A 144,179-nucleotide genomic window follows, 5' to 3' on the forward strand; every position below is an offset into this window, starting at 1 on the left:
CGATCGCGGCCGGGCCCCGGCTCTCCATCAAATGCAGGCCTCTTCCTCACTATGTGTCCCACACCGAGTTTCCAACCTCTGACATCAGCGTGCCAGAAGTAATCTGGGCTTCAGCTTCCGGTGCGTGCTGACTTGAGGAGGCCTGCAGCTGATGGAGAGCCGGGGTCCGGCTGCGACAAGCAGCTGGGCCTGGCCTGACCAGAGGTCATCCCCAACATGCAGCGCCGGCCACCAGACCTCCGCTGCCACCAGGCCTGGCCTGACCATCTCCAAGATAAGTCAACTTTTTTTATATGTATTAGGGGGGTCTTTTTAATATGTATTGCGGGGGAGTGGGCGTCTTTTTAATATGGAATGGGGGGGGAGGGAGTGGGAGTCTTTTTAAAATGGAATGGAGGGAGTGGGGGTCTTTTTAATATGAAATGGGGGGGGTTGGTATGTATTTTGTGGTGAGGATTGAGTGAGAATGGGTTAATTGACGGAAGGTGGGGGCAGGTGAGAGAAGAGAGGGGATGAGGGAGGGAGTGAGGAAAAGAGAGTAAGAATGAGATGCAGGGGAGATAAATACATGTGAGGCGGGCGGGGGGCGGGGGGTGAGTGAGGAAGAGGGAGTGAGACGGAGGGGAGAGAAAAGCATAGGATGAGGGGGGAAATAGATGGGGCTTGTGAGGTGTGAAATGGGGGGGGCTCGCAATACCGCCGACATGGGGGGGGACACACCCGGACGTAACTCTAGTCCTGGGCCCCAGGAAATCTGTCAGCGGCCCTGACTCCAGTAACAAAAAAAATCTGTTGGTAGTGCACTGTAATGGGTATTAAGTAGCAAGTATGTACGTATGTATGTATGTGTACTTCTGTTGTGCCACCCAGGTACACAGCCCTTTCCAATTTTTACAAACATTCAGCGCATCCGACAGCTTTCCCGGCCCTGCGAGTTCCCCTCTCTCTATCTCATATTCCCACATCTCTCTCCCTCTCACATATTTTGTCACTATCCCCCACTCTATCTTGCTCCCCCCTCTTACAATCTCTCTCTCCGCCCCCATCTCTCACCTTCTCCTCTCTCTCTCTCATTCCCCTCCTCTCTAAATTACCCCACCTATTTTGCCTTCCCCCCGACCCTCACTTCCTCTTTCACTATATTCTGCCTCTTCCCTTTTTGCTTTCTCACCACAGGTCCTACCTGTGAAGTGGGGTGCAGGATCCATCCAGGCCCTTCACGGCGGTGGACGGGGCCCAACCTGGCGTCCAAAAAACTGAAGTTGGGCCCGATATCCGGTGGGGTGTAACTTCCAGGTTCGGACCACCGGGTTGGCCCCCCATCGCCAGATGTCCTGGCGCCCCCTCTTGGCAGCCCAGCAAATATTACAATACAGAGAATATAATAATACAGATGGGATAAGTGCATCAAGACATAAATGTAACATTGATAGAAAGGCATGTAGAGAGACCGACAGAAACAGTAGGAGTAAATTTGAGAGCATTGGTTAGAGTGTGTATAAGAGCTGTGACAAACGCCCCTCTTTTGTAGTGCTGACGTCTGTCTGGGTTCTTCCCGACACAGTCTTATAGGGTTATTTAATACAAAAACAGGATCATGCAAAGTATTAAGCTGCTTAACTCAGGCTTCTGCCTGCTTTATTTTCATCCAAGTAAGGTACTGCAGCTTTAACATGTGTAGGTTAGAGGTACTCAGATACTTTCATTCAGCAGTTCACTCATTTCATTGTTACAGTATTTCCCACACTGTTATTTCAAGTAAAAAGAAACCAAATTATATAAACAAAATCCTATCCCTTTCAGGGATCTAACTACACATAGAATCAGTCTCTCTAACAGCTGCTGGCCAACTAACCTGGTTCCCCAGCTTAAAACAATGCTCTCTCATTTAGGGTCACTTAGATACAGCACAGTCTTTTAGCAACAGCAGTAAACATTTGTTTGGTCTTATCTGTTCGTGGTGGGAACTCGGTCCCGTGTCCAGGCAAATCCTCTGGTACTGTGATACGTGGAGGGGCCGTCAACCCCGATACTGGATGCAGGGGAGCAGCGATACCCCCAGCCTCCAGGCTCCAAGGAGAGAGAGAGAGAAATGCAAAACCTCTCTGCTCTAAATACCTGTGCATGTGATTAGAAGAGCAGGTGAGGGAGAACTAGAGCCATGGTAATCTGTGGTCTGGATTTTCCATCCAGCTGCCTGAGTTAATGGGAAGCTGTGGAACGGATCATTTGTAACTATTCCTGCACTTTCTGCTCTAAAATGGGGCAGAAAGCTGCCTAACATCTTTGGACTATGTCACATATCCCCCTCCCCAGCTCATACCTACTGGGGTGAGCGGCCATGGACCTCACTGGGGTGAGCGTCCTACCTGAAATACTTGAGCTAACTCCTCAGTACAACATTAAGTATTCACATGACACGAATATGAACTTTTTCCACGGCAATTATGGACAATAGGTTTCGTCATAAGAGACTATACTTGGCAAACATATTTTTTTTTTTTGACTTCCAGTCTTTTGCATCCTTTGACTTTATTTCATAGTCCGCTGCAACCTGCAAATGACTGGACTGTTTCTTTAGCTTCTGATGAGACCCTTGGACCGGATTCTCCTTGGCTCCACAGTGTGGTCCAGATTGGTGAGATATGGAACTATTCAGGCGCCGTGTTAACCTTCGTTGTTTTTTCTTTTCAATCTTTGATTTCCCTTTTGTGGCCATTATCAGGCCTTTGGGTTTTGGAGACCTAGTTGCCTCTGTACAAACGTAGTCCATATTAACCACGTCATCAGGATCTGTCAACAAGTTTGTGTTTTCAGGAACTGCCACCCACTTGGCTAAAACATCTTCTGTGGTGTCCTGGGTGTGTCCACTGGTTTGATAATCTTCTGGACAACGTAAATGAAATTGAGGATCTGGATTTTTGAATCCCAGATCAGGGAGAATATTCTCAGGAGGGTGCCTATCTGTTTCTGGAATAACAGCAGCACAATCAAAGTCAATTCTTTCTCCTTCCTCTTTGTCATCAGTGAGGGCATTGAGTTTACGTTCCCTGGTCTCCTTTTGTGACCGTGTCTCTTTTAGCCTTGGAATCTCTTTCTCCAACTTCATCTTTATAGCAAATCGTAATATTGCAACAGCATTGAAGATACACGTATAGGAACGTACAGCTTGCTTGGTTAGGAGGTAGGATTGATAGCCCGACTGAACCACTTTAGCCGCTTCTCCCATGTCCGTCATCTGTTTCAGAGCGAGGTTTAACTCTGTTTCATTTTCTCTATTCTTGACCTGCAGCTGCAGGTGCTCCTTCCGGGTCTTGTCCAGCTCCAGCTGCAGCCGGGCCCCCTCATTTGCCGTGTGGTCCAGCTGCTTGTAGATATCGGCCATCTCGCTTTTATAGCGCAGTGTCAGGCAAACCACCTGACGGACGGACACCTCCTCTCTCTTGGCGCACTGTATCTCGCGCTCAGCCATCTGCTTCTGCAGCTCTTCAACCTGATCGTGCCAGACCTCCCTCAGGGTCTTCACCTCTTTCTGGTGCTTGCTCTGGGTTTGCATCAGCGCCTCCATTTTTTGGAGCTCTGCAGTTTGTGTCGCCTGGATCGCCGCTGATTCTGTATTCTGCAGTGCTTCCTGCATTTCTAACTTTTCCTGGATCAATTGCTTCTCCACTTTTTCTGCTTGGTGAAGCTTCTCATCACCTTCACTGATCTGGTCAGTCAAGTCTGAATTTTTCTGTGTCAGACTTACATTCTCTCTTTTTACAGTCTCTAAATTACTCAGGGTATTCTCATAGGTTTTCTTCAATGTACACAGCTCTGTGCTGCGAGCGTAGACCTCATGGCGTGAGAGTTCCAGCTCTGCTTTAAGCGCGCTAGCCTCTTGCCGAGAAACCCCCAACTCTGTGATGAAGTTTTGCACATCTTTCTGGGACATCTCATAGCATAGTTTCCAGTCAGTTCTTGTTTTCTTTGATTCGCTTGGCTCTCTGCCTATGATGGTAGCAGTAGCCTTTGTCATCTCTAGGCGTGTCGTCATTCCTGGGACGATTGCGCCAGGCCCTATGGGCTGTTGCTCATCTCGGCGCCTTTCTGACGCATGTCCTGACAGTGCAGGTTCAAGTGGCTCGGTCACTTCCCCTGTGACTTGAGGAACAGTTTTCTTTCTTTTTGCTTTATTAGCTCCAGAGATATCAGTGGTCCTGGGCACACACTCACTGTTATCAGCTTCCACATCTTGCTTGCACTCACAGGGCGTTGCTTGCTTTTGCAGCTGTTTGTCTTTGAAAATTTTGGGGCACACATCTTCCATGTGACCTACTTCACGACAGGCCCAGCATACTAAATTCATCTGTGGGTACGGCTCTCCTCCAGGGTCGTGATCATAGTATGGCCTGAAGGGACACTGTTTTGTATGGTTACGTACATTACACAACAAACATTTCACGTCGGCCATTTTAGAAACCCGGCAGGGACAATTTGCTAACTGCAATTTCACTTACTTCAGCAGCTTACATACAGCACTTGCTAGCTGCAAATTCACTCACTTCAGCAAAAGGCATAAGCTTTACAAACAGCACTTGCTAGATGCAAATTTTTTTTTTTTTTCTTCAGCAAAACATTTTGGTTTTCTGTTTGGGTTCAGGGTGCTATTGCATCCACACTTCGCACATTCTCTGTGTATGCTAGAAGCACAACTGATATACACAGCGGGACAGACTTCACTCATAGCATCTGTACTTTAGTTCAGCTGGGCGGCCATTTTAACCCCCCGCATTTATTTGCAAACCCACAGACTTTTTAGTGTCTGCCCGCATTCTCCACCATATGTGACAAACGCCCCTCTTTTGTAGTGCTGACGTCTGTCTGGGTTCTTCCCGACACAGTCTTCTAGGGTTATTTAATACAAAAACAGGATCATGCAAAGTATTAAGCTGCTTAACTCAGGCTTCTGCCTGCTTTATTTTCATCCAAGTAAGGTACTGCAGCTTTAACATGTGTAGGTTAGAGGTACTCAGATACTTTCATTCAGCAGTTCACTCATTTCATTGTTACAGTATTTCCCACACTGTTATTTCAAGTAAAAAGAAACCAAATTATATAAACAAAATCCTATCCCTTTCAGGGATCTAACTACACATAGAATCAGTCTCTCTAACAGCTGCTGGCCAACTAACCTGGTTCCCCAGCTTAAAACAATGCTCTCTCATTTAGGGTCACTTAGATACAGCACAGTCTTTTAGCAACAGCAGTAAACATTTGTTTGGTCTTATCTGTTCGTGGTGGGAACTCGGTCCCGTGTCCAGGCAAATCCTCTGGTACTGTGATACGTGGAGGGGCCGTCAACCCCGATACTGGATGCAGGGGAGCAGCGATACCCCCAGCCTCCAGGCTCCAAGGAGAGAGAGAGAGAAATGCAAAACCTCTCTGCTCTAAATACCTGTGCATGTGATTAGAAGAGCAGGTGAGGGAGAACTAGAGCCATGGTAATCTGTGGTCTGGATTTTCCATCCAGCTGCCTGAGTTAATGGGAAGCTGTGGAACGGATCATTTGTAACTATTCCTGCACTTTCTGCTCTAAAATGGGGCAGAAAGCTGCCTAACATCTTTGGACTATGTCACAGAGCATACTGTAGATTAGTTATGCAGGACTAATTAAATGTTTGGTTATTAAACAGGTGAGTTTTCAGATGGGTTTTGAAGTTAGAGAGAGGAGGTGCATGGCCGACATTGGCCCACATGCGCTAAAGTGTGCGAAGCTTCGAACGTCTGAACTCACATTCATTTGAATGGGAGTTAGGGTGTGTGAAAGTGTAGCACTCTTTAGTGCATAATGCTATGGCCCCAGTGCTCACTGCTGCACGCACACCAGGCGGCCCGGCGGCCCATGCACGGGTGAAAGCCGCAATCCGCTGTCTATTGTGGAGAGATGGGATGTGCGGGGCACGGCCATGATGGGGTGTGCGGCGCAGCCATGATATTCTACAATACCTGCACTCCTATTGGACCACACTATCTGCCCTGCCATTGGCTGCCCGCACACCACGTGATTGTGTCACCACACGGGAAGACAAAATGATTGCTACTGTGGCCTGCCCGATAGAGGTCTGTATCTGGTGTTCGGTGTGCACCCCGTCTCGCGCGCGCCGACCTTGACAACTGGGGACTTAGCCTAAGGGGTAGTGAGCAGGAGAGAGTACCAGGCGTAGGGTGCAATATTTGGAAGAAGCTTGTGGGGAGCGCAGATTTTCACCATATAAAGGGAAGAAAATATATAATAGTGTAGTATATCCAAACACATGTGGCAATCTGTATAGGGATCGAGATTAAAAACTCACATTCTCCCAGTTAAAATACAGCATTGGAAGACAATCTGTAGACTGTGGTTTGCAGGGGGGTCTTGCTTAGTGTACTCTCCCTGGTGTCAGTGGCACAAACCCTTGATGGAAACAGAGACAGCTCTAGTGCAACATTGTATGTTCACTAATAGTATATTCAATAAAAGCAATGGTAATTTGCACTTACATTAGCACCATGTGCATAGACACATAAAAATCAATGCGCCACAGCAGTATACACCATCTACCCCACTCCCGGGATCGCGTCGTGTCACTTCCGGTCCGGACCGTCGCGTCACTTCCGGTTTCGCGATCGATCTCAAAATGGGTCCACACGGGTTCTGGGGCATGGGGGGCACACTCTGGGTTGCTGCTGGTTCACTCTACGCATTTCGCTGGCGTGGCAGCTTCTTCAGGAGTCCGAGGGTGCAATATGCCAGGTTGTAGGCGTGAGAGAGCTGTTGTGACACGAGTGGGTAGAGAGAAGACAGGCCTGAGCAGAGCGTAGAGTTACTAGGGGTATAGAAAGAGATTAAAGCTGAGATTTAAGGAGTAGAGAATTGGAGAGCCACAGGGGTTAATGTTGCTACAGGTTGACTTAAAAAAAGTGAATTGGGGCACTATGGATTTGCTTCAAACTAATTTATTGTGCCAAAATTGCGGCATTTCAACCGATGCAACGGCTTTTCTCAAGTGCCACTTACACTTGAGAAAGGCTGTTTCATCGGTGGAAACTTTGCAATTTTGGCACAATAAATTCGTTTGAAGCAAATCCGTAGTGCCAGGATTCACTTTTTTTTCTGCAGACTTTGGGTCACTGACAGGTTTTCCCTGGACCAGGAGCACCGATTATTATATCTTTTTTTCTATCTATTTATGGTGTGCACCATATATCTTTATGTTACAGATTGACTTAAACATCCAAGGATATTGTTTTAATGACAGGTCAAGACCCTCCTGTGGCTGTGCTGATCTACAAAGAAGGGTGATGGCCCACTAAGTGAAAAATGTACAGTTTGGAAGGCTGTAAACGATAGCCAGATAATGGGCTGTTAGTCTCAATGAAAACCGCAACATTCTTGAAATATTCCTTGCGCATCACAAAGAGAGGTGACAAACAGGCCACCACTTAGTTGGAGGGCTTTATTAAAAGTGAGAATATCATGTGATGACATCTATTGTGAAGAATAACGTTTACATATTTGGACTGATTGCAAGGAGACAAATGCAATAAGGCCAAACACTTGAGGTTTAGAAGGTGGAAAGGGACAGATATCCATATGTCACTCAAATTTAGGAGCACGTCGGCCAAAATGAGTATTACAACATTCACCAAACTCGCCTGAACCTATTGATATGACTCACGTGTCTAAGTGTTATGGCCATAAAGTTATGAGGCCTTCTATATATTGAGTCAGCTTTTAAACGTCACAAAACAGAGTTTTTTCTTTCCAGTCATAAATGTCAGCCCGAGCAGTTTTATGACAGGGGTTGGCTATTGCTGTTTGAATGGGGGGAAATAGTACATAAGTCTCACCAAGCTAATATGAAGATCAGAATTCAACAAGGGTGTGTCTGGGATCAGACACGTAAAATGTCATCTTTCTACGCCAGTGACCTCTCTGGGGAAAAACCTATGACATATAGTAATGTACTGTATAGGGATTTCTGTTTTATATTTTTATTTTAAGAAACTGGTCTGCATTTATTATAACTGTATGTTCTTGTAATCATCTTTTTCTGTAACCTAAGCACTGTATTTATATAATAAAATAAACATTTAATAAGTAATGCTTTTGGTTCTGAATGAACAGTTTGCACACTTTGTAGAGTATTTACATTTTCGGTCCCATTTTGCTAGATTTATGTGTATTAAGCGCATAGTTTTCATTAATAAACAAGGACCTTTCCTATTTGATATTTCTTGAATGCTGTCAGTGTATAGATATGATTGCAATCGAGTAAGGGGTACATATTAACTGATTTGAAGTACAGTGCTGTACTATGCGGAGGCGAAAGGTGAGTTGGCTAGAGTAGCCGTGTGTATTAACCCAGGTTGCATATCTAAGTCACGTGCTCAGTTGTGTGCTGTTGAGTACAGATGGTATATGGGGACGGATTGAGGGGAGATATTGTTCATTTGAAGGATCTTTGCAGGCGGTGAAAAGATGGGCGAGCTTAAAAGCTGTGTATTAACCCTTGTCCCGTATGCAGGCCACCTGCTCACAGGTGTGCCACACGTGACAATTACAATTATATTACACACAATAAGTATTAAATAGTAAAACATTCAGGAAGTTACGTATCAAAGTTTCACAGCTGGTGACAAAGCAGAGCACAAATAGTACCAACTGCATTAAAGAGAAAGAATCCCACTGAAAGCAATTGGGGTTTTTCTGTTGCTAAATCTGGTGCAATTCTTTTGCTCTGGTTGTGCAACTAAGAGACTGGTAAATACAGTACCGCCCTCTGTCTGGTAAAGTTCACAAAGCAAAGTCATATAAAGAAGCAGTGGCCAGTGTGTGATAGTGAGGTAAAGAATGTCACTATCTTTTTTTTATTACAAGCCTCCATTCTCACATTATGGGGGGTAAACAAAATGAGATCTATGAGAACGCCATAAAATAACAATGAAAACGGGTTAAAGAAAAAGTTGCCCTTTTTACATGACAGATTTAGATTCTCTTGAATGTAGTCACAGTATCACACTTTAATAGCACTTCAACCTGGGAGTAACATCGGATATCTTTTTATTTAAAAAAAAAAATGTATCAATGGATGTGCCGAACAGGTTAATACAGATTATTGATCCAGAGAGATCTGGTATACAGGCATACCCCGCATTAACGTACGCAATGGGACCGGAGCATGTATGTAAAGCGAAAATGTACTTAAAGTGAAGCACTACCTTTTCCCACTTATCGATGCATGTACTGTACTGCAATCGTCATATACGTGCATAACTGATGTAAATAATGCATTTGTAACAGGCTCTACAGTCTCCCCGCTTGCGCACAGCTTCGGTACAGGTAGGGAGCCGGTATTGTTGTTCAGGACGTGATGACATGCGCATGGGTGAGCTGCCGTTTGCCTATTGGGCGATATGTACTTACTCGCGAGTGTACTTAAAGTGAGTGTACTTAAAGCGGGGTATGCCTGTAGTCATTTGCTGCACTGAGGAGTTCATGTATTTTCCTTCATGTCAAACATGATGGAAAATATTGCTCTAGATTTTTTGGGTTTGCTCTTCTCTGAATCCATATAAATCAAATCTAACGGGAGCATTTATCAACGTTTTCCTGTTACCAAACTGGGGCAAAATCTAAAGCGAAAAGATACCACCAGGTCAACCAAAGAAAAAAATCCCATTGAAAGCAAAGGAAGTGCTATTTTGTACCTTACTTTTGCAGCCTGAAGACTTGGGAGATCATATTTTAAAGTCTCCCGGCTGCAAAACTGGGGCAAAAAAAACCGAAACCAAACTTAACAAGGACAAATTTCCCAAATGAAAGCAGTGAGATTTTTTTCCTTTATAAATCTCGTGCAGTACTTTTGTCGCTGTTTGGCAGCTGGGAGGCATTGATAAAGAACCTAATAATAAGAATAACATTCTGATGATAGTAACAACCTCACGCGCTGGAAGAGGGACTTGGTAAGTAAAGGTTATGTCTGAAAACAACACTTTGAAGCAGCGGAACCCAGTTCACATCCTTTAGTGAGCTCTTTGTGACCTTAGGCTAGATAAAATGCTGAAATAATTCTATGCACAACACGGTGTACTGCATGCTGCAGTATGTTGAAGTTATTAAGCACGTTGGGTCTAATTGGCAGAAAAAACACTTTTATGAACTAAAGTTCTGCCTCAAACACCACACCTTCTCAGGCGTTCTTCCACCAATTTTACCAGCTCAAACCAAGCCCTTTTTTGGCAAGGGACAAAATTGGTAGTACCATGAATTTCTCTTGTTTTATCTTCTGCAGCACCCATGGGATCATGGGTAATAGAGGGAATATATAAGCATGGCTGAAGTCCCACATTAATCATTGCATCCAGATGAAGAGCATTGTATCCCTGTTTTCTTGAATAAAACAAAAGCTTGCATTGATTCTTTTGGACATCAGATCTAATTGGGGACATCCCCCCCTGCTTGTCAACAATCTGAATACTTCAGGACGGAAAGATCACTCTCCCGATTGGAGTGGTTTGAGACTGAGATAGTCCACTTTAATATTTTGTGACTGTTGAATGTAAAATCGCTATAACCTGTGGAATGTTTTCTTCTGCCCAGGCCAGGAAGTGGTTAATTTCTCTCATCAGAGCGGCGCTGCTTTTGCCCAATCTGTTGATGTAGGTCAAAGTACCATTGTTGGACTGGATTCTGACCAAATAATGGAAAAGGGAAATTGTTAAAGAGCTTACTCTCGTCTCGCCTATATTTATCTCACCTAGTAAAGCACCAAAGGTTGAACTTGGTCAATGTGTTTCCATTAACATTACAGAACATTTTGCAGTTGCGAATGGAATATTTATCAGTAAAGGTATCAATAAATATGTAATCTCTCTATTCTATTGTACCTCAGACTATACGCCTGGTGCTGAAGGGGAGGGGGGGTCCGTATGTCATTGTTAGATACCACACATGCGTAGAGCAAGTAAGGGGATACTACACTATATATATATATATATATATATATATATATATATATATATATATATATATATATATTACTGTGTGCTCATTTGCATGTCTTAGGCTTGTTCTATAGTAGGTGCGGGTGAAACCGAACGCGCGTGCATGTGACGCACACTTTTTGTGTGTACAGTCCGTGCTGCCGGGAGCGACAGGTTTGCAGTGTGTGTGTATGTGTGTATATATATGTATATATATGTATATATATATATGTATATGTGTGTATATATGTGTGTGTGTTTGTGTGTGTACATGTAGATTTTGTGTTATTAATTTATTATACACATACATACAATACTGCGGCGGTAGCAGCGTGAATACTTCGTTTTCTGAGTATTCCCCGCTATCGCCAGGCTCCACACTCACTGCCGTGCGCGTGCGGCCCTAGCATACAATGGCTGGCTAACCACAGCCAACTATAACTGCTGCACATGCGCACGGCGCAGCGCGCGCTCCCACTATATTACGGGCCTTAGACAGGTTTGCAGCCCTGCCTTTCACCATTATCAACCAGCATACAGTGCTTCCACTGCAGCAAGGGATTCTGGGAAGTGACATGCAAATGAGCACACAGTGCCACCTTTTGCTACAAAACCATATATGGAAAGGGGGATTTGCGCGCGCTGTTCTTTGTTTTACTTTGATAAAGATGTGTACTAATTTCGGTTTTCTGGCTTTCTTTCTATGCGCTCCTATTTTTGTGTTTTTTTCAAACCCCTAAAACATGGTCCCCAAAAGCTTATGCTTGCTGCATTTCGCAGATTTTGAGCACAGCAAGGGTTAAGATGCATAGCCAGTAAACCTACCCACAGACAGCCGTTTCGACCTTAATGGGTCTCATCAGTGTGAGGTTGGTTATACTGGCTTTGCAAGCACACAGTAATATTTCCATTTGCTACATGCTTTATTGTGGAGGGTTTTGGGCACTTTTTTTACCCACCATAACGTAACTAAGTATGGTGAAACCTATCCTAAGCTTCATTTTGCAAAGCCAGTATAACCAACCCCACACTGATGAGACCCATTAAGGTCAAAACATGTCTGTGGGTAGGTTTACTGGCTATGCATCTTAACCCAGGCTGTGTTATAGAAGCCTTGCGCGGTCCCCTGGCATTTAATTTAAATGCCTGTGGGAGAGTGTGGGACCTCTATAACTGCACCCCCCTCCCCCTGAAAATCTTGCACCCCCAGTTTGTGCACCCCTGTTCTAGTCAACCTGATAGACCTTCCAAATCATGGATGGTCAGGTCTATACTTGAAGTACAGGTACACCATTGGAGTTCATGTTTTACAACTGTTTGGTACCACTTTATCCTATGACCCGTCAGGGGAACCCCGCCGTCGGCAGTCTCTCCTGAGGCTGGGCGAACCGGCTCTTTAGGCTGTCCACCATCCTGTCAGCCGCTGCAGTCTCCACGTGGGATGCATGCAGGTCCCTCATGCAGCTGTCTCTCAATTGAGTCTCACTCATCCAGTGCAGATCTGACTCTGCTGTCATGGCTGCCTCTCATTTAAAGCTCACGCTTCCTCTTAGTCCCTCCTTCACCAGCCTTTCTACTGACTTATCATAGTCACATGTCCACTAGACAGGAACCTGCTAGGGGTCATGTGTTTGCTCGCCATACACACGGGGTTACATCCTCCCCCTGCTAAAACAATGATGTCCTCATCAACCAGGATTAGGCCATCTACGTACACTTATCTAAGCTAACAAATGCCTCCTCTCTAGGTACCCAAAATCATAGGTACGGTGAAACCAATACACAGGCAGTTCTTACAGATTGCATCTTTGTTACACTACATGGTTCTACAATTCCCTGGGTCCCTATCTCTAGTTTCATTGGCACCACCCATTTAGCTGTACTAACCATGGGAATTTCTGTCGACACTCCTGGAGAATCATAGGTCAGTCTCATGGGGGTCTAGTCTCCCTCTAGGTAATACTGTTATTTCCCAGTTTTTCAGCGAATCCACCTGGTACTGCCAAATTGTGTTCTGTGGACTCTACACTTACAGCAATGACAGATAGTAGCGAGCCCCCCATATCTTCATCTTCTCTGTCCTGTTCCCACTGGGGTGAATTCCTCTGCCTCAGGGTCAACTCAATAACATCTTTCTCTGTCCCTGCTGGTCACAGGGCCCCTGTTGAAAGGGAGGTTGTTCTTCCCTATCCAGGATTTTGGATAGATGCCCTAACATTCTCCACCCTTAGTATCCCTCATCCTGATCTGACTCCTCATCACTATCCTGCATACAGTGGCTTAGTGGGCTAGTACCAGGACCCTGTCCAGTGTTCTGTCGTTCACTTCTCCAAGGTGGATTTGTTACTCCTGCAATATTTTCTCTCTCATGGCATTGCACTAGCTGACATACTGGCAGAAGATGATTTCTAGGTAGGTTCTTTGCTGGACCGCTTCCTTTTTCAGGCCTTACTCGATATACTGGAAGTTCTTGTAGTTTCTCTACTACCACATAAGGCTCTGGTTTCCAGCAATTCGCTATTTTCTGTTTACCGGGTATCCCTAGATTTCAGATAAGGACTCTGTCCTGTACTTGTAGCTCTTGTATGTGTACTCTCTGGTCAGGCCAGCTTTTATTGCACCGATTATTCATATAAGTAGCAGTAGTGGCCAGCCTGATTGCTTCTTGCAACTTTTCCCTGTGCCTCTGTACATACTACATGTACGTGGTCGGGGATGTGCCATCTGCTGCCCCTCCAAAACACAGGTCGATGGGTAATCGGGCTTCCTGTCCAAACATCAGGTAATAGGGCGAATGCCTTGTAGAGTCACTCTTGGTGCAGTTATACACATGTACTAAGGGCATCTACTAAGTGGTGCACATGCTGACTCCATCGTTCCTTCTCTTGAGTATTTAATGTACATTCAATTGTTGAACTGTTGAATCTCTCGGGTTGCGGATCCTTGTGGGTGGTAAGGTATTGTGGATTTTTTTATCCCACAGCTGTGCAATAATTCCTTGATGAGTCGCCTTCAAAATCTTGCCCTTGATCGTAATGTATCCGATCTGGCAATCCATAATGGACAAAGAACTTCTCCCACAGCCCCTTGGCGACCGTGGTAGCTCATTGATTCTTTGTCAGAAATGCTTGAGTGAATCAGGTGAAATGGTCCGTGACCACAAGGATGTTTCTGAAATTCTTGCTGTCTGGCTCTAAGGACAGGAAGTCTATGCAGACCAAGTCCAGTGGTCCACTACTGGTGATGTTTTCCAATGAAGCGGCCCTCGTAAGCAAAAGTTTTTCTGAGCACACACCTTGAACAGTCCTAGTAATATTCGACATCCTGAGCCATCCAGAGCCAATAGAATTTATCTTTCACTAATCCCAATGTTCTGCCCAGGTGACCATGATCGTAATGGTGAGACCGTAGTACCATCTGTCTGTACTTGTAAGGAAGTACCAGTTGCTTAGTTATGGTTTGTTGTGACTTCTTGGCGACCCTGAACATCACTCTGTTTACCAGATAAGCCCATTGTTTTACAAGGAGTTGACTTTAAGGGTGCCTTCCCATAAAACCCTTGGCCGATTTCTGGCCCTGCACGGCTGACCACACTTCTTTCAAACCAGGGTCTGCCTGTTGAGCTTGTGGTTTATCCTGCCAATTTAGTTGGGGTAATCACCCCATAGTCGACTCTTCTGGGTGAGAGTATACTAGGGGTACCGCAGTGGCAGATATCCCCAGACTGTCAGCCACTCTGTTTAAATTTTCAGTCGAGATTTGTCTTGGCACCTCAATTTGCTTGCACAATACGCACACTCCTGCAGCGGTAATTTCTTCCCAATGCCCACCCCTGTTACGACTATCCCTATGAATCTGGGACAGGGCGTCAGCATCAATATTCTGTTTCCCTGGTCTGTACTTCAGGCTGAAATTGTAGGTAAAAGTGGAGAATCACCCTAAATAGGGGGAAAGATGGCAGTGCACAGCGTGCCAACAGGTGCCTCATGCGTTCCGGAAGCAGGAAGTAAAGCGGAAGCTGGATGGCGATTTTCAGTGCAAAAATTTAATAAATAGCAATGAACAGCAAAGACATGATTAAAAAGAAAAAATCATCTTGAGAAAGAACTCTGACGCGTTTCGTGCATCCACTGCACTTTGTCTTTGTGCACTACAAAGGTGGCTACATACAGATAGTCATGCAGCTTGTCCACTAATGCTCATTTTAACACCAAGAATTCGAATTTGTGCACCGGGTAGTTCTTCTCCGAAGGCACCAACCCCCGCCTCATAAATGCTACTAGTCTCAGGCCCTCAGGATCACCTGATACAGCACTGCTCCTAGCCCCTCCAGGCTGACATCTACATTAAGTACATCAGCTTTTTGTGGATCAGCAAACGCGAGTACTGGTGCATTCATAATATGGGCCTTAATGGCTTGAAAAGCCCCTTCGCACTTATGAGAGAGCCATTTGAAGATAGATGGACTCAATTTGAAATAGGTCTCAGCTGTTGGCTCTAGCAGCCATACTGCGTCCTTTGGTTAATTGGGTCAATGTTTGTACTATAGCTGATAAATTGTTCACAAATCGCAGAAAAGATCACAACTGTTAATTGCTTGAGTTTTGGCCAGAATGCAATGGTTTCTAATTTAGATGGATCGGTAGCCTCTGCTTTTTCAGACACAATGTGTCCCACATACGTGACAGGCGTCCGGCAGAACTGACACTTGTCCACTGCCAATTTTAGTCCAATCTAGTACGTTCATCAGGCTAGACTCGTATTCCTCCAAGGTTTTCCCAAATACTATTATGCCATCCAGGCATACCAATACTTCTAATAGGTTCAGATTCGCTACTACATGTTTCATTAGCCTTTGGAAAGTAGCTGGGGCTCCTGACACTCATTGGGACATGAGCTCAAATTGGTAGAACCTCAATGGGCATATAAAAGCAGTCTTTTTTTAAATCTTGCTTGTACATTGAGATCTGGTAATATTTGCTGTGGAGGTCCAAGACCGAAAACCATTTGCTCCCAGTGAGGCAATTCAATGCAGCCTCTATACACGGCATGGCATATTCATCTGGAGTGGTCCTTTTGTTCAGTGTGCGATGATCAATGCACTTTCTCACCGCTCCATTTTTCATCTGGGCCACCACTATAGGTGATGTGTAAGGGCTCTGGGATTCTGAAATTATGCCAGCAACCATTAATTCCTGTAGGTGTAGTCTCACATCTTCCACATCCGCTGGGGAAAATCTCTTTGACCTTTCCCTGAAAGGGCGAGCATCATGAAAATGGATCTGGTGTGCCGATCCATGGGCTTTTCCTACATCTCATTGTTGTGTGAAGAAAACCTCTGGCAAACGAGCCATTTTTCTTATCAGGCGTTTCTTCCAGTGTTCTGGAGCAGGGCTGTCTCCAAAATTGAACAGTCAGTCTATTTCCCTGGGATTTGCTCGTCCCTGCGAAGCCCATCACTTTAGCACTATACACGTTAGCTACCACTGTGCCTCTTTGTTTCTACACATCATGGGCAGTCTAATTTCTTACTTCTATGCCTAGTGTATCCATTTTCCCTTTCTGTATGGACAGCACTCCGACCTTTATCAGTAGTCCCCCAGGGTATCCTCCAGGGGGAGGGCTATCAATCATGACAGAGGGTCACCTTTCAAGTTATCCTCTGTTTACTGTTGGGGGGCACTTGCACTGGACGGGGTCCTACCCACGTAATCTTCCCTGAGTCATGTTTTTTTCCCATCCACTGGTAGACCTTCAAACACGAGGGATGGATGGTCAATGTCCAGCCATAATCGTTTCCACCAATGGTCGGGCACCATTTTGCTTGTTGTCAAAAAATATTGGCATTCGTACCAATTATAGCCCCAGTCTCTTCCTTGCTGCAGACTATATGCTGTTGGCATATGAGGGCCACCACCGTCAATGGTCCTTCTACCCCAGTTACTGCGCTATCTCCTGATCCTCATTGGCTAGCTGCTGCTACCCTCTTAGCGGGCCGCCCTGCGACATGGCGGAACACCATCTTTTCTTCCTCATTCCGTATTTCTACAATTAGATTGTAAGCTCCTCGGGGCAGGGACTCCTCTTCCTTAATGTTATGTTTGTCTAAAGCACTTATTCCCATGATCTGTTATTTATATTATCTGTTATTTATTCAATTACCACATGTATTACTACTGTGAAGCGCTATGTACATTAATGGCGCTATATAAATAAAGACATACAATACAATACAATACAATTTCTCATAGTAGCTCTAGAAACTTTGGGGAGTCTCGCTCCGTTCTCGGGAGTTGCAAATAAAGGGTCATTACGTCACCAGTTGATGCCTCTTGGATCAATTGTTCTACCTGGGTTCGATCCACCCACTCAGGGGGGAAATACTTATTCCTTGCTACCTTCAGTAAGGGCACCGCTAGTCTGGGCAAGAACTCAGATAGCTTCTCCCCTTCCTGCTGGTACATTCCCCAGAATCTGAAGTACAGTTCCTCCCCACTTTCAGTGGCGCCAAATGTATTTTCTAATGCTTTCAGGTAGTCGGTAGGGGAGCTAACTGCATTTCCTTCTCTGACAGCCCTCACTGTTGCTAATGCAGGCCTTTTAGGCTTCCCGCAATCCGGACCTTCTTGTCTTGGTCTGAGCCCCCCCCCTTCCTCCATCCCCCATTCCTGCACATCTGCGTGGCCTGCTCTATCCGACTTTCAAAATCATCCTCACTATGAGGGGGAGGGGGGGTTGGACTTACTCCTGAGAAGATATGTAGCCTCCTATAGTAATTGTTCCCTCCTGAGGAGTGCATGGATTTCTCCACTAATTGTCCCATGGCGGTGATAAGGGCATATGGCGTATCGGTGGCTTGTCCCATAGAGGAAGTGGGTACTTCAGGGTACATCTCGTTACGGAACTCTTCCAGTGTTGCCCCCTTTTTAGCTACAAATGCTCTGACCTTATCTGCTACAGTGTGATTCACAACATTACTAGGGCCAGCAAGAGGGATACATCCCAAGGTGATATCCCACATATCATGTTCCCTCCCCGCAACACTGTTTGGCACTTTAGTAGGATCAATATCATTATCACACATACACAGTACATATCCAGTCTTAGTAGTGCAGTGTTTCCCAACTCCTGTCCTCAGGGAACCCCAACAGGTCAGGTCTTAAGGATATCCCTGCTCCTGCACAGGTGGGTCAATCAGCTGCTCAGTCATTTTGACTGGGCCACCTGTGCTGGAGCAGGGATATTCTTAAGACCTGACCTGTTGTGGTTCCCTGAGGACTTGGGTTGGGAAACACTGTAGTAGTGTAACAAATTCCTTGCATTTGAATTCACCCCAACATGGGATTTTCCCCTATCACACCCTTGATGCTCACATCATTATTAATATCTAGGACTGTTAGAAGTAGGGCTTTATTACTGCCATGTTCTTCCCACGCACACCACTCACCTAAAATGGCCGCCACCATAGTGGTCATAGGGCGATAGCATCTAGCGACCTTTGCAACCGAGATCTTTGGTAGGCAATACTAATAGAGACCTTATTGTGTGTTTCACCCCAATTAAACATATAATCTCAGCAGTACCTCCAAAGTAACCCCTCTATTCTACTTTACTTCAGACTATATGCCTGGTGCTGAGGGGGGAGGTTTGGTTTGGTACCACTTTATCTTCTGACCCGTCAGGGGATCCACTCCTTCAGCAGTCTCTCCTGCTTTCGGGTCTCTGAGGCTGGGGGCGATTCGGCTCTTCAGGCTGTTTTCCGTCCTGTCAGCCACTGCAGTTTCCATGTGAGACGCGTTTAGGTCCCTTACGCAGCTGGATCTCCATCAAGCCTCACTCTTCCTGGCCTGCACAGATCTGCCTCTCCTGTCAAGGCTTCCTCCCTTTTAAAGCTCCCTCTCCCTCTTACTCCCTCCTTCTTCACCAGCCTTTCTACTGGCTTATCGTTGTCACAGGTCCATTGGAGAGGAACCTGCTAGGGGGCAGTGTACATGTGTTTGCTTGCCATACACAGGGGGTCACAAGTATAAAATACCTCTACTCAAAAGTCTTGTCTTCGGATTACATCTGATGGGGACACTTATTAAAGTCTCCTGGCTGCAAAACTGGAGCAACACTAGTGCAAAAATACTTCACCTTCTTTTGGCCACGGCCATGTTGCGAGCGACGGCACGTGCGACGGCGCGCGGCTCTAACAAAGTGCAAGGGATCTATGGGGCCGGCCATAGTGCGCGTGAGCACGCACGCGAGGAAGTGCGACAGCACGGCAGATTTTTCAGGTGACAAAAGATTTTGATTTTGTCGCGCGACGGCCGGGTCACGTGAGCTGTTTAGCCAATGAGGGCGAACCAGTTTTGCCACCTTCTACTGAAGGCCAAGTCTGAGAAAAATAAATCCCTTACTTGTGTGGCGTGGTGGTGCGGCGGCGGAGTCTCCCGGCATCCTGCTGCAATATCCCCCTTCAACTGCAGTGAAGATGGCTGCGCGGTGTCAAGTGATGCCACGTTGCCATGGTAACGGACACTGCGAGACATCATGACGCTATGCTGCGTCACGTTGCCATGGCAACACAGAAATTGTAGGATGCTGGAGAATGCCGGAGACGCCGCCGCACCATACTGCACCCCGCCGCCCATAGCCAAGTGCCCGAAACCCGGAGTCTCCGGGAGAGGTGGCAACCATGCTCGTGACATTACGGCCACACCTCCGTCGCTGTGGATGTCAGTCCACAGATCGCTTGGCCGACCGTCGCATGCGATGCCAGGCACTCCGCTGCACGGCCACCCACTATAGGCCTGGCCATGGTGTCTTCGCCTGTGCGGAGGCTGTGGAAAAGCGGGTGCTTTCCCTGGGCATGGTCGACGGGCCGTGAGGGGCGCGCCTATGGCGTCATGGAACTGGTTCGCCCTCATTGGGCGAACCGCTCACGTGACCGGCCTGTTGCGCCACGCACGCCGCATGGACGCAAACACTGCCTTAAGGAAGTCTGATCGGTCAGCCACACGGTCTGCGGTACCATGGCCCCAGCCTATATCAGAGGCCTTAACAAAGAAGAAACCCCATTCATTTCAATGTGGTACAATTTGCTTTGTGCTGCAGCTTTGCAGCAGGCGGGTTCTGACAAATGAACCCCTGATATCTATTATTATCAAAGTAAGAATTATCGCCCTAAATTAAAATTGGTTTATTATGCACAACACGCTAATCTCATTCAGGGAGATTTCAGGGACCAACCAGGCATCACCAACATGCACACAGCGCCGGAACTACAAATCCCGGCATGCCGAGCGGGGTGCCAGGGTAGCGCGAGAGTCCCGCGCCTTCATGACGCAGAGGGCAGAAGGCGCGCGACAGGAATCAAGACGTAAAGGGCGGAGGAGGAGGCGGAGGCTTCTCAGGCGGCGGTGGTATCAGCAGCAAGAGAAGGGAGGCAGAGATAAACACAACATGGCGGAAGGAGCCGCTGCCGCTGTACAAGCCAAGGAGAGGCGGCGGGAGCAGCTCCGACAGTGGACTCGGTCCTGCACCAACCAGGAGGCTGCCGAGCCCCGGTGGCAGCGTCGGAGGAGGCGGACTCGGGCCGGGGAGGGGGAGCGGGGCTGGCAGGGGGACGAGGATGGGCGCTCCGTGCGCTTCGAGCGGGCGGCGGAGTTCCTGGCGGCCTGCGCTGGGGGGGACCTGCTGGAGGCCGAGGAGATGCTGCGGGGGGAGGCGGGGAAGGAGGTCATTGACAGCACTAATACGGACGGCATCAGCGCCCTGCACCAGGTAGGAGGCTGAAGTGGGGCGGATGGAGAGGGTTTCCTAGCAACGGGCGCCTTACGTCAGAGACGGTGACCTGTCACACTCATGATGTCATAGGCCATGGTGGTGGGTGCCTGCCGTGACGTCACGGTAATGCTGTCACCACATCTGAGAGGTGTGACGGCCTCCACCTGTGTGTGTTGGTAGGAAAGTGGGTCTTATTTTGAGGTAGTGGTGCCCATCCCCAGGCATGTTGGGATTGTGGCATTAAAATATGGTTTGGCATCACAACATTATTTAAAGGAATTCCAAAAAGCAAATCCCATTTCTGTGTTCTGAGCTCTAATGTTGTTGTTTTATTCCCCAATGTCAAATGTTGCACGGTGATGGACTATGGCCGCGTACAACTTTGGTATAAGGTTGGCCACCACTGTTCTTGCATATCTAGGGGGCAACTTGTGACTTCCACTCACTGCACAAATCTGCCAAAGAACTGTTTCTGGAATGGACAGGTGACTGATCACTGAAAAGTTGGTGTCCATCAGCTGGGGTGGCCAACCACAAAGTGGATCTGTCACAGAACTAGGCAGTTTAATCATTTTGTCTCTGGAGTGACGAGACCTATGACTCCAAAAAGGAACTGTCAGCAGTACACGAAGGATATAAATGTCAGCAGTAAAATAGGCAACTTAAGGTAACCAAAGGGCCACATGCTGCCCACAGATCTCTCAAGATCCTTTCCAGAATCGCAGGTAAAAATGATACATTTTCTGGCAGAAAGACATAAGCACATACTTTCTAAGAATATTGACCATTCCGTACAAAATAAAATGCTATAAACCTCAACCTTCCTGCTCTGTATGTCTCTCCTAATGAGTAAGAGCATAATTATAGGACTAAAGGCTATGACCAAACCATGTCTCTTGTTGAACCCAAAACTGCAGAGGATGCAAGTTGTCACCTCAAACACCTTTTGTCAGCATTACACCTAGGATTACCAATTTGTTTGTGGTCAAAAATGACATGGAGCTTTGTCTTCCTGAAACTGTTGAGAAATGGGTTTCATAATGTTACGTCATCTACTTTGGATTAATTTTTTTAATGATTACTTGTCATAGTTATCAGGTGATGCAGACTGACGTGCCAGGATAGGTTTAACACCGGTCAATATTCCAGCTCTCCCCACCCTAACATTAATTATGGTTCATGGTTCATTCTATTTTATTACAGTTGTAGTTATAATATAACCAGCACAATACTTTACTAGTAATTTTGCACTATTACCTTGGCTTATTTTTCTAAAAATAGGAAAAAAAGAGCTTGTAATATCTAGTACGCAAACATTATCACTGACAAGTTTCTTAGAAGAATGGCGGTGCCAGCTAGCCAGGCTCGGGTATTCCTGTTTGATCTTTCCCATTGTTCAGCTATTATCAGACCACAGGTATAAGGCCACTGATGTTATCTATTCAAAATAATTGTATGTACTGCTGGTATTTAATCAAAGAGGAGGAGGACACGGTGCATTGAAGCACCCCCGCCCCCTTCCCCCCCTCCTTTCAGCCCCCCCCCCCCCCCCCCGGTTGGGTTTTAATGATAACACAGCTTCAGCACTGGTGCTGGTGACTCAATCGGTGGCTCAGTTGTGATTGAGCCACCTATGCTGAAGCTGGGCTATCCTTAGAAACTGAACTGTTGGTGGGTCATGAGGTCTGCAAAGCAATGTGTTGCAGACCCCTCCTGCTATCAAATAGTTGTAACCTCTTCAGTCCTGGGAATGATAGGAACTGTTTGCAGGTCCACCAAGTACAGAGCAAGCTAATGTTATCAAGAAAAAGTGAGGATTCTTCGACCCCCGCCTAGTTGGATGTAAAGTGTAGAGGACCTATTGACTGCTCATTTCCCGATCCTGTTTAATCATCTTAGAGCAACTGAAAATAACTGAGCACAGTGTTTAACCCTTTACTGCCTGAGAGATCTGATCTGTTTTTGTCAGACAAGGCTTATAATAAATATTGTGTGGTTTACTGTGATTGTTCCATAGTGTTGAGCAACTGGCACCTTCATTCAACTTGGTCATTCCAAACATGAGGGTTGCAGTTGGTGTGACCTACATCAGTATGTAAAAATTGCATGCAAGCAATGCTTTTGGCTCTATCACTCTTTGTAATTGTTGCTTGTGTGTGTGTGTGTGTGTGTGTGTGTGTGTGTGTGTGTGTGTGTGTACAGAACAAGGCTATGTATCCGGCAACAAACCTGTTCAGATTCCTGGTGCACCTCATTCCCTTAACTTCATTAATCCATCAGTCCCTGAACGTGCGAGCAGAACTCTAAATGCACTAAAGCCCTTTATGATGTGCAATACACTCGGATCACATTTTAGATGGCTACCTGTGTGACCTTTTTCTGTTTTTTTTTTGTTTGTTTTTCCAATCTTTTGTATTAGGCAGATATAAAATGTAGTTACATAGTAGATGAGGTTGAAAAAAGACTTCCGTCCATCAAGTTCAACCTATGCTAAATTTAGACAACAGATACTTTATCCTATATCTATACTTATTGATCCAGAGGAAGACAAACAAAAAACCCCATAAAGGGGAAAAATTAATTCCTTCCTGACTCCAAGAATTGGCAATCGGATTAATCCCTGGATCAACATCCTTCCCATGTATACTTATTTGGTATATCCCTGTATACCTTTCCCATCTAAAAAGATGTCCAACCTTTTTTTTGAACAAACCTATTGTATCTGCCATCACAGTCTCCATGGGTAATGAATTCCACATTTTAACTGCCCTTACTGTAAAGAACCCTTTCCTTTGTTGCTGGTGAAATTTCCTTTCCTCCAACCTTAAGGGATGGCCCCGAGTCCTTTGTACTGCCCGTAGGATGAATAGTTATTTTGAAAGCTCCTTGCATTGTCCCTGAATATATTTGTATATAGTTATATCCCCTCTTAGACGCCTCTTTTCTAATGTAAATAAATCTAATTTAGCTAGACTCTCCTCATAAGTTAGAATGTCCATCCCCTTTATTAATTTGGTGGCTCTTCTCTGCACTCTCTTTAGTTCCATAATGTCTTTTCTTAGGATTGGTGCCCAAAATTGTACTCCATATTCAAGTTTTGGTCTTACTAATGCTTTGTAAAGGGGCATAATTATGTTTACTTCCCTTCCATCCATTGCCCGTTTGATGCAAGATAAGATCTTGTTTGCCTTTGCAGCTACTGCATGACATTGGGCACTATTGCTAAGCCTGCTGTCTACAAGCACTCCTAAATCCTTCTCCATCAAGGATTCCCCCAATATATCTCCATTTAATTTGTAAGTCGCCTTTTTATTCTTGTATCCCAAATGCATAATCTTACATTTATCTGTATTAAACCTCATCTGCCATTTACCTGCCCACGTTTCCAGTCTCTCCAAGTCCTTCTGAAGAGAAATTACATCCTGCTCTGATTCTATTACCTTACACAATTTAGTATCATCAGCAAAGATGGAGACTTTGTACATACAGGGGACAATATACATAGCCTAATACAGAAACATTTTTGTATTTTTTGAAGGGGAAAGATGGCAAAACCTGTTGCCAGAGGCAGATGACCTACCGAAAACGGAGAGGCCAAGAAAAAGAGGGGGGGGGGGAGAAAGAGGGGGGAAAAGGGGGCAGGTGGTGGGGTGTGTCTACCCTGGTTGCTGATATCCATTTTGGACGGACTCCTATGAAGTACTGGTTGTCACCCGCTTCCTCATCCGCATTGTATTACTTCATTTATTCTGTTTTTTTAGCTTACTCATGGAGGGGGGAACACTTTCTTCCAGGAGGTCGCAACCTCACATCTCGCCGCTGTGAGGATGAAGGAGATTAATTTCCTCACTGGGCGGTCAATTTCTTTCATTGGCCTGGCCAGTAGGAAGGTCAGTGGGTCAATAGGTAAGTCGAGGCTAGTAACCTCTTTTAATAAAATTTGGACCATATCCCAATACTTCTTAATTTCCGGACACGACCACCAGATGTAGGCCATGTCACCCTTTTGTCCACAGCCTCTCCAACATAGATCAGATGCCAGAGGGTAGATTTGTTTTAGCCTCACTGGAGTGAGGTACCAGTAGAAAATTATTTTGTAAATATTTTCTTTGGTTGTGGTGCATATGGAAGTTCCTGAGGCTACTTCCCAAATACCCTCCCAATCCTCTCTATTGATATTTATATTCAGGTCCGCGGCCCATTTTTGCATTTAGTCATGAGTTGGAGGGTCCGCTGATATTTCCAATTCTGTATAAAATCTTTGATATTAGCCCTTTTGGTGAGAGCTATCTCTACATAGTCTCTCGAACTTAGTGAGAGGGGGAAATTCTGGATTCGGGGATATTGTCTGGGCAAAATGTCTAATTTGGAGATATTTGAATGTATCCAATTGTGATATATCGTATTTAGTACTTAAATTTTGGTAGTTCAAGAGTTTCCCTAGGCTCAGAATGTCTCCGATCGCCCTGATCCCTTTCGATTTAAATTGATTGTATAATTTAGAAACGCATCCGGGGGGGGAGGGGAATTTGGGGTTATTAAAAATTGGTGTAAATTGTGAGCTGGGGGACGCGTCTGTACTTAATCTTGGCTTTCAGCCAGATCTCCCAGGTATGGCTCATCGCTCCCAGTTTGAATTTGTTAAGGTGCATATCTCCTCTATCCAGGCTCTAAATCACTGCTGCGTTTTCATGCCCATAGCAGGGTACAGTAGTTAGACACATGGAGACATTCTATGGTTCTAACCTCTGAGATGGGGGGGGGGGGGAACAGGGGAGGGGGGTGAGGAGCAGGGGAGGGGGGTGGGGAAATAGGGGGGGGGGGTTTATGGTCCCTTTTCTGTAGGTGCTGCACGGAGCTCTATGGCTGCTGCTTCCCAGTTCAGCTGCTGGCCACGCCCCCGCCCCCCCCCCTTTTCTGTGCTTTTACTGGCCCTCTGTTCCTTTTGGTTTGTTTGATAGCTCGTGTATTTTTGTGTAAATTAATTTTCACACGGCATTGGGTTGTTGCCCATTTATGTAACCTTGTTTGGTAATGCATAAATGTAAAAAATATCGCAAGCATGTTTAGAAGCTATTTCAGCTCTTGGCTATAAACATGAAGGTGCCAAATATAATTTAAGCAGTTATTTTCAGGTTTTTATTTTCCTTCCTCCCCACCGCCAGTATGTTATGTTACTGCTCTCTTCACATTTGATGTTGCTCATCTCATAGTATGCTGTAGGGTACATTGAGTCTTTGATATAGTAGTGTTAATAGTAAGGGATTAATAATGTCATGGGAAACTGGAGGTACATTCAGTGACTGACTTGGCAAAAATGTGACATTTGTGGTGTCATCTGAGGTGACAAAATCAGACTAACTTTAGCAAATATAAAATAATATGAATAGTATGTGTGAGAGGTCTATTTAAGAAATCTGAGACATTAAAAATTGTCTTGTTGTTAACTGAATGCTGTCTGGATCTCTGAGAGGAAAACACACTTGAGCTGGCTGTTTTAGGAAAAGTAGCGTTTTTGTGGATGTCTGCATACAGAGCAGCTGCTCGAGATAGACCAGACAGGTTTTTTTTTTGTTTTTTTTCATTTAATGTTTTATTTTTACAATTTCATTGGAAACAATGGTGTATAATAAGATCAAAAAGTAAAAAGAATCTTGTGTAGTTTTTTTTTTTTTTTGCAGTGCCCATCTAACAATCAAACAAAATAAAATTGTATTCACTTTTACTGTAATGTTGGCATCATATTTATTTTCATTTCAGTCCGTTACTGTTATGGAAAGACAAAACAGTCCTACCAATACATCTAATTTGTAAAAGCTGGTCCATGTCGTCATTTTATTTAGGCTGTTGGGTGATTGTGATGTAGACTGTACATATAATAATCAGGATGTCTGTTTGAATTACCTTGTCGTCTGACAAGGCTAATAAGTTACATACATTGGGCAAATTAAGTCAGTGGGTCCTGAGACACCACAGCAGAAGTTGATCCTTTTAATTCCTTGTACAAATATCAATCTCATTTTAGCAGTGTACTTTCTGCTTTATATTGCAATGCTGAGTATAACCAGGAACACTTCGGCCCTCTTGCAGACTTAATACCTGGGGAGAAATGCTTATTCTGTGAGTACTTTTCTGGGTTAGATGCGAGTGGGACTTTCCACCAAATTGACATGACAGGCCCCAAGGAGATCTGCTTTACAGTATGTCAATAATTCTATTTAATGTTTTTAAGGATGCCAAGCTTCATCAGACTCTTTAAGCATTTGTAAATAACAGCAACGATGCAGTGGGCAACATGGTCATTTTACTAGTTGGTGGGAGTGGTAAAAAAAAAATGGTGTGTGTGCCGAGCACGTGCATTTTAAGTGAAACTTCTTTGTCTTTTGTCACAGAAATTGTATTTGTGATGGTGATGTTTTCAGTTACAAATCAAAACACAATTTTGGTGCCAAAACGCAAAGAAATTTGACTTGGAACGCGTGTTGTAGCTATTTTCCCTTCTATATTTATACTGTGAATTCAGAGTGTGTCTGTGGGGGGTCTCTGTGCCCTGCTGCTGGTGCGCAGGAGGCTTGTGCGCATGCGCGGCGAGCTCAGGTGGTCTGTGTGTGCAGAGCACAGGATGCCAACACCAGGCAGTGTTTTTGTGCGCATGCGAGACGGCACACACCTATTACTACTGTGATGTCACTCGTGTTACGTTTTTCGTTATAACGCAAGGATTTTTTCCCCATGAAAACCCTGTAGGCGCCAGCAAAGAAGTTTCACTTAAAAAAACTTCCCTTGTTCAACGGTCAATACTTTAAAATTAAGGAAGATAAATATCAATAATTGAATGTAATTTTTCTTACTGAACATATTTTTCACGCAATTGTTTGCAATTTTTGTTTTCAGTATCCATCGTTTTCAAGGAATAATCAACTGACATTAGGTTTATATCTTTACAAACTAAAGTAACGAAAAAGGAATGTACGTGTCTGATTTATGCATAGGAAGCGCTGCACCTTTAAGAGTCCACTGGAGGCAGGACAGGAAGTATTTTGAAGCCTCTTCTAAGATCTGCAGATCAAGTTATAGGTCTCAGGAACAGGAAATGCTGCATTAAAGATGGTGGGTGTGTGTGTGTGTGTGTGTGTGTGTGTGTGTGTGTGTGTGTGTGTGTTACTGCTTAGAGTAGATATGGTAGTGGAGAGGAGTGAAACCGTTTGGTTAGCAGTAGATTGCTCACAGTATTTGGATGTTGTCCGTGTACATGACATTGTCTGCAAAAAAGCTTACACTGAACTGTTTTCACCCCTGTCCAGTGCACTTTTGAACTTCTCAGAACGTCAAATGATCTGGTACGCCATTTTTGCTCATTTGTAAGGAACGGTGAACAATGGGCTGCAAGTTAAACAGTCCTGTGCTACATACACTTTTTTTTTTTTTGTCTTTGTCTAGCAACTGTTTCACCAGGTTTCTTAAAATTAGGCTGCTAATGTATTCAGTACAATGCAGTGGGGATTGTAATTCTCCCCCTGCCCCCGCCATCACCTTGTTGTGTGTCCAGTGGTTTGTTAGAAATAAGTTCTGTGTTTTTGATTAGTTTCCTTGCTGAACATTCCACATGTATCAATTGGCAGGAGATAGAAGAAATCCAAACAGAAGGCTAAAACAACTTTTTGTTGTTGTTGTGAATACATGTTTGTATACGTGATAAGACACAATTGGCTATTTTCAAAAAAAGCAGGGCTGGAGATCAATAACATTCACCAGTCCCGATAGTCCATCTTCCTGTTTATACCCAAATGAACCTCCCTGGCTATAGCATTATACCAAACCAATTATTCTACACAGGCATTTTTGCCTCATACAGTGTTTAGCATGCCTTCCTGCTAAATAATGTGTCTGTTAAACTATATTTACTTCTTACAGTGTTGTACGTTATACTGATATAACATTAAAGAAGCAGACCCCACCCCCCACCCCCCCATATATTTGGCAATTTTTACTTTTACATGGTCAGAATGGGGATTCTTGGAAACTGAATTATGTTACACCTAGCTCTGGGGAAATCTCCCTGTTTCTGAGATTTAACTTTATTAGTGCCACTAAATTTTAAAGATGGTCACCTGGGTTGTCCAATAGGAAGCAGACATGTTATGCTCTGATGACATTGCGGCTTCCTATTGTCCCCCTAGAGAGTGAGGCTTGTGGATGGCGCCCATATTGATTTCCCAAAAAGGACCAGAAACATTGGCCACATGAGAAGGTAAATATCTTGGGAACCGAAGGGTCCCTGGAACTACAAAATAGTATGGTTCAGCACACAAGATCCCTCTGATTCTATTAAAAAAAAAAAATAGAATGAAAAGTAGTCAGGATTTTCATGCTTGAATTACAGTAAGTGCTATATAACTAACGTCTTTATTCGCTTTTTAAATGTGTTGAACAGGCTAAGAGATAAAAACAGGAACACATTCCTCTGAACAGGGCTACTGAGTACAACTAGAACCAGGGGCACTTTTTAAAGTGTGTGTGTGTGTGTGTCTAGATCCTTGAGTTGATCCAGTGCAGGACCTTGAACACCAGTTCCACCTACAGAGGCAGTCCAGTCCTCACCCTTATCTTCTACCCGTTCATAGATTTTCATTCTGAACATATGATAAAATGCAACCACAGTTATTACATATTCAGACAGCCAGAACACCATCAGCTTCTCTTTTATATAGGTCTCCAACTCCTCTCTTCTCTCTCCCCCCCTTCCCCCCCCCCCCCCCCCGCTTGAAAATATTCATCAAGCTCCCACAATCTTTCAGACAAGACAGAAAACCTCCTAGACCAGGGGTAAACAACTCCAGTCCTCAAGGGCCCACCAACAGGTCTGGTTTTAATGATATTTTCTGCTTTGGCACAGACTGAGCCACCTGTGCTGCAGCAGGGACATCCTTAAAACATGTCCTGTTGGTGGCCCTTGAGGACTGGAGTTGCCCACCTGTGTCGGAGACCTAGAAGATAACGGATCTTTCTTTGCTTACATCACAAGCACCTCTCATACCTATTCTTCAAACCAGTGAAAAAGTTGCTCTTCCCGGTCAGTGTATGGCCCTCCTCCGAAAAGGTTTCCGGAATTGCCAGAATTGACTTGTTCTTTCCTGGAAAACCTCCATGGTTAAACCTTGAATAATTTTTTTTTTTTTTTTACTCGAATCAATCATGTTACCTTAGGGCGGCCACTCTTACTCCAATTTGAAAAACAGGCACCAAAGCATTACTGACAATAGCATGACCAGTCAAGATTACAAGCAATTTTCACAGTTTTTTAATCTCCCTTTTTGTAAATGCTATGAGTATTTTGGGGTGTTTTCTATTGTTGCGGCTGCCATTAGTGTTGGTTGACTTCCATTTAACCGAATGGCCAGTAATGTTAGCTGTCGCTTTTTAGTACATGAGGCCACACCACTTTTTTTCAATAAACAGTTTTGTGCTTCAGCCCTGTAGCTTTACGAATTGTGACCTATGTAGATTGGTTGGTTTGTTTTCTTTCATTTGTGGCCCTTTAAATAACAACTAAAGCCCAAGTTGCAAAACCTATTTTCAGTTATGTATTTACTGCAACAAACAATGGCAAAAAGGGGAGCAATTTGTATTATCGGGATAGTTTATTCTTTAAATTGAGTACCGGTAACTATAAGTGCAAGTTGTTTCTGTGCACCATACTTGACACTCTGGGTTGTGCGTTTCTTCACAGTTTGATCAATATGGCAAATGGGATCCCAAACGCTTACTGCAAGAGCCTTACTATTCACCCTCACACATCACAGAAAATAAATTAGAAACATGACTGTAATTATTGCAGGATGGAAATCCTAATGGGGGCTGACGATTTAGCTGCAATAGGAGGGACTGGTGCTTTGTCATGCTCCCTGTACTTCGTCAGTTATACCATAAAATTACATTTTCTGTAATTACCCCTGCAAAGCCAGTCATTTCCATGTCTCTTGCATGCCATTGTAGATAACAGTAATCACTATTGCACCCTATGCTCAAGATTGCAAATTGGGTCGGTCGCTGCTTTTCTGCCCCACATCTCTTGTTGTTCTTTATGCCTTATCTGTTTTGAACAACCCGCAATTATTGAAGGGTGCTGCATTGTGTAATTTTACCAAATGCTGCTAGTTTTTGTTTTGTTTCCCTTACAAAGCCCCAGTAAAAGTACCGTAAGCGTTTTGCCCACCAACCACTTGTTGTGAATTTATCAGCATAAAATGAGATATTCTGACTGCATATAGGTGGAAGCTTTGTGTCATCCGTTACAACAATGTTCAATTTAATCCCACTTTATTCCGCCGATGCTTGCAGAACATTGCAATAGATCAGTGGTGCTCAAGTCCATTTCCCAAGACACCCCCCCCACCCCAAACAGGTCAGGGCTTCATGATATCCCTGCTTCAGCACAGGTAGGTGGCTTAATCAGTAGTTTAGTGGAAGATTGCACCGTGCTGAAGCTGGAATATCCTTAACCTGTTAGGGGGGGAGGAGGTGGGAGGTTGTCTTGGGGTCTGAAGTTAAGCACCACTGCCCTAGATGGTTAATTACGAACAAGATGAATTAAAGAGCTGACTCGGCATGTACATTAGGGAATAAAACAAATAGCGCATACTTCGAGCTTTACAGTAATGCGTCTTCATAGTTTTGCATATTTGCAAAATGTCCAACCCCACAGCATGATCTGGTTTTGGATGTATTGTAGCAGTGTTACAACATATTGATGCAGGGCAGCACCCACTCTTTGAGAGGTTACTTGGTAAATTGCAATGTCCTTGATTAATAGTTTAATGTCCACCCAAGTTAATGGTTAGTAGTAATCGAATGTTGGTATTGCACTAATTTCTATGGTAGGAAATCACCAGCTTTCCAGGTAGGACAGTGCAGGAATTTCAGCACTGAACCGAGTAGTGGAGCAAGGGGGTCTATTCATCATAGCAGATAACGGCATTTGATCTGACCATGCAATTTAATATTTGACATTGTCTCTAATGCTGGGGGATTCACTAAGCGCCGGTTGGTACAGGATATTGCACTGCGATTCAGCGTTAACGGCCATTGACTTAAATGAAGTTAACACCGTGAGGCTGTGATTACCCCCTCCTCCCCCGCATTGTGTTTAGTGACCCTCCTCTTTAGTACTATGCACCTCTTCACCCTGTGTCAAGAGTTGTTATAAATAATTGATATGCCTGTTTGTTTTAATAAAAAATGTCTTGCTTTTTCTCTTTCTAAACATAAAAATCCCCAGGTATTTGGTACTTGCACATTAACACAAATTAGGGGTGATACAGACTGGCTAAATAACTGTGGTCATTGTGGGGGAGATCATGCCAAAATGGCTCTGAGACCAGCTAATGGGACTATGAAACCAGCACAGGGTCATATTCCCATTGCTTATGTGAAATTGCTTGGCAGGTATGTTCTTGTGTATGAGCCTCATTTGTTTTCAATGTCTCCTGAGCAGCTGTTTAGTTTTACAAACATGGTTACTGCAGAAGTAAGTTTGCGTGAAAGGTAAAAGATGTTTACTTAATAGATTTCAAAAGTTTTTTAACACCTTACAAAAAATGCATTAGAGAAAAGTTGACGTGCGTGGGTTGAATAGTTCTGAGCATAATTAATTGTTTTCAGATTGTGGCAGTACTGGATTTGTGGAGGGAGGGGTACATTATTTTGTACTTGTAATAAAAGGTGTGAGAAGTGCAGTAATCCCTGTCCTTGGCAGACTTTCTTTTTGTTTTTAATTCAACCTTTTTCAAGCATTGTTTTGCCAGATTTATGTTCCTCTGTTTCTCCTTTTATTTATTTTTTCTGTGTTTTTAGCTTCATTTCTTAACCTACTCTCTGCGGTGCTGCTTCCCGTACCATCCCCCCACTCCTCTCCCTCTGAACTCTTGCTGACTTAAACGCTCTGCCTTGGTTTAGATCCCATAAACTGATTAGTAATTTTTCTTTCTGAAATGTAACTGGAATGTGCAATGCTGTCTTTTAGAAGCAGGTTCAAATTGATGAGTGTGATGATAAGAGCAACAAATTGTTAGTAAGTCCTACAGAAAAATTAAAATATTGTTTGACTTTTAAAGTGCCAATTGAGGCGACTCAAAAACTTTTGTACAAAATACATTTGCATTCCTGTTTTCAACCTGATCCCAAATACTTACGATTGATTTGTAATAATAAATAAATAATGATTACAATGTTGGTCTGCTACACTTATCTGCTCACCATGAAAAAGGTAAAAAAAAAAAAAAATTATATATATATATATATATATATATATATATATATATATATATATATATATATATATATATATATATATATATATATATATATATATATATATATATATATATATATATATATATATATATATATATAATTTTTTTTTTTTTTTATTTTTTACCCTTGTAATCATTATTTTTTATTATTACAAATCAATCGTAAGTATTTGGGATCAGGTTGAAAACAGGAATGCAAATGTATTTTGTACAAAAGTTTTTGAGTCGCCTCAATTGGCACTTTAAAAGTCAAACAATATTTTAATTTTTCTGTAGGACTTACTAACAATTTGTGTGTATATCTATCTATCTATCTATCTATCATTTCCATGGCAAAGTTCCTTTGCTGCTGTTTTGCGCAATCTGGTCTTTTTTTTTTTTTTTTTTTTTTTTTTTTAACTTCTGTTGTCGCATTCTGGACAGGTCAGTTGCTGAAAATGTGCCTCCCTTTGAGGTTAAGCCATAATGTCCCCTGATGACCTACCAGGTATATCGTACTAAAAATGATAGTTTTTTAGGAGGCACCTGAGCGGTGAACGGAAGTGTATCCCGTTCCACCACTGTTTTTCACGCCAATGGGTACTGGACGCGACCACAAGATGGCTACACCAAGCACATGATTGCGATCCCAGAAAGCCTTGGTGGCAGCGCAAGAGTTAAATTGGCTTCTTCCATTACTCACTAAAGAATCATCAATCCCCACACCCAAACTTGCATGATTTTAACTTCTATAATGTTGTTATTTTGCCTCCTCAGCATGTGCCGCTTTTTTTTTTTTTTTTAAAGTTACAAATCAGAATGTTTCATATAGATGTACGTTCAACCTATGCTAAATTTAGACAATAGATACTTTATCCTATATCTATACTTATTCATCCAGAGGAAGGCATGATCCAGTGTCATATCCAATGATATCTCGTAAGGGGAAGAAAAAAATTCCTTCCTGGCTCAAAGAATTGGCAGTTGGATTAATCCCTGGATCAACATCCTTCCCATTTGTTGTTTTTTTTTTTAAGCTCTCAAATATATTGTATCTGCCATTAGTCTCCATGGATAACGAATTCCACATTTGAACTGGACAGAACCCTTTCCTTTTTTTGCTGGTGAAATCTCCTTTCCTCCAACCTTAAGACTACGTACGGCCCGCTATCTGCGCTACACTCGCGGCTGGTGGCTTGTTCAGCTCTGATCCCCGGTCTGCAGGGGGAAAGAGGGGGAGCGTGGCAGGGGCGCAGCCATGACATCATCCGGCAGATTCCCCTCATTGGCTGAACCGCCAAGGGGCATGGCCACCGCGCTCGTCGCCAGTATTGAGCTCAATTTTTATTCAGGAAAAACTGTCCGAAGCGTGGCGGCCACCCCTTGTAGTGGGCCCGGCCCCATTGAGGGGTGGCTCTTGTCCCTGCAGCGCCCGCCATTGCGGGCACTGCAGCAGGCAGCGGGGACCTGGTCTAAGGGATGGCCCGAGTCCTTTATACTGCCCGTGGGATGAATAGTTATTTTGAGAGCTCCTTGAACTGTCCGCCGAATATATTCGTATATAGTTATCATATCCCCTCCTTGGCGCCTCTTTTCTAATGTAAATAAATCTAAATTAGCTAGCCTCTCTCATAAATTAGATTGTCCATCCCCTTTATTAATTTGGTGGCTCTTCTCTGCACTCTCTCTAGTTCCATAATGTCTTTTCTAAGGCATGGTGCCCAAAATTGTACTCCATATTCAAGGCGCCTCTTTTCTAATGTAAATAAATCTAAATTAGCTAGAATCTCTCATAAATTAGATTGTCCATCCCCTTTATTAATTTGGTGGCTCTTCTCTGCACTCTCTCTAGTTCCATAATGTCTTTTCTAAGGCATGGTGCCCAAAATTGTACTCCATATTCAAGGTCTTACTAATGCTTTATAAAGGGGCATAATTATGTTTACTTCCCTTCCATCCATTGCACGTTTAATGGAAGATGATCTTGTTTGCCTTTGCAGCTACTGCATGACATTGGGCACTGTTATTAAGCCTGCTGTCTACAAGCACTCCTAAATCCTATTTCATCAAGGATTCTCCTAATTTATCCCCATTTAAGTTGTAAGTTGCCTGTTTGTTCTTGTTTCCCAAATGCATAACCTTACATTTATCTGTATTAAACCTCATCTGCCATTTACCTGCCCAAGTTTCCTGTGTTCTTATTCTCTAGCTTCTCACGTTACAATGGTAACCTTAGAGCAGGGGTGGCCAACTTCAGTCCTCAAGGGCCATCAACAAGTCAGGCTTTCAGGATATCCCTACTCCAGCACAGGAGGTTCACTCAGAGCCACATGTGCTGAAAACCTGACCTGTTGGTGGCCATTGAGGACTGGACCTGGCCACCCCTGCTTTATGCTGCACTGGACTCAGTGGAGTGGTCTATTTTAACAACCACTTAATATTTCAAATCCTTTGATCTCCCAAACTCAACATCGCTGTTGTCATAGTAACAGCTGATGGCAGTGAAATAATAAACCGATGAATACTCGGCAATAAAGTAAAGATTTGGAGAATTTTTAAGTTCGAAATTGGTGCTGCAGGTTGTTTGTGTTTAACTTCATTTTAAGTTTATTTTTAATTTTTTTTGTGTTTGTGGAGACCGCTGCTTTAACTCATCCCTGATCACTGCCACTTGTTGCTTCTGCATTCTGGTCATTTTGTAATATTGGCTATTGTGCTTTTGAGTCACAATTTTGAAATGCTTCAAAATTCAGTGTTCACATTGAAGCAAAACAAGCTTTTCAGAAGATTTTAACCAGTGAAACCATTATTTCATCGGTGATTACATCTAACTGCTGTTATATACAGCGTGCGGCCGCGCGTGCCTATGCGAACGCGCGTGCACATGCCGCATGCATTTCATGTTTATAGTGTGTGTGTGTGTGTGTGTGTGTGTGTGTGTGTGTGTGTGTGTGTGTGTGTGTGTGTGTGCAAGCGCGCGTCCTAAGCAAGATTTTTTTTTTTTTAAAGAAAATACAAGTTTCATAAATATTTTTTTTTTTTTTTTTGATCCGCAATCATTGACACGCACACATATGCACACATTTCAGAGCCGGTAGCGGCGCGAAAAGATGAATTTCTTCATCTTCGCTGCCGTCTGTCGGCTCCCCGCTCCCTGCCGTGCGCGCGCACGGCCCTTCTATAGAAAGACTGACTGTCAGCCAACTAAAATTCCGCACTATAGAACGTGCCTAAGGAAGCAGGTTGGTTTTAAAAAAATGTTTTAACTCTGTTTGGAACTGATGTTCCTTTACCCAGTGTATTACTGTCACCAGAGTTTTCATAGGTTGTTTTTAACTTTTGTTCTGTTATTGGTCCTGTCTGAATTTGTACCACATAATTAATGGTTAGAATGCCCAGGGAAAATACTGCTCCTCTGTTAGCTGGTTGGGCATATAACTGAAAAAAGACCCCTCATATCATATTAATGGTTTCGTGTGGTTCAGTTTTTTTCCCCCTCTTGTAACTGCCGAATTTCAGTGCTATGCAAAACAGATCCTATGAGCACCTTGTGTACTTCTCCCCCCCCCCCCTTTGATAGTAGATAAACATGTCAGTTAACAATATGTTTTTATATCCTTATAATACGTTTACAAATGTATCTGTAGGAGTGTACATTTGTTTTTTTAGCAAAGAAACATCTGTCCCTTTGTGCTGATATTGGAATGTTTAATACAGGCGTACCCCGGTTTAAGGACACTCACTTTAAGTACAATCGCCAGTAAGAACTTATCGCCCAATAGGCAAACGGCAGCTCACGCATGCGCCTGTCAGCACGTCCTGAACAGCAATACCGGCTCCCAACCTGTACCGAAGCTGTGCGCAAGCAGGGAGACTATAGAGCCTGTTACAAATGCGTTATTTACATCAGTTATGCACGTATATGACGATTGCCATAAAGTACATGCATCGATAAGTGGAAAAAAGGTAGTGCTTCACTTTAACTACATTTTCGCTTTACATACATGCTCTGGACCCATTGCGTACGTTAATGCGGGGTATGCCTGTAAACCACCACAAAGGGGTAACATAACATGCAAAAACAAGTTTAGCAGTAGGATAATTCGGCCATAACCTCGATGCAAGTGATGGGCCACATGGTTGACTGTGGAAAGAATGTAGAGGGGGCCTCGCAAAGCTTCGATGAGGGGTATTGGATCTCATTTGATAACTGCAGACAATAGCAGTTAACACCAGATCGAGCTTTCATATCCTTTATCGAAGCTTTGTGAATCCTGGTGCAAGAGAAATACATTAACTCAAATTGCTGATTTGTGTCATAGAAGAACATAAAGAGAGCTGCAAATTGGTCAGGAAACGTGCTGAATCAGACTAAGTGTAAATGAGGATATAGCAACTATGACCAATTCACCGTCTAGTTCTACCACAAATGTCATCTATCTTAAACCGTAGCAGCTAAATGTCAGTGTAACGCTAAGGCTAAGGCCCCGGTCACGGCGCTCTAATGCGCGCCCGCGCTTTTGGCTGGGCGTTCCGGCGATTCCCCGGTCTGCAGCTCACTGCAGGAGCAGAGACCGGGGGGGGCGTGGCGGAGGAGTGACGGGGGCGCGGCCATGACGTCACCCGGCAGGTTCGCCCTCATTGGCTGAACTGCCGGGGGGCGCGCCTAGCCGCTCGACGCGAGTTCCTGCTCTCAATACTATTGAGAGCAGGAGTAGCTCTCGCACGAGCGCTGCGGCCCCCCCTCGCAGCGGGTCCGGCGCCATTGCGGGGAGGGCTCTCGTGAGCGCAGCGTCCGCCACAGCGGACGCTGTAGCAGGCAGCGGGGGCAAGGCCTAATGAACATGGCAACCTCTCTAATTTCTAACAGTGTAGGGCTAATGTACTTTAGTTCAACTTATGTCAACTTTTTTTTTTTTGGTTCATCGCTTCCTATTGGCCCATGCCACACGGGCCCTTTTAAATATGCCGGAGATACCGGCAGCACCTACAGAGGTAATTATCTCAGGAAATTGGGTCCCTGTAGCAGAAATGAACACAGTTCAGCTCTATACAGGCATACCCCGGTTTAAGGACACTCACTTTAAGTACACTCGCGACTAAGTACATATCGCTCAATAGGCAAACGGCAGCTCGCGCATGCGCCTGTCAGCACGTCCTGAACAGCAATACCGGCACCCTACCTGTACGGAAGCTGTGCGCAAGCGGGGAGACTATAGAGCCTGTTACACATGCGTTATTTACATCAGTTATGCACGTATATGATGATTGCAGCACAGTACATGCATCGATAAGTGAGGAAAAGGTAGTGCTTCACTTTAAGTACATTTTCGCTTTACATACATGCTCCGGTCCCATTGCGTACGTTAATGCGGGGTATGCCTGTAGATAGCCTGCTTCCCACTGTTCGGGAACATTATCTCTTATCTCCTTTCAATTATTGGATCCAGAGGGATTTGGCTCATTTTGTTTATCCCTCCAGTCAAGATCTGAGTTGGAAGGAGAATGTGACCAAAGTCATCATAAGTAGTCCCTGCAGCGTGCACTCATTGTGAGCGGAAAAAGGGATAATGGATGGGCATGGATATTGGCATCTCATTCCCATCCATTATCCCTTTTTCCCTCTCACAATGAGTGCATGCTGCAGGGACTACTTGCGATCACTTTGGTCACATTCTCGTGTTTTGGATTGCTAATTATTTCCCTTTGCACTTTTTTTTTTTTTTTTTTGTGACTATATGTGTAAATTGGTTGAGCGGTTCTGTCAGTGTTGTAGTAGCAAGATCTGAGTTGTGAAATATGGAGGGGTAGAAGAGGGACCTGCCCTGTATTGTTCGCGATCTGTGCAAAATGGGTTTAAGGTCTGCTTGTGGACCCAATATGCTGACCAGCGCTCCTAATGTCTCCTGTGCAATTACCATTAGTCATTCTGAGCTTGCAGAAGACCTGAATAGCAATCACAGCTCAAGATCAACTTTCATGATTCAAGATCAATTATCAAATCCATTGGTGTCTGGAAAGAAGGTGCACCCAAAACAGCTATTGACACGCTCCTATTCAATAAGCTGTGAACAACTTCCCCTTAGTCACGAAGATGTCTGCCCTATTCAAATTGATTCAGTCAGTTTCTTGAGTTCGGTTGCAGTGTCAGCCCCTCGGCTCTGGGAAAGGAAGCCAGCCACTGAGCACCATCTTTATTTTGTTTGCTTCTCAGACATCTGATTTCTTAAACTCCTAGAGTCATGCCTGGAATGATAATAGGGTCACTATAGGCACCCTAGGGAAATAACTCATCTGAACATTCAAGAATCCCATAAGTGGATGTCAGTTTTCGGGGGGGCATGTATTTTGTAATGTGAACCAAAAGTGAGCGATTTTATACAGTATACCAAGTCCAATTTTGTAGTTTTTAGCCGAGATCACTGAGACACTTTATATAAGCACATAGCAAAAGTAAGTGAGCTTAACCTTCTGTCCCACTTATTTATTCTTTTAGTTTTAATGTTTGTACGCCCTTCAGTATGAGGCAGATTCAAGTTGAACATAAAACTTGTTAGGCCCAACAAGATAAACAAAAAGATATGCGCATAAATTACATTTCCATTGCTTGTTTCTTAATCACAATTACCTAAAAAAATCTACTTGCTATGCTAATAGGTGGGAAAGTTGTATTTTATTTTCCTGTTCTTACATCCATCTTATAAAAGATAAGTACTTGATCGGTTCTGACTGTGACCATAACATTCGCCTTGCTTGTTACAGTTCACACACATTGCAGTGCTGTTTTAATTCCCTTCTTTCTCTGCTATATGATGCATAATTTGAAGATTTTAAAGAAAGCAAGCCACTTGTTACTCCCAATTCCTCCTCAGACGTTGTAGTCCTTGGGTACCGATTTTTAGATCAGTAGCCCAAATGCAATCCTAAATGGCCACCTGCTCTTCAGATGTATTTATAATTTTTTAATTGGTTATAATTAGAATTTTGTTAATGAGGGGAAACTTGGCTGTTAATGACCCCCTGAGCACTGATCATGGGACCAACCGGGTTTGGTAACTTTAGATTGCCTCTGTGCCTTATTTAGCAGTGCTGCGCATCTGAAAAGACAAATCAAGAGAATTTAAATTCTAATTTGTATATGTATTTATTGTATTGTATTCCTCATTAACAAAAATCTTAACAAATGCCTTTGGTTGAGACTTTTTTAAAGCGGCATCCTGGCTGCTTTTTTTTATTTTTTAAAGTATGGCAACTTGGGGTACCCCAGAGTGGAACCGTGCCATTCTTAGCTCCGGGAACACCCTGTGGTCTTATGTGGGGGAATGCTGCTTTAAAAGCATAAAGAAGAAATTGCAACACAATTAGAAGAAATAAAAACCGCACATTGTTATTTTGTTTGTTGCAATTTTTTAAAGTGAGATTCTTCTAATTCCTTTTTTATAAAAAATTTTTTTATCTTGTCTGCGTTGTAATTTGTAATAAAAGGATGCTACCAGCACCCTAACTTAAGCCATGGCACGACGGGTGCTCAACTCCAGTTCTCAAGCCTCCCTAACAGGTCAGGTGTTCAGGGTATCCCAGCTCCAGCACAAGCCACTGATTGATCCACCTGTGCTGAAGCAGGGTTATCCACTCCCATGTAAAACTCTAATGATTATTCTTAAAAGGAAAACTGCACACTGGGGGTTAAGTATACAAGTAATTTATCACAAAAGAACAGTCCGTAGTCGCTTACATGCGAGTTAAAGTCGCGGGGTACCAGCGGCCATGTATTGCAAAAGTCAGATTTCGCTGTCAACAAACACGTTTTTGGATAAGGGCGCGCTAGAGTCCTGCCGTGTATCCAGACCAGATGTAATGACTTCCGTGGACTGCCGTCATCCCCACAAGATGAGCTCAAAAACCTCTGAAACATGCATTTACAATGGCTTAGATCACCAATGTGCATATTTTATGTATACTAATTGTATAACATTAAATGTGCGTTATGGGCTTTCTCCAAAAATTGGAAATGGAGGGTAAAATTGCAGATCCCGTGTTTATAATTAAACCCATAAATGGTTGCATTCGACATTGTCCAACTCTAATGCTTAGCCATTTCAGCTGTATGCATATTGTGCTTCAGAGAATTCACAGGAAGTGTTGTGATTTAGTGATGTTTTCTGTAGTTTCTTTAAGTCCTTGTATTGTAGGGGGTGTCGCAGAACACGGAACATAATTTGTTGCTCTACAAGAGTGTTACATTGTGCACTTCCTTAAATAATGCACACTGACCCAAGGTGCACGAGTATGTTATCTATCCTTAATATTCTCATAGCTATTGTTTGGAAAGGACATACGGTCTGTCATATACTATACCAATAAAACAAGCCTGTCTGAGTTATTTGAAGCAGCTGTGCCTGGGTTTCTCATCAGAGAGTGAAGGGGCCATGCTGCATGCAGAGTCCTTCTCTCCTTCCGACCTCTTCTTTTCCATTACTTCATTCTTTTGGCCGATTTATGGTTTCCTTCTCGGATCCCATCCCCACCCCCCATATTCTTGCACCTTTTTTATTTTTTTTAGAATGGACATTTTGCTGAACAGATATCAAACTGTGTATTATTGTTACAGGACTTTTTGTGTATCCTAAATAATTTGTCATCTGCTTAATGATAATCGTAAGGTACTTTTGGGGGAAAAAACTCCAACTAGCTGACACACTTAAGTTCTCCTCCATGGACAAGTCTGAAATATTTCAGTCAGAGCTGTTTCTTGCACTATGGAGTATATACTCAATATTAAATTGGCAACCTGCATGGGAATTAAAATCTTGTGGTATAAATAAAATAGTGTAAATTCAATGTCACCCTCTTTCTCATTTTCAGTATTCTCCTGGATTATAACTGCCTTTTTGTGAAGTTGCTATTTATTTGTGAAGTATGCCTTTTTGGCATTATGGTAATAGTTACAGCTAAATATTATTGTACCATATTCTATACTTGGGAGCATATACAGGCATACCCCGCTTTAAGTACACTCACTTTAAGTACACTCGCGAGTAAGTACATATCGCCCAATAGGCAAACGGCAGCTCACACATGCGCCTGTCATCACGTCCTGAACAGCAATACCGGCTCCCTACCTGTACCGAAGCTGTGTGCAAGCGGGGAGACTACAGAGCCTGTTACACATGTGTTATTTACATCAGTTATACACGTATATAACGATTGCAGTACAGTACATGCATCGATAAGTGGGAAAAGGTAGTGCTTCACTTTAAGTACATTTTCGCTTTACATACATGCTCCGGTCCCATTGCGTATGTTAATGCGGGGTATGCCTGTATTGTATTTCTTCAATGCCTACCACTAAAACCATTCCATGTTGTCCGCAACCTTCAATTTAAAAAGCATCCACCATTTGTTACATGGTTACATAGTAGATGAGGTTGAATAAAGACATATGTCCATCAAGTTCAACCAATACTAACTTTAGACAGATACTTTATCCTTTATCTGTACTTGCAGTATTTGCATTGATCCAGAGGAAGGCAAACACAAAACCCCAGTGACATATCTAATATCTCAGGGGAAACATTAATTCCTTCCTGACTCCAAATATTGGCAATCAGATTACTCCCTGGATAAACATCCTTCCCATGTTTACTTATTTGGTACCGTGTATCCCTGTATACCTCTTATTTTGTAAAAAGATATCCACACTTTTTTGAAGATATTTATTGTATTTGCCATCAGTCTCCATGGGTAATGAATTCCACATTTTTACTGCCCTTACTGTAAAGAACCCTTTCCTTTGTTGCTGGTGAAATCTCCTTTCCTCCAACCTTAAGGGATGGCCCCGAGTCCTTTGTACTGCCCTTGGGATGACTAGTTATTTTGAAAGCTCCTTGTATTGGCCTCGACTATATTTGTGTTTAGTTATCATATCCCCTCTTAAATGCCTCTTAATTTAGTTAGCCTCTCCTCATAAATTAGATTTATCTATCCACTTTATTAATTTGGTCTCTCTTCTCAACCTTTTATCTAGTTCCATACTGTCTTCTTTTTGTGTGTGTATATGTGGTGCCCAAAACACTCCATATTCACGGTGTGGTCTTACTAATGCTTTTATAGGGGCATAATTCTGTTAACTTCCTGTCCATCCATTACACATTTTTAATGCAAGATAAGATCTTGTTTGCCTTTGCAGCTACTGCATGACTTTGGGCACTATTGCTAAGCCTGCTGTCTACAAGTACTTCTAAATCCTTCTCCATCAAGGATTCTCCTAATTTATCCCCATTTAATTTGTAAATTGCCTGTTTATCCTTGCTTCCCAAATGCATAACCTTACATTTATCTGTATTTATCTGTATCATCTGCCATTTACCTGCCCAAGTTTCCAGTCTTTCAAAGTCCTTCTGGAGAGAAATTACATCCTGCTCTGAGATGGAAACTTTGCTCTCTCTGCCAACCTCCAGGTCATTAATAAACAAGTTAAAAAGCAGGGGTCCCAGTACCGATCCTTGAGGTACTCTACTCACAACTGTTGCCCAAACTAAAAAAGTTCCACTTGCAACAACTCTGTCTATCCTTCAACCATTTTTCAACCCAGGTGCAAATATTTTTTTGAGTCCAATTTCCTTTATTTTGTACACTAACCTCTTTTGTGTGGAACCGTATCAAAAGTCTTTGCAAAATGTAAGTAGACCACATCAACTGCATTAGGCTGTGCTTATAGTGCTGGCGACGGTGACGTCATGCTGCGGTCGCTGGAAAAATCAAATTGACTTGACTTCCAGGGATCGCGAACAAGCCGTCGCTCCGCATCGCTTGTACTATAATCGCACGCAATGGCGGCAATACATTTGTTTTGCCGTGACGTCGTGTCGCCCGCACTATAAGCGCAGCCTTACCTTGGTCTATTGCATTTGTAATGCAAGAATAAATATTTTGATTAGGGAGTCATAACCTAGGTGGCACCCAACTATTAGGTCATATTGTCATCTGCACTTCCCTAAGAGTCTATCGGAATGTATGTAACTGATCATTAAGATGGAAGAAGTTACAGGGGTCATACCGTATTGTGGATATGCAATACATTAATGCAAAATATCATGTTCCAACATTGGTTAATTGAAGTTGGATGACATAACACTTTATGCCTAGTTTGGTTTTCCTCAATGTATTTTTGAATGGTCTGGGATTGGTACCTTGTCCTTTAGAGGAGTGTGTCAGAGTGTGTACTTCTACACAAACTAGCAGTAAAAAATAAACGTTCATTCTGATTAAACTATAAAGGACCTGGTAGTATTTAGTGTAAACCTTACTGCAGAGATACATATTTATTGACTGAATGAGTTAACATTATTTCCATCCCTATCATGTTTAAACAGCTGCTCTGTCAGTTTTCTAATAAATAAAAGCTTGGCAAGACTTCTCTCAAACTATATAACACTGCATTGCATCCCAACGTTAAACAGCTTACACTGTCGTTTGATTGAATTTTGCAAGTAACTTTATTACTCCACACAAACAGATTTGCCAAGTTATTACATCTTGACACCAGAGAACAGCAAGAATCATGTAATGCCATTAAACTCATCCTGACTTAATTGCTTCTTTTAATTTTCTGTACTTTGTGTCAAATTAGTTTTAAACCCTGCACAATGACTGAATGCACTAATGTTCTGAAAGGTATGACTGGTCTCACAAAATGCAACATGCTACTAAAAATAAAACCCAAGTGCTTTAAACTATTCCCAATGCTTTCAAATGTTCAAGCTTTTTGTTGCAAAGAGATGAGAACTTTGCAGATCTGTCCATCCCTTATATGGAGAAGCAGAGCTAAAAGACCAGCCATTATGAACTGGATCTTTAACTCTTTCAGGGCTTGAGTGGCCTGCAATGCAGTGTTTGTAAATTGGCAGAATGCTATCTCGTTCAGTACAAGGATCACCTTTAAAATATTTATTGCTAATTTTTTGTACAACACATGTTCAACTAAATACAACTGTCTTATTTTTAATTATTTATTTATTATTTTTATTGTAGACAGTGAATTTAAAGCGGTAAAGAAGAAAAAACAAATAAGAACACGAATTTGCCCTTTTAGTGTTGGTAATTCTGTTGTTTTTGCATTCATTAATCATGAACACTCGCTCACATTTTGGGGTCCCGCAAAGTATGAGTGCGACGGGCATGAAGATGAAGATGTAAAGGTGCTTTAGGTAGCCACCAAGTTGTTTCTTTGGGCATTTTGGACCTCATTATTAAAACACACTCGCCATTTAGGGATCTTAAATGAGCCCTAAATTCTCTTTCGCATTAATGCTTTCTAATGAGAATAAATTCTTTGATCAGTACTTCTACTAAGGTTGTTTTGAGGCATCTAGTGTGCTAAATACCTATTGATTTTGAATGTAAAGCTTGAATGCTACTGCAGATGGTTTTCAACGCTCTAATGAAAGGGCCAATCCATGCCGTAGTCTACATGTTGTGTGTGGTTTTTTTTTTTGTGTTTTTTTTTTTTTTATATATATATATATATATATAATCAGTTCCGTAGTATTAGATAATACTAAATTTGTTTTTAAATTCAACTCTTAATGCTGTTTTTAATGTCCGATCATGCTTTTGATTTCTATTGCAGGTTTTAGCACACTTCCCCAGAAGTGCAAGATATTTGCAACATTTTCCAGTTTGCTGGGAATATTGACAACAAATTATCACAGTTTGTGCTGCAAACTGTAACGAGATAATGTTACCTTGGTAATTTAAGAATACATTGTAGCTGCTGAGTTACACTAACTGAAGGATTGATTGAAAATGAGGCAGCCATTTAGTGAACCTGAGGATCTTTGCTGATCGATCGTGGAAGAATTAATCAATTGGCATTTAGGTATATCGTTTTCAATGTTATCAAAGGCTGCATATATTAAAACCCAAAAAGTTTTTTGTTTTTTTTGTGCCTGTTGGATTGACTTTTTTATGAGCCTCAGCTGATCCAGAATTTAGTAACTCCAAAATAATTAACACATTATATTATACCTAGATGATGGTTCTTTGTATAATATTTGTATTAAATAACTGTAAAAAGTTTACTTAAAGATTGGAATACGGTAGAATCAAGCTGGAATAGATTTTGCTAATACAGTATGTATGTATGTATGTATGTATTGTGATGTCCACACCACGTTGCAGTCTCTTAGTCCCAATGCAAGGCAGGAAACACTACTAATTCTCTAGGGTTTATTTCCAGGGATTCAATCATACACCAACAGGCCCACCGTCTTTGAATCAAAACAACACATAAAAACACCCATTTCCTTTTGGGAAACTGACTACACCATAGCTTTAGCCCTCACTAACTGGATGGCCAGCTAAGCTGGTTCCCACCCCAAAATAGGTAGTATTATATTTAAGGTACATAGTCTCTGTACACAGCAATAAAAGGGTTTGTTTATCTGTAAGTCCAGGTTTTGAGCAGCTGTCCCCGCTTCAACGTTGCCTTTCTTCCTAGGGGAACTCTGCCCCACGTGAGCTCGGAGAAACTCTCCTCTGTAAATGCCAAGGACCGAACATCCCCACTTCAGCACGATCTGCCATCCTTCTTCCCTCTGGGATTCAAACCCAGGCAGTCCCAGTGGACTCTGCGATCACCATCCAGCAGGTCCAAGGAACTGCCAGCCTTACTTGCTGGGGAGCACTTCCCTGTCCCCCTCTTTGGGACAGCTATCTCGCACTCTGTGACTCTCAGCATGTGTCTCACACATGGCATCTCTCTGGCATGGCAGCTCTGTATCTGCCTTAAACACTTCCTTATTCACTGAGGAGTCCAGCTTTATTAATTAGGCGGCAGCTGCATTAGCCATTCCAGGCAGGATTAACTATCTGTGAGCTGGAAAAGTACACTTACTGCACTGTTCCAGCACCTAGAGATACCTGGTGGTGTGTGTGTTATCAATCCGTTGTGAGGTTGTTGGTAGTGAAGAGTTACAGTACAGGCATACCCCGGTTTAAGGACACTCTCTTTAAGTACACTCGCGAGTAAGTACACATCGCTCAATAAGCAAACGGCAGCTCGCGCATGCGCCTGTCAGCACGCTCTTAACAGCAATACCAGCTCCCTACCTGTACCGAAGCTGTACGCAAGCGGGGAGACTATAGAGCCTGTTACAAATGCGTTATTTACATCAGTTATGCACGTATATGACGATTGCAGTACTGTACATGCATCGATAAGTGGAAAAAAGGTAGTGCTTCACTTTAAGTACATTTTCGCTTTACATACATGCTCTGGTCCCATTGCGTACGTTAATGCGGGGTATGCCTGTATGCTATTCTGCTTAGTGTATTCCATTTGTAAAGAACCATTCAAATGTGCTTGCTAATTCATAGTTTGCGAAGACTTTTTGTGATGTTCCTTCAGGATATGGTTACAAACTACTGTTTTAAAATTTGTGCTCAAAATGTAAAGGTGCTTCTATATACAGGTATAGATCTGCCCATACAGGCCATTAGTTTATTTTACTACCAGAGGCACCAAGGTGAATATATGACTTGCACAAGGTCAGATGGAGCAAATTTTCTGTCTTGGTCCTTTACTTTCAAGTTTGGTCCTTTTTTTACCTCTTCCCATAGCGGCAACAACCAAAACATAGCGGTAAATAACTAGTATTGGAAACTACTAAAATCTGTCAGCAGACTAAGGCCAAGCTCATGGCGGCGGCGTTGCTACGTGCGCACACTTGCGTCCGTGCGCACTTCCAGGACTCTTACCTTATTGCCTATTGGAGTTTAAATGCCCGCGGTGCTGCGTGCGTCGACACTGCTACATTTTCCATCACAATTCAAATTGAGATTTGGGGCTGCAGTCGCGTGACGTCAGCGTCACGTGAGCTGGTTCTGCCAATGAGGGCGAGCCAACTCAGTGACGCATTTGTCACGACCGATCTCCTGCAGCTAGCGCACATCGCTGGGGCTGCAGGAGTGCGAGCCCGCGCCACAACCATGAGCTCGGCCTTATAAACACAGACTTCTGCTTTCTTTTGGCAAGTTTATTCATGACAAGTGTTCAACTCCCTTGTCTGAAGACAGGAAGCCTAATCTGTTACACAAAAGATGCCTACTCTGGTTTCCAGTATTAACCCCGGTCGCTGCCGGAATGGCTTGCAATACACTGCTGTCCCCGCCTAGAACTTTATATTACTAGAACCAAATAACTGTTACATTGCATGTTATGTGGTCCGTTGCTTGAAACAATTGCTGTACATTTCAGTCATCTTTAACCTGTATATATAAAGATGCACTGTGATAAATGTAACGGTCTTAATCAGAAACCCCACATAAAATATATTAAAGTGAATGCACATTTATAAAATGTAAATATGGCACGACTCTCTCTTTGGGATACTTTAGCAGAGAAGAGTTTGGGGAAGCCCATGTTAAGATTAGCCATGCTTCTATGTATGTCCATGGCTGTAATTGGAAAATACAAACAATTCTCAAAGTAGAGACAATTTCCCACGTGTGCTGCAGCAGTTTCACAGCCCCTTCCCGGTTCGGTTAACACTGCATTCTTCCGGACACTTATTTCAAATGAGCTTATCTCCTAAACGGAGCATCTGATTTCGCAAACAAAATGGCGACCATTGTGGACTGCTGCTTAAAATGTTGAATTATCAAAAAACATTTTTTTTACTTACTGTGGGGACACACACTGACAATTTTTCATATTCATTGTAAGTTTTAAAAAAAAATCCTTAATTTAACTGTATATTAACAGAAAAATAATAGGATGTATTTAGTTTGCCTTTATTTCAGGGCAGTAAACCCCTAGGTTACAGTGTGTATAAATGTTTCTAGACTAAACGTTTAAAAAGAGTACTTGTCGTACCTGTCACTTATGTGGAACTGCTCTTCTTGCACTGCCATTAGCTAATTATGGCCCTATGTGTAACTGCATTTTTTTAATTGGTATCAGCAGATTTCCACTAGTGGAGTTGGAGATACTTGCTAGATGAGGTAAGCATTGGCTCTTAAGTAAATTAATGCTATCTCCCAATAGAGAATGAACTTGCAGGATCTGGGCTAGAGACACATTATGCAGAGCTACCTATGCTATTGGAGTTAAATGACAGATGCCCAACTGTGTTTAGGTTTATCCCAGGACTCTTCGACTTGCTCACCGTGGGTAAAAATCCATCTCGCACAGGGTTTGTGAGTAGCACTCAGACAGTCTCCTGTTCATTTCATTCCAGTTGCTCAAGCAGCCAAGTGCAATTTTTAAGTCCTTGATTTTTAGATGAAAATATACGATGCTCACCTGAAACATTTTTGTAACATGTTCACACTGGTATTCTTTTATTGAAGTATTTTGTTTGTCTTGCTATACGTATATAAAACTTAATTGCAATACCTTTTTTCCTTCCGACCCTACACATACATTATTTTTTTCCCCCCTCACCCGGCCTGTATGGTGAATGAATTGAAACCTTTACCTGCTCCAGTGGTTCCCAACCTTCTTTACATTTAAAAAATATATATGTTCTGCCAACCTCTATATATTTTTTGTTAGTATCCATTTCATTGTATGGATGTAAAATTGTAAACACTTGGGGCCTTTACTTACTTGAAATGGAATATTCTAGCCGTCTGGTTCAGTGGTTTATTGAAGACTTTACTAGTAGTGAATGCATAGATATGAAGAGATTAATATATAGATGGATAGAGCTCCAGTACTGAACCAATTCCATTACAATTCCTACCAATTGGGGAAACAAAAAAAGGATTGTACCGAGCACCCTCATTTTAAGTGAAACTTCTTTGAGTTTTGGCAGTTAAATTGTATTTTTTTTTCCCCTCCCCCTCCTCTGCCCTATGAGTTGGAGTTTTTATTTTATTTTGCAGTAGTACTGTTAATAAACACACAGATACCCAGCAAGCTCTAAAGAAAATAAAACCTTACCACATATATATGTATATAAATGTCAAAAGGAGTGCTACTGGGCGTGGCTAAATGTATACAACAAAAAACAGTGTTGGGACCTGCTAATGGTTATGCCTTGAATGTGGCAGCAGGCTTAAGATGCTTTGGCCAAAGGGTTAAACTAAATTACCCTTTTTCAAGAGAATATATAGGTATTTCACTTTGTATTTTGTCATATTGGAAGTAGCAGTAGTACTGTGGAAGCACTTGTGGCACCAGGGGGGTTATAACATTTGCCATAGTGTCTCGTAAAGCCAGACTGCAAATACGTCATTCCCAACACTGACCTGGGAGGCTTCCAGACTCATGTCATGAATGGAGCTCCGCACCAATGTTTGGGTTGCTTCAGGCTTAGGCCTTGTCCAGGGTGACGCTGAGTGCGTGCGTTCACACTCAGCTCTACCAAACACATTGTAGCAATGTCCAATTTGATTCACGTGAGCGTTTTGCGCCCCTCGACACCCCTCTCTCTCTTTCTCCTCCCCCCACCCCTCTGTAACTGCAAATTTCAGTTGGCCAGAAATCACCACCTGACATCATGGCACTTCTACCCTGGGTGCGACCTTATGCTATTTGGTGAAGATATAGATAGCATTATGTTGGTATTGTCTATAAAATGCATCTCATTATAATCATCCACAAATAATATATAATTGGACACCTCAGGAGTTCACCATCAGTGTCCAAATGTAGTGCAAACACAAGGTTTATCAAAATGAAAATACAGTTCACAGCAGTACGAGGTTTGTTGTTCTTTGATAAACATTGTGCTGTTTTTATTTATCAAAAAATTTTGACAGCCAATCTGAATATAATTCAGTCTGGGGTGAAAAGTTAATACTGGATATAGCTGAGCCACATTGCAAATACTAAGTGACCACACAGGAAAAGTACATGCCAAATATTGGCCTCAAAGAAAAGCGAACACAACAGTTAGTGGCAGAAAATAGATCTCATCACAGAACAGGAACTATGTTTTGGGTGGGGGTGGGGAGGAGCTGTATATACAAATTCAGTAACTGTTACATTACCATCATGTACAAATAAAATAACCCAGGGGGGGCTGCAGAAGCCCTAGTTCCAGCCCCCATGTCTTCTGACCTTATACTGCATATTTGCAAACTCTCCTTTCACTGACTGTCGTTGAGTTGTGAAGCCCATATTGGGAACTGCAAAGTCCAGTGCACAGATCTGGAATGGTGCTGGCCGCCACTGTGCATGCGACGGCTGTGACGATCGCCTCGGTGCATGCAGCGCCGGGCACGTCTGCACATGTGTATGGGCTGCAGGCCACCTCTACGCATGCGTAGACCAGTGTCCATATTTGCATGCGCAATCTGCGCCTGATGCCTCTGTGCGTGCGCACGCGACAAGAGCTGCTTCTGCGCATGTGCTGGGATCCGTATCCAATTATGTCACTTCCGGTATGTATATTTCAGCGATGGCCGCTTCTGCGCATGCGTGACCAGCCCTATTCAATGACGTCACTTACTTTACACATTTTTGTTACCGATGAAGGCGATTTTGTCCTATGAGAATGTGCCAGCAAAGAAGTTTCACTATTTACAATTGCTAAATAAAATTGCTGAGGCTATTTGAAGCTGAGCTGTCAATCGCTGCTCCTCAAGTTTTGTCCCATAATGTCTTGCATAGGATGCGCGCTCTAGTGTCAAGTCCTGTTAACCTGGAGTACAGGATTATTATATATTGGTTTTCAGTCGGCTGGATTCGCCTGGGAGAGGAGCGCAGGTTGAGTCCTGCTCACTTGCCTGTGTGTATTAGCTATGCCTGAGTGCTGTGCTCGGGTGGATTGCAGCTCACGTATTGCCTGTAAGGCCGCGCTTATAGTCCTGATGACGGAGCGTTGCGTCAAAACAAGTTTATTTAATCATTCGCGTGCGCCTGTAGTAGGCTCGACCGCGACGGTGCGACTGAAATCCCTGAAATCAATTTAAAATTTTTTTTTTTTTTCCTGGCGACCGCTGTGTGACGTCAGCGGTTCATGAGCAGTTCAGCCAATGAGGGCGAACCGCTCATTGTCACGCCCCCGCTCGCCATAGCCAGGACTATAAGAACGGCCTGCGACGACGAGTGCGGCACGATCAAAATGCTGTACCTGAGGCAGGCCATACCGCTTGCGACTTACCAGAAGACAAATTGGGTGAAACAATCACGGCCACGCCTCTCCGTCACGTCTAACTAGAGAACACAAACCTCTCCAGTTACAGGTGCGCTCGATGCCGGACGCACACGTGCTCACCATGGACGTGGCCTAAAACACTGCTTCTGGCAGACACATGGTTGTATTCTGAGGTCTCTGCTACAGTGTGAGTCCTGCTATCAAGGGCTGTGCCTATACTCCTATTACTCTGTTAGGCTACGTTCATGTACGACGAGATCAAAATGCAGTGCCTCTATGGGGCTGTCCTTAGAGCGTGTGATTAGAAGCGCCTCGCGCCGCACGAGAACTTTTGTCACGCGACGGCCGTGTCATGAGCGGTTCACCCAATGAGGGCGAACCAGCTTTGTGACGTCACCCCCCCCCCCCCATCGCGTCTACCTAGAGGGCACAAATCGCTCCAGCTAGAGGCGCGCACATGGACACGGCCTTACAGTGTGAGCCCTGCTACCAAGGGCTGTGCCTACACTCGTATTAGGCTAAGATTATGCTACCTGTGCGCGACACACCACATAGACTCGCGCACGCCTGCGTGATTTGTGAACTGAGCTGCAGGCGATTGGGGAGGCGTGGCAGACTTGTCACAAAGCTGGTTTGCCCTCATTGGCTGAACCGCTCACGTGACGCGGCTGCACTTGAAACAACAACAAATGTTGTCTTTTCAAAACACTGTCGTGCGCGCATACTAGGGGCGGCCTCTTGGGCAATATGCAATTTGTGCTTGTGGCGCGCGCTAGCACAATCGTGCTAACTTTATAAGCACACCCTTACTCTGTTAAAGTGTTACCTTTTTGTTAAAGGTAGCCCTGCTACCAAGGGCTGTCTCTATTACAGGTACTGCTGTGTATTTGGCTTGGACTGTTTAGCTATAATTCTGCTGAACAAAGCTACTTTTTTGTTATTGTGTGCAATCTTTTTTGCTTTGAATTAAAGCTAGGACTTCTGTTCACCGAAGCTCCTGAGTTCTTCCTCCATGTGCCCTGTTACAGCCTCAAAATGTGATGTTAAAATGAAACAAATATGCAATTCTAGCTCCGCTGCAGCCTGGAAAAAAGTCCAACCTTTTAATTATTTTAGTACAGTTAGTATTATTGTTAGTGTTATTCTTTGTGACTATACCACTGGTTGGTTAAAGGCCCTGAAAACAGTCTTCGTCTGCGATTTAAGGCCCATTACTGTCAATAGGTAATAAAGGTTAATTCATGGTGAATGATCCTCAAAGGAGTTTAGAGTTGTTACTCTGAATAAAAAGAAACTGGGTTCCCTTGGTACCTGATGACTAGAATGTGAGTGTTTTTTATATCATTATTTTGCCATTGTTTCAGTTTTATAATCTTTTAGAATCTAGACTCTGAGGTAAGGATTAATTTTCCTATCGTGCTTTTGGGTTTGAAGCAGATATGGTGTTTATTTATTTAATCTGTTGAGTTTGTGGCAGTATTTGACACACATGTAAGCAACAATTTGGCTGTTTCTAGTTTGGTCAGAGAAGCAGCTACCTGGGTGAGTTTCTGCTCGGCTCGGTGGCATCACATAGAAGGGGGGAACTAAATAGGGGCTCGATAATTCCCATGCGCCTGGTGCCGAATGTCAATCCTGGCGCCTGTACCGACTTACCTATCACCGCTACGACAGTCAGTGGTGCTCCATCTTTCTTTCCTAATGTGACACCAGAGCATGGTTAGGCGCTGATGCCGGATGGAGCAGTGACTGACCGGTCAGTCAGCACTACGTCACTTAGTCTGACTGGGACAGTCAGGAAAGCGAGGCAAAGCTCTCGTACTGTGCCCGTGCAGCTGACTTTTAAGGAGGTGGGGGTCGCTCCTGCCCCTCTGCCCCCCTCTTCACCAAACTTTGTCTCCTAAAAATTCCTGTGGGCACCTATATTATATTTTTGTACACCACTGAACTAAATGAACGTCAACTTCTCCAGTGTGCCCGCTTACCATCTTTACAAAGCAACTGTCAATGGCTAATTTTTGCACTGTACTTTTAAATCTAATGTAATTGCATGATTAATATAACAATGACCCATTTGAATGATTTCTTCTTTCTTTACTTTTACTGTCTTAGGCTGCGCTTATAGTGCCCGGCGACGCAACGTCGCACCAAAACAAATACATTGGATTCGTCGCATGCGCTTATACTAAGCGCGACGGCGATAAGGCTGCAAAAAATTTTTGTGCCATTGAAATTTGGTTTTGGGAGAGACAGTCACCACATGTGACTGTCTACACCAATCACCAGAGTACGTACTGCACTCTGCCCGCCCCCTTCGTGACATCACTGGCCTTGTTGCCAGCGACGTCGCTCCAAACCCAAGTGCAACTTTCGCCAGTGGCGACGGGTGACGTCATCGGTCGCGTCACCGGCACTATAAACGCAGCCTAAGTCTCCCAATATACCCCTTAGATTGTAAGCTCTTCTGTGCAGCGTCTTCTTTAGGCTGCGCTTATAGTCCTGGCGCCGGCATGCAGCCGCAAAGCAACGCTTTAATGTAGTCTGTAGCGACCGGTCGTAGTGGGCGCGACGTGTGATGTCACAGCGACCAAAATCTCTGTAGTCAAATGAATTTGAGATTTTCAGAGACAGCCGCACCACATGACTGGCGGCAGCCAATCACACGGCCCCTTGCCGCCAGCGACCTTGCACACCAGTGTGCAACTTTCACTATAGCAACGTGTGATGTCATGGGTCGCCGTCGCTGTAGCCAGTACTGTAAGCATAGCTTTAGTCTTGTCATTTACTTGCTGCTTTTATCCTTATTGCTTGTACATTATTTTTCCTGTATTGCAATTTTGTAAAGCGCTGCACGCTGTAACTACGCAAATAAAAGGATACATACATAGGGAGGATGTTGGTGAGGAGAACTGGACGAGCAGTTTGGTGGAAGTGCGAGACAGGAGAGAATGGTAAAGATGGAGGGCTGATTCAAGATGGATCAAATAGTGTCCCCCGACTCTTACATGGTTTACTCCAGTTTAAATGTTCTATTCAGGTTGCTGTTCTTTTATATAAGAAAACTGTACTACTGCTGACCACATTTAACAGGTATCATTAGAAAACCGTAACTTGAGGGTTCATCTAAAATGTGCAATGTAATAGTGCAGAGTTGTTGGTTGCACAAAGATGCTACATCTGCTGTATAATCTTCATTGGATGAAATTGGAGAGATGCGGTTCCCCACCATTGCAAGAAAATGCTGAGGGGGAACTCCAATAAAAAAAAAAAATCAAAATGTATTGTCATGTAAAAAAAACGGAGGTACAAGAAAGATCACCTACGCGTTTCGTGCCGAGGTGCTTTATCAAGGTGTATTGTAGTCTTCATTGTCCTGAAGTATTGGCTTTGCACTCTAACGCGCCTCTCATTCTGACTTTCCCAGGCAAGTATTGATGAAAACTTGGAGGTGGTAGAATTTCTTGTAAATCACGGAGCCAATGTGAACCAAGCGGACAATGAGGGGTGGTCCCCTCTACATGTTGCAGCCTCTTGTGGTTACATGGAGATAGCAGAGTGAGTAAACTGCGTCATATTTGAGACATAAGATTTTCAAAAGCATATTGAAATACTTGTGTTGCTCTTTTAATACAGATATTAAGTAAGCATTATTGGTTCCATTTGAAGAAGACATAGTCTGCTTTCTATTGTGTAAGCATTAAACATTGTACTAATCCACTTTTCGCTCGAGATACAGTTGGTGTGAAAAGAATAATTAGTTGGCTAGAACTTTAGTAAGTAGTGATTTGAACTGTGAAAAGTTGGTCAATATTTAGTTTGTGTCCAGTCATTTTCTGTTTGTTAGACGCTTATTTTTCTGCTTGTTGATATGCCTCCACTACATGCATATATTTTTAAAGATTATTTAGACGGGTAACCATGTATAGAATATGCCGTCATCGCTGATCTTGGACCCATTTTTACCCGCGCTGTTATAGACATTGGGTACATGTTGTTGGCTTTGTCCTTGATTTTAGAATGTGATTATTCCTCTTGGGTTCTTCTGCTGTCCCAGGTATCTCCTGAAACATTCTGCTAACATAGCTGCTGTGAACAGTGATGGAGATGTACCTCTTGACATTGCTGAAGATGACTGCATGGAGACTTTGCTCCGTGCTGAAATCGCCAAAAAAGGTAGGAATCTTGGCACCAGTTGTTTCCCATGTAAAGCAACTGTTAATTCATACCGGGAAAACTACTTCATGCTGGAAAATGAGGTCTATGCTAGAAAAAAAATCTCTTGGCTTTGCTACACTGGCAAACATTTCCATCATGCTAACCGCACAACAACATTTGTTTCATAAGGTCACGCAAAGGCGTTTAAAGCAGAGGTTCCCAACTTCAGTCCTCAAGGACCACGAACGGTGCAGGTTTGAAGTATATCCCTCCTTGAGCACAGGTGTTTCAGTCAAAATAATTGGGCCACCTGTTCTAATGAGGATGGCCTTTAAACCTACATGGTTAGTCGTCCATGATCACTGGAGTTGGGAACCTCTGGTATTAAAGCACAAGAAAGATTGTATGTAGAGATTAGCATTATAGGTAGGTTACCCTCGGTTAATAGTTCAGTTGGACGCGACCTGTTGAAAGTTTACCTTTGCTGTCTGTTTTCCTCAATGTGAATGTGGTATCTTCCTTCTGCAAGTACTGTAGTTATGCAGACTTGAGCTATTATATCCAGATGCGGTATGTTCCTACATGGTCAACATGTGAAAATCTAATGTTAAGATCCTGTAGTTGCAGAAACTCAGTATTTCAAATGATTATTTTTGCATTCCACTTAATTTAAGAGATTCTTTCTCCCCCGCCCTCTCTCACCTCCGAAGTCCAGTAGTATGTTACCTCGGAAGCTAAAGATTAAGAAAACCTTGATATTTTACACTTTCAGGGGACAAGAGGTGAACATGGAGTTAGACTCATTTAGGCTTTTTTATTATTTTATTTATTTATTACACATTGATGGGAAGCAGTGGGTCTCCACGGAGCTAAACTGCTTTCATTTCAGATCCGATGACCCCCTTGTTTTCCCACATACAGGAAACCTCTCCCATACGTCCCAGTTGTTTAAATCTTACGCCTTTATATAGACCAATAGGAAGCGGCAACAGATGACGTTGCAGCTTCCTATTACCTCCCGTAGCTGCCATTTTGTTTCCCCTGGAGAGGATAGTAGTGGCGCCATGTTTCCAGTATCCATGTATCTTGGGAACCAGGGAGTTGCTGGAGCTGAATCGAATGTTTCAGCTCTGTAGACCCCTGCTTCCCACGTATGTCAAAATGGTGGGTTTGGAAGGGGGGTACGGTGGGGAGAGTGACCATGCATTCACTATAAGGTGTATAATTACTGGAGCTGTCCAATAATGACACCAGCAGAGAGACATTGAAAAATATATTGGCTCCAGAGGGCTTAAAGCCAGAAACATGAGAGCTCACTATCTCATCTCCATGACGTATCTACAGTACATTGTCTATTGAAACTTCATTGGATCTACTGTAACTACAAGGTGGCTTCCATTTTGCATAATTTATTTAATACCTAAATTGAAACTGGGACACAAGAGGTAGACTTGCAACAAATTAAACTTTTTTGTGCGCTTTTCATTGAACAGAGATGCATACCATGTCATTTCAGGTATTGACGTTGAGGCTGCCAAAAGAGAGGAAGAGGAGGTGATGCTGCAGGATGCCAGGCAATGGCTTAATGCAGGCAAGATTAAGGATACCAAACACCCCAAGACTGGAGCAAGTGCACTACATGTTGCAGCCGCTAAAGGCTACATAGAGGTCATGAGGTAAGTCATGGACTTTATGAAACTTTTCCATAATGGGGACTCTTCAATACAGTGCATGATCACCGGTCACGTAGACACTTACACGTGTGTGGAAATTAACTAGCTGCCCAGTTGTCCATCACGCCTCCCCGCAGGGCAGTATTATTGAGCACTTCCACCCCCAAAGCAGTCACCCCAGTTACGCTGCTTCCACCACCAGGATTAATTGAAAGTTTTAACCCACTCCAACAAGAAAATCTACAAACAAACCCAATTAACCAAACGTGTCTGTAAGGTAGGTTAATCCTTTCAAACCGAATAGGTTCAGCTCGGATAACAATTATAAAATGTAAGGTTTAATACAACAAGGCATACCGTGCTTGTTACAGTTAAAAGGATTCTAAAATTACATACTGTACATGGGGTCAGACAGTTGATAAAATGAGCAACACAGAAAACCTGTACGTTGCCAGCGAAAGTCTTGTACTGGGTCCCTCCAAGGGTCATGAAGATATGAGATCCACGCGCACACAGTGCCCTCCTAGATGTCTTGTGTGGTTCAAGCACACTTTCTTATACCCCACAATTCTTTGGTCTGTGAGACTTTGATGCCTTAACAGGCCTGTAGGGGTGTCTCTACTCACCCATTTGCCACTCTTTTCCTTGACTAGAGACACTTTTATGACAGGATATATGGGAGAAGGGAATTTATTTAATTACACATTTCTCCCCATAAGGACCAGATTAGTTGTAGTAATGCCAATTTATTTAGAAGAGCATCACGATTGTATGCATATTTGTGTTTTTATACACTCCTTTGTAACCTTGAGGGTGACACTAATGATCTGTTGTCAAAATGGTATCCTCTCAATTTTTACATTATTACATTTGCAATTCACAGATTTATAAATGACCTCCCCAACTATTGTGCAGAACATGCATTATTTTACTTCATGTTCCTTAGTAATGATGAAGTGTTCTTTCAGTCATACTTATCTGATTTTTATGGTATGTATAAGAGCAGCTTGTCACAGCATTCCTGAGATACGTCGCCTTGCCTCCGCTGTCCTATTTCAATAGAATTAGTTGGACCAGGTTGGCTACTGATAGGAACAAAATGCATGTCCTTAATTGTTTTGGTTACTGCACAAGCCATGTAACTAATGTTATGAGACTGACCCGCAAGGGCATTTTGTAAACAGATTAACCACTTGGTTGCCATACACTGCACAAACTTCTCGAATGACTATCATGACTGCATTGATTCAGCACTCCTGCATGGAAATTTACTTGAAAGGGCCAGTCTGGGTCTACCACATGGAAAGTCCCAATCAAACTTTGATTATGTCTCGGGAACGTAGTCTTGAAGTTGTGTTTTTTTATTTTTTATAATGTTTTTTTTTAAATTTATTTTTTTGTCACTATGCTCTTCTCAGACTTCTGCTACAGGCCAATTTTGACCCAAATGTCAGAGACAAGGATGGGTGGACTCCTCTCCATGCTGCAGCACACTGGGGAGTGGAAGAGGCCTGTCGACTTCTTGTGGAACATTTCTGCGACATGAATGTGCTCAACCATGTGGTATGATGCAAATACTTCTCTAGACACAAATTATCTGAAAATACTGAAGTTCTGTACCAGGCAGAAGGGGGCAGGCAGTCGGCTCATCATCCTCCTACATCTTGCTAGTATTTTAAGCCATCAGGTCATTTTATTTATTTATAAAAATGTTTTACCAGGAAGTAATAAATTGGTCAGGCCAATACAAGGTCATTCACGTTGCCGTTTCTTATTTCTAGTTCATTCCAGATGAAAGGACAAGGGTTCTATTGTGTCATTAAAACAAAATGTAATCTAAAATAAACGCAACTTAAATTTCACTTGCTTATGTCCAACAGCCTGCAGAATTTGAAATTTAAATATTTTGATTGTCAGTATATCAGTGTGATATGTAAAACTTATTTCATTGAGCTGTACTATTGTTAAACATATGACTGAGGAGTTCATATTTGCAGTTATTTAGAAAAAAAGACAACACTTTAGGTATGTTCTAAATTCGAATTGACGTGGGTAAGGATAAGATATTGGAGACCCATGTCAGGCAGTTGACCTCAGCCTAGGATTTTAACTTTCGAAACATGTTAGACCAACTTAACTTATCAAACACCTCTACAAGGAATGATTTACCGAACACACATTTTTTATTATTTTAATAAGCAGTGTGTACAGGCATACCCCGCATTAACGTACGCAATGGGACCGGAGCATGTATGTAAAGCGAAAATGTACTTAAAGTGAAGCACTACCTTTTCCCACTTATCGATGCATGTACTGTACTGCAATCGTTATATACGTGCATTACTGATGTAAATAACGCGTTTGTAACAGGCTCTATAGTCTCCCCGCTTGCGCACAGCTTCGGTACAGGTAGGGAGCCGGTATTGCTGTTCAGGACGTGATGACATGCGCATGCGCGAGCTGCCGTTTGCCTATTGGGCGATATGTACTTACTCGCGAGTGTACTTAAAGCGGGGTATGCCTGTATTAGGTTTGTGGCTCCCCTTGAGCCATCATTAATATTCGGTCTTCTTTTATAGCATTGCTTTAATGTTCTTGAGATTTTGGGTGCGCTGCGCATGTGGTTGTTAGATGGAGCTTCTTAAATATACAGCGCACGGTTTGTCTGTTCCTCAGATATGTGTTCTGTCCTCAGGGTCAGAGGCCAAGTGATGTTGCTGACGAGGATGTTCATAGTCTTTTGGAAGAGCTGCAGAAGAAGCAGGAAGATGTAAGTAACCCTGGTTTTTTTTTTTGTTTTTTTGTTTTTTTTCTTCCAATGTAGCCTCTGTGGCAGAAAGTACTTCATCATTTGTTGATGACCAACATTCCGTTAGAATATCTGACTAAGAACTCGCTATAATATATTTTTGTTTCCAGCTACGCAGTGAAAAAGAAGCAAATTTGAAGCATGCAGTAATTGACACAGGCATGGAACAGCAGCCGTTATACACCAATAAACACAGGAGGTAAGCTTGAATCCTAAACGGGCAAATACCAAATGTTTTGTTACTGTTGCATAGGTGGCAATTTAGGTAAATGATTGTCTAGAGTATAAACATTGATGGAAAAAATTAGTCTCTGCTTCTTTAGGCCGAGTCATAGAAGGACAGGCCGAGCTGAGCCGTGCGGACGCTCCGCCCTGAGCCCCTGCATCCTCAATGAGGATGCCTTGAGAGGGGGCTCACGCGAGCGTGCGGAGGCGCTGGATTTTTCAGCCGACAGCCAAGCTGTTTTTCAGCGCGCTGTCGGCTGAAAACATCCAATCAGCGCGGAGCAGCATCAACGTCACAGCGCCGTGACGTTGACGTCGGTGCGTCGCGGGCGATTGGCCCAGTGACGTCACTGCCCCGCCTCCCTCAGTCTCCCCCGCCTCCGATCGCGCCCGCTTGCGCCTGCATGGGCATGAAATCGCGCAGATTTCAGCAGGGGAGCCTCAGCGTCAGCGCGGCTCCGAACTCCTCACCCCTCTATGGCCCCAGCCTTATTGATGCAGTTCTTTCATTTCTTGCTGATCATTCTGCAGGTTGAACGTTTACTGAGTTTTGTGGGTCTTTGTTTTGAGTAGACGTGTAACTTGCATGTTTGAGTTAGGACATGATTTCTGTTGCTGCCGTCGCGCTGTCATAAATGCTGAAACGCCTTTATTATAATGTTCTTTTGTCCCTATTGGTCCTTATCATTAGTTTATAGTTGATCACTAATAAAAAAAAAAAAAAAAATAGCGTGCTGCCATTAAGGTGGTCATTTGAATTTGATGCTAAAAACAGATCCTATAAACAAGACTTTGGTCAATCTGCCTTTTCAGGAGTTCAGTGTGTCGAATGAGCAGCAAAGAGAAGATATCGGTGCAAGACCAGTCAAAGGAGAGGAAAACTTTAGGAACCATCACTGTTGGTGATGAGGAGAGCACTTCCAGTTCAGAAGAAGAGACTGAGAAGACGAATGGTAAGGTCAATGGAAATATTCCTTTAGTTACTGATGTGTTAATTACTATAATGCGAAAGAGATTAAAATGTGTATATTAGATCATTTTGTGTTGTCCATTTTTGAATTACTACAGAGCTGTAATGTTAAATCTACCAAGTCCTATATTGAATTGCCATTCCCCCCACCCCCTCCCCCCCCCAATTAAATAACCTTGTTTCATTTATATAAAATGTTGCCCTGAAACAAATTTACAGTTTGTGTGCCTTCGGTCTTGTGCTCATGCAATATACATAAAATTATTAACATGTAAACGTGTGTCATAGCAAACCTATAACTGTCTACTCATGAATTACATCCAATTTCTGTCTGGATCTGACATTGAAGGAGTAATGATGGGCACAAATTCACTTGCTACAAAATGTCATGATGTGTTCCTTTTTTAACCTATGTGTAACTAGTTCATTGTGCATCTGTCATTTTCATTGTCAAATATGGAGAGCGATTCCGCCAATTTACTTCAGATCACCTGTGATTGTGATCCAATCATGGCTTTGTATTCGCATCTGCTAGTCTGTTTGGTCCATGTTAAAATGGATTTGAAGCAAAAGGTGACACTTCTCATTTGCATGTAATTTACCCAGAATTCCTAGCTGCAGTGGAAGCCTTGTTTGCTAGGAGATAATGGTGAAAAGCAGGGTTACAGACCTCTCTGAGACATGTGAATGTGGTCACAAGTGGTATTGTACACCAGGAGTGCGCTAACTATTTCAGCTGCGCCCCCCCTACCTGCTGCCATCCATGCTCACGCCCCCTTTACCTCTCTTGCCGGGGTCACGTGACCAAATTATGCCTCGTCGCCATGGCAACGGGCGGCATTTGACGCGCCGTTGCTATGGCAACGCGCCAACACCAAGCCTCTGAAGTGAAGTTGGAGGGACCCACACTATCCCCTGGCATTTAATTTAAATGCCTTGGGGAAGAGCGTGGGGCATCGCCCCTCCCCCCCCCCCCCCCAGAAAAATCTCGCGCACCCCTGTTGTACACTGTACGGTGGAGGATTTTTCACCATAACTTATTAATATGTAGTATAATAGTGAAATATGAGCCTGGATCTTCATCACATGACCTGGAGCAGGTATAGGAATGACAGAGCAAGTAATGTTATGGTTGCAGGGCTTGGCAGCTTTCTGTGTTTCTTGATAACATGCTGAATCAATGTCCTCATTTTTGCATTTGAAATGTGTTTAGCACTGTGCCATTGCATTGACCTTTAAATGAACCTCATTGTGTTTTACAGCTCCATAAACCTATACTCATTTTAATGGTCCAGTGCTGCCATCTTCTGGCTAGAACTAAAACACCTTAAAAATAAAAATGATTGTGCACTTTCACATTTATAGGGGCAATCCAAGGCTGTGGATTTTTTTGCGAATAAAATGATATACTTATATTATATATTTTTTTTTTAAGCAGGGGTCTTCAGAGCTGAACCCCGATTTTAATTTGAGTTTTGGGGAACCTCTGTTTTCAGAGATACTTACCTGCGAACTAAGTGCCGGTAACTGCTCTCCTTGGCTACCGCAGTTCACAATATGTCCGCTCTTCAGATATTTCCCAGCCTGCGAGCCAATAGGAAGCTGTGACGTCCTCGCTGCAACTTCCTATTGGCTCTTGCTGAGCTAGAGCAGCTACCGGCACCTAGAGGTAATTATTTCCAAAAGTAGGGAGTCCCCGGAACTGAAATTAACAACGTTCAGCTCAGGAGACCCCCTGCTTCAATTCTATATTTAAAAAAAATACTATAAAAATAAATTTGCTGTCTTGGAATTGCTCCAGTACCCCTAATTTTTCATGCTTTACATTTAGATTTTACTGAACTGCTGGGGTCTACTGAATCATACCAGACTTCCTCTGGTGCTGTTGAGGTTTTAAGAGATGTATATCTATAACTTTGGGTTCCTATGTTATAAAAAATATTTTTGGTGCTTGCATAGAAGCCAGTCAGTACTGGTGACCTCATGGTGACACTAGTGGAACACAAGTTACATGATTTAAAATCATAGCTATTGGTAGCTTTTTTTAAATTATGTTTTATATTTACACCTCCTGTTCAACTATGGTCTGTTTAAATCCATCACTTCCAGGAAAGAAGCACCCCAAAACACACAATCATTTGTAGTATCTACTTTTACACAAGAAGTGGCTATTCCTATTATATCACATGTATTACTGCTGTAAAGCGCCATGTACATGGATGGTGCTGAAAAAGTCATACACAAACATACATGAAATAGAATTCTGAGGATGTTATGGGCTGATTGATGTAAACCGTTTATACATCCCTAAAGAAGTGAGACAGAATGGAATATGATTGAAACTTTCATATCCCCGAAACTAATGGATCACGGTTATGGGAGGAGGGGGGCGGGGGGGGGGTTATGTAAACAAACCTGGAGGCATTACCCAAACACATATTCTCACAACCCAGGGGGAGCATGGAGGAAAAACAACAGAGAAAACACAAACTAAGTGCAGACAATTAAGTTCAGTATGGCAACATGTGGAAAACTTGGCTCTTGTGTACAGCCTACTCACTAGATGGTAGCAGGGTATGGGCAAAATACAGGATATGTGGAATCTGTGGAGTCTTCTAAATGCAGACAGGATACCCCTCACAGTCAGAAATCAGATGAATAAGAACATGGAAAAATAGAAAGAAATCTCCATGGTGCAGATCAATGATAAAAAGGGAAAACTTTATAGTAATGCTAAAAATGCGCACTTACAATGTTAAAAATTAAAATCAACATTTATCACTTAACAAGTGAATCAGGAGTGATAGGGATTCGGCCGCAGCTCACCGCACGGCCGTCACTTCGTGGTGTCTTTATCGTGGGCTCTCTTAGCTTTCCTTTCCACTGCAGTGTACAGGGATCACCTCCGGCACTCTCTCCGATGCGATACGTCACTTCCGGTGTACAGGACTCCTGACGAAGCCTGCTGTCCTATTGGCGAAACGCGTAGAGTGGACCCGCCCAGGAAGTGTGAGGATTGGTCCTGCTAGCTATCGATCACAAGCCGCACCGGAAGTGACGTGTCGCAGATGTGGTCGGAGCGAACACTTAAATTAAAATACATAATGCTCATATACAGGGGAGAGGGAATGAAAGCCAAAGATATACATCTGAGTGTTTTGCTATACCTTGTGCAAATGTTGACATCGTATTAGGCAGCAACATAACTTCTATTTTGTATTTCTCAGAGCTTAAGAATGTACAAGTGAATGAGAATGGACTGTTATGTGACTCACAAAACAGCACTGTGAATCCCTCTTCCAGTCAGAAGGTAAGACCGCATCTGCTTTGTACTTTAGAAAATGTGGAATGACACTTTAATGGGTTCTTTACTATTAAGGTTCCCATGTTATTTTAAGCCTTCTGTATGCTTTTATTTTTAAATGGTTTACATCTAATGTTTGTGGTACTATTAGTGACTGTATATATGTATATATATTTAGTATATATTTTTGACCAGGAAAGTCCTACGTGGTGTGATCAATCTGAATGAATTATAATCCTGTAACGACATGCTGGCTGAACAATCCCCGTGTCATGGCATTTTCCGTGTTGGTATTAAACACGGGAAATCTAGTTATATCCATCACACAAAAGGTGTATGCAAAGAGGATTTACTCTCTGAAGGGGATATGCAAGTCATGACGAGTCCGCCGCCCTAGGCACTTGCCTTTGTGGCCGCCTGCTTGCTGTCGCCCTCCTGCTTCTTTGGCACCCCAGCGTCCAATGATGCAGTGGATGTCACAAACTTGATGGCGCGTTGCCATGGCAATGGGACGCTGCGTGATGCCACGTTTGTGACGTCCGCTGCGTCATTTGACGCTGGGATGCCAAACAAGCAGGAGGGCGGCAGAAAGGTGACGGCCGACACGTATGGAGGCGGCATATTTTGCCGCCCTTGGCCCGAGCCTAATGGGAAATCTGACACTGCCTAAGGGTACGCTTATAGTGCAGGCGACGTGACGTCAGCTGTCGCCGTTGTAATAGCGATTCCTGCGTATGGTGCAGGTGACGAGAGAGAGCAACCGGGACGTGGGCGCGTGGCCGTGAGCGGTTCGCCCTCATTGGCTGAACCGCTCACGTGGTGATCGTCGACAGCCTAAGGCTAAGTCCTCGCTAGCGCTAAGCTGGAGGCGCTTGCGGAGGAGACTTGCATATATAGATATATGTAAGTCCCCGCTCACGCGGCACTCGTGCGCGTGCACACGCTCAGCCGCGATCGGCGCTTGGCATAACAAAAAAATGATACTTACCCGCGCTGAACTACTCGCAATGCCCCCTCCCCGGTGCGCGTACAAGCCGGCACCCGGCGCTCATGCTTGGAGCGCTCTCGCCAACGGGGACTTAGCCTAAGATGCAAAGATATGATCTCGGGTTTTACCTGTTATGGCTCCAGTTTGTTAATGTTTCCCTAATTCATAACTTTGCTGCCAAAATAACCACCGCGAATAAAAAAAAAAATCTGCTTACTCGACTCATTGTGATGACTGAGCTAGTGTTGCTTTTTTGGCTTATGGGTTCCAGTCAATGGAGCGTATGGATCTTAAATCCCTCGTTTCGAGATGAGTTTTCAGTTTGTGGTGGTCATGTCTAGAATATCTAGTGTGACTGCCCATTTAAGTCTCCTTGCCCCCTTTTAACGAGGCTGTTGATTTCTGAGTCTCTTGTAACTTTAGAGGTATGATGTAAATTGTTATGAAAATGATCACAATATTAACACCAATTACTGTAGAGTAAAGAATATCATAAATTAGAGGATGAAACCGCCAGCTCGATATGCTCCCTAACAGAAGCTGAGCCCTGTTGACAGCTGAATTGTGTTCATAAAATTAAATGCAATGATCAGAGCAGTTAGGAAGGAAAACGGCTCAGAAGTGCGCACCGAGCTAGTCCTTCCCCCCCACCCCCCTTTATTGTTCTCTGTTGTATCCGACTTTGCACCAAGTGTTACTGCTAGATCTGGACCTATTTCTTTTCTGTCTTTGTCTTTCTCTTTTGTGTTTCTAACCACTGTTCATTATTCCTTCTCCTTCCACCCTGTCCTTTCCATCTGAGGTGACTGACTGGTCTCCTTTTTTGATTATGCTTTTTGTTTCTATCTGATTTCCTTCTCTCTCTCCTTTCTCTTTTTAATCATTTTTCCTCCTCATCTCCTCCGTCATCCCCTTTGCTCCCTTTTTGTATGACTGTTTGTGTGTCTGCTTGTATGTCTCCTTCCATCTCGCCAGCCCCTTTTCACCTTTGTCACTCCCATCTTGCCCCTCGCTGGACCAGTAGGTCCCTCCATGTGGCGTCAGAGCTTGCGCAAAACCGGCATCATTCTGGTGCCCCAAAGAGGCCAAAAGGCTGCGGTGAGCATCATTTGTCTTGTTTGTAGTGTGTGCCTGTGCGTGTTCATTTTGTTTTGTGTTTTTGAATCATTTTCTTCTCTCCTTTCCTTCGACTCTACATTCCTTTACAAAGCTATAAAATGCCACTGTTTTTCCTAGTTATGATCAGCTGGTGAGCTTTGTTATTTTGCCACCTGATTATTAACTCCTTCAGTGCTGGATGGTTTCCTCTGCCACTGAATATGACTGTAACATCAGTAACTCCTGTATTTTATATGTTGACATTTTAAGCAATTGAATGTGGACCCACTACTGTTGTGATGTGTCAATCTAAAGCATGTGTTGCGTTATTCTGAGCAAGGCATACTTGATTGCTAAAGCATACCTAATCACTGGCTGCATTACTGTACAACTTTAAATTACACGCCTTAAAGTATTTGGGAGTTTGGAAATGGTTGTGGCTTGAATATAGAGCAATCACAAATGAAATAATTTGTCTCGAATAATTGAACACTCAAGTATATTTCCTTACGCTGTTATCTCCGAATTTTAATTTCAACAGCAATTTGGCCTGTAACAGTTGCATATAGCTTCCCAGCTCTGTATTACATGAAGTTTGCAGACAGTTGATGCAGGTTGTCATGATGTGTAATAGTGTACCATATCCTCATAGTCTCTTTAACTTCTAGCGTCCTGCTTTCCAAGAAAAGCAAATGATGACTCCATTTCCAACGACTGTCTCATCTCCCTCCAGTACTTTTTGTGTTGATAGAGAGTAGTTGATGTATGTTGGACTATGGACCTTGTGTATTGTACTTCTTAACTTACCGCATCTTTTGCTCCTGCAGTTTTTCCAGTTATCCCTCTGAAATTGGCTTCTAGATCATTTGTGTGAATATTGTGTACATCACGTTGTCAACAGTAATTCATATTTGAATATGAATTGAGCCTGTCATTGAGATTTGCGGATTATATCATTAGAGCTCTTCTGAATTAATGGTTCCTTTGATCCTCTGTTGCAGCTGTGAGATCTGATGGCAGTCGCTGCAGTTCCTCTCGCTTCTCGGAATTAAATCTCATGTAGTGAACTTTTCCTCATTACAATTGGAAGTGCTGGCATGATGCAAGTTTAAATGTGGGGAAACCGAAATCTTTCCAAGATCCTAAACTACTCACGTTTTACTTTAGCGTTTTGTGTTACTCTCTCTGGAGCAACACTGTTACCTACTGTAATTATGGCACAGATAATCTTATCTGCCAGCGTTTTTTTTTTTTTTTTTTTTTTTTAGTTTGAACATTTAGTCATTTATTTCCAGCTCCCACGTTTTTTTTTTTCTTCAGTCTGTGAGGTGCAAGTCAAAGCTATATATTGCATGTCATGCAGCACCGAAGGCCCTTTTTTGTTTTTGAAATCTGAAAATTCAAATGCTATTATATCCGCTTTGGCATTTTTTCCCCCACTTTTTTATTTTATACTTGATGGGAAAACACTGCTTCATAAAAGTAAAAATTACTGTACTGTGTATTAGCTTTCCAGTCTTTTCAAACAGTGATGACGAACTTGTTTGTGTGACTCTAAAATATCAGATACTGTACCTAGAAAATCACATTCATAAATAGATTTGTAAATCAACAGAAAACCAGATGACACAATGGTTGAAGTGATTTTTTCTTTTTCTGTGCATTGAAATAATTGTATTAGACATTAGGGCTTTATATATTGATCTCTTCATACCTAGAGAGGAAATGGCTAATTTGAATGCCTCTAAAACATGGTTAATTAACCTTAGACTGGGTATGTAGTAAACCTTTACAGTGACCCGTTATGTTTTAACATTGTAAGATAAACAACATTGGTATACCACCTACTCTGCATTTCTCAAAATTGTGCAGTGAGAATTCTTTCAACAAGAAAAATTAGCATGATGTCCAGAGCAAATCCCCATATATATGCCCTTCTTTACTTCCGTGTCCATAGTTCACTGGGGCACCGAGCAGCGTCACAGACACAAGTGAAATGTCACTATCCACCTTGAGGGCAGGCTTACGGAAAACGGGCAGCTTCGGTGTTCTACAAGATGCCAAACTAGAGGACAGTAGCAAGAGAGAGACTGGAATCAAGCGCTCTGCCTCCAGTCCCCGTTTGGATACCGAGGAAAGGGTGAGCAGTTAATTTGGTTCTGTTTAGTGGCATATGGAGAAAATTAAGAGTATTGAGTACATGGATGACTGTTTTTAAATCTCATAGCGCGAAATAGCAGCTTGTCCTCTGCCTTTGCCACGCCAATTACAGTAACTTGCAGGCTAAACTGCTATGCCTTTCTAGGTAGATGAAATACCTGAAAATAAATGATTACACATTTCCATATTAGATCAATAAGTTGGAGGGAGGTGAAACTGTAACCTGGTCTGAAACAACTTTTCTAACAGGCTAGCAGTTATTTCATGCCCTGAAAATTTAACATAGCAAAGAAACAATGACGTTACAGGGATGATTGACACTGGTCACATTTAAGGATCTCTTTAGGGTTCTAAATAGAACTGTCATAGACTTTACAGAATATCTTATGTTTTGGGTTGAGTTGTGAGGTTATGATCATTTGGAGTCTTAATGTTCTGGAATTTTTGAGTATTCATCATGTATATTTTAAATGCATTAATAAACTGAACAATAGCCAGAAATGCACTAGTGTCTTTGAGAATCATGATCTTCACATGCGAGACATTTTTAGGGTAACTCGATGTAGTCTTTGTATGAGTGCAAAAAAAAAACCTTGAAATTTTGGCCAACTCCTATTTTTAACCTTTCTTAAACTGAGGAATTGGTTTCTGTAATTTTGCCTGTTTTACTTGGCATGTCTGTTTCCTTATTAATTATTCCGTAGCCATTTCCTCTTTTCCCCCCAAAATGCTAAATTATTGTTTTGGTACTCTGTTCAGTTTGAGGGGCACTTTTTTGGCACAGAGCTATTGTGAAATCGAGACTGAAAGCCTATCTGTTTTAACATCGCAAACATTTTGGGAAATTCTGCAGAAATGGAACAGGAATCTAAGTGAATCAGGGATAAGCAGCAGTGTCATTGCAGAGAGCCGACCTGTATCCAAGTTAGCCAGTCATAAGGAAGGGATATCATCAGGTGGTCTGGTAGGGCATACGTGATGAATAGCGCCAGTGTTGGTTGGCTTTACTTGCTCTTCACTGAACGTAGACGTTTCATTGTATTTTTTTTTTTATTATTATTATTTATTTTTTTTGTATTAGACTATGCAAGCTAAATGTAAAATATTATTTTCAATTGTATCTTAAAACTTTGAGTTTGGACATATGGTTATCCACAAGAGGAAAATAAATGCTGTACATTTGTCAAAGATACGTTTTTTTGTCTCTCTCTCTCTCTCTCTCTGTCTCTGTCTCTCTGTCTCTGTCTCTCTGTCTCTCTCTCTGTCTCTCTCTCTGTCTCTCTCTCTGTCTCTCTCTCTGTCTCTCTCTCTGTCTCTCTCTCTGTCTCTCTCTCTGTCTCTCTCTCTGTCTCTCTCTCTGTCTCTCTCTCTGTCTCTCTCTCTGTCTCTCTCTCTGTCTCTCTCTCTGTCTCTCTCTCTGTCTCTCTCTCTCTCTCTCTCTCTCCAACCAGAAAAATGACAGAACCTGTGACAATCACGTTAACCTGGTCTTCTTTCTTCCATTTAGGGTAAAGAGCCCCGTTTGGCCCGTGTTCTACCAACCCCCACCAGAAGAATTTTCACCCTCCCAGAGACAGACACACTGCGAGAAGCCAGGAGAGAGTGAGTATTAAGGGTCACTAAAATCCATCCATCACAACCACTGTAACCATGCATCATTCCATGTCCACACCTATTACATCAGCAGAGCTCCCAACTCTTGCTGGTCTTTTACTTTTGTGTTTTTTTTTGTAGACCTTGTCCATAAACTCACAACAGAAAGCATATCATTTTTTTCGAGCTGTGCTAACTTCCAACATTAAGAGTTGACTAAAATAAGTTATGAACAATGGATTGTACAGTCTCAAATAAGAGCTTTCCTTCCTTCCGCGCCAATTCCCCTTTAAAAAAAAAAAAAAAAAAAAAAAAAATCTTTACTTCGGTCATTCTGTTAGAGACCTAGAAGGTGGACTACAGATGAGAATTGACATGGTTCCCACCACACAATTGCACACAAACACCACCTCCAGCATGAACGCCACTTCCTCCACCTCGTCTTCCAGCACAAGCGCCAACACTGATCTCGGAGACAGGCGAAGGTAAGGCACTTCCAACCTGCATGTCCTAATTCCTCTCAATCCTTGCCTCCTGGTTTCTGTGCTGCTTAAAGGTCACTTGCAAGAGGTACCTTACCTCATACCCGCGTAGACTAACAAAATAAACTGCTTGTGTGTGTGGTTCCCCCCCCCACCCCCCAACTCGTGCAAGATTGCTGCCGTGTTAGTAGATTTGTTAGTAATTTGCGTTTCCACAAGCAAAAACCTATTTCTGTGCCATGTCACTCAACTAATTTTCTAATCTTGAATCTTGACCTCAACTGAACTTGCTACACATGTTGTGCAAAAAGAATATTTTGATAAGACCATAGTCCATGGTAATAATTTCCTATGCTTGGCAGTAATTTTGTAAAATAGAGGAATTATGTTGGTCATGCGGTAGACAACTTTTACTGCCTGATCTTCTCTTATTGCATCCTGAAAGTTTGCTTCCATCCTATAATAATTCATTTGAAAATATTATTTAAAAAACACTTTTAACAGTGTGTATAACATCTGAAAGTGTGACTTTTCCTTATTTTAAACTTTAAATTATAATAGTGTTCTTAAAAAACAAAAACACCCCAGCCTTGTTTGACTAAATTGTACCTTAATTTATATTATGTTGAGGCCCAAAGATTAACATTTTGGTGACTATTTGTGAAGTAAACTTTGATGTTAGTCCAGAACATTTTTGATTGTATTAGTTTAATAGTATCTGTTTTATGTTTTGTAATACTGTTTTATTAAGAGTATATCTGTAGCAGCTGGTACACCACAAACATTAATTATGTCGTAATAGTGTAATATTTACAGTGCATAAACCTAAAATATGAATACTTTTGAGTATGCATTTAAAAAAAAGTGTGGTTAACTTCTATTTTGAAAACGTTTTTTAAAAAATACATACAGTATATGCAGGATGATTAGTTAATATAATCCATACATAATTCACAAATAAACACATGAGGCATGACTGGAAGGTGACACTCCGCTGCTGTTCATAACAGGTCATATCAGACACCAGTCCGTGATGAAGAATCGGAGTCTCAGCGAAAAGCACGCTCCCGGCTCATGAGGCAGTCTAGAAGATCCACACAGGTAAAGCCAGGACGCTAATTGTGCCACTTAAATGTTTCATTTACAATAATTTTTGGCAAGTGCTTACATTTCTGTGAAAAAAGCTCAATACATTAGATCCTGCTGATTGATCTCCCAAGTATTCGCTTAGCGCATGCATATCTCTTCTGGCACACTAGTGAAACATTAAAAGGGTGTGTGTTTCTTTTTAGGGTGTCACTCTTACTGATTTGAAAGAGGCGGAGAAGACACTGGGGCGATCAGTTGATACTCCCCCAGTTGCGGAGCCAAAAAATAAAGCGGAAGATGGCAGAGACATAGGAGATAAGAACCAAACATCGGAAAATGTGGTGGGTATTGTCTAAATTGCAGAACTGGCATCATTCGATGACGCTGTATTCAATATTTTATTCCTCTTTAACAAATGCATTTTTCAATGGAAATCTTCAGTGTTCATTGGTCAAGTCTTTGAAATGAAGAAACAAAGTATTTGTAATTGGCTGCTCTCCAGCGCTATGTGAGCGGTGACTACGTGTTTGATGGGAACCCCCATAAGCAGTCTGTTTTGTGTGTGGTCTACTAGTAACAGAAGCCAGCGGATGAGAGGCTTTGAATCCAATTTCATTTTAAATCTAGTGGGGTGAGGAAATAAAATAAAGCAGAGTGTACAATCAAGTTGAGTGGTAGAGCTGGGCAAAACTGGGTTGTGTGACATCCAAACTTATCCCTTAATCTTAACCCTTAAGATTTGTAGAGCCTAAAGTTATTTAGAACTAGAACACGAGGCTAAGTGCCCATCTCTAGGTTATTTTATATTTTGCAGTTATTTTAGTTTCCGAGTAGTTTTTTTTTTTTTTTTTTTTTCTGGTTGTATAGTTCTTCTAAGCATTTCACATGGTTTATTATGCTCTTATAAATAGGATTTGACCCGGAGATTCCAGTTACCAAGCACTGAATCCTCCATGTCCCCTGCACCTGTAATTACTGTGAATTCTCAGGAAAAGAAAAGTAAGAACATCTTTCTGAGTCTCTCCTTTCTTTATGGTACATAGCATGTTTTAACCTTCGCTGCCTTGCCCTATAAACCCATTTGGGTTTTGCATCTGATGTTTTTTCTTGTGTGATTGTACTGTGTGTTCTTGGATGACAAAGAAACACATAATACTTGTGTTAGTAGTTTATTTTTCTTTCCTCTACTAGCCACAGATTCATTTTCCGTTTTTCTTATGGACAAGCACTTGTAATTGTATGAATTGGCTTTCACCGTAATTGTATACTTCATTGTGAAAGTATCAAGCTATTTTTATTTTGGACAGATATAATAAAAGCAGTTTTGTGGTCTCTTCAATAGATGACATTATTTTCTGTAAATGCTTCATTGGTCAGCACTAAATACTGCAGGTTTTGGAAACACAATGTATAAATTCCTCACCAGATCCTAACAAAAGCACTGTTTGTTGTATGTTCTGCTATATTTATTATTGTACTTTTGACATCTAACTTCCAAATTTCACACTTTATTTTTTGTTATGAAATAATTGGTTAGAAAACGGCTCACAATCCCGAGAGATTCACCAACTTTATCTGCAACATATATTTCTAGGTGAAGCCTTTGTAATGGTAGCATACAAATTTCGATTTTCAAGCCCACCACATTTTTTCGCCACTTGTAGTAGAACTTGAAGCAGTGAGCAAAGAGGAAAGTGAGGCTGAAAATCAAAACCATTTGGCAGTGCGAGACCGAAGAAGAGGGAGGAAAGACAGACGGTCAACAGGCATGGGGTCAAATTCTTATGAGGTAAGAAGTCCACCTGACCACATGTTGATATGGATATACTATGGAGAACTCTCTCAGAATCAGCGTGTACAGACATCTAAAATATAAAGAGAACTTTCTTCCCTTTGAAACTGAACGGGGTTCAAGAGGGTTTTCCTGTTGGGTGCCTGTAGCTTTACAATTAGTTTTTCTTGTTTTAGAAAAGCGATGTTAAATGATGCTTATATCATAATCCTCTTCAGCCCTTGTCTGTCCTGCTATATCTATCCCAATGGTCTTCCAGGTACTGAGATTTCAAGCCTCTCAACGTTGCTCCAACAAATGTTCTGATTTCATTCACCCCCTTGTAATCCAGTTGAGTATCATCCCTGTACAATGATGGACATTGTCTTCTTGCAATATGTCTAGCCCAGACTTTTTTCTTTGGTTTCAAACCCATTCATTCTTTTTCCTGGCTCTTTGATTAATACCCATCGCCGCATACATTGCGTTGTATGAAACTTCTGAATGTTCTTCTCATTTAGGGTCCAAGTTTCACATCAATCTGTGAGCACGGGCAGAATATACTGGTCAAACCCTTTCCGTTTGAGGCATAGTGAAAGGTTCCCTTATAAAGATTGTCTTGTTTCTTCCAAATGCACACCATCCCATCTCCATTCTTCTACTGATTTAATTTGAAAGCGTCCCATCTTTTGATACCTGCTGGCAAAGGTCCTTGACTTATTCTAGTTCTGTTCCATTTATTTTGAACTTTGTAGAGTCGACACATTTGTTAAACCTCATTTTAATCTTGCTAAGATTTTCATGGAGTTCCACCTTCTTACTTTCTTTGGCAAGTTCTCAAATTTGTTGCTGGAGGTCTTCTGGACTGGTGGAAAAAAATAACAATATAATTTGCAAATCGTCTGTGACTCAAGAATTTACCGATGGTTTTTATTACATTTTTTTATTCCCCCAATTTAACGTCCTGATCAATTCTTCAAGTGTTGCTATGAAAAGCTTTAAGGGCATGGTGTCTCCCTGTCCCACTCCATTGCTAGTCCTCATCTTGCTTGTATCTTTATGTAATCTAATGGTTGATGTGGCATTCTTGTACATGTTCCTTATAATATCAACGTAAACTTCTTAAACATTTTGTATTTTTAATGCCTTTAAATCCACTGAGGTGTAGACAGAATCAAATGCTTTTTCATTATCTATTAATCCTAAAATGAGTGCTAGATCTTATTCATTACTTTGGGAATTAACTTCTTGTACAATTTGGATGTGGTCCCTTGTGTTTTATCCACTGTAAAATCCTGCTTGTTTAAGCATTTAAAGAATTTTTTCTTCCCCAAAGTTTTCCACGGATTTTCTTTACTTCCCCAGCTTTTTTTAAGTTTGAATCTTCCTTGGGGGACCTTCCCCTTCATAGATTTGTTTTTTGCTGCCACTTCTGGTACATCATTAAGCTTTTTGTTATCTTCAACAGTCTTATTTACCATATCACAGTAACATTTTCTTACATCTTCAGTTATACGCTTGCGGATCATCTTGTGCAACTCTGCCTGTCTTCCCTCCAAGCCTCATCTCGTGGAGCGAAGGGGGCAACAGGTGTAAAAGGATGTATAGTAGCACTTGTTGCTAGACTTGCCCATACAGTGAAAGCTTGAACAATATACACCGCTAAAGTGGGAAAGGTAGTGGCCAACATGCAAATGGCGTCTGCATGGCAAGGAAGATCTCAACTTGAAATATGGAACACACACAAAAAGCAATTGCCCTCATTCTTTAGAGGTTGGATTGTCCCTGGGCTTTGACGGCGTTCAGGAAGAAGGTATGAAGGCAAAGGGTGCTAAGAATTTGCAGAGGTTAAACGAAAATCAACAAACTAAATTTCCCATAATCTCCCATAATCTTGAGATGACAATTTCCATGCAAAGATTGGACCCCAGCAGAAAGGCTAAGCATAATTTGGTACATCTGGTTATGGTAACGAGAAATAACGTGGAGACTGATTGGTCGAATTTGCGTGATGTGAAAACTTCTACCTCATGAATTCATTCTTCAAGAAGATTCCAAATAGAAAATGGACACGGAGTGCACCCAGTGAAATAAAGAATGACATTGATTTGTGTCCTAGCTAACAAACATGTAATTGAAGACTGCACAGTTCTTAACCGTTTTGACACGAGTGGTCACTGCTTTTGGTCCATTGCAAATTACATCTGAATGTGAAGATGGAAAGAGAACTAAAAAGACAAAAATAATCAACATCAAGAACCTCAAGAATTACAGCAGAGTACTTCAATCTGAAAAATTCCTTCAACTTGCTCGTAATGCATTGGGAACACTTAAACAATTATGAAAACTTATGAAGTTTGTAGTTGCAAGCGCAGAAACAACTGGAGGAATCGCGAAGAAAAAAAACAGGATAAGAACATAACAGATAAGACCAAGCAATTACTGAGGAAACTAGAAAAATTAAGCAAACCCAAAGAACAAGAATTGAATATGCAGAGCTGTGCAAGATCTGCAAACATAACTGAAGATGTAAGAAAATGTAACTGTGATGGGGGGAATACGACTATCGTAGATAACAAAAGCTTAAAGACAACGAAGCAGCGATTTGGGAAGAAGCAAATCATTGTTCTGAAACAAGTCGAAAAGCCTAGAGAACAAGCGGAATTTTGTAGTGGACACAATACAATGGAAAACACTAACGTTGTACAAGAAGTGATTTTCCAAAGTAATGAATATGATCTACCGCTAAATGTCGGATTTGTAGATTCCGAAAAGGCTTTTGATTCAGTCTACATTTCAGCGATTTTAAATGAATTAAGGCCGTGTTGACACATACTATAGGGAACATTTCTGAGAATGCCACATCAAACATTAGATTACATCGAGATACAAGCAAGATAAGGATCAGCAAAGGAGTGCGGCACAGCAACACTTTAAGAATTGTTCGACATTGAATTGAGTACAAAAAAAATCAAAATCAATGGTAAATACGTGTCCCCAAAAATTTGCAGATTACATTTTTATTTTTGCCAGAAGACCTACAGTAACAATTTGGAGAACTCGCCGAAGCAAGTCAGTGTGGTTACATATGGATCTCAGCAAGACCAAAGTGATATTCACAAACAAATGTATCGACTCTGCACACACAGAAATAAAAAGAATGGAACAATCAACCGTGGCTGGCAAGTAACAATGGATGGAAACCTTTTTGAATTATATCAATAGGAGAATGAAGATGAAATTACGCGTATTTTCTGCCTGTGCTTGTGTGAATGTGAAAAATTGAACCCTAAATACGAAGATAATGCAGAAACTTCAGACAACCCAAAAAGTATGCAGAGCTGTAGGCTGGGTATTACCCGAAGAGACAGGAAAAAGATGTGTGTGTGGGATATTTAAAAAAATTTTAAAAAATAAACACACACTTAATGTAGTTTAAACAAGGTTACACCCCCTCCTCTCCCCTCTCTCCCCCCCCCCCAAAAAGCTCGTATTTTGAAGAATGATTGTCCCTCTACCATGCAATATTAAATATTTGATAGTTCTACATGGCGAGCCCAACAAATGTATGAGTTGCAAATGTAATTAGCTTCCTTCAAGAGCAGGTTTAACTTATTTTGCCCGTGCAAATGATTTTCACTGAATCCTACAACATGCATTCGTAGTTTAGTGTGAGCTTTTTAGTGTTCAGCTGCTGACGGTAATACAATTACAGTACTTTACAAAAGAAAGCAGAGATTGGTAATATATCTGTAGATTCTTTCTCAACCCAAGTCTTCCGATTAGAGGGTTTACAAAAAGATGTTAAATATGGTCCAGAGCATTTGGTCACCATGGAAGTATTACATTGAAAATGTATCTTTAAAAAAAGTGTGCTTTATAAAAAATAAAAAGTGCATCACCTACATTTGAATGCATTTATTAAGCATGCCCTTGCCATTAGTTCACTTTGGACCTGTGAGAGACTGTCCTTTAAAGCTTGGAACTGTTATGACCGTTTCACTGAGATCATTTTTTTCCCTCTAATCCTGACTGTGTTTGAGGAAATTGAAATTGAAAATGAATACTCTTTCAGAGATGTACGTGGTTAGGGTAATGCATATGTACAAAATAAACAGGTTTACAAGGTGCTTGTCACTAATTAGGAGAGCAACCAAGGAGGCTGCATACATTATACATGTTTGTATTGTTGACACCTTACGGGTGTATCTCATTAAGAACAAAGCGTTGAATTGATGAGTAACACACAGGTTGGGAAATAGGAATAATTTGTTGTGATCTGCTTTTTTGAATGCAGACTTAAATTATAGGATATATGTTCACAACATTTACTGGACATATTCACTGTGTCCTCTAGACAAATGGCTACAGTCACTGAGCGTATAATAAAATCTATTTTGACTAATTACGAAGTAGTGTTTGACCCATAGCACGTCACACTGGTGGTTATACCCTTGTCTGAAATGCATACGTTTTGTGTTTTTTAGGGGGAGGAGAATGAAGACTCTGAGCCAGTAAATCACAATGAAACATCGAGATACGGGTAATAATTTAGTTTTCACATTGGTTCATTTGTTTGTGATCTGACATTGGGATAGAAATATAGTACTGTATTTGACAGAAGATCAGAACCACATGGCCCCACCTAGACTGTCCATTTGCCCATCTGATGTTGACCGACGACCCCATTTGATCCTAGGCTTTTATATGTAGGTGAGCCTATATGACGCGTAGTCCTCTGTGGTGGCATACTATTATCTTCTTTGGGGTACATATATTATTGGCTTTATATTTCTGATCGGCTAATCCTTTATCATTTTTTTTGTTTTTGTTTTGCAATTTGTTTTTATTTGATGTTAAATTGCAAGAAAATCAAACACCTTGCGCCTTCTGTTTTAGAAACTAGTTTCAGACCTATTTTTAACCCTTTTGGGTGCCCCAAGAAATACTCCCTACGTCATGGGGTCTAACACACCAGGGGCCCCATTACGTAATATATACGTCCTACCCAAGAAGTTCATTTTTTTTTTTTTTTTTAATTCTTTCTTTAGCTTAGATTGCATCCCTTGTTCCCATGGAGCGCAGGACACGATCTGAAGTTTCCGGGTTAAGGGCCACCACAGTCGTATGGCACTCTGGTGCCGGTGGCACCGGGGCACTAACAGAGTTAAACGATGCTGATTAAAACCTAGGTCCATGGGGTATCCACACTGTGTAAGGCACACATCCGCGAATTTGACATCCTGAGTACTGTTAAAACGTGTGTTTAATACAGTTCTTCCTGGATAACCTTGAGGATGTTGACATAGATAACAAGAAGGAATTGCACTGTATTTGCAGGGTAACTGAAAGCTTGAACAGTCTTCTGCCTCACAGGGCTGGTACCTACGCCCATCAGAGGCATAGTAGTAATTTGAGCTCTAAAGATGAGACGGACAAGGACTACAAGAAGGTAAAATGTAATAGACATGCATTCACCCTAGCATAGAACTGGTTTTAGCGAAGTGACCAAATGTCATCATTCCTAATCTCATGATTGTTTGTGTTAATAAAACAATGAGTGGCTCGTTTAGCAAGTCACATGTACAGCATACCAGGCAATATGAGTTTCTTGTCTTGAGCATATCTGTCTTCACCATTTTACATTTAGGAAGCCATCTGGGATATTGTACAAATGTTGGTCTCTGATATAATATTAAACCAGAACCGCAATAACCGTAACTGACTTTGAGAGGAAACTAATGCTACTTTCACGAGTGTAGTGTTTGCTTTTGCAGTTTTCCATCCCTTACCATAGCGGAGTAGTTCGCAACCTATTTTTACCTGCTGACACGCCTAGTTTATATTTAAAATACAGGTAACACTTGTATTACTTTGCCATATTTTTTGATGTAATGACTGTTTAATCATAGTTTCAAACCTTTGGTTGCTTGTTTTTATTTAATTTTTGTACTGTAAGTTCAAATGCAATATTTCTATAAAAAAATAATTTTTTTTTCTTTTGTAACGTTCTTTGTATTTTGATCTATCCTAAATGTTGTTTGGTTTGATGCTGTGCTGATACTGTGGTTGAGGATCTGTGCCATAGATAGCCAGTTTTAGATTTTTTTTTGCGTATAAATAAATCTAAAGCTGTATCCTGCCCCCTCCCCCTACAATTTGGTCAAAATAATTTTAAAGAGCGGCATGGTTTGCTACAATCTCCTTCAGGTGCTATTCCTGTAGGCTCAAGAAAGCTCTTCTAACAAAAACTTGCCCTGCTGTGTCTCCAGACTTAAACATTATTGTGCTTAGTTTTACAGTGTGTTCACTTTCCTCCTTATCCTGTTATTGCCCCGTTGTCTTGTTATACTTCCAAAAGGACTCCTGAAACAGGACATGGCCAACATTACCAAATAGGGATAACCTATGCTTGCACTAACATAAGTGATATTTATTTATTACAGTTGTACGAAGACCTGCTGTCTGAGAATGAGACACTGAAAGACCAACTTCAAGAGACAGAGCTGAAACTTACCCAAATAAAACTAGAGTTGGAGCGAGTCACACAGGTGGTAGCCATATGCCTTGTTTTCTTACTTTTTACCTAGCTTTTCAAACCCTGTGTCTTGTGTTTTTTGGAGAGGCAACTGTGTGTATAGGATCCTATTTAGCTCGTGGAACATTACAGTAACCTCCATCATTCTCTCTGACTTTGAAACCTGGCTTTCTTCTTTCTCTCCTCCGATTCGCCTATTTTTTTACTGGGGGATTCCAACTGTCATATTTACGATCCCTCGATCTTCTGGGCATCTCGCCTTCTCTCTTTAACCTTCTGCCTTTTGGCCTCCACCATTGGACCAATTCCAGCACCTACTAGAATGGTCACTATTTAGACTTGATCTTTACTAAAAGGTGTAACCAGTCTGGTTTCTCCACCTTCCCTTTTCCACTCTAACATCACCACCACTCATTCCCCTCACCAACCTCCTACCTGTTCTATTCGCTACTCTTGAGACCTTTCTCCATTTACACTCTGCTCTGGCATCTTCCCTGAACTCTAACCTCTCTCCTCTCTCTCCTCTCTTTACTTCCTCTGAACCTGACAATCTTGTGCACTCTTGCAACTCTATCCTCTCTATATCCCCCTGCTCATCTTCGGCACACCAGTCTCTCTAATCCAGAGCATTGGCTACATTTACAAACACGCTTCCATCACACTTGCACGCACTCCTCTATATGCCTATGGAAGAAATCTCACATTCATGCTGCTTGTCTGCGCTATAAATATCTCCTCTCCTGTTTTAATTGTGCTCTAAGGCAAAACAACTACTTTTCCTCACTAATCAACATTCACAAATCCAGTTCATGCTGTATTTTGTATGTATTGGACTCCCTCCTCCAACCTTCTCGTCCCACTTCACATCCATCCTTCACTTCTCAAGCCTTTGCCGACCACTTTAAAGGCAAGTTGGATGCGATCTACTATGAGATTCTTACTGTCCCTTCCCCCTCCTCTCTGCTTCTACCTAAACCTCCTTCCACTCTTGACTCCATTTCTCCTGTTACAGAGTTGGAAGTCTGTAAGCTGATTTTTCTCTTCTCCCACCATCACCACATGCCCTCTCAATCCCACCCCCCTCACACCTTATCAGAACTCTTACTCCTGTCTTGGTCCCCATTCTCACCCATATCTTCAATTCCTCCCTGTCCTCTGGCACTTTCCCCATCTCCTTTAAGCATGTGGTGGTCACACATAGTCTCAAAAATACCCTACATCCTACATGCCTTACTAACTACCACCCTGTATACCTCCTGCCTTTTGCCTTCAAATTGCTAGTGTCTTGTTTTCTCCCGTATAATCAGTTTTCTTCCCAAGCCCTCATCGACCCCTTGAAGGTGGCTTTCATACAGCTCACTCAGACTGTGCTCACTAAAGTAGCCAATGATCTACATGAAGCAAAATCCCACGGTCACTTTTACTAATCCTACTTGTTCTCTCTGCTGCCTTCGATACTGTTGATCCCTCTTCTCCGGCATAATCTAAACTCAGTTGGTATCTGCAACAAAGCTCTATCCTGGTTCTCATCATACCTCTCCCATCGCACATTTTTGGAATCTGTTGCTATCATGTCTGTCTTATTTTTATCAGTCTGTACCTCAAGGCTCTGTTCTGGGACCGCTTCTTTTCTATTTCTACACACTATCTCTTCATGACTTCGTCAACTCTTTTTTTGCCTTGTGTATCCTCTCTATGCAGATGTAACTATCCACCCCTAGCATCACATGCAATGAAGTCACAAGTCTGCCTCCTGGCTATACCCTCGTGGTTGGTGCTCTGCCGCCTTAAATGTAATATGTCTAAAACAGAGCTTCTCATATTTCCCCCTAAGGGCTGGACCCTGCTGGCTACTGCAGCGCCCGCTGTGGCGGACGCTGCAGGGACGAGAGCCCCCCCTCAATGGCGCCGGGCCCGCTGCGAGGGGGGGCCGCAGCGCTGTGGCGCGAGTTGCTTTTGAGAGCAGGACTCGCTACAGAGCGCTAAGCCACGGCCCCCGGCGGTTCAGCCAATGAGGGTGAACCTGCCGGGTGACGTCATGGCCGCGCCCCCGTCACTCCCTCCCCACCCCCCCCCCCCCCCCGGTCTTTTGGTCTGCAGCTCCCTGCAGACCAGGGAATCGGCTGCACGCGCCGCCAGTCTCACGGGCGCACGTGCAGCGGAGGTACTGGGGCCTCAGCCTAAACTTACCTTAATATCCCCCTTTTCCATCACAGTAAACGGTTCTACCATCTATCCTGTCACCAAAGCACGTTGCCTAGGTGTGACATTTGACTCCTCCTTTCTTTCTCCATTAACAGCATAACAAAAATGCGTTGCTTCCTCCGTAATATTGCCAAGACCCCCCCTTTTCCTCTGTCAATCTATTGCTAAAACTCAAATGCCAGCCATTATCCGCTCCCATCTGGATTATTGTAATTTTGCAATCTATCCAAAATTCTGCTGCAAGAATAATTTCACTTTCTCCCATAATTTTCTCATCTCCTCCTTAAACCCTTCTCCTGGCTTCCCATGAAATTTCAGATCACCTACAATGTTCTTGTTCTTACATTCAAGGCTCTCCACTAATCTGCTCTTCCCTACATATAAGGTTTGGTCTCTCGTTATGCCCCTGCCCGTCTCCTGCGCTGTATCCATAACTGTCTTTTCTCCACCCTTTTCACATCTACTGCTCTCTCTCGCCCTTAAACCACTTTTCCGTCACTGCCACTTATCTGTGGAACTCCCCCACACTCAGTATGTGCCAAGCATATACTCTCTCCACCTTAACTCACGTCCTAATCAAGTATTTCATTATCCCGGACTACTGTCCCACACTTACAGTTGCTCCTGCCAACCATTGTGGCCAATCATTACCATCTACTGCACTTACTCCATCACCTGCTGTAAGTTTCCCAATATAACACTTAGATTGTAAGCTCTTTAGCACAGGTATTTCCTTTCCTTTGGTCTGATTTTGCTTGTTGCACTTACGGTCTTATAATTCCCTGTACTGTATTGTCTTTTCTAAAGCGCCAAGTACACAGGCACCATACATACGTAAATACATACATACTGTACATACATACATCTGTATGATATTCTCTTCAATGCTATATACTTTCATTGCATCACCATGGTCTCCACCCAAGAAAGATTATGTTGATATCCTCAGCCACATAGCCACTTAGTTTTAGAAAACTCAATATACCTGTAGCAATTATGTTAAGCTACATGGGTCTTGGCTATAGAAAAAAAGGAAGCTGTGTTGCACCTCTAATCACCAAAAAAAATGGTTTCCTCTAAAGGAAAAAAAAAATCCCTGCAAGCTTAAGCAACAAAGTAGGTTAGCCTTGAAAGAATTTGCAATCGTATGTGTTTTTAGGTTACTTTGCTAAATTATAATTGGGCATACAAGGATTTCAACATGTCTACATCCTATCACTGTATAATGTGAAGTTTATTCTTTGGTGAAAGTCTTTTATTTTATTTGTTTTAGCTCCTATGTACTTTCCTAAGGGATCTCTTGTCTGTCAAGGATTGTGACTGGAAAATAGATCATATGTTATGCTCCGATAAGGGTTATCGAACCTCAAGTCAATAGCCATTAACACAACATTTAGCTCAAATACCCCATATCAGAGCAAAGTTAATCCTGAGATCGCTCTTCTAAAAAGTCTGTTATAATGTTTGCACACTGTACAGACCTAAATTGTCCCTTTATCAATTTTTTATTCTATTTGATACTGTGCTTGGTGTTAAATTAGGATTCTCCGAACTGAAATTAGCAGCCTTTTACAGTGACGTGAACTGTACAGTCTTATAAATGAACAACTTCCGATTGTTTTCCTCCTCAGAGACAAGAGCGCCACGCAGAAAGACCTGCTTTGCTAGAACTAGAAAGATTTGTAAGTATTTTCTCCATCTTTCCTGCTAACCCATTTCAGTTTTGTCTGAATTAACTCACACTATAGACTCCTGGTGTTCAACGTCTACTGTGAATGTTTGTTTATTAAATTTATGGGTGAGGAGACTTTTCAAAATTTGTGTCTATTTCGTTTTTGCATTTAGAGTAGTCAGAAGGCTTTGAGTTAATAACTGCAATGGGGTGGGTGTGTGTGTAACAGGGAATCTCACTCCAAAAATATAAAGATACATTTATTACATCCTAAGATACAAACAATAATTTAAAAATACAGCAACGTTTCAAGCCAAACAGCTTTTTCCCAAGCTCCTTGAGAAAGTGCTGTTTGACTTGAAACGTCACCCTATTTGTTTTTTGTTGTTTGTATTTTATGATAATAAATGTCTCTTTATATTTTTCTAACCTTGGCGTGCCGTGGACATTTTTCTATTGTTTTGTTCCGGAGAGGTGGAACACGTATCGTCCAGCGAGCATCTATTCCACAGCTACGTTTTCATTTCTCTTCAGTAGTGCTTTCACCAAATGTAGTATTTTGTGTCTATACAGCAGGCCTGCACAGCATGCGGCCCGTCTGGCCTCTCTGTGCGGCCCGCGATGACTCCGGCCGGGTGCCAGTTAATTAAATAAATACATTTTTTTTAAAAAGTTTAAAAAAAAAGTTTTAAAAAATGGCGGCGATTCATATTGAGGGGAGGGGGAAAGAGTGTCATATTGAGGGGAGGGGGAAAGAGTGTCATATTGAGGGGAGGGGGAAAGAGTGTCATATTGAGGGGAGGGGGAAAGAGTGTCATATTGAGGGGAGGGGGAAAGAGTGTCATATTGAGGGGAGGGGGAAAGAGTGTCATTGAGGGAAGAGAGACTTGGGGGGATGCTGACTTGGGGGTGGGGCTGCTGACGGAATGGGATGGGGGGATGTGGAGGGGGTATTGTGTGTTTGATGTGGAGGGGGGTATTGTGTGTTTGATGTGGAGGGGGGTATTGTGTGTTTGATGTGGAGGGGGGTATTGTGTGGGTGAGGGGGAGAGATGGGGGTATGAGAGATAGATGGGGAGTATCGTAAAGGTTGATAGTGAGGGGTTCTGGGGAAGATATGAGGATGATGATGATGAGGTGCTGGAGGAGAGATGATGATGATGATGATTTAACCCGTGCGGCCCAAAAAAATTTTCCTTGGAGCATTTCGACCTTTCTCACTTTACGAGTTGGGCAGGCCTGCTATACAGTATATACATATATACACACACGTATAATCATAAAGTACATTTGTTCCACTACTCTAAATCTGATTGCTATTCTCTCCTCTTAGGAACGAAGGGCGCTAGAGAGAAAGGCAGCAGAGCTAGAAGAGGAGTTGAAGGTAATACTTTTCAGGGTTTGTTTCAGAATTGTAATTTTATTTTTTTGTTCTGTTACATTGATGGAAATATTTAGTCGCATTCATACATGGAAGATCTTGTAGTAAAAATTCAGTTCTACTGGCTCCTATGAAATGAATAACTAAAAGGGTTACTAGCAAGAAGCAATATTGCTTGAGTAAGCATACAAGTTCCCTGCAGATATGGATGGCAGGTTTGCCCCTTTTTCTCATTGCTATAAAGTTGTAGATCTCAAAGTATTACTTTTTTTTAATTATTTTTTTTCCCCTCATTGGGTTTTCTTAAGTCTTTCAAGCATTTCAAATGTATTTGCATTTTTCCCCCCACCACTTTCGCTGGAATTGCTGCTACTCCCACTAAAAAAAATAACATCCCATTACCCCAGAGTCCACCACCTTTAAAGCATGACCTTGTGTACCAATGTTTCTTTATCCCCGAAAGATGCTTCCTGTGTGTCCTTTGTTATTTTTGCGCATGATACTTGAAAATCTCTGATCCTAATTCGGTTATTTCTAACAATGTAGTAATTATGATGTAAGAACAGAGTAGACATTGGGATCTAAGAGCAATTGGCACTCTATTGAAAGCTTGTTATAGGCCAGATTTGTTCCACTGAATATCAACATATGCATCTTTTCACAGTGGTCACTTCTCAGAATACTCTTATTCATGTCAGACCTGTATTGCTTTTTAGGTCCTTTCTGATTTGAAGGCAGATAATCAGAGACTGAAGGATGAAAATGCAGCCTTGATACGAGTCATCAGCAAGCTATCCAAATGAACCATCAATGAAACCAGATGCGGATGATCAATGAATAGTAGAACTTGGCAGCAAGATCTTGGCTTGCATGGCCACAAATGCTGACGTCCTGGCTGTGTCGGCAGCTGCAGAGGGACTTATTGGGAACAAAAGAGCAATGCCTCGTGACGTTGCGCTGCACACACTGGAGTCAGTCCTTCGGAGACCCAGCACCCTTATCCTTGGATGTAATGGAAAAGTCTGATGTGCTAGTTTATTGAATAGTTTTATCCACTTTTCTTTTTATACGTATATCTATAAATATATTCCGGTATGTATGTATATTCACGTGTCCCAGGCAGTGCCATTGGCACTGATTAAAGATATTTCTCTTAAGGACAACTTGACATCAGTAACTAAACAAATGATTAATCTAGAGTGAACTGTTCACTTGGTTGACTACAGTTTTTTTTAAGAATAATTCAATTTATCTGTCTCTAACCTGCTACAAATGTGGTCTCCCCATCCCTATAAATCCACCAAAGGATCCTATCAGTAATGCCCTTTATGGAGTTTTCAACTAATTCTTTGCCTTGTACAAAGTGAAGAGAGCTTGAAATACCTTTTTCACATGTAGGAGACCTAGCTTCAGAAATTGGATGTACCTACAGATGGCAGCCAATTGAGTTGACCACGATGTTCCCCCATTTATGCAGGCACGCAAGCGAGGGGGTTAATCATGTTCAAAAATAGATTGTGCGCTTCTTCTTGGGGAAGGCAATAATGACCAACCATAAACACATTGCTGTTGGTAAGACAAGTTATTGCAGTAGCTATTAATATGAATCGATGCCATACAGTTTTGTTTGTTTTATTTCTCCCCCCCCCCCCCCCTTTTAGTTCATAATACTGTTTACATAAAAAAAAAGCTTGGGCGTCTGCTCTTTTTTTAGTATCCAGATAACCGAACATTTGTTGTATTTGTTCTGCCAAAGATGTATTGGAAATCTAAATCTATCCATAGATCCTTAATTTCGGGAAGTATAAATAACTTTGTTTTATTGGGCTGCCTGGATTTCCTATGTGACATTGGATTGACATGGCTGTAAAAAAAAAAAAAAAAGGCTGTTTTTCAAGCAATGGTATATCTTTTAACCTAAGTGGAATGTGAATATTTTAATGTACTTCCAGGCAGTGCAGTTATTTTTTAATATGTTCAGTATTTTAATAATGAGTGGATTATGTATGAATAGTGTGTGATAGAGGGGTTCAGTGTATCCAATATGAATTAACAGTATTGTCCTTTGCATATTTTCTTTCGGGCTGTCCCAGATCTGTTGACCAGATCTTCTAATATTGTTAGATATGCCCAAGTGTCTGTGACGTCACTAGCAAGGCGCCTGCCTAGGTTGCAAGGATAGATTGTTTGTGACCACGTGACTAACTTTAATTGGTGGTCAGAAATCTGTCATGATTTGTTTTAGATTGTCTAATTTAGCCCCCTGCGCATTCCAAGAATAGAGGAAAAGCCCAGTTACTTGTTTAGAGATGCCCTACAAATACCTTCAAATTGTCTGTCTGGGTAACATTGCCAACCCCCCTTAATTCAATTGCCCCCTATCTTTTATAATTAATCAGGATGGTCAGGACCACCTCCTGACTTCAGAGCGTACAGCAATTTCTGTCCCCCCTGTATATGGGTGACAGAAGAAAATTGTTCAAATGAAAAACACCTTTGAAATGGGTTGTTAACTATAAACTTTTGATACATACACTGGTCATCGTGCATGCTTTTCTGTTTAGTAATGGTAGGCCGACAAAAGGGTATATATATTAAGAAGGCAGGACTGAGTCTTGACTACTGTCCCTTTTTTTGAGAGCACCAATTGTCCGTAAAGATTATTTTAATTTAGTATGATCCAACAGGAGCATTGTAAAGATCGCTGTGACCGGACGCAATGTTCACCTCCCATGTATTCGGAATCTATGTAAAAGGGCTTATTACAGACTAGGTATAAACATGACCTCCTGTAGATATGAACGTATATCTATTTCCTATAAAGGAATGTTCGGTACATCTGTATTGGGGGGGAAATGCATCATTCCATATAGAGGACATTACTCTGGTGAAATGCGCTCATTCCCATAAAGCATGGAGAAAAAGAAACTTAGCAAATGAAAGGGTTGCATGCTAAAGAAAAGGGACTGACTGATTACCCATATTACTATAATACTCCTCTTACTGCTATTGGTTACCCAGAATCAAATGTAGTTCCTTCTTTTGGTTGGTTTTTGGGAGGTTGTCACTGCATGTTTCCATCTCTTGCTGTGTTTCATGACCCTTCCTAGTTTTACTGCCATCTCTTTGCCTTCTCTATGCCAAGGTCTGACCCGAGTGGGTCACGGTTGCTTATATGTGAATTCTGTTTAAGAACTTGTAAAACTGTGCCATGCGAGTTGAAAAAAAAGAATTGCAAAACAGCAAGTCAACTAAATGACTTAATATATCTGTATATAAGGAAACTTATTTTATATACACAGTGTCGCAATGTGCAATATGCATGGGTTTTTTTTTTTCCAGAGAAATATAAATATATATTGTATTTGTTACAGCAGTTATAGCTGCAAGTTCCTGTTAACCCCGTAAGTGCTAAAGGAATGTGCAGTGCAATTCATTGCATGCCCTTGATGCACTTAAAGGGGTTAAGTAGGACATGAAAAGTAAATCTGAGCAAAAATAATTAAAAAAATATATATGTTAAAATGTCTTGGATATTATCTGTTCAACTGCATGTGTGAGATGTATGGAAGTGGACTGCAAATTCCAAAGGTTGATCCCCACCACGTGTGTGCGTGTCATTACCACGTGAAGGGGGGGGGGGGGAAGAGGGGTGCTTTGGAAGACGGGCACCCCAGCACCTAAAGAAAGTTTTTAGTAGGTAGAGGAGTGTACTCTTGGTATCTTCACCCTTTTTAGTGTTGGTCACGCATGGGGAAATCCTGATGCTCCTTCTATACACTATCCTTTGCTGATCCTCTTGTACTGCAATGGACCACAACCAAGAAGATACTTATGCTACAGTATCAGTATGTCCTGGAAGCATCGATCATCCAAAATTAATACGAATAGCGTAGTCTTTCATGTTCCTCCGACTTTTGCATATTGCCGGCTGTAAGTACTGCAAAGTTGCTACCTTGCTCGTTTCTCAGGGTTAAAACTCAAAGGTAAACACACTGACCTCTTTCATGTCAAATATAATACTGCCAAAAGAATGTTTTTTTCAGCAATGTTCGTGAATCAGCATTTCTAAAAGAAACGTATTTTTGATATTTTAATTGAAATATCGACTGTTCAAAAATATTTAAGAGGTTAAAATACCAACTTATTTGTTTAATGCCAGTGCTTTCACTTTACAGCAAATATTCTCTACATTCCTGAATAAATGATGGGTCATAGTCCACTTGGAAACCAAAGATTTCAATAGAAAATGACAAACAAGTGACTTATTCCGAATGAGCAATAATAATTGAAGCACTAAATATCTGTCTCAATTCATTGAAAGTCCTTGGATGTAACACTTTTTTCTTTTTTTTTTTTTCTTAAGTGATCTAATAATTCTAATTGTTTTACAAATTTAATCGAAAGGGGAAATAGAAGCCTTTGACCTATGCAAGTCTAACAGCCATTCTATGAGCTCGGGGAGAGGCACTGTAAATAGTCTCTCAATATATAAATCTTTTAGCGGGGTACTTCATAGCCAGGATGAGGTTAAATGGCAAATATATAAACAATTTAGAAGAATAGTGTAGCGTCCTGTAGGTCTTGCACCTACCCGGCAAACATGAAAAAGGTATTTGTTTACCTGCCCATAGGAGCCGGGCCGTAGGTCTAGTCGCCAGTGTGGAACTGTGCCTGGTCCTGCTGCTCACCGCATCTCCATCTAGCATTAGTGTAACTGCTCGGCTGTTTGAATGCCCGGATGTCCCGTCCCTCCAATTGTAGTGTATCAAACAGGGTAAGACAGATCAATGGTAAATCGCAGACCCCCAAGTGATATAGGAGCTCGCCAGATAGTTGGAAAAAAAATAGAAATACTTCATTGGATCAGGGTTCAAAACAGCAGCTGACAAAGGTCATTGTCATGATTCATGTTTTGATCTTTTTGGTATTTATAGTGATAATTATAGTTGTATAAAATGCTATCCATTAGTCACAGCAATACTTTAAGCAAGTGATGTATAAATGCATGGTCATTACCATAGGAAAAACCATACCTGTTTGTATTGAACAATGGCTAGAACTGGTTCATGTAGATTTCAATATCGAATCCGATAACAAATATCATATACTGTACGTGTATCAGAACAGCACATGGGTATATCCATGTCTCATTATAATCGATAAAACACTCTTGTTATTACCAGCTCATCTGATATGTCAATATATCACTCAGATTTTATATCCCCATCTCATATAGTGTCCACATTCTGGTATCGTTTCAACATAAATCAAAATTGACCGGGACCATTGATTTATGGACACCCAGGGAGTTAAAGGACTACAATCCGTACTGTAATAGGGTTCGAGTTGCATATCTAAAGACATTAAGTGTACTACGGAGGTCCTAATGGGGCAATTGACCAAATGGATAAATGTCCTGAGCAGAAACTCGTAAAATATGTTTGTCACCATAGCTATCTACACAGTGTTTAACTTGCTAGCCGATGCTTAAAATAAATTTAAACTAAATTGAACTGTGTGTAGCAGAATAGGGTACAAGGTGTTGCGGGGCACAAAGGTATGACTAAAACAATGAGTGATCTGTCGCAAAATAGTGCAGAGAGCACTGTGCCACACTGCAGGTAACCACAAATGTTCCCAAGTCTAAGTAGCCAATATGAAAGACTAATTATCGAGAGTCAAACAACAAGGGGAAGAGATACTGTATACCAGAATAACTATATATGTAGAGAAGATCAATGTTTATAGGAAGTGTAAGGTCCCAATCCATGTTTAGTCCTTTGGGCATTAATGCATCTAATGTAAAAATCCAAAATGCCTCTAGTCTATGTGGTTTGACATGTTCAATGGCAATGCATGTGAAATTGTCCATCGTCCCTAAAGAACACTTGGTGAAATGCTTGGAGAAAAGATGTCCCAATCCCCTTTTGAGGTCAGTCTCGCATGTTCCATAATACACTGTTTTAATGGTCTGGTGGTTAGTCTATTTCTTTCAGCAGTTTATTCCTATACTTCAATATACACTTTTCTAGTATAATATTAAGGTGCACGGTGGTTTGAATACATGAACAGTCAGGTTGTCGGGAATTGTACCATGGGCAGAGCTGAAAGAATTACACACATGATCTTGAGAAAAGTCTAACCGGTTGCTAGTTTTTGGAGTCCTGATAAGATCCATGCAGGAGAACGGTTCATTTTTGCCTCGTATGTTGTTCTTCCATTGGACTGCTGGTAGCCAGGATTTGAGGTGGGTTCATATAAATGTGTCTCCACAAAGTGCCTTGACTGCTTAATTAAAGAGTCATCTCACATAGCAGGTCAAATCAAACAACTTAATGTAATTGGCTCCCTTAGATATAATTACCGTTAACATAAAACTTGTGCCCTGTGTAAAAGGAATACATTACTTATGAATGTTTTCTGAAATGTATGCTGATCAGACAAATTTCTCTGCATCTGTTTTGCTCATTTTGGTATAGTTACTTGACAAACAAACGATATGGTGTGTAGATAATTTACCAGTAAATTCTGAGCTCCACAAACACTTAACATTATAGATTAGATAAAGATCATAAAACCCTTCAAAGCTTTGGGTTACTATGAAAACTTAAGTGTAAACATTTGTATTTTTTCCCCCAATATGCCAACCAGCTGTTTTTCTTGAACTATGAAACATGACGCTGCATTCGGTTCATTTTGGTCCTTTGTGTGATTGCCGCTTTAAAAGCTGGTTATCTGCAGTGTGATCACTGTTTGAAGTATTTTTGTTAGAGAAAATTGTGTTACTATTTTGGGTCTTAAAGTGGTGTACAATTTTGCGGTATTCATGTCGACCTCTATAATGAGTTGTTTGAAGGGCATATACAATTGTCAGACACTGATAATGGTCCACTGTTGAAGAAAGCTGGTGTTGCTACATTTTAGGCTACAACAATGCTTTCTTGTTCAAATTTGTTTGTAATACAAACAATCATTTAAAAAAAGTTTCTGTAGCCTCTGTATCCCCTCATATTCTGAATGCATCTTCATAACCTGTAGTGAAGGCAGCCACTGTCACACGTCCTGCCATCCTACAATGCATCGAGATTACAATACTAATGTATGAATGTCCTCTTCATATGCTGAGATGTGAACACACAAATTACAACCATGCACCAATGGACATTCTTATGTCGGTTAAAACATTCCCAGAACTTCAGCAAAATGGAACAACCCAGTTTGCCTTGTTGACATTTCTTAGTAGTAAAATTGTACTGGTGTAGTACAGATCTATTTTCCAAGTTATTCGCTAACCAAAAGTTACAATTTATAAAGCTAAGCTGAGCTTTGGAGTTTAAACTGCAGTCCTTCCCAAGACTAAAGAGAACTTCTGGCAGTGACTCGTTTAATAAGATACCGGTAAGTAGGTGATTTACACCATTTTTAAATAAATTGACCAATATAATGCTTTTTTTTTAGTAATCAAATGTTTTTACAATCTTGTATGTATATCTTTATATAGCGCCATTTATGTGCATAGCACACGTGACAATAATATAACACATAATGGGAATAAGCGCTTGAGACATAAAAGTAACATTAGGAAAAGGAGTCCCTGCCCCAAAGAGGTGACAATCTAATTGGTAAGTAGGAAGAACGTACAGAGACATTAGGAGGATGTTCTGGTAAATGTCTGCAAGGGACCACGGTCAAGGTGTATAGTATCAGCCACTGAGCTAGACAAACAGCCGCCCTCTTGCAGCGGCTTCACATACCGGCGTCATGTGACGTCCGCTGCAGAGAAGGTAAGAGCGCACACAACACTCCACACCTAGCTCTGCCAGTGCAGGGGTGCCGCGCTCCCTTATCTTGGTGCCAGGATCCAACTTACGACCGGAGGGTGGAGCTGGAGGTTGGATCCCGGCACTGACGAGGGAGAGAGAGAGCGCGGGGCTCAAGGCAGCCGCCTTGCTCGCCATGCCCTAAGACCAGCCCAACGAGACGGGTAAGAATGAATAGAGCGACAGGAAAAGGTGTATCTTAATGATCTGTATCTTAATGACACTGAGTGTGAAGCAGGGGAGTCTGGTTCAAATCCCAGTGTTGGCTCCTTATGACCTCGGACAAGTCACTTATCTCCCTGTGCATCAGGCACCAAAAAATAGACTAAACTATATGCACAGGGACACGTGCCTGCAAATCTTTTGGTACAGCTTTGCGTCAGCTGTCGGCACTATACAAGAAAACACATTTTCCTCTCTTGTGGTACACATTTGTCAACGGTTGTCTACACAGGTGTTGACATTTTCCCTTCTGTTTAATTTGGCTAACGGCAGCATAAATTTGATTTTAAAGAGATAATGGGGAAGGAACTCTGCTTGACAGCCTTCAATATTAAATGGACAACAAATACTAGAAATATACTTCTTTTTTCACAAGAAACCAATAATGTTACTTTAATGGAATGGAACCTTTATAAGAGCCAATAACGGCACAACTTTAACATCTTTTATAGGACCGAGCTATTTGGGTGAATAGTAGTCATGTGCGAACCTGCTGATTTCATGCAGTTTTGGTTAAACTTTGGTCAAAAGTTCTAGTGAAATGACCGAAATTGTTATAAATGGGCAATTTTGCCTTTTTTTCTTTTTGTTAAAAGTGGCAACTTTTTTAATTTAATCGAATTTGCTAAATAAATTGAGCCTGCAATGCACATAGACTTTTAGTGTTGGGCAAACTTGTTGCAAACGTTTGTATGGAAGTAAACTTTTTTTTTGCCAATTTCGAAATGGGTGAAATGCGCAAAGTTTGCTTAAGCGTGCAAAAAACTTGCACATCGCTAGTGAATAGGACTTTAAGTATTCTGAGGCTGATTAGTACTTGTAGTCCTTGGTGTTAGTCATCATCTTGCAGTAACTAAAAATTGTATGAAGAATACAAATCGTTTCTGGTGCTTCTGGGTTACATTTGTTAAAAGCGGCAGTGCCATCGGCTCATGTTTATCTTTGTGGCGCGGCAAAAAAAGAAAGCGGGTGGGAGAGTAGTCCGGTGGACACGCGTTTGGCCAGAAGGATGTTTGAGCTGTGAAGGTGGCTGGGACATTGTTTGGGGGACGCACAGGGTGGCAAAATGCGTCGCACCGCGCCTGCATGTGAACCCAACTTTATAAACTCGGGCTCTCAGATCCCTATGTATCTGCTGTCTGACCGCAGCATGTATGGAGCCTCGTGCAGAGATTATAATATATATTGTTTCTGTTAGGGGCTTGTCCCTAACTCTATTAGGCACTTTACAATAAATTCCATTACTGGAAGGTGTAAGATGATGTGATTAGGATGAAAAAATTAAGGGTAGGCAATATCTAAAGACCAATAATTTTAAACAAAGAGTTTGGTCTGTAAAGCGGCAATCGGTACTGATCCCCCTTTTTTTAACGTTCTTTAATAGTCTCCTTGCCCTTTCCAAAGCGGTTTTAATTTTTTTTTTCATCTGGTGCTTTGTACAGGTGTAAGAGTGTTAAATATTAAGTGTCCAGGAGGTTAAAATGAAGCTCTCCGCATAGCCCAGAACAGTCTAAAAGCTGCCATGTTAACCTCGGGGGGCCTTTATTATTTTACATTTGAGCAGGACATGCTCAGTAGACAAGGTGCTAACATTACATGAGAAACTCATATAGGCTTCTGGGGGGGGGGGAGGGGAGAGATTACAGGATGTTTTAAAGCAGCAAACTAAATATAGCTACCCAAGATTTTAAGGGCCGGTGTGTTAATCTAACATACTGAAGGGAGGTATTATTCTCTTGCTGTTAAAATGTCTATCAAAACTCAAATCTAGGATTGTTTTCAGTATCCACACTCTGCATTTAAAGATAAATCACTGGGATTTCCAAAAGGATGCAATCCCTTTATTTGCATGTTCTATTACAGCAATGACTTGGTTCCCACTTTGCCATTTCTGACAGCAGCCTCACTCCCATTGAGTGATCTACAATTAGAATACAGGCTTCTTGCAGAAAGCGCTTCACTCTACGTGAGCAGTCGTTTGGTTTCCTATTTTGTAATACTGACATGCAGCTGGGAGAGCTATTAAAAGAAGACTCATGGGGCTGGGCAGGGCAAAAATGTCCGTCATGCTGACTGCAGCATTGCATTGTTTTGAGCAAATGAAGGGTTAACCGCCACCCCCCCCCCCCCTTTATTTTATTTATTTTGACTTGGAACAATACATGTGTAGCCCTTTTTGTGAACCCCTGCACAAAGGAACTACTGATGCTGTGTTTTACCTGTGACTCCAGGAGCTCTAAGCCTCTGCTGTTGGGGAGCCTGGGGTCTTACCCTCTATTATCATGGTGCAGCGCCTCCACTTACCCAGGATCCCCATTGTAGAGAATCTACCCTGAGTAAGAAACATACAACTGTATTGTGCAACAAGCAACCTTTTACTATGATACTAACTAATACGAAAATGTAACGTACATATAACATGCATATAACTCTTATACGTTATAATCAAGCATTTCACACTGTGGCTCGGCCACACCTTTATGGGGTTAATGTTCTGTACACAGGTGGCTCTGCCACTCTCCCAAGGAGTTTGTCCTGCAACTAGTAGTTGTATTGAATGATTTACTGGCACACTAGTGCCCCCAATTAGTTAGTGGGAGGCGGGATCAGCACCTGGTGACCGGTGTAGGTGCACTTGATGACTAACAATACCTCCCGGTCACTGCGGTGACCACACCACTTCACAAAGGGTCCGTAGTGTTGCTCCAGCCTTGCGCCGACACTCTGCTCTGCTGTGCGGTCTGTTCTCCAGACCAAGATGGCGTCCGCAACTCTTGCAAATGAACCAGCACTAATGGGATGCTTCCCTAAATGCTGCGGCCGTCCCTACAAAAGCGGCACCCAACTGTGACAGGGGTTATACTCCTGGGGGCTGGGGGAATGTCTCTGTCCTAAGCGGAAGGGTCACTGACCCTCCGCTCTCACACACGAGGTTCCGCCACCTTCCTCCTTCTCTCTCACTCGTGTGTCCGCCCACACGCTTCCTGTCTCTCTCCTATCCAGAGTCTCACACCCTATTGATCCCCAGCCTCAGCTGACTCGTTCACAGTTCAGAGTTCAACCCCCAAAGTCCCGCCGGATTGGTTGCCGTTCGCGCGCATGCGCAGCCTTACTATTCACACAATGACCTCACTGGCAAAAGAACAGTATGGCGCTTCCTGCATTAGTAACAGCGCGGAACCCACACATATATGTACACATCCTTACATTCTCCCCTCTCCAGAATCCAACGTCCCCGCTGGACTACCTACATATATGAACTTATTTACACAGCCCTTCTCCCTTAAATTAGGTTACACATTTCATTGAACAGTACTACCATAGATTGCATTCTATGCCGAGCCCACTGCTGAGCCTCATAATGGGGTGCCCCAAATTGATCGTACGCCATTCTCATGGGAGGCTGACTGGTTCTTTGACTTCGCCGAGGTTGGTTCTCCTCGGCTTCCTCTGCAGAGTATCCAGTCTCAACTGGTGTTTCCATCTCTACCCTTGAGGGGTTTTCAGCATTAGTAAAGTCTCTCTGGGGTGTGAAACATGGGCTTTGTGGATCTAATGACTGGCTCATTGGAGTCAGATTGTCAATGTTCGGGCCAAGAGGCTCTTTACCCGTAGCTCCTTCGGGAGATGCCCCCGCGGCCAGAAGGCCCCTTTGAGAGGTTCCTTCCATCGGATCCTCAGAGGTGGCAAGTCTTACAGTCTCTAGGCCATCCTCTGGGTTTCCAACTTCCCCATCTATTGGTGTAGCGGGCAGTTCCAACTCGTCGTTCCCTACTTGAGGTATGGGAAGTAGGTGATTCCTATACCACACTTTTACGCGGCCTTCGGAGTCCTTGATCCGATACACGGGAAGGCCAGGCATCTGTGACTCCACCTCGTACACATCTTCCCGCCAACGGTCAGCCAATTTATGTTTCCCAGGAACACCTAAGTTGCGTAAGAGAACCGCATCCCCGGGGTGAATTTCCTTGTGACGCACTTTGTGATCATAGCGTCTTTTATTTCCCGCATTCAATTGCGCTGTCGCTCTTTCAGCCAATTTATAGACCTGCTGCAGACTATCCCGTAACCGCTGTACGTATCGGAAGTGCGTTCTGTTGGATACCCTATCGGTACATATCCGCAGTCGCACATCCACCGGTAATCGGGCTTCTCTTCCGAACATCAAAAAGTACGGGGTGTATCCGGTGGACTCATGCCGGGTACAATTATAAGCATGTACCAATGTCTCCACGTGCTTACTCCACTCCGTCTTTTGTGAGCCTGTCAGTGTTCCTAACATATCTAATAAAGTGCGGTTGAACCGTTCGGGCAAAGCATCCCCTTCGGGGTGGTACGTGACTTGGCAATGTTCAGTAGTGTTAGCAATTCCTTTATCAGTGTACTCTCAAAGTCCCTGCCCTGATCAGAGTGGAGGCGATTTGGTAATCCATAATGAATTAAATACTTTTCCCACAGGACTCGGGCCACCGTTACGGCCTTCTGATCTTTCGTAGGGAACGACTGGGCGTACCTGGTGTAGTGGTCTGTAATCACTAGTACATTGCTAATGCCCCGGCTGTCGGGCTCAATACAGAGAAAATCCATACACACCAGATCCATGGGGCCCGAACTTTTCAAGTGCGCCATGGGAGCCGCCCTGGTGGGTAGTGTTTTCCTTTGTAAGCAGCGATTACACCTTCGACAATGCTGTTCCACGGACTCTCTCATCCTAGGCCAGTAGAATCTATCCTGTAGTAGCCCGAACGTCTTATCAATGCCCAGATGGCCATGGTCATCGTGGAGAGCCCGAAGGACCATGTTCCTCAAGCGCTCCGGCAGGAACAGCTGACGCCGATCGGGATGGTTGTGATATGGGATCACCCGATATAACAAACAATTGTCCATTTCGAACTTTCCAAACTCATTCAACAGGAGTTTCACCAAGTTTTTGGGGGCTTGCTTGAGTATAGAGGGATTTTCTTGTTGTACCGCTTGACGGGCCAGCTCCACTATCGGGTCTTGAGTCTGGTAATGCACTAGATCCCTCCACGAGATGATGTTATCTTCCGTGATATTCATCCCTTCTCGACCCTGATAGGCCCGGGGAATGGCTCGCGAGTGACATCCTAAAGAATCAGCAACCCGTAGTTCCGAGAATGCCACCTGATTATTGACTACCGCAGCCACAGAACAGAGAGCACGGATTCCGGGACCCGGTATTTCTTCCCACACTTCCTCATCAGGGGTGGATTGAAGGCCGGGTCGACGAGACAGGGCGTCGGCCCCTATATTGGTGGGTCCTGGTTTGTATTTGAGATTTGAAACTGTAGTTGGCCAGGGCAGCTAATCAACGGTGTCCCGTAGCGTCCAATTTGGCAGACGTATTTATGTAGGTCATGGGATTATTGTCCGTGCGTACTTCGAACTGTACCCCATACAGGTAGTCGTGCAGCTTGTCCACCACTGCCCATTTCAAGGACAAAAATTCCAGTTTATGGACCGGGTAGTTCTGCTCACTAGGTGTCAAGCTTCGGCTCGCATATGCCACTGCGCGGAGCCCCGTCTCATACTTCTGATGCAGGACAGCCCCCAGCCCACTAAGGCTGGCGTCTACATGTAGGACGTATTCACGTTCCGGATCTGCATAGGCCAAGACCGGGGCCTGGGTGAGGCTGGTTTTTAAGTTCAGGAATGCCTGTTCACATTCTGGGGTCCATTTCTCCCCAAAGGGTGTTTGCGCCGTGACCCCTTTTCGTTCTGTCTCTCCCGGATAGATCTTTAAAAGATTGTTCAACAGCTTGGCTTTGCTGGAATAGCCTTCTACGAACCGCCGGTAGTAGCCACAAAATCCCAAGAAGGACCGCAACTCTTGGACATTATGGGGTCTAGGCCAATTCACCACAGCCTCTTTCTTCCCTGGATCGGTGGACACTCCTTCAGCCGATACGATGTGGCCCACATACGTCACGGAGGATCGACAGAACTTGCATTTGTCCAGAGACAGTTTGAGGCCCTCCTCCTGAAGTCTATCCAGTACCTTCATCAGCCTCTCGGAGTGTTCCTCTAGAGTCCGCCCGAACACTATAATGTCATCCAGGTACACTAAGCATTCTTGCGGGTTCAGGTCTCCGAGAGTCTTTTCCATCAATCTCTGGAATGTGGCCGGGGCCCCGCAGATCCCTTGCGGCATGCGGGTAAATTGATAAAATCCTAATGGGCAGATGAAGGCAGTCTTTTCTTGGTCCTCCTGGCCCATGGGTACTTGGTAGTACCCGGACCTGAGATCGAGCACACTGAACCATTTGCTTCCCGTCAGAGCGTTCAAGAGATCCTCGATTCGGGGCAGTGTGTACTGATCGGGGATGGTGCGGGTATTCAGGGTTCTGTAATCCACGCAGAGACGGACCGTCCCGTTCTTTTTGCGGACTACCACGATGGGTGAGGCGTAAGGGCTACGAGATCCTTGCACGATGCCAGCCCCCTCCATCTCGGCGAGTAATCTCCTCACCTCTTCGACGTCCCGGGGTGTGAGCCGGCGGGAGCGCTCCCGGAAGGGGGTAGCGTCGCTCAGTCTGATGGTATGGTGGGCACTGCGACTGCACCCCACATCCATATCACTAGTGGAGAACACGCTCCTTCGGTCTTGTAGCTCGACTTGCAGTCTCTTCCTCCATTCATCCGGGAGCGGAGAGTCTCCGAAGTCGAATTCCAATAACGACTCAGAGGTAGGAGGGGAGTACTTGGGTCGTTTCGTCGAGGCCTTCTCCTCGGGAGTCACGGGGTATATTCTCCCCAGCATCTGACGCCGATCAATATTCATGGGATAAGGGGAGATATTCCGCACGTACACCCAGGTGCGATCCGGAATCTTCCCGGGCCATTTCTTCACGGAGGCCAGTACTTCGTAGCCCAACCGTTGTTCGTCTTGGGCCACGCTTTCCAAGGTGAAGAGCTGATCCTCCGGCCGTCGTCGGGGGTAGTGGCAAGCAGCGACCATCATTCGTCCTTCCCCCGGGGGAATTTGAGTCAGTCCCCATTCTTGACTGTAGAGTACGCCATGCTCCTCTTCGGTCGCAATTTTACCGCAGACCTCCTGGAGGGCGGGGCAGGCTGCTAGGGCCAGCAGCGGGGCTTCTCCCGCTTCTTGCAAATACATGCGGAACACCGCGCGCACAATGTCAGCGTTAGTTCCCAAGATGATTGGAGCGCTGGGGTGATCCTGAGGTTCGGGGCACACTAAGGCCTCCACTTCCATGGGGTGATGTTTACCAGTGTTCAGTTGGGGAATATCTAACTGCACCTTTACTACTCCGTCTATGGGGTAATCCTCACGACTCAATCCCCTTAGTCGCAAGGCATCCACAGAGAGCAACGGTAATCGATGTAGGTGTTGGTCGTAGAAGGGCCGGTATACGATGGTCACCTGGGATCCCGTGTCCAACAATGCGGCGGCGTAGATGCCCTCGATAACTACCCGAATAATGGCGGCGGGGCCGATTCGGTTGCTTGGGGAGGGCAGCGACGCCTCTCCATCCTCCAGGGGTTTGCACGGCATCGACTGCGCTGGCCGGGACGCCGTTTTCCGCAAGGTGGGGCAACGGGCACGCAGATGTCCCATCTTCCCACACGCGTAGCACTGCGTTTGGCTGAGGTAATTCTCGCTTCTCCCGGTTGGTGAACTTCGCCCGGTCGGGGGACGAGGTCTGGGCGTCACTGGTGCGCTGGCATCCTCAGGGTCGGGGTCCCCAGGTTCGGGCACGTCGGTCTTGGGTTCCACTTTCTTGACTTCCTTACTCCCGGGCTGGGGCTTTTCCCAGGGGCCAGGTCACGTCCTAACAACACCGTCTCGTGCGCTAGGACCCGATCCATTAGGTCGTGAAACGATAAGGCTTGCCCGGGCGTTAGGCAGCTACTGACCCGCACCGACACGGGGTGCAGGGGTAGGAGCCCCCTCAACAGCTGAGTGGTGCGCAGTCCATTGGCTTCCATTCTTGGCAACACGCCCTTCCTCACCAGATTCCATAAGTCCAGGTGCAATCGCCTGAGGAAGTCGGATACCATTTCCCCTTCCTTCTGGGCTAACGCATGGAATTTGGCCATAAACGCATAAGTATCCACCGGAGCCCCATACGCCTTCGTCAGGCAGTAGATGAGATCCGCTGCATCAGCCTCCGGGTTGTCATCTCGGTAGTAGTGCACCATGTGGGACGCGGGGGGCCGTAAGCACTCAACGATGCGCTGTCTTCGGACCGCGTCCGTGCAGGTCCATTCAGGCAGTACCTGTTCTGTATGATCCAACCAGTCCTCTATCCCTACTTCCCCTTGGGGCGTGGGTTTCTCACCGGAGAAGGCCTTTAACTTCCTATATTGGAGCGACTGGGTGGTGTTGTGGAGAGCGGCTGCTATCGCGGGAATAGAGGTGTCTCCCGGCAAGCTATCCCCGACTGCGGGGTAGGTGTCCAGTCTTGATAGGCTAAGTCGGTTGAGGCCAGACCGCAGGCCGGGCGGGGTGGACGAGGAGCCTAGGCTCAGGGCTGCCGGCCAGCGAGGCTGCAGGCCACGGTCAGGGGAGTGGTCTGGGCCCCCAGCCGCGGCACCTACGGTGGGTGTATACTCTCTCTGTGGGGTGGAAGTGGCCAATGGTGCAGGGGTGTCCGCTTGGACTATGGGGCAGCGTATCCCCGGGGCCTCGGGCAGCAGCAGTATACGGGGCAAGGCCTCGGGGCAAATGTCTTGTTCAGTGGCATACAAGACCCGGCGCCAGGCCTGGTCGCGGTCGTAGAAGTGGTCTTGTACTTGGGCATTGTCCAGGAGCGGGAGCTTTCGAACCTGCTCGGTCACAGTACCTAACGAGATCGTGGCGGGGACATGGCCCAGCGCAAAAACACGATTCAAGGGAATCCCGCGCCGCTGGGCCCACTTGCGCACCTCGAGCGCCGAGGGCACCGACATGATGTGGTTTGGTTGCACAATCGAAAAAAAATGTGGGGGCACCCCAGGTCTAAGAATCTCAGCAGCGCCTCCAAATGTAGCCCTTTTTGTGAACCCCTGCACAAAGGAACTACTGATGCTGTGTTTTACCTGTGGCTCCAGGAGCTCTAAGCCTCCGCTGTTGGGGAGCCTGGGGTCTTACCCTCTGTTATCATGGTGCAGCGCCTCCACTTACACAGGATCCCCATTGTAGAGAATCTACCCTGAGTAAGAAACATACAACTGTATTGTGCAACAAGCAACCTTTTACTATGATACTAACTAATACGAAAATGTAACGTACATATAACATGCATATAACTCTTATACTTTATAATCAAGCATTTCACACTGTGGCTCGGCCACACCTTTATGGGGTTAATGTTCTGTACACAGGTGGCTCTGCCACTCTCCTAAGGAGTTTGTCCTGCAACTAGTAGTTGTATTGAATGATTTACTGGCACACTAGTGCCCCCAATTAGTTAGTGGGAGGCGGGATCAGCACCTGGTGACCGGTGTAGGTGCACTTGATGACTAACAATACCTCCCGGTCACTGCGGTGACCACACCACTTCACAAAGGGTCCGTAGTGTTGCTCCAGCCTTGCGCCGACACTCTGCTCTGCTGTGCGGTCTGTTCTCCAGACCAAGATGGCGTCCGCAACTCTTGCAAATGAACCAGCACTAATGGGATGCTTCCCTAAATGCTACGGCCGTCCCTACAAAAGTGGCACCCTACTGTGACAGGGGTTACACTCCTGGGGGCTGGGGGAATGTCTCTGTCCTAAGCGGAAGGGTCACTGACCCTCCGCTCTCACACACGAGGTTCCGCCACCTTCCTCCTTCTCCTCTCTCACTCGTGTGTCCGCCCACACGCTTCCTGTCTCTCTCCTATCCAGAGTCTCACACCCTATTGGTCCCCAGCCTCAGCTGACTCCTCCACAGTTCACAGTTCAGAGTTCAACCCCCAAAGTCCCGCCGGATTGGTTGCCGTTCGCGCGCTTTCCTCGCGCATGCGCAGCCTTACTATTCACACAATGACCTCACTGGCAAAAGAACAGTATGGCGCTTCCTGCATTAGTAACAGCGCGGAACCCACACATATATGTACACATCCTTACACATGCATAGTGGAATTTTATGAAAAGGTCAAACTGGTTGAACCTGCGTTGGTAACTTAGGTCATCTCTCCTCACATGTTTTGCTAGTAGAAATCCCATTAACTTTTAGAGCAGGGGTGGCCAACTCCAGTGCTCAAGGGCTGGCAACAAGGTTTTAAGGACTTAAAGCGGCAACCCAAGCATCCCCCTTTTTTTTTTTTTTTTTTAAACCCTGGATTGTAGCTCTGAGCTGTATCTCCAGAGCTGAACCCCATTCATTTCAGATCAGGGGACTCCCTGCTTTCGGAGATACTTACCTGCATAGTAGGTGCCGGTAGCTGAGCAGAGCGGCAACCGGGGTTGATGTTATGGCGGACTTTCAAAGCTCCCACGCCCTGCGGGCCAATAGAAAGCTGTGATGTCATCAGGTTCAGCTTCCTATTGGCCTGCACCAGAGCTTTAAACATTACAGCCCAGCAGAGCAGCTACCGGCACCTACTACGGAGGTTAGGATCTCTGGAAACGGGCTGGCCAGAGCTGAAATTAATGGGGTTCAGCTCTAGAGATGACCTGCTTAAATCCTGGGTTTAAAAAAACATATGCTCCTTTAACAGCGGACCTGATGGTGGCCATTGAGGATTGGAGTTGGTGACTCCTGTACTTGAGTTACACAAAGTAATAGTTGCCCTGGAGAAGTGCATTGGGCACTAAATAAGTATTCTCTCTCGATATGTATGTGTCTCAGAAGTTACAACCATTGTATTAAATATACATTTGTTCATAGTATTTAACAACTTGGGCGAAAGGAACTATGCAAGCACTGTTGTGGCTGTATTACATTTGTTTTCTCCTTTTCAAGAGTAAACACAAAGCAGTTCCTTCAGAAAACTGGATGCTCAACTCCATAAAATGTGAGGGCTGGAACAGTAACGCATCGGATGAGGCTGGGTGTTACTATTTATGAACGTTGCCTCGTTGAGTACTTGTAAAACTGTTGTGAAGCACTGTTGGCCTTAGCGGGCAAGGCCGCTCTAAAATCCTAAATACCCAACATAAAAATCCTACCCATGAATAAGGTGCTGGGTGGCCAGGATGGAGCCTCGCACTCTGTCATCCACTGTCACTCCACCCCCTCCATCATCCACTTCCCTCCCATGTGTCTATCCCCCACCCTATGTGTCCCTCCCCCTCTACCCCGTGACATGTCACCCCCTTCCCACACCCAACCCAGTCAGGTTATACTCTACACTATATATTGACAGAGTATAATCTGACCACACTGAGTATAACCAGACTATTGGTGGAACGCTAGGACACACTTGTGGTGCTAATGCTTTCTGCCGGCGCACCGCACTTTACATTAGTCACACACCACCAAGCTAAAATGCCCTACCTCAGGAAAAGCCCTGACTACGCCTCTTCTGAGGTGTACCAGGGGCAGTGACATCATAAGGGTTACATCTGGGTAAATAACACCTATAAGTTTTATTAAGTATTTTATGTAAGTTATTGTGTAAACGTGGTGAGCTGAGACGTGGGGGTTTAATTTCCTCCGGCTGCTCCCTTTTGTGTACTGTTGGTGTTCAACAAGAGTTTGCACAGGCGCACCCTACTACCCTGTTTATTGGGTCGGCTAAGGGTACAGAAATTACTTGAATATTAAAGCTGCAGTTCAGGCAATATTCTGCATGTGTGTTTTTTTTTAATAAATCAGTTCTGTAGTAAGAAAATATACTTTTAGCATTTTCTGTTTTAAAAAAAAAATCAACTTTGAAAGACCAATTTTCTTGTATTCTATTTTAACAAGCATGCTTGTTCCTATAGCAACGATTTACATTCCCCATATTTAAAGATGTCGCCAAACTTTGCCGATCAATAGACGGAGAACGAATTGACCGGCAGTTATGCAGTTCTTTAGGTAATTGGAGATTGCCCACATGAAACTATTGAAGTAAAAAAAAAAAAAATTAAATTTTTTAAAAAAAAAGACTGAACTGCAGCTTTAAGCTCAAATAAATTTTCAGGTTAAGTTACAAAGAAACAAGCAGACCATCTGTTTTTAAATATGGTTTGTAAGTGTAAAGAAGCCGTTTTCATTGTTAAACTCTGTACAAAAATGTAGTGATACTGATATTTCATGCTGCCCGGCATCACTCAGTTTAAGAGGTAGGTACAATATTTTACATGTGAAATCATTTGTGCTGTACAAAATGTTTTAAAGCAATGACACAGTGGGCTGGGGGGAAAACCCCCCAGTGTTAGTACAAGAGTGAGTCTGATGTCACAGGGTCACTCCCTGATTTTAAGGTATCTCTGGTATCATCATTGCACAAGACCTGCTTAGGCCAGCTCGTCCACCCCGCCCTGCACACATTTGGGTAAACACAATGTTAGGAATGGAATAAATACACACTGGATTTAACGAGCCATTGTTTTACCTTCCTGTGATTTAGTTTGCATCAACGAACTTTAATGTCTCTCTTTTTTTTATTTACAGGGCAGAGTGCCTATGCGTAATTCACAGTACAGACAGGAGGAGTTAGCGCAGGCACTGCCTAATCACAGCGTCCTGTGGGGAACCATGAAATAGTGGTCTCCGCGAGGGGGAGAAGAGAGGAGGTGGTAACTGCTGTATCCCGTGAAGAGCTGCTGCTCGGAAGGTACCAGTGTGGTAACTGGTGCCTGTTACTTCTGCGTTCGAAGGTGCAGCTAATCCGGTCAGAACGCTGAGTCAGATGCAGGGTGTCACTTTAGGTGCTCCGTAAAGCCCCTGCGGTAACCGCAACACAACATACCCTAGATCAGGGGTGTGCAAACTTTCCCCGTTGCGCCCCCCTGCATGCTCTCCCTCCCTGCTCGCGCCCCCTCCTTACCTTGTCTTCGGCGTCAAATGATGCCGTGGATTCACGTGACCCCCGCAGCGTCATTTGATGCGGAGTTGCCATGGCCTTGCCGAAAACAAGGTAAGGGACGTTGCAGAGGCCTCGCGCGATTCCCCAGCATTTAATTAAAATGCCTTGGGGAAGAGCATAGTGGCCTCTGCCGCCCTCCCCTTGAAAAAGCTTGCACCCCCAAGTTTGCCCTAGATGTCAGGAATTGACCAAATGTAATCAAATAAAGGCTGACCCTACATACATAACTCTACAATCAAGGGGAGGTACAGGTCAGGGAGGAGTCTGGTAGCTATGTATTTATCTATTGTCGTGTCCCGTTCCTCCGTCCAACAGTTGTCACGGGAGACCAGGCCATTTACACCTTTTTACCAGGACCATGCATTGAGCAAAGCGAGTTAATGAAATAATTTGTACATTTATTCACAGGAAAACTACAGCAAAAAGACACACTTACTTGGGAATTGGGGTTGAAAAAAAAAACTATACTTTCCTAGGTGTATGGGGCTTATCAAACCAAATCTTACCCTAAAAAGTCTTGGAACTGAAATCAACCTGCAGTTCAAAACGCCACAGCTCCCCTCTCTCCACAGGGCTGGAATTCACTTGGTGCTTAGAATCTTAAAGTTTGAGAGACCATGGAGGACACTGGAAAACACTCTAATGGGCACAAGGGGTTATAATACCTCTGACTAACATTCAAAAAATACTATAGCCCAATCTAAGCGTGAGAAATTTCTCCGCCACCAATCAGAGACAAGCTGGTAGACACAACAGGGTTACCTGGAAATCTGAATAAACCAAGGGGTATGGGTAACTTGGCGCCTCTGGCCCTGGTTCCTTCAGTGCCACCCACGGTGACAGGCTCCTGCCAGTCTGGAGGGATCAATGGAAATGCAAAGGGTGTCCATTGATCTCAGGACGTGGATACTTGTCCTTCCCTCCTGTCCAAATGGTCTTGACACCTCGGACACATCCTCTGTGGCTTTCATCTCCACCATATGAGTAGAAACAGTGGCACTCAAGTTGGTAGCCCACTGGCTCGCTCAGAATACTGGATCTGAACGTCCCAGCTCATCTCTGTGCACAAACAGATGTGTTTTAAAACACACTGTTCCATAAACTACATACTTTAAAAATATCCTAAGTCTTTTGGTTATGGGAAATAGAATAAGAAGCTGCACGTTATTTCTTACTAGCCATATTCCCCACACTCTATACAATAAACGTAGGACTGGACTTTTAAAAGTCCCCTCACAACCTTGTAGATGGTTGGAGTAACCCTAGAACCCCTATACCGGTTCTGGGTGACCTGGGCATTTACTGTGTATGCCCATTAACCTAGGGACCCCTTGACTGTTTCAGGGACACCTCATATCCATATGCCCCATTTACCTTTCTGGGCTGTGCTGAAGCAGGGACCCCTATTTGTGAGTCGCGCAAGCGTTTTCAAGGGGAGATACAATGTGTCTACATGCAGCCAGTCACCCGACCTGATTCCTGGGTACATTTTTAGGGGAACCAGCAACTCTGGGCCTTGACTAGATAGACAGAATCTGACAACACTTACTCCGCAATCTCCCCCCACCCCCCCCCCCTTCCCCCTGAAACTCATACCACAGCAATCCCTGTTTGCTGGCATCCCTGGAAAGGTAAAAACACAAAAATTCTTTATTGTCACATAATTACAGGTAATGCTTTTACAACAGTTGGGTCCAAGAGACACTCCTAAACCCCAAAACATGGATCAGAGGTAACCAAATGGGCTTAACCTTTATTAGTGAGCCTGGCTGCCTCTTCACCGTCATAGCAGTCAGTGCAAATCTTTATTTGCTATATGGGGGGGGGGGCTTCAATTACTAAAATACTCCCATTTTCTCATCTGTTGACACAAGCAGCCTACTTAGTCGGCCCATTTTCTGTTTACAAATTGCCTTTACCTTTCCTTGTTCACACTTCACTGTCTAAACGTGTTGGTGATTACATGATGAGATGCGAAGGTCACAATCTTACATGGTTTTAAGCCAACTGCTTAAAGCCAACAATTAAGTATAGTATTAACCCAAATGGGATTTTCTGTACTCAATGAATAACTTCAATAAACCAATGTTCAAAGGACAAATCAGATCAAAATACAATAAAATGAAACATATCTAAAATGAAAAGATAAACGAATAACCATGTTTCTTATATGAAAATATTAGGCAAGTGTCACAGGAGACCAGGCAGTTTACACCTTTTTATACCAGGATCATTCATTGAGCAAAACAGGTAATGAAATAAATTGTAGTTTATTCACTTAAATAGGCATACACACAGTGGAACACAAACTACAGGCAAAAAGACATACTGACTTGGGAACTGGGGTAAAAAAACTAGACTCTCCTAGGTGCAGGGAATTTTAAATAAGGAGTTTCCCCTGACCCGGACTTAGCCCGCAATGTCCTCTTTCTTGGTGGAGACTGGGAACTTCCATAGCCCACAAACCCAATACAAGGGCAATCTGGGACACCTTGGCACTAACTGAGGTACCCCTATGTTACCTAGAGATCCCGGCTGCTACAGGAACACTTTTCATCCCTGTGCCTCATTTTACCTTTCTGGCTGTTCTGAAGCAGGGAACCTTAGTGGTGAGTCACGCAAGCATTTTCAAGGGGAGATATTGCTGGGACAATGTCCCTACATGTATACAGGAATCAGACATGATTCCTGGGTAAATTTTTAGGGGAACCGACAACTTTGGACCCCAACTACCTGGGCACATTCTGACAACCCTTTCTCCGCAAAACCCCCCTTGAAACTCAGACCCCAGCGATCCCTGCTTGCTGGCATCCCTGGAAAGGCAAAAACACATACATTCTTTATCAATGCACATTACAGTTTATGTATTAAACAGTACTGGGCTCAAGGGCTGACACTTCTTGTATCCTTATTATGGATCCGGGATAACCAAACGGGCTGGAACCTTTATTTGGGAGCCTGGTTACCCCCTTACCATCACAGTGAGACCCCCGTAATATAATAATTACATATAGTGTAATATAAGATTATTAACTGGTTGCTTAATTAATTAATAAAAGTTAGTATTGAAAAGGATTAAAAGGTATATAATGGAACCCCATGTAAACCAATAACTTACAGTAGACCAGGACTGGCCAACTCCAGTCCTCCAATAGATAAGGTACAGGATATCCCTGCTTCAGCACTGGTGGGTCAGTCTTCGACTGAGCCACTGATTGAGCCTCCTGTGCTGAAGCAGGGATATCCTGAACCTGCCCTGTTGGTGGCCCTTGGGGACTGGAGTTGGCTACTCCTGACTTAGACTATCAATTGGTCACTGCAGATATTATAATTATCAAACTATGTTAGTTACCAATTGTTTAATTACACTCTGGGATTTGCACTCCTACATTGAGGTGCTTTAGTCCCAATGTAACATTTGTATAATTACAAGATAATTGTATTTTTTAATCCAAGTCGGCTTTTGGGATCAGCCTAAATTCTTCGTTATATTTATAAGTTGCCCACTGCCGAGTTATTCTTATATCCCCATTTTTCCGGCATCTCACTATGTTGCCAGCAGTTCTGGGCTTCATCTCACGGGTCAGTTTGCGCTTCCTTTTGCTTCATTGTGATCTTGTTTGTATGTAACTATAATCGTTAGTTCAATATGTCTAATTGATCAAACGGCTTGAATGCATTAGTAACTGTACTGGTCCATATTTAACAACAGATGAATATATATTCAATTGTGAAGTGCATGACTGAGTAGGATAGTAACATCTGAAAGTTGATATAAGACGAATTGCATGATTGTATTGTAATTATCCACAGGATATAAGTGGCTACTACTGAGAGATTAAACATTAACAAATATGTGACAATGTCTATACTTGTCTCACTATTCTAACACGTCAATCATCTATATTTAACTTATTAAACATGCCACTGCCAGTAAGCCCCTATAAATGGCAAAATACAATCTACACTTTGATATTACCTCTCATATAGACTCTGTTCTGGGGCCCTTCCTTTTTTTCTGCCGTTATAAATGACGTGGACACACCTTGTGAGACCTCTTCCCTGCACGTGTAGCCTATGCTGGAGTTACTATCCTATATGCATGCAGCGCCTGCCTCTCTAACCTTGGAAATGTGCTGCAATCTGATTTCTCCAAGGTTGAAAACAGGATCACCAAAAACAAACTGTTTTTAAACACTGACACAACAGTAACTGTGGTTTTTGGGACTATGGTTACATCTCGTAACCTTCTCATGACAGAGATGCTGATTAGAATCAGCTCCAACACTAATCTTACCTCAGTTATTAGCTTTAAATATTTGTGTATGTGGCTTGCCTCCCATCTAACATTTGGTTTGCATATTAATAAACTCACATCCAAAAGCTATCCCAAACTGGGTGTACTTTATAGAAAGAACTCCTGCCTAAGCCCATTGGTCAGAATAAAAGCATATTGCACAGCAGATGCTAATGCCAATTGACTTTGGGGGAATAGTGTGTGGTACAGCACCCCAAATCCACCTCTGCAAACTTTACAACTCGACATGCCGTTCTGTGTTATTATGTAACTTGAACACCCATCGTTGTGACATGTTAACTCTGTGTTTTTTAACCGGAGTTCCTAGGAACCCTTGGGTTCCCCGGTACCCCTAAAGGGTTCCCTGCAATTTTCAGGTAATTTGAAAATTGTACCAAACACAGAAGAATTTACAATGCATCTGATCTCAGACGCGCTATTAGAGAGGGTTGGGGTTCCTTACAATGCATCTGATCTCAGACGCGCTATTAGAGAGGGTTGGAGTTCCTTACACTGCATCTGATCTCAGACGCGCTATTAGAGAGGGTTGGGGTTCCTTACACTGCATCTGATCTCAGACGTGCTGTTAGAGAGGGTTGAGGTTCCTTACAATGTATCTGATCTCAGACTCGCTATTAGAGAGGGTTGGGGTTCCTTTCACTGCATCTGATCTCAGACACTCTATTAGAGAGGGTTGGGGTTTACAACGCATCTGATCTCAGACGCGCTATTAGAGGGTTGCGGTTTACAATGCTTCTGATCTCAGACGCGCTATTAGAGAGGGTTGTGGTTCTGCAGAATTTCACATTATAATTATAGGGATCCTTAACGAAAAAAAGGTTGGAAACTACTGTGTTAACTGCATCAGGTTGGCAATCTTTCTGGACAAGTTACCCAATTATCTGAGCAGGCTTCTCACCCTTTATGTACACAGCACTTATCTCCTTAGATCCGCCTGCAGAAACCTGCTTATAGTTCCAAGGTTCAATAAAGAATCCGGTCGCTCTTCCTTCTTGTGCAGATCACCCCACTTCCGGAACAATTTACCCGAGTCTCTCAAATCCACTTCCTATCTAAATTCCTTCAAGACATCGGTCCCCATCGGTCCCCATTTCAAACATGTTTGCAATTGTGATGCTGTCAGTTTTACTTTGGACATACTTGAAAACATGAGGCAACTCTAAATATATTTTTTTCTGGTAAAATATTTAATAAACAAACATAGCACACCTGTTTTGTTACTGCGTATGTCACTGCGTGTGACTTAATAGATATGACTGCACTTTGCCTCCTACTCTGATTAATGTTCTATTCAGCGCAGATTAAGTAAGCAGTCAACGCCTAAAAAAACCTATAAATAGTTCTAGGTGGAGGTCACACAGAGAAAAACCAATCAAAACAAAGTAACGTTTATCCATTTTTAACTTGAGTAAAACAGGTATTTCTGAGAACGAATGGGACGTTCGTTACTATGGATTTGCATTCAACCGCTGTATTTTTGCTAGAGGGTAGCTTTAGATGGTTGCTTTATGTTCCACGGTAATACTTAATGTAGAGTAGATTTTGTTGTATTTAGATCATTGCCTACATCACTCCATAGGTACCATTCTCACACAATATTTCAGGCTCATATACTGTTTTTTGTTCACACACACTAATCACTTACACCTGCAGCGGCTGTTATTCGAACAATTCACGGCGCCGATTTCGTGTCCTCTGCTGTACTCCACGCGGCATGAACGCGGCCAATCGCCCCAGGCACCCGCGCTTATCGCGATTGCTTTGTTTGAATTTCATGGATTCTGTTTCTTTGGGTGCAATGAAATGAATGAATTGCAATGTGTACAGTACTGTGCTACTGTGTCAATGTAAGGTGTTTAAAAACCAGAATACTAAAATGCCATTTTCTGCACTCGCCACACTCGCGTCTTAAGGCGGGAAGGTTGGAAGACATCCCGCGCCATGGCATGGGTATTCCGATGTACACAACGCGTGAAGTGTTCGAATAATGGCCGCTGCAGCTGTAATCAGGTGTTTCTCAGACTGTTCTGTTGAAACCGGTGGCTCCATAGAAGGATGCTAAGAGTTCCAGAAGAAAAACTTGGTAATGCTGGATATTTGACTTCAAATAAAAAATAACAAAGATTCAAAAAGTTATATTATATGTTCTTTTGTATTGTGATAATACAGCGGTGCGCAAATTGGGGAGCGCGCCCCATAGGGGGGGGCGGGAGACGCACTGCGGGGGGCGCTGGGTTTACAGAGGCCCCACGCGCTTCCCGAAGGCACTTAAATTAAGTGCCAGGGGAGCGACGAAGGCCTCTGTAAACCTCACTTACCTTGGCTCCGGCGGCTTCTTACACGCGTCACCATGGCAACGCGGAGTCAAATTACACTGCAAGGTAATGTGACATCATGCCGCCGAAGCAAAGGTAAGGGGGGGGGGGCGCGGAGGGAGGGAAACTGCCGGCAGGGGGGCTCAGGGAAAAAAAGTTTGCGCCCCCCTTTGATATATACAATATAATAAAATGTCAGTTTAAATTGGAGCAACGGTGAAACTTGTTCCCTTTCCACAATAAACGATTTTCCACCGCAACATTGGATTTTGTCACCAGTATTTTAAGAAACCTATATGCCCCAAGAATGTTCCTTTTATAGGGCATAGTGTATGTATGTATGTATGTATGTATTTATATAGAGCCATTAATGTACATAACGCTTCACAGCAGTAATCCACGTGAAAATCATATAAATAACAAATAACATATAAAGGGGAGAAGTGTATCAGACATAAAAGTAACATTTAGGAAGAGGAGTCCCTGCTCCGAAGAGCTTACAATCTAATTGGTGGGTAGGAAGAACGTGCAGAGACAGTAGGAGGGAGTTCTGGTAAATGCCTCTGCAGGGGGCCAAGCTTTATGTATGAGGTGTAAATTATCAGCCATAGAGCTATTCATAGTGTACTTATGAAGGTGACATGTTAAATTAATTAAATCTGGATGATTAATATCTGTCTTTTTGTTACCAAAATCCAACACCTTTAAGTATTTTTAGATAATTGTTTTAAGTAATTTTTAATCACGGTGAGATGAGTCTTGGGAGGGGTTTGCTTTCCACTGGCTGCTCCATTTTGTCTGATGTCGCTGTGTTCAACAAGAGCCCCCTCTACACCCGTCTTTTATTTATTTTGACTCCCTGATAAGGACAGACGCCCCTAAGAAATGCAATTTGTAATTATTTTTTATAGAGAGACACTTTTATTGATTGATACGGATTGTTTGTTAGTTTTTTGTGTGTGACATTGCAAATGGCTGTGATTTTTGTTGGGAAGCATTGATCACAGAGGTAGACATTTTAAATATGTCCCAAAAAAATAGTTTATTCTTCTCTCAGCTTTAACATTTGAACTTAAAAATATATAATAATTCTGTTCCAATTATGAAAATTAAAGATTTTTTTTATTCGAATACTTTTTTTTTTTTTATAACCCAAGGTATACAAAATGCATGTTTAACCTTAGAAATATATTTCAGGACACCAATGGCAGTGAAGGGGTTACCAAGCTATTATCTAGATCTTGGGCTACTTTGTCACCCAATAGGAGACCAGGTCTTCTCTTCGAGGCATCAGAAGTGCTCAGTCACCTGAGAACCAATCTTACAGGTATTCCTTGCTGAAGACTTTTGTGTGCTCTCTGGGTGTATAAGGAGCCCTATTTAGAGTATGACACATGCCAATACATGTGGAGTTATGATGACATATTATTGCAGGACGCAGGATTACTTTTAATAATTGCCTTTCCTCACATGGCTTGATCTGTATTATGATATGTGTATTTATTTTTGTTGCCCGCAGACAAATGTATAAAAAGCCCTAATCAAAGGATAAGCTTGTCTGGTGGTGACCATACTTGGTTATTACTTGACAACATACTATTGTTTAAAAAAAAAAAAATAATAAGTATAATTCTCAGTAGTTTATGGTAGTTTCTAATTCACTTGCATTCTGGATCTAATATGGGACTCAGATAACGCAGAGTCCCCTATTCCATTAGGTGTGAAGTGGGGTAACACAAAGTTAATGATGCAACAACTTCCATTTAAGAATCTATGTAGAATCTTCACTCTGGAACAACCTACCATGCACCCAGACCCCCAGCGTTCAGACATTTAAAAACTCCATGAAAACTCACCTTTTCAATGAAGGCTGTCTCTGGTATACCTCTAACACCCAACCCCCTCCAACCCAGGGCCACAGACAGCTTTCCCAGGGCCCAAGACTAGTCTTCAACTGGGACCCTTCCTCCCCCACCCCCACAGTGTTGGCGGCCTTGCGAGACCCGCCCCCCCATCTCTCTCCCTCTCTCTGGCTAGCACCTCTCGCCCCCATCTGTCTCCCTCTCTCTCTACCTCTCTCTCTCCAACACCTCTCTTCCTCTCTCGCGCCTACCTCTCTCTCGCACCCAATTCTCATGCACACCACTCTATTGCCCCCACCTCTCACTCTCTTTTGCCCCCACCTCTCTTCCTTTCACTCACCCCCATACTCTCTCGCCCACTCTCATCCACACTTTCTCTCTCCCTTGCCCCAGATCTCTCTTTCTAGTCCGCACAGCTCTCTCTCTCTCACCCCCACCTCTCAACCCCACCTCCCTCCATCGCCTCCCATATTTCTAACACAATAACCCCCCATATTTCTAACACAACCTGCCATCTCTAACACAACAAGCCGCCCCATCTCTAACACACATACCAACCCCCCCCCCCCCCCCCGCTCCCAAACCTTAATGGAATTGGTTGTTGAACTGGGCCATATTCCAACCTAAGACACACTCCATCCTAAATGAGCAGCCACTCTACCTTCTTGTTTCAAAATTTTCCCTCATTCCCTCTCATGAGCGGGGCCCTCATTACTGCTTTGTATCTGTTTGTGCATGTTCATTTATATGTACTGTAACTGTTTCTTATAATATACGTTACTCTGTACTCCATTGTACTGCTCTGTGGAATATGGTGGCGCTTTACAAATAAACAATGATAATAATGCAGCTGAAGCCCGTTATAACACGGAGCTCGGGCCCACAGAATGGGACCACGTTATAACCAGGATCGCGAAGGGAAAAAAATGGCCGCCGAGGGGGGTGGGGGGGAGGAGGAGGCGGCACTGGCAGACGCACGAACTATCCCAGAAACAAGAGAGGAGGTGTGTTTATGTCTGTCTTCGTGTCTGTCTCCGTTAGCAATAAAGCTTTGAAAAGACAAAAAGGCAGCTTAGCTTTTTAAAAACGGAAGCCATGCTCAGACCGCATTGTAAGCGGATCCGCGTTTAACGGATCACGCTATAACGGAATAGAGCTGTAATAATAAGTAAATACATTATTAACTTCACATTAAACCGCTTCTCCTCAGAGAAGATTCTGCCTTGAAGGTGCAAAGAGTTTATAGAATTTGTAAATCCAACAGCATGCAGACAGTAATGGGGTCGGGGATCCTACCTTACTTGGAAGGATACGTGAACACCAATAGTATTAATGTAAGCGGTAGGTATGTAACAACTGTACTTTTCATGAAGATCAGGGGGCACTGCCTAAATAGCTCTATGCATGTGCTTTCCCCTCAGGCAAAGTGATCATTCGTAGCACGAAACATCTTTAGTCATCCACTTGACCCCCTTTTGCGTGATAATGCTGAACTGTGCAGTGCTGACATGGTCCATGTAGAGGACTGTCAGAGGTTACCAAGGGAGCACAAGGTTTGTTCCATAGGGATTATTTTGATCTACATCAGCCAAACAAAAATACAACAGCACATGTTCAGATGTTTAGTGGTGTGCAGTATCTGAACAAATACATTTATTGTTTAAGCATAAAGACTGTTGTCTTCCTAGTGTTACCACTTTCCCCCCAACCTCAGGGAGATTCGGTTCTTGTTACCGGGTGTAGTGCTGCTCACCTGTAAGGCTTAGTCCATAGAGACTGAAGCCGTGCGGAGGCGCGCTGAGGCTGAGGGAAAGAGGTGCTTTCCCTGGCCTTAGAGCGCGCGCCGTCCGTGGGCGTGTCTGGGGGGCGGGCCAGTGATGTCATGTAGCTGGTTCGCTCTCATTGGGCGAACCGCTCACGTGACCAGCCCTGCGCTCCGGCGAGCTCAAAAACGAAAGATTTCTTAAGACACGCTTCCGCAGGCATGCGGAAGCGTGCGCGAGCTCCTGCTAAAGCCGCTCTCATTGCGGCTGCAGGGGCTCAGGGCCGAGCAGCAGCGCGCCTCAGCACGGGCGCTGACCATGCCCGAGGCCTTAGGCTTACAGGATACTGAGTGTCCGCCGATGTTAATTGGGGATAATAGGACAGGTTTCCGGGTCTGTAGCTCTTATCTTTGGTGCAGTGCCTCCATTCTAACAGGGCCTATCAGAGATAGGAGCAGTCCCTGCAGGAAAACCTCTTTCCTGCCCCCTGAATGACTGCAGCCTCAGGCAGGAGTAAAACAAATAACTTGGGGTATTTATTCTGGTCGCACAGCATACATCACAGGACACTGACATAATACAGCAACCTCTTCTCTGGGGTCCCTGGAGCCAACCCAAGATGCTTGAGGCCCCAGGAGTCTCTCCTTGTCCCCCATACTCCCTGGTGGAGTATACAGTAGGTGCTTCCACTCCCCTGCAGGAGGAAAGGCCTGAAACCAGGTCCCTGGTCCAGCACAAAACACATCCCACTCCCCCTGAGGGGAGAGGATAGAACTCACCTCTCTCACTGAGGAGTGAGAGAGACAGAACCCACTAAATTGAGGCTGCAGCCCCTTTTGTTACCATTGGAGGATCCCTGGTCTTACCCCCGGCAGTGGGCAGTACCTAGGTCTTGGGCACACCCCCTGTCACTCTAGGGAGCTGTTTACTGCAGCAGGGCATAGATTTAATCCTAACACTGCCTGAGCGGGTACCAGGACTTGTGTTAGGCAGGGAAATTCGTAGCCCTGGCTACACAAGTTTCCAGAGACGGTATATTTAAAAAGCGAGAAAAGAAGACCAAAAAAACCTAATTTAAAAGGTGTGTGTTTTTATACAGCTATAATGTATCATGTATTTTTCACATTGGTTACACATGAGCAGTTTGTGTTAAAAAAATAAATAAATAAGAAGCCTTGGAGCCATTAGCACAAGAGCTTCCTGGCTGCAATGACCTGTATCCAGGACAAAAGAAATCACTTTTAAGGGGAAATTAATGATAGATCAGGTGCAGCTGGAGAACAACTCGGGAATGAGATGTGAGGAAGGGAAAAATGAAAGTGTTTGTGTTCGTGTGTGTTTTATATGCTCACAGCCAAGTACACAGAGAAAATGAGGCTGTATAACATCTCTCAAACAACGGAAAAAATTAGGCAAAGAAAAAAAACAAAAAGGATATTTATTTAAAGCTCCAGATAAATATCCTTTTTCCCATTGTTTGAGCTCATATGCTGCCTGTTTCGTGTATGTGTGTATCTATATCTATATCTATATCTATATCCATATCCATATCCAGGTCCCCTAGTTCAGCTGCGTAGCCGTGACATGGCTGCAGGCTTGTAACGCTTTGGCCAAAGGGTTTAACTAAATGACCCTTACCCATGAGAAATACTAATATTGAAGTATTTAACTATGTATTTTGTAGCATTGGGTATTTTTTGTCTTTGTTCATTGGGCAAGGTAGCACATGACTTGGGCTGCCTCCGATTTATGGAATGAATGCATGGTATTCCAAGGGACTTGGCCCGTATGCCGGTCATCCTCCTAGGGATGTTGGTCATGTGGTCGGAGTTAGTCCCACAGCTGGTATGGAGTCATGCCATATGTGCGAAGATTATGGAGAGATGCAGGCAGAAGGTGAATAAAGGGGTGTCAGACTAAGCCGACTGGGGGGGTGGCAGTTAAACGTACATTTTGAAGAGGCCTGTGTGGGGATTTATCGGCCAGATGTGGGTTTGGAAATTTAAACTTTGGGCTATAGGATGGCATAGAATGGGCCTTAGAGTGGTGGGGTCGTCGAGGCCAGTTCCAGGTGTGAAATGGCCTCTTCTATGGCTTTCTGAAGAGTAGTTAGGGTGGGTTTTTTCTTGCCATGCAGGCCTGTAAGGCCTATGTTAACCTCTGAGGGATCTCAGCCTAATGATTAGAGATCGAAACTGGGAAGGGATCCAGGTCTGGTTGGCTCGGCTGACCTGCAGGGCTCCTTCCGCTCTTGGGTTGGTTATCCGGTTCCGGGGGATGATGTTGCCTCTGGCTGGGTCAGCAGGTGGCAATCAGATGGGAGCCACAGAATCCATGGGCTCAGGTTCACTTTGGTCTAGCCTGGCAAGCACCCTCCTCTTCCCCCTTTATTATGGTTTTATGTAAAGTGGTTTAATAAAAGCTGTGGCCTTTTCCCCCAACAATAATGCAGATCTTGTTGTTCTTTGAGATAGGGAAAAGGGGTCACGTTTTGTATGTTAGGTCCTTCACATAGCCCCCTAGTAGGTCCAGAGTCATGAAATGCTGTGGTCGGTTTTAGCCACCATTGTGTCCTGGTGTTTTGTGTTTAGGAGTGAAACACTAGAAGGTTTGTGGTGTGGGGTGGCCACAGGGTGAAGGGGCAATTGAGAATTCTGCCACTCATGTTTTCCATGTGAAGTAAATTATTTTGGAATATAAAATGCCTCATATGCATATGTATAAGTGCCCTCTTTTATGTAAATACCATATGACACATACATTAATCACATATTTTAAACTATTCCCTCCACTCTGGTACCTTTCCTATCTCCTTCAAGCACACAACAGTTATACCTTTGCTCAAAAAAAAATCTTGACCCTGTCTGTCTCTCCAATTATAAACCTGTCTCTCTCCTTCCTTTTGCCTCCTTCAAAACTCGTTGTATTCTTACACTCTCCATTTTCTTACCTCCTATTCTCGCCTAGATCCTCTACAATCTGGCTCCCGCACTGCTCACTCCTCCGAAACAGCCCTCACTGAAATAGCTATTGACCTCCATGCTGCCAAACACAAAGGTCATTACACTTTCCTCATATTGCTTGACCTCTCTGCAGCCTTTGATATTTTGGACCACCCTATTTTCCTTCACATTCTCCATACTCTTGGTATCCATAACAAAGCTCTATCCTGGATCTCCTTTTACATCTCCCATCGTACTTTCAGTGTCTCTTTTGCTAACACCTCCTCCTACTCGATCGATCTCTCTGTGGGGGTACCCCAGGGCTCTGCCCTGGGACCTCTTCTCTTTGCACACTCTCTCCCGGTGACCTAATCACATCTCTTGGGTTCAAATATCCCCTCTATAATGATGACACACAGATGTACTTTTCAGCCCCTGACCTTACACCTGCTGTACACACAAGACGAGGGGGTCGGACCGGCACCAGTCAAAATAAATGAAAGTGTACCCTATAACACAATTGTAGATCATAATATATGAAATTAATGTGTGGTGGCTCCTCCGAGGTAAAGAATTGATTTATGGGAAAAAAGGAAAGGTCACCAATAGATATGACCGGAAACCTCGTAGATGATCAGCACTCAAAATATCAATCAATATTTAATACATAGCATAACACTAAAATAGTAGAAGTTACATCACCAATTGCTTTAAAACTCTAAAACATATGCCAGCACCTAGCAACAGCACAAATGGTTAAAGTAAAGGTAAGTGGTCCAGTGATCTTCTCAGAATCTTCTCAGAATCACTGAAACAGGTGTGGTACCCGAGTACTGATTACCGTGACGTAAGACAAAGTACAGGTTATAAATGTGGAGTATTTGTTGTTATAAACAACACATTGCCTCTAACACTCAGGGGGCGACTCCCACACAATCTTTCCACAATTTGTTTTCACATTGTATATATGCACTTTCTGATAATTATTATTTATTCTCGATCATTTAAGTGATTAGTCCCTTTAGGCAGGTACTTATATCTCTGATATTAATTAGAGTCAGAGTTCTATTATGACGTTATCTATACGTCTGGCTAACCTGTAGTCAAGGCATTAACTCAATGCTGATCATTAAGTGAATTGCTGTATAAGCGCTAATTTAGGTTTTAATCACTGTGCTTTCTATAGACAATCATACAGTCTCCAAAACAGAGCAAAGTACCTTTCAGACTAGGTCTTTTCTCAAGCTCTGTATATGTATAGGTCTTTTCTCAAGCTCTGTATATGTATATATATTTATATTTATTTATTTTTTAATGTGAGGCCTAATTCATACTCGTCCCAAATTACAGACAACATATGCAAAAATGCAGGATATTACTCTGGTTAGCAATTAGACACTGTGTCTTGAAACGAGGTGAACATATAAAACATTCATGTGAGCGTGAGATAAAGCTAAATCATGATGTTTCTGAAATCCTTTATCCTTACCTGAAAAGTGGAATGTCCGTCCTCCGTTTACAATTATATGATTCACTTGATCCTCGACTTCAACTGATCTGCACCACCCCAAATTCAAGTCATAATAGGCAGTCAGTGTTCTGTATTGTTCATAATACCCCACAGAGTCCAATGATATGTAGCCCCTCTTCCCGGGGGTGGTGCATACCTGTAGGTAACAGAAGGGCCTGAGTCTCCCGTGATGGTTTGGGGGTGACAGGACCTGGTTTCTGGAGTGAATGCCTCCGTTCTTTACTCAGTGGTGCAACGCCTCCATCTCTATTAAGCCCCACGGATATGGGGTGGAACCCTTACAGAGAGTCCCCCTCTCAGGGACGAGAGATTCCAGTCTCAGACAGTCTTTATGTAAAATCAGCAGCAGCTCTTTATTCAGTGCAGGAATGGCAGCAGGATCACGGACAGTCAGGTACAGCTTGTCCCCCTCCTCCAGACTGCTCTCCCTCAGGATGGTATCTCTTCTCCCTGCCTCCACCCCAAGCCACGGGCACTCAGGGTGGGGCTAGCTCTTCCCTCACCCCCTATGCAGGGAGAGAGGTATTGGTCCACCTATAGCTCACTAGGCCCTACTCCTCAGGAACCTAGCTAGCTCACATACTCTGACTGTCCAGTCAGACACTCCAACACCAACTTCTCAGGACTGAACCCAGGACTCAACTACTGTCACTGACAGGAACAGGCAACTAAATTGAGACAGTCCTGCCCCTCATGATGTCAGCAGACCCCTCCCCTGTGTCTCTTGCCTTAGACACAGAGTCAGGTGGCCTACCTCCACCACTCAGAGCAGCGCTTGATGTTGGGGAAACCCATGATAACTACTGGCAGCCTGCCCTTAACAGGGCTTATACCAGTAGGAGGAAAGACAAATAGCCCTATTTCTTACCAGGGCTACAGATAGGCCAGTAGAAATGGTTCACAAGCTGGCTTCTATCCCTCCATGAGTGCTAGAGAAGATGCTCAGTGCTCTGTGCTGGCGATGGTACTGGTAAGCGGCCAGGCTTGCATGCTGACATATTGATATGCTGTTGTGTGCTGACATGCCCAACGCGCATTTCGCTAAATGTAGATTCGTCATGGTAAACTGCTGTACAGCCCAAGGTCTCTGAATGTCTCTTCGCTATACTATCCTGGATTGCCTTCTGCCAACTCAAACCTAACATGTCAAAGACGTAGCTCCTCATACTTCCTCTCAAGACTAGCTCTACTACCTCCTACCTTACTGTTGGCAGCACTATCAGACACCCAGTATCACAAGCATGCTGCCTAGGTGTCACATTTGACTCCTCCCTCACATGTTCCTCTCACGTTCACAATGTAGCTAAAAGCTGTCGTTTTTTTCCTCCATAACATTGCAAAGATATGCTCTTTCCTGTCGCTCTACTGCTAAAACGCTAACGCAGTCCCTCATTCTCTCCCGTCTCGACTATTGTAACCTTGTACTGTCCAGCCTTCTTGCCTCTCACCTGTCTTTTCTACAATCGGTCCTAAATGCTGCTGCTAGAATCACTTTACTCTGTCCTGAATCTGTCTCGGCATCTTTCCTGCTGAAATCTCTCTTCTGGCTTCCTAGCAAATCCTGTATTGCTCACAAAATTCTCCTCCTCACTTTTAAGGCTATACACTCTTCTGCCCCCTCCATACATCTCAGCCCTAATTTCTCGCTATACACCATGCAGACTCTTGCATTCTGCTCAAGGATGTCTTCGATCTACCCCTTTTGTGTTTAAAGCCCTCTCCTGCCTTAAACCATCCGCACTGACTGCCCCACAACTCTGGAGTGCCCTTCCTCTCAATACCCGACTAGCACCCTCTCTCCAGCTTTAATACCCATCTTAAAACACCTCCATAACAAAGCATAAGACTAGCTCCATGGCTGATACTATCTATACACGTCATACATCGACCTTGGCCCCTTGCTGAAGCACTAAACAGAACACCCTCCTACTGTCTCTGTACGTTCTCCCTACTTACCAATTAGATTGTAAGCTCTTTGGGGCAGGAACTCCTTTTCCTATATGTTACTTTTATGTCTGAAGCGCTTATTCCCATTATGTGTTATAATATTATGCTGTGAGTATTACTACTGTGAAGCGCTATGTACATGGATGGTGCTATATATATAAAGATATACATACATATATATGTTTTCTGTACTGGAATTCCGAGTGTGTTCCCTCATAGTGGGTGTAAATGGCAACCCCTCTTAGTCTGAATACAGAACGGTGTTTGCCTGTATATTTTCAGTCTACTTGTAAGTTATGTACTGAAACAGCAGGATCGGTAAATGTCAACAGTGTAACACACAAAACCTGCTTCACAAAACCAAAAGAATGTGGCGTTCTTGACTTGGTGATTGGACAATATGCAGGTTTGTACACTAGTCCAACAACTCTGACCAAGCCCTTTGTAAGTCTTTCCTGGCATAGAAAGAAAATAGAGGCAGTGCACAACTCTCATAGTGCTAAAATGTTGATATAATGTGACAAAATGGGGGTGGTAATTATTGCACGTACAAAAGATTCAATCTTTTGTATTGTATTTTATGTCTTTATTTATATAGCGCCAAAAGTGTACTCAGCTCTTCACAAAGAATACAGTACAGGGAATTATAATTATACAATGAGTGCAGCAAAATCAGACAATAGAAAAGGAAATCCCTGCCCCGAAGAGCTTACAATCTAAGAGGTTTAATGGGAAACTTACAGAGACAGTAGGTGAGGGAGTAAGTGCTGTAGATGGTACTGCTTGGTCACAATGGGTGGTAGGAGGGACTGAGTGTCGCATGTTTAGGGTACATGTTACCTCTACAGCAATCAAATGGTTCCCGCTCTCGGGGTGGCAGCCGCGGTTGTCTCCCAATCAGGTAGGTATAGGTGTCCTCGTATCCAGGTGTATTCGTATCTGGTAGGCTACTACAGGATGACATCAAGTTCTATAGGGCAGCTCGTTGGGATCCGGAATGCTTAGTGGTATCATTGGAACAAACAAATATCTCCAACACTGTCAGCTGAGGGACTCGCGGTACCCTCGACGTAGCCATAATGCTCCTGGTGCCTGTAGCGATATCACTGACGTCATTGGATCACATCGCAATTAGCAACTTCCTCCAGCGCTGACTCAGTGGAACTAACCACAGGCTCCGTATGAGCTAAACAGAGAAGTGGGAAAAAAAGGCAAATGCCCCAATACATACATAAAATATTCCTGCGCGTTTCGTAGAAGAGGTCAACATTTTTACACTGAGAGTTGTGTGCTGTCTCTATTTTCTTCTCATGTCAGTTTCCAAGATGCTGAGCCATCTGTGTTGATGAGCAGCAGAAACTCAGACCTTGTTGTATGAGGTTTTTATGCTTTTCCAGATTGCCACATTTTGTAACTTGTGTAACACATGTATCTGCTGGGTGTAGTGCTGTGTCTTTTTTGCTTTTGCTGTTGTTCTTGATTCAAGACTGAAGCGCACCTGTATCTGAGGACGTGGACTATCACCCAAGGATGCTGTACTATATGTGAGGCCTTGAGATTAATCTGTTTCATCATTCATTACACTATACAAGGCTTATATGTGTCTGGACACTTTATTGTGTGTATACCTTACTACAGTGCCAAGTGGGATACTACCAGTTGAATGGATTGTATATGCGATATTTAATTGATACCGGAAAGGTACTCCAGCCAAGGAGTTATATATTTTTTCTTCTTTTCATCAGAAGAGACTTGCACATGTGTTTAGAGCATTCCACAATGTGTTTATAAATAGGTATATAATAGAACAGGGACTTTATTGCATCACTGCATAGATGTTATAACAGCGGGTACAGAGTCTCAGAAGATTCCAGGCTTCTGGATGATGCATGCTCTTGAGTCTGGAGCCTTTAGATCTTATAGGCCAGCCATGAGGCCTGACTGGCCTCTCCCTCCCACCCGGGAGAGAGGGAACCCACATCCACCTCCTAAGGAGGAGTGAATCAGACTAACTCACTAACCTTTGGCTCTAACCTTCAGAGGAACCAGAGGGGGCGGGCTCAAGGTCTGTACCTATACCAGATAGGCTGTTACCAGGCCATGAGTCACCACCACCTTCTGTCACTAAAAAGGGAGCAGGAGGGGAGTCAAAAGCCCACAGATTAACCTGTCACTGCCCAGATTGCTTAGGACTGACGTGACAGGTAGGAGAGACAGGTAGAAGGAACTTACCATGTTACACTTATTATTGCTATTGGGTGCACATTATTGTGAGAGTTTATTCACTACCTGATCACAGATAGTCTCTTTGAGTTTATATAAACACTTAATATATATTTTTTCACACAATTTGGTGCACAGTTTTTCTTTTTTTCCTGGCGTAGCTTTGTGAGTTCCTCAGAGGTTGGGGGTACACATCATTCCCTGACTCTGGAAAGTATCTAAATGTAGCACTTTTTCATTAAGTTTTTTTATTTATTTTGACCCACTGATATTTACGGTGTGTATGAGCAAGCACTGCTTCTTCATTTGGGAGAAGACATTTAATAGTTGGAGAGTTTAAGATCCCTATTCGAGATGTTATGAAAATGTCTTCCTGAGGGTAGCCAGGTGTCGGGTATTGAGAGATAATACCGGACATGTATGTGTGCGGGGGGGGGGGGGGGGGGGGGGGGAGGGGACGACGACATGTATGTGTGCGGGGGGGGGGGGAGGGGAGGGGACGACGACATGTATGTGTATGCCGGTATTAGCTCTCCGGACTAAGTAACCAATCATGGGATTTCCCCTGAGAAGGGATAGAGCAGGGATGCTGCTACTGCTAGGGGGCTGGGCAACGTCCTCCACCCTGATTGGCTGCATTACACAGCAGCAGCCAATCAGGAGGAGGTGGCAGGAGCCTGGGGGTGGGGCTAAAGAGTGGAGGAAAAGCATGTAGCACAGAGAGTGGATACTGTGTACTGTGTGTCCTACCTGTGTCCTGCCTGTGTCTTGTGTGTATATTTTCTGTTTTGTCCTGGTGTGTGTGTGTGTGTATTTGTACTTGTACTGTTTTGTGTGTGTGTGTTTTCTCTGGCTGTTCTAGGGTCACGTATTGAGGTATGAATAGCTTCAGTTAGCTTTAACTCATGTCTTCCCTCTTCCAAAGCATGACAAGTCCTTAATGTCTTTTTTAACTTTATTGCAGGAGTAGAAAACAACAGGAACTTGTAGGCAGAGAGTGCTTCTCTATGTGGGATGCTTCTATGAGGTTAGACTACGGTAAGACAGAAAGGCCTTACCAGGGGTGGATGCAGACATGTCTGTACTCACTGTGATCTTAGGTGGAAAAGGAAGTGAGGGGCAAGGGTCACACTAAAAGTGAAGTGAGACTGCACTAACTGTCAGCAAGGACAGGGGGGAATGGGAAAGCCCATTAACTTGGAGGACTGCAGATGTTGCCAGAGCAACCAGGGGTGTGACAGACTGGAAGGAAAAAGGGCTACATAATGTATCCATTCCATCTGCACTGGGAGTAAAACTGCAAGGAAAGTAACATCCAAGTACAGCTAGCAGGCAGAACTGGGAAGGGAAGGGGGGGGGGGGTGAAACAGAGAAGGCAGACATGGGTATTTCTGTTCCATGACAATAGAGCAGGGATGCTGCTACTGCTAGGGGGCTGGGCAACGTCCTCCACCCTGATTGGCTGCATTACACAGCAGCAGCCAATCAGGAGGAGGTGGCAGGAGCCTGGGGGTGGGGCTAAAGAGTGGAGGAAAAGCATGTAGCACAGAGAGTTGATACTGTGTACTGTGTGTCCTACCTGTTTCCTGCCTGTGTCCTGTGTGTATTTGTTCTGTTTTGTGTGTGTGTGTGTGTGTGTGTGTGTGTGTGTGTGTGTGTGTGTGTGTGTGTGTGTGTGTGTGTGTGTGTGTGTGTGTGTGTGTGTGTGTGTGTGTGTGTGTTTTCTCTGGCTGTTCTGTGGGGGGGTGATAATGATAGGGGGAGGGGGGATGAGAGGATGAAGGGAAGGGGGGGTGAGAGGATGAAGGGAAGGGGGGGTGAGAGGATGAAGGGAAGGGGGGGTGAGAGGATGAAGGGAAGGGGGGTGAGAGGATAAAGGGAAGGGGGGGTGAGAGGATGAAGGGAGGGGGGTGAGAGGATGAAGGGGAGGGGGGGTGAGAGGATGAAGGGAAGAGGGGGTGAGAGGAGATGAAGGAAGGGGGGATGAGAGGATGAAGGGAGGGGGGATGAGAGGATGAAGGGAGGGGATGAGAGGATGAAGGGAGGGGGGATGAGAGGATGAAGGGAGGGGGGGTGAGAGGATGAAGGGAGGGGGGGGTGAGAGGATGAAGGGAGGGCGGGATGAGACAGGATGAAGGGAGCGTGGCGAGAGACTGAGGGGAGGGGGTGAGAGGGCGTGGGAGGGTGAGAGGATAAGGGGAGAGAGGATGATGAGGGGTGCAACAATCTTGGAATATGTGGGAGGATCATTAAGATGAGTATTGCTCACCATTTACAGTATGACTGCAGGTCAGTTATTTATAAATAATCTGACCATTATGTAATTTGTTCTAAATTTCACTCCAAGCATGCACCAATTTGCATCAATTTTCACTATTTTATATTCTATTTCCTAAAACAATCCTCGGAAAGGCACTCCCTCCCAAGACCTCTCCCTACATTTTTTACGAAACAGAATATAAATTGGTGAATACTTGGAGTGAAATTTAGAAAAAATTACGTAACAGTCAGGTGATTTATAAATAACTTTCTTCCCCACCAACGATTCTCGGGCACGTTGCACCTTTCACCATTGTGTCCAGTATTTTTGGACAAGCCACCTGGTAACCTTACTTCCCCGAGTTAATCTCCTTTCATTTGAAGGTTTCAATATGAGGAACTGTAAATATAGTAATTATATGTATTGTTTACTCAATGACATAGAGTTGAAATGAGCCCCAGGAAGAATGACTTTTTCAAGATGATAATTGAGCCAGGAAGAAGGTAACAGGACTTTCTGGCCTCTATTCTGTACACTGTGGAGTCGTATTGTCTTTGTCAGTGAATTTTGACAGCCACTCTGAAAGGGATCAAATGTCTTTCAGTTTCTTGTTTGACCCCTTCCGCAAACTGTACGCACCCAATAATCAAACCATCAAAACCTACTGACAGTCAAAAAAAGGAAAGAATCTGTAGTGGAGACTATTTGGAAAAAAAGGGTGGTTAACAGAGGAGACCTATACATAAGACATTACAGATGTAGCAGCACTTACAGCTCAAACAGCGACTGCCCTGTTGGTCTTGGGTTGCCAGGTGTCCAGTATTGAACTGGACTGTCCAGTATTTGGATATTCTGTCCAGTAAAAAATTAGAGGTAATACTGGACATGTGTATCTGTCTCTCTGGGCATAGTAGGCTGACCGGCACGGGGGACCACAGGATTTCGCCGAGCAGGGCTGTTGCTTGGGGGCTGAGCAGCTTCTTGCATCCAGATTGACTGCTGCTGGGTAATTCAGCCAATCATGTCGGGAGCCTGGGTGTAGGGCCAAAGAGAGGAGGAAACAGCATGGAGCGGAGAGAGGTGAGTTCGATGTGTGTGTGTGTGTGTATTTTTGGAGAAGCCACCTGGCAACCCTACCAGTTGCCGGAGGATTACCGCATGCTGGGGTCTGATCTGGAAGCATGGATTCCACCACAGCTACAGTCTTACTACATGTGTATATCAGTGTGCTGGATATAGTCAAAGCGTGATATTAGACACAATCTGTTAAACAGCAATTCGTAGTTGTGCGGTTATTAAAATACAATGAGTGATGTTATGCAGCAAATGCAATAATAATATAACTTTATCCCGGTTTTAGCACAAGAATGAAAACATTTCTACATTTGCAGCCTGCAATTCTCTTTGAAGAACCTGAAGCTCTGAGCCAGATTTGAAATTGGTTTCGTTTTCCCAGTAAGGTCAGTACTTCCATCCGCTTGTTCTTTTTTTAGCACTTCTTAGCAACAACCTGCCTGCAAGGAGTTTAATTTTATTCCCGGTGACTGTCGCAGGAACCTCTCTACAGGATCTCAGGCTGGGAGAGTCAATGATTAACTCCGAAAGGTAAATAACTTGAGCTAGACATTGAATGACAAAATGCCCTTAACCCCATTGCAGGTCCCACTGGCAGCAGTTCTATATTGTACTTTTCTGCTTGCTTGGACACATACAACATTCTTTGTTTTAAAGTCCTGATCTCCTTTGATGAGAACCTTCCCAATAGATTTCTGTTTTAGAGAAATATCTTCAATAAAAAAAATTGTTATTCTATCACTGTGATTTAACAAAAGCCAACCCTGCTTTAAAACCCAGGTCTAATATTTCTGCCATTTTTTTATGTATTCATTATTATTTAATATTTAAAGCCGCAATCCAGGCGGCATTTCTTGCTTTTTTTTCCAGTTCTAGGATTGAAGCAGGGGGTCTCCGGGGTGGGACTGCGTTCATTTCAGCTCTGGGGACCCCCTGCGCCCAGAGATACTCACCTCCGCAGCTCATTCATGTAGCATCTCTGACAGGGCTGTGTGGCTAATATAATCCCGACTTAAATGTCCCGCATCACGCGGGTCTAAAGAAAAACCGTGACATCATCCCTTGCGGCTTCCTATAGGCCCACGTCACAAGGGACATTTACACGAGGGAGACACCCGCGCCCCTAATGGGAAAGCAGGGAGTCCCCGGAGCTGAAATTAACGCGGTTCAGCTACGGAGACCCCCCCAAAAAGCTGCTTTAACCCTGTCCCTGCCAAAGGGGCCAGCAAGTGACAATGCATTGTGTTGCAGGCCCTCTGGCAGCAAAGGTGGTTAATTAGATTTGTGCGCCTAAAAAGGGGGCAATAAAAATAGTGTACTGTATATGGAATATTTTGTGATATTGGATACTATGCATTTTCCAATCTGTCTGTGGGCCGAGAAATAGTCATTTCACTTGCAACCCAGTATATTTTGCTACGCTGCACTGCACCTTTTAAATTCCAATGCACTCCCAGTTTGTAGTGCTGCCACAAGGTAGGTAAATAACAGAGCTCATGCTCTCCCACCCAGAGGGAAGCGCTTAACAATAGGCACATGACATGCACAATTGCTGCCTGGGGTTTGTCTTTGTGTTAATGTTTCCTTGTTAGCAGTCTGCTTATGCTTTGTATGGTGATATTGTAGGTCAGGGGTGGGCAACTCCAGTCCTCAAGGACCACCAAGAGGTCAGGTTTTCAGGATATCTGTGTTTCAGCACAGGTGGCTCAATCAGTGATTGAGCCACCTGTGCTGAAGCAGGGATATCCTGAAAACCTGACCTCTTGGTGGTCCTTGAGACACCAGTGTTGTTAATGGAATGCCAGGACTCGCCTACATAAATGCCTCAGTTGTAATGAGCGCAAGTGTACGTTTTCCACGTAATATGATCATTATCTAGCTGTGTTTCAGAAACAGGGCATCTGCAGGAATATGTGCCAAAGGGCGTCACTGTATTGTCCTGTTCTATACACTCTGAACCTGCTGCAATATGGCCAGTGATTTTTTTTTTTTTTAATAGCAAAAAATGGTGCCGCTCCCTAAACAAAGAATAATCTATGTATATCTTAACTGCAATGAATAGGCAGTCTTTAAAGCTGCAGCCCCCCCAAATAATGATCTACTGCAGGGGGGGGGGGGGGCGGGGTCTCAAATCAAGCCCTCAAGACCCCCCAACAGGTCAGGTTTTCAGGATATTCCTGCTTCAGCGCAGGTGACTCAATCAGTGGCTCACTCTCTGACTGAGCCACTGATTCAGCCACCTGTACTGATGCAGGGATATACTTAAATCTTGACTTATTGCGGGGGGGAAGGGTGATCTTGAAGACTGGAGTGGGGAACCACGGATCTACTGTATCTTGGAATTAAGCTCAATGTGATACTGTTTAGAGCAGATTATTAATCTTATTTTTATTAACTCTTTGTGATTTTATTTACATTATTATTTATCTTAATCTTCTCATTTAAGATTCTTTGAAGTCTACAAATGTCACCAAGGACCATATTTAAAGCAGCAATCCAGCTTATTTCACACACACACACACATATACATATATATATACATATACTGGATATACATATACATATACTGGATATACATATACATATACTGGATATACATATACATATACATGTAGAGGTATCTGTACTGTGTTAGCCGAGCTTCAATAATCATAAATAAATAGACAATACCATTCTGTGGCTAACGAAATGCTTTTATTTGTGCGAGCTTTCGAGATACACTGATCTCTTCTTCCGGCGATGTTACAAAGAATAAAGCAAGCAAAAGGGTATACTTAAAAACAGTGTCTCTTGGAATGTTATCTGTGCTCGTCCCTCCCCCATGTGTAGAAGTGATTTATGGCTAGAGGTGGTAAATGGTCCCTGAATGTTAGTGATGTAAGAGAGTGTGTGTGTGTGTATATATATATATATAGCCTATAGGGAACCATGTTAAAAATGGTTATTGAGGCAAAAAGTGACACTGTGTGCTCATTTGCATGTCATTTCCCAGAATCCCTTGCTGCAGTGGAAGTGCTGTATGCTGGGTGATAATGGGGAAAGGCGGGGTTGCAGACCTGCCTAAGACATGCAGATGAGCATACAGCTATATTTGCATATTTGCTTTCCTGTGGAGGGTTTTTGTCACTTTTTTTACTCACCATAACTTAACTCAGTATTATGGTATAGCCTATCCCATAGCCTCTCTTGCATTCCCAGTAAAATCAACCCCACACTGATGAGACCCATCAAGGTCGAAACAGCTGTCTGTGGGTGGTTTTCTGGGTATGCACCTTAACCCTGGCTGTGCTCAAAGCTGTGACCATGCAGCAAGCTTAAGCCTATAGGGAACCATGTTAAAAGTGGTTATTGAGGCAAAAAGTGACACTGTGTGCTCATTTGCATGTCATTTCCCAGAATCCCTTGCTGCAGTGGAAGTGCTGTATGCTGGGTGATAATGGGGAAAGGCGGGGTTGCAGACCTGCCTAAGACATGCAGATGAGCATAAAGCTATATTTGTATATATATATATATATATATATATATATATATATATATATATATATATATATGTGTAAGGATGTGTTAATACAACGTGTATGAGTACACTGTACGGCGGGTTCCGCACCGGCAAGTTGGTACAGGGCGCCGCCATATTGTTGCGCAATGTTGTGAGGTCACTGGTATAGAGGAAAGGTCGCGCATGCGCCCTGGAAGCGCGCGAACAGCGAGCCAATGAGAAAGGACTATGTACTGAACTTTAACCCCCACGAACCTTGGAGGAGTCAGCTGGGAGCGAGGAGCCAATGGACAGGCTGGGTTGGTAGGGGAGGAGAACAGGAAGCGTGGGGGAAGGGACCACGCTAGCAGAAGGAGTTGGAGTTTTGCCGGAACAGGGAGTGTGAGAGCAGGGGGTCCGTGACCCGCCTGCCTAGGCCAGAGACTATCCCCAGGTCCCTAGGAGTATTCCCCCGCGTCACCGTAGGTTGCGGTACTGTAGGGCCGCCCGTAGTGGACAGATATTGTCACCTTAGACAGATCCAAGCGCACGGAGTAGTGGACTGATACTGCCGTCTGGGCGCAGACGGTGGAGCCGTGCGACAGCGGGAGGTCTGGAACAGATGCGACGGACCCTTTGAGAAGAGGTGTGGTCACCGCCGTGACCGGGAGGTATTTTGTATACAGCAAGTGCACCGACACCGGTCATCAGGCGCTGATCCCGCCTTAGTATTAACTTTGACAGACACTAGCAAGTGGCTAGCGGATAGATAACATTCTTCCCAAGTTTCACAAGGACATACTCTATGAGAGCGTGGCAGAGCCACGGCTGTACAAGACGATATTCCCCTTGAGGTGTGGCCGAGCCACTTTAGTATAAGAGCAGTTATAATGTGTTAGGAAGTGATGTCAATGTTATGATATACCCACATATATATTCATGCATGTTGTGTTATCAAGGAGGTGCCACAGACAGAAGCAGTAAAGTTTGGTAGTCCCTTAGGTAGGTGTTCAGAAAAAGGGCTACATTTGGAGGCGCTGCTGAGAGCTTAGACCTGGGGTGCCCCAATCAATTTTTTTCTCAATTTGCAACAAGCTTTACATCATGTCTGTGCCCTCCCCGCTCGAGGTGCGCAAGTGGGCCCAGCGGCATGAAGTTCCCCTGAACCGTGTCTTCGCCCTGGGGCATGTCCCCGCCGCTATATCCTTAAGGCACCGTGACCGACTAGGTCAGGAAACTCCCACTCCTGGACACTGCCCAAGCGAAAGATCATTTTTACGACCGGGACCGGACGTGGCGCAGGGTCTTATACATCACTGAACGGGATATATGTCCCGAAGCGCTGCCCCGAATACTATTGCTGCCGGAGGCTCCTGGCGTACACTGTCCCATAGTTCAAGTGGACCCCACTGAAACGCTGGCCACTTCCACCCCACAGTGAGAACACATTCCCACGCTAGGTGCCGTTGCAGGAGGCCCTGACCGCACCCCTGACAGTAGTCTGAACCCACGATGGCCGGCGGCACTGAGCCTGGGCTCTTCGTCCACCCCCTCCGTCCTGAGGCCCGCGCTAAATAGACTCAGTATGTCAAGATTAGACACCTACCCCTCAGTTGGAGGTAGTCTGCAGGACGATGCCTCTATTCCAGCGGTTGCCGCAGCCATTCACCACTCCACCCAGTCCCTCCAATACCGGAAGTTAAAGGCGTTCTCGGGTGATAAGCCCACGCCTCAAGGAGAAGTTGGGATAGAAGAATGGCTGGATCACACGGAGCAGGTACTGCCTGAGTGGACCTGCACGGACGCGGTCCGGAGGCAGCGCATCGTCGAGTGCCTGCGACCCCCAGCGTCCCACATGGTACATTACTACCGGGACGACCACCCGGATGCTGACGCGGCGGACCTCATTTACTGCCTGACGAAGGCCTATGGGGCCCCTCTGGATACCTATGCGCTGATGGCAAAATTTCATGCTCTGGCTCAGAAAGAAGGAGAGATGGTGTCCGACTTCCTCAGACGTCTGCATCTGGACTTGTGGGCTATGGTGAGGAAAGGCGTGGTACCAAAGGTGGATGCCGACTGACTGCGCACTACCCAGCTGTTGAGGGGGCTCCTGCCCCTGCATCCAGTGTCCGTACGTGTCAGTGGCTGCCTAACGCCCAGACAAGCCTTGACGTTCCATGACCTAATGGACCGTGTCCAAGCGCACGAGACAGTGCTGTTGGGGCGCGACCTAACCCCAGGGAAAAAGGCATCGCAAGGAAGCAAGGATGTCAAAAAGTCGGAACCGAAAGCCGAAGTGTCCGAGCATGGGGACCCTGACCCAGATGACGCAGGGGCACCGATGGCGGCCCGACCTCGCCCTATGTCGGGGCGAAGCTCACCGCCAGGGCGAAACGAAACCTACCTCAGCCAAACCCAGTGTTATGCGTGCGGGAAGATGGGACACCTTCGGGCCCGTTGTCCCTCCCTACGGAAAACGGCGTCCCGGCCGGCTCAATCAATGCCATGCACCCCCCAGGATGACGGCGCCGGAGCCCAACCTTCCACGAACAATCGAATTGGACCCGCCGCCATTGTTCGGGTAGTTATTGAGGGTATCTACGCGTCGGCATTGTTGGACACGGGGTCCCAAGTGACCATAGCGTACAGGCCCTTTTTTGATAAACACTTACACCGGTTGCCGTTGTTATCTGCTGATGCCTTACGTTTAAGGGGGTTGAGTCACAAGGATTATCCCATCAATGGAGTAGTAAAGGTGCAGTTGGACATTCCACAGCTGAACACTGGTAAACATCATCCCATGGAAGTGGAAGCTCTAGTGTGCCCCGATCCTCAAGATCACCCCAGCGCTCCGATAATCTTGGGGACCAACACCAACATTGTGCGCGCTGTGTTCCGCATGTACTTGCAAGAAGCGGGCGAGGCTCCGCTGCTAGCCCTCGCTACGTGTCCAGTACTACAAGAGGTTTGCGGTAAAATCGCGACTGAGGAGGAGCATGGGATGCTATATAGTCAAGAATGGGGACTGACTCACATTCCCCCCGGAGAGGGAAGGATGATGATCACGGCCTGCCACTACCCGGACCGACGTCCGGAGGATCAGTTTTTCTCTTTGGAGAGTATGGCCCAAGATGAACAGCGGCTGGGCTATGAGGTGTTAGCCTCTGTAAAGAAATGGCCCGGGAAAATCCCGGACCGAACCTGGGTGTATGTGCAGAATATCTCCCCGTATCCCATGAGCATTGATCGCCGACAGCTGCTGGGTAGAATATACCCCGTAACACCCGAGGAGAAGGCCCTGAAAGAACAGCCAGCGTACACTACCCCCACTAACCACTCCCCGTTGGATTTTGACTTCGGAGAATCCCCGCTTCCGGAAGAATGGAGGGAGAGACTGCAGGCCCAGCTACAAGAACGACGAAGAGTATTCTCCACGAGTGATATGGATGTGGGGTGCAGTCGCAGTGCCCGTCATACCATTCGAATGAATGATGCTACCCCATTCCGGGAACGCTCCCGTCGTCTAGCCCCCCGAGACGTGGAAGAGGTGAGAAGGTTGCTCGCCAAAATGGAGGGAGCTGGTATTGTGCAAGGATCCCGTAGCCCTTACGCCTCACCCATCGTGGTAGTCCGTAAGAAGAACGGGACGGTCCGTCTCTGTGTGGATTACAGAACACTGAACAACCGCACGGTCCCCGATCAGTATACGCTGCCCCGAATCGAGGACCTCCTGAACGCCTTGACGGGGAGTAAATGGTTCAGTGTACTCGATCTGAAGTCAGGGTACTACCAAGTGCCAATGGGTCAGGAAGACCAGGAGAAGACGGCCTTCATCTGTCCATTAGGGTTCTACCAGTTTACCCGCATGCCACAAGGGATCTGCGGAGCTCCTGCCAGCTTCCAGAGGCTGATGGAACAGACTCTGGGAGATTTGAACCCCCAAGAATCCCTAGTGTACTTGGATGACATTATAGTGTTCGGGAAAACCTTAGAGGAACATGCGGAACGGTTGATGAAGGTGCTGGATCGACTTCAGAAGGAGGGCCTCAAACTATCCTTGGACAAATGCAAGTTTTGTCGACCATCCGTGACATACGTGGGCCACATTGTGTCCGCTGAAGGGGTGTCCACCGATCCAGGGAAGATAGAGACTGTGGTGAATTGGCCCAGGCCCTGCAACGTCCAAGAACTGCGTTCCTTTTTAGGATTTTGTGGCTACTACCGGCGCTTCGTGGAAGGCTACTCAAGCAAAGCCAAACTCCTGAATAATCTTCTAAGAGTTTATCCAGAGGATACAGAACAAAAAAAGGTCACGGCACAAACGCCTTTTGGGGAAAAATGGACCCCTGCTTGCGAACAAGCGTTCCTGAATTTAAAAGCCAGTCTCACCCAGGCCCCAGTACTGGCCTATGTTGATCCTGATCGTGAATACGTCCTACATGTGGACGCCAGTCTTAGTGGACTAGGAGCAGTGCTGCACCAGAAATACGACACCGGGCTTCGCCCTGTGGCGTACGCAAGCCAAAGCTGGACTCCCAGCGAACAGAACTATCCTGTCCACAAACTGGAGTTTTTGGCACTAAAATGGGCGGTGGTGGACAAGTTACACGACTACTTGTATGGAGTACAGTTTGAAGTGCGAACGGACAATAACCCAATGACCTACATTAACACGTCCGCCAAATTAGATGCCACCGGACACCGGTGGCTGGCAGCCCTGGCCAACTATAGTTTCAACCTCAAGTATAAACCCGGGCCCACCAACGTGGGGGCCGATGCTCTGTCACGGAGACCGGGGCTTCAATCCACTACGGATGAGGAAGTATGGGAGGAAATTCCGGGGCCTGGAATCCGTGCCCTATGTTCCGTAGCAGCCGTAGTTAACGATCAGGTGGCGTTCTCAGAGCTAAGAGTCGCTGATTCCCTGGGGTGCCACTCCCGAGCCATTCCCCGGGCCTATCAAGGTCGAGAAGGAATGAATATTACTGAAGATAAAATCATTTCCTGGAGAGACTTGGTGCATCACAGACCCAAGACCCAGTGGTGGAACTGGCTCGTCAAGCTGTGCAGCAAGAGAATCCCTCTATACTTAAGCAAGCCCCCAAAGAACTGGTGAAGCTATTGTTGAATGAATTCGGGAAGTTCGAACTGGACAATTGCCTACTGTATCGGGTAATTCCATACCACAATCATCCTGACCGGCGACAACTATTCTTGCCGGAGCGTCTGAGAAATATGGTTCTCCGAGCCCTTCATGATGATCACGGCCATCTGGGCGTTGACAAGACCTTCGGACTACTTCAGGATCGGTTCTATTGGCCGAGAATGAGAGAGTCAGTGGAACGACATTGCCGGAGGTGTACCCGCTGCCTGCAGAGGAAAACACTCCCCACCAGAGCGGCCCCCATGGCCCATCTGAAAAGTTCCGGACCTATGGATTTGGTGTGCATGGACTTTCTGTGTATTGAGCCCGATAACCGAGGCATCGGCAACGTACTAGTGATTACAGACCACTACACAAGGTACGCACAAGCGTTCCCTACCAAAGATCAAAAGGCAGTGACCGTGGCCAGAGTCTTGTGGGAGAAATACTTTATTCATTACGGATTACCGAACCGCCTCCACTCTGATCAAGGCAGAGATTTTGAGAGTACTCTCATTAAGGAACTGTTAAAGTTACTAAATATAGCTAAGTCACGGACCACCCCGTACCACCCAGAGTGGAATGCTATGCCGAACGGTTCAACCGCACCCTGCTGGATATGTTGGGGACCTTAAAGGGCTCTCAGAAAACAGAATGGAGCAAGCATGTAGAGACATTGGTACATGCTTATAATTGTACCCGACATGAGTCTACCGGGTACACACCGTACTTCCTGATGTTCGGGAGAGAAGCCCGATTACCTGTAGATGTGAGACTGCGGATATCTACCGATGGGGTATCCAAAAGAACGCACTTTCGTTATGTGCAGCGGTTGCGGGATAGTCTACAGCAGGCCTATAAATTGGCTGAAAGAGCGACGGCCCAACTAAATGCGGGTAACAAGAGGCGCTATGACCACAAAGTGCGACACAAGGAAATCCGCCCGGAGGATGCTGTTCTCCTACGTAATCTAGGCATTCCCGGAAAACATAAACTAGCTGATAGATGGAGAGAAGGGGTGTATGAGGTAGAGTCACAGATGCCTGGCCTCCCAGTATACCGTATCAAGGACTCCGAAGGCCGTGTAAAGTTGTGGCATAGGAATCACCTACTCCCCATACCTCAAGTAGGGGACAACGAATTGGAGGTACCCACTGTATCAATGGATGGAGAAACTGAAAACACAGAGGATGGCCTAGAGACTGTAATAAATGCCACCTCTGAGAATCCTATGGAGGGAACCTCTCAAAGGGGCCCTCCGGCCGCGGGGGCATCTCCCGAAGGAGCTACGGGTAAAGGGCCCCTTGGTCCAACGACAGATCCACTGACTCCAATGAGTCAGCCACTAGACCCGCAGAGCCCGTGCTTTGCACCACAGAGAGATCTTGCAGATCCCAGGAACCCCTCAAGGGCAGAAATGGAAATGCCAGTTGAGACTGGATACTCCTTAGAGGAAGCCGATGAAGAACAACCTCGGCGAAGCCAAAGAACTAGTCAGCCTCCAATGAGAATGGCTTACGATCAATTCGGGGCACCCCATTATGAGGCTCAGCAGTGGGCTCGGCATAGAATGCATTCAGTAGTGGTACTGTTCAATGAGATGTGTAATCTAATCTAAGACAGAGGGGATGTACTGTGATATGTTTTTGTATATATGTTATGTAGTATAGCCAAGCGGGGACGTTGGATTCTGGGGAGGGGAGAATGTAAGGATGTGTTAATACAACGTGTATGAGTACACTGTACGGCGGGTTCCGCGCCGGCAAGTTGGTACAGGGCGCCGCCATATTGTTGCGCAATGTTGTGAGGTCACTGGTATAGAGGAAAGGTCGCACATGCGCCCTGGAAGCGCGCGAACAGCGAGCCAATGAGAAAGGACTATGTACTGAACTTTAACCCCCACGAACCTTGGAGGAGTCAGCTGGCGCTAGGAGCCAATGGACAGGCTGGGTTGGTAGGGGAGGAGAACAGGAAGCGTGGGGGAAGGGACCCCGCTAGCAGAAGGAGTTGGAGTTTTGCCGGAACAGGGAGTGTGAGAGCAGGGGGTCCGTGACCCGCCTGCCTAGGCCAGAGACTATCCCCAGGTCCCTAGGAGTATCCCCCGCGTCACCGTAGGTTGCGGTACTGTAGGGCCGCCCGTAGTGGACAGATATTGTCACCTTAGACAGATCCAAGCACACAGAGTTGTGGACGGATACTGCCGTCTGGGCGCAGACGGTGGAGCCGGAGACAGCGGAAGGTCTGGAACAGATGCGACGGACCCTTTGAGAAGAGGTGTGGTCACCGCTGTGACCGGGAGGTATTTTGTATACAGCAAGTGCACCGACACCGGTCATCAGGCGCTGATCCCGCCTTAGCATTAACTTGAACAGACACTAGCAAGTGGCTAGCGGATAGATAACATTCTTTCCAAGTTTCACAAGGACATACTCTATGAGAGCGTGGCAGAGCCACGGCTGTACAGGACGATATTCCCCTTGAGGTGTGGCCGAGCCACTTTAGTATAAGAGCAGTTATAATGTGTTAGGAAGTGATGTCAATGTTATGATATACCCACATATATATTCATGCATGTTGTGTTATCAAGGAGGTGCCACAGACAGAGGCAGTAAAGTTTGGTAGTCCCTTAGGTAGGTGTTCAGAAAAAGGGCTACATATATATATATATATATATATATATACGTACATACAATTTTAACAGTACATTCCCATTGACTCCGTGGGAGTTTCCATGTGACAGTGCCCCAATCGGCACTATTGCAGCTTAAATGAACTTAAATTAATTAAATTAAACTGAGCCACTGATTAAGCCACCTGTGCTGAAGGAGGGATATCTTGAAAACCTGACCTGTTGGTGGCCCTTGTGGACTGGAGTTGCCACCCTTGACCTAAATGATAAGGACTTAGCAGCCAGTTAAAGTTTGGGGCTAATTGTTTAGGAATAAAAATCAACAAGCAGAGAAAAGACCAGACAAGTGAAAACGGACATCCCATTGTACACTATGGTAAGGTAGTCTTTTAAAAAAGGGGAAGGGAAGTGTGGGAGAAAGGTATGGCCCCCGTGCATTATTTCACCATTACTAATACTTGTTATCGGTGTATATTTGTTCATGAAGCGGAGTGCGTTTGTTTTATAACACGAGGACTTCTTCAGTAACTTGAGGTCATGTGCTGAAGCTGAAGGGTGGCAAGAAGTGCTTCTTCCCGGAAAGGGTGGTGGATGCGTGGAATAACCTCCCAGCAGAAGTGGCGGGTCCAATACAGTACAAACCTGCTTGGGATAGGCATCAAGCTATCCTAAATACGAAAGAAAGACCAGGAAAATACAATGTTTTAGGTTTTGCAGCAAATAGGGAAATGGTCAGTCCAGAGGGTCACAGGGTTCTTATCTGCCATCAAATTCTATGCGTCATGTTCCTGCTGAATGCGCGTCTCATGTTTGTGCCTGGTTGAATGTAAGTCTAAGGCTAAGGCCCGCTGCACGCGCCCGCACGGCCGCCTTGCTTGCCGGCGGAGCGTGAAAGTCCCTGCACCGCGATTTGCGGTCTGCAGATAATTTTTTCTTCAAGGGGGGGGAGGCGGGCCGGCCAAACACAGAGTCCTATTGATTCCGGGCACAGCAGCTGCCTGAAGCAAATCCCCAGCATGCAGCACGGGCAGCAGTGGGCAGCGGCAGCCTGCGAAACAGGCACCAGAGGGGGGAGGGGGTGGAGAAAGGGAGAGCTATGCACGGCTGCCATCACAATCTTCCCTCCCAAGCCGCCTCCCTCCCGTAGCTCCTTCCCTCCTTCCCTCCTCCCCTCCTCCCCTCCTCCCCTTCTCATTGGCTCACTCGAGTACCGCGTGACGCGTCAGTGCTTCTGATCACCAGAGGCTTGTAGCTCCGGCCGGCTGACGCGTCACAGCACGCAGTGAGCCACGTCGGAAGGAGGCAGCAGGGACCACCAGACTGGAGGCAAGGGGCTGGTGGCCCGCGCGCACGTGGCCGACCGCAGCGTGTTCTCGGCCTTAGGCTTTGTACATAGTAGGTGCGCGCGTGTGATGTCCTGCGCACCTGCTGCACAGGCAATCCGTGGCCTGTGGGGTCTGGAGGAGGAGACACGCAGCTGTAATTCAATGTTTGGGGGCGTGCCCGTGACGTCACATGAGCCGTTCGCCCTCATTGGCTGAACCGTGCAGGTGACCCGACTGTTGCACGTCAAAATCAAAAGATTTTGTCTCGCGAAAAATCGGCCGCAGCATCGCGCACACGTGCTCTCTGGCCGTGCGCATCGCCTTACAGGCTTTTGTGTGTGGCACACGCGATGTCGCGCTAACTATGGACGCGGCCTAAGTCTATGATGTTTTTTGGGGGGGGGGGTCATAGTATTGAATTTTCTTGTCTTACTTTAAGAGATCTCTCGTCCTTTCCTAATCTGTTTTTATTTATTAAATCTGATGCTCCGTTCAGAATTAAAATTAAAATGGAGCTCTCCCCAAAGCCAAGTGCTGATTTAACCCTTTGAGTGCCGGAGGGGATCAGGGGACCAGAGTGAAAATAAATTATTTTCTTCTCTGTTCAAATACCATTAGATGCTTGTTGTATGAAAATACAGATTCTGACACATTTTTCTTGCAGTTCCAATATGGAAAATAGCTGAAGCGCTCAAATGCAGGTACTGTATATCTCAAAATGATAATAAGCCAGACCACTGTACCAGGGTACTAACAATTGATATAGTACCTATTGTGTCATATAATGGGTACTATCCTCCTGAAGACAGGTGGTGTGTGGTGCAACCCACTCACCATCAGTCTCATTGGCAGGTTCCCCTGAAAAATATGCAAATACTCACATCCTGGTAGGGCAGGCAGGCTGTGCAGCTACTTACCTTGAAAAAGAACGCTGAGACGTTCGAAATGCATTGGATGGGTCTTTTGCCACATTAAAGTGCCCTTTTAATCATTTTTTTTGTCCTGGGTTCTTCCTGCTCCGTTTGTGCTGGTGCGCTTTTTGGTCTCCCTTTTCCCTTCTTGCAGTTCCATATGTATTCTTGGGGTATTTTTTCAATCCCAAGTTAGTATGACAACATTTTACAGGTTATAGGTGGAGGGCAGTGTTTTTGGTTAGATGTTTCTTTGTGCTCTGAGGTAATTTTTCTCAAGCATGGGGTTTTTCTAACTACAATTAACCTTTTAATTGTATTTATGTTAGTATGAAGAAACAAAGCACAATGCATATATTCATTATTGAAGGTCATATATCTCCTGTCTGTGAACCGGACCCTGGCTATCTAACTCCGATGTACTCCCACGGGTACCAAGCAAAGATGTTTCATTTTGCACTGTGTGAATCGCTGCCTCTGCATTTTCATAGAGCATGCAAAATTAGCCTCTTAAATGGCCTCTTCAGTGAAGCTCAACTCTGAACCCCAAAAATCTATCTACACAGAATACCACGACCCCTCCAGCACTCGTGATCACGTGAACGTGACCACTCCATCGCTGATGAGGGAAGGGGGGTGGGAGTCACCTCCCTTCCGTCCGCCATCAGCACAGATCCGTCCGTAGACTAACAGGACGTGATCTCCCCAAAGTAAACGAGCATCTTTTTGGGGGGGGGCACGTAGCTAGTATGTCAGGAGTTTGCAACTCCAGTCATCAAGGGCCACCAACAGGTCAGGCTTTTATGATATCCCTGCTTCAGCACAGGGTGCACTGAAAGGGTTAAGCAAAGATTTATGGTGCCATTTCTAAACAGTTTGCGCTACGTTTGCCTTAAGAAAAGCAAGAAAAGGACAGTTATGGGATGACTTAGTCTTAAAAGAGAGTGGAAGTGTGGATTTTTAATCAAACATTAGTGCTACTCTGTACCTCCTGTACCATTACACTTTGACCCCCTGCCCAAATCCTTCGTGAATTAGGGAAGGAAAAGGGCCCTGTATGAACTATATATAATATTTTGTGGTCTTTCTTTCTCAAGGTTACGTTTAGGTTGTCTGCAACCAACAATCAAAGTTCTATGGGATGCTCATCACATCGT

At 43.9% G+C, this 144,179-nt stretch overlaps 2 protein-coding genes across 6 annotated transcripts in view; both read left to right on the plus strand.

Moving 5' to 3' along the window:
* The first annotated feature begins 20,355 nt into the window (after window positions 1-20,355).
* PPP1R12C (protein phosphatase 1 regulatory subunit 12C) lies at window positions 20,356-89,815 on the plus strand. Of its 5 annotated transcripts, XM_075605471.1 has the most exons (23): window positions 20,356-20,775; window positions 55,602-55,732; window positions 56,232-56,350; window positions 57,849-58,008; window positions 59,424-59,568; window positions 60,701-60,775; window positions 60,925-61,013; window positions 61,853-61,992; window positions 65,237-65,319; window positions 67,277-67,399; window positions 69,357-69,539; window positions 71,067-71,161; window positions 71,494-71,637; window positions 72,645-72,735; window positions 72,927-73,064; window positions 73,635-73,722; window positions 74,388-74,512; window positions 78,982-79,037; window positions 79,835-79,946; window positions 80,941-81,045; window positions 84,869-84,919; window positions 86,243-86,293; window positions 87,007-89,815. In XM_075605471.1, exons 1-23 carry the CDS (start codon window positions 20,455-20,457, stop codon window positions 87,091-87,093), a joined length of 2,712 nt encoding a protein of 903 aa, XP_075461586.1. In that variant the 5' UTR covers window positions 20,356-20,454; the 3' UTR covers window positions 87,094-89,815. The 5 variants fall into 5 exon arrangements, with proteins under 5 accessions (XP_075461586.1, XP_075461588.1, XP_075461591.1 ...); XM_075605473.1 differs by lacking the exon at window positions 71,494-71,637; XM_075605472.1 differs by lacking the exon at window positions 67,277-67,399 and having other exon boundaries at window positions 20,358-20,775.
* Window positions 89,816-130,032: 40,217 nt separating this feature from the next.
* EPS8L1 (EPS8 signaling adaptor L1) overlaps window positions 130,033-144,179 on the plus strand; it is a 104,661-nt gene continuing 90,514 nt past the window's right edge. The window contains exon 1 of the mRNA XM_075605477.1: window positions 130,033-130,064. Coding sequence (XP_075461592.1) covers window positions 130,048-130,064 — 17 coding nt within the window. The 5' untranslated portion in view covers window positions 130,033-130,047. The remainder of the gene's footprint in view (window positions 130,065-144,179) is intronic.

Source organism: Ascaphus truei, chromosome 6 (genome assembly GCF_040206685.1).
Source record: "Ascaphus truei isolate aAscTru1 chromosome 6, aAscTru1.hap1, whole genome shotgun sequence".
NCBI classification, from domain to species: Eukaryota; Metazoa; Chordata; class Amphibia; order Anura; family Ascaphidae; genus Ascaphus; species Ascaphus truei.

Excerpts from the sequence above, each read along its gene's own strand:
- PPP1R12C (XM_075605471.1), top strand. The coding sequence starts at position 20,455 with ATGGCGGAAGGAGCCGCTGCCGCTGTACAAGCCAAGGAGAGGCGGCGG. Across the intron at positions 60,776-60,924 it reads TGCAGAAGAAGCAGGAAGAT|CTACGCAGTGAAAAAGAAGC; the intron begins GTAAGTAACCCT and ends TTTTGTTTCCAG. Across the intron at positions 61,993-65,236 it reads AGAGACTGAGAAGACGAATG|AGCTTAAGAATGTACAAGTG; the intron begins GTAAGGTCAATG and ends TGTATTTCTCAG.